The sequence below is a fragment of the Melospiza georgiana genome, chromosome 13, assembly GCF_028018845.1.
Source record: "Melospiza georgiana isolate bMelGeo1 chromosome 13, bMelGeo1.pri, whole genome shotgun sequence".
Lineage (NCBI taxonomy): Eukaryota > Metazoa > Chordata > Aves > Passeriformes > Passerellidae > Melospiza > Melospiza georgiana.
The window spans coordinates 15272686-15416864 of record NC_080442.1 but is presented as its reverse complement, the minus strand read 5'-3'; the positions used below and the strand labels follow the sequence as shown (position 1 = coordinate 15416864).

Genomic DNA, 144179 nt, shown 5'->3' with positions numbered 1-144179 from the left:
CTGACTCCACCACTGGAATCCCTCACTTTGCTTGGTTCCACAGGATGACAAAGCTCATCCCACTCCTGGAAAACAGTGGCTCCTGAGGTGAAGCACAGCAGCTATTTAACATCATGTACCATCACTTACACTTCAGTGTAGGTCGCAAACTGGAGATGATTACCATACTAATTGAAAGGGCATGGGAAACATTAAGGAAGCAGAACATAATTATCCAAACTGGAAATTGCCAGGTCGTTCCCATTCTTGAAGGATCCTCTAGTGACCACAGAGAATGGTCAGGACCTCAATTTAAAGTCTCAGCACAAGTTTGTATCAAGCTTTTTTACATTAAATCAATTAATATGCATGGCCTGACTATTATTTTTGAGATACTTGTAGTGTAGTGTCTCTGTTTCTTCTCCAAGCATTGGTGTTGCCTATATTCTCCAGACACAGAGACAGAAAATTATCTCAGGGATACAATTCAATTTCTCTTAATCAACACCTCTTTGCTTCATCGAGTAAAGCATGCTTAATCCATTTAGAGTTAGTTGTCAAGGAACACACACTCTAATTAATATTTTCCTGAAGATGTTCATACATGACAGTATAATAAATTAAACAAAGAAAGTGAAGGATTGAAGAGGTCTTAAGTGCCTCTTTCAGACTGGACCAGAAGGGAGACCTTCATGGATTCTGTTTTTCTTCCACACAAGTTAAGACCTTAAGAAGTAAAAGGAATTCATAAAACTAATATATCTTTTATTCTTGGAAGCCCTCAGGGCTAAGTATGCTGCAGTTATGGCAATGAATTGCTGTGCCTCAAAACTTCTCTCTTCCAGAAATGGATCAACAATTACTGGCAGATTCCTGGGACGAGAGAAGAGCTTCCCAATCTATTGCAAAGCTTTTTCTGTCCTTACACTTGTTATATTTGTGATTTTGAAGGCTCACAAGCTGACATGTATGTATTCACACCCCACAATAAGAAAATGGTTATAATTCAACACCAAAACTGGCCAAAAAGTACCTTGGGGGCAGAGAGGTGCAGTCACAGGTCCAAGAGTACAGCACAACCTCAACTGCAATACAACCAAGAGTAAAACACAAATACCTGAATGTCAACCCGAATATTTATGCCACGTTCAGATGCGTTAGATTGATACGAACAACAACCATTCCTGGGATCAAAAGCCAGCTCTAAGGTGAAATATTACAACCCAAAAGCAAATATGTTGTATTAACAAGCGAGTTCTTTCCCTTTATAGCAAATTTGGGATCCCCTTGAGACAGTCAAACTTGCTGAAGCAAACACTCATCCCTGACTGCATAAGTCATCCTCAAGGAACAGAATTAAGGGCCTCAGAGCCTGACACTGTGAACATCAAGTGCAATTTACAGCCCTAGAATCAATGGTACCAGAGCGATATCCAATTACACTCATTTTATTTATGCAGTTTATTTCCTCCAAAAATTATTTTTATGTTCCAAAAAATTGCTGGATTAATAGCCCTAGTAACTGAGGCCATCCACCAACACAAAATACACAAGGCAAACAGTGACTCTGCAGATTTTACCTTTCATTTTAAACCAGGACTTGGCCAGAGCACGTTTGGAGAGCGACAAGAAAATCCAGAGAGTTGTTCAATATTTTTACCCTTTTCTGAGATGACATCTATGGTGTCAGCCAGCTATGACCAGCTGCAGTGCTTCTATTTCTGATGGGAACAGGCATTTTTTTCCAGGAGGCAGCTGACAGCAATGACTTTTTGACTGGCCCCTTCCAGTTGCTCAAATCTTAAGCTGTGGTTAAATGGCAAAAAAACAAGGAAGAAAAAAGAATTGTTATACTCAAAAGATGGATGTTTACCTCAAACTCACAAGTTGTTTTAGATTTAAACCCAAACTCTCCTTTTTTTCCTCACCCCAGCATTGCTGTGTTTAGGCCCTGGCAGCTTTTGTCCATATTCTTGCTATATCCTGGGCAAGGCAGGGAAGTTTCCTGGGAGAAAGAAACATGAGCATGAGAAAGAAAAGAGAAGCCAGGCTGTGGCACTGTGATCTCAAGGGTGCTGACAGATATAAAAGCTAAGATATATAAGCTGTATGCACAGCAGCAAATCTGAGAGTTTACCATTGGGTGTGGTGACAATAATTTGCGTGTGTTATTTGTACCAAAATCTTGGCTTCAGAGCTCCTCCAAACTCAGACTTCACCTTCCACTCCCATTGCAACCTCTCCCAGATCCACCCCTTGTCCCTGGGGCTCAGATAACACACCCACCTTTGGCCACATCTCGGCAAGATGTTGGTTTCCCCCTCTTTTCTTCCATTGTTCTCTTAATTCTTAAAATAAAATCCCTCCTGGCTGAAGGAACCTGTTTGTTCCTATATCCTGAGAAGCCTAACAACAAAGCACTTGGAATTACTTATTGTTATGGCTTGGGGACAAGATTACATCTCTAAGTTTATAAAGCAGCGGCTACATTTACCACTAAATACAAATGATTTTAATAATCAGCATTATATTTGCTTCCTTCAGCAGGGTGCCTTGTCATTACTTTAACGATAATAATGCTCGCTTTTCATTTGCTAAGTGTTATTATGATTATTATTCAGAAGCTTTACTATAATTAACTAACTGAGCCTCACAGCACCCCTGTGAGTCAGGTAAAGAATTATGACTCCTTGCTTTTTTTACCTGGAATTGCTGCAACAGGGAAGCCGAGGATTGGAACAGAGAGGAGGATTAAAACCAGCAGTTCTTACCTCAAAATCCCATACACAACCCACACCCTGAATTCCCTGTGCCTGCAGTTCACCATCTAGCGATGCTGTCAATTCAAATTCCCCAAGATGACATTTTGGAGAGGCAAGAAAAAGAGAAGGAGAAGGAAGAGGAGACGTGGCAATCCCTAACAACGCTGAGACACTTTGCTCTCTGCAGTTTTAACAACCTGCTCTGGCAGCTCCCGCTCCCGGCTGGTGTCAGTTCCCAAATCCTGAGCACTCGTGTTCAGTGCATGCATTACACACATCTGTATCCATACAGGCGACAGCTTCTGTCTATAATAGCCACCTGTGAGACCAGGGGAGGGGCATTAAAAATTAAAGAACTGCAGAGTAGACTGGAAGCCAATCTTGGGTTTTATAGACAGGGAAGCGTTTGACAGGTGGTCTCTGCAAAAGAAGTGGCCTTAGAGACACATTTCTCTTGATTTTATTTTTTAATTAACTTTTATTCTCAGTATTATCATGTCCTCCCCGCACACACACACTTCCTTCCCACCTCTTTTTCAGCCTGAAATGCTGATTAACTCACCAGACTCTCACCACAGTGCAATTATAGGCACCTTCAGCGTTGAAATCCAGCAGGAACGTTTTAAAAATCTTTTCATCTACATACATCCTGATGCCATCCATCCACCCAACAAGCCCAAGGACCTTGACAACCACACGCAGTCAAACTGCAGTGCTTGTCATCAAATTAAGGCAAGTGGCTTATCCTGTAACTCGCCGTAGTGACTGTCCAGCAAAGCCTGTAATTACAGGGCTGCTCGGTGATGAGCAATCCAAGACCTGGGTCAAGCATGTGCCTGTTAAGCTCTTCCACATGCGCCATTCAGACCCTTCCTGTTTGGGTTTCGTGCACTGGCTTTGCCCCTCTCCCCTCACATAAAACCAGACGACCTCAGAGAGACCAGAAGGGCCATCTCCATCACTGTCTGCAGGGTAGGCTTCGCCTCCTGCCATAAAAACGCTTCCTCACCTTCCCTCCCGCTCGCCCCTCGCATTCCCGCTTTCAAGTTAATTGGAATAACACATCTGCAGCCCAACAACAGAGCCCAGTGCATCCCCTCCAGGCCCCCCCTGCCCTCTCCAAGCTCCCCCAGCCCCGCTTTGCTTCACTGACTCCTCCAAACCCACCGCATTTCGACAGGAGCACTTAACCTTCTGCGGAATATCTTTATGCTCCATTTTCCTTTCCATTAGGAAGGAGATGAAAGCAAGTAGAGGAGGCTTTTGTACAGCTGCTGCTGCTGCCAGCAGATGTGCTCTCCAAAGCCTGGGTGTGTTTTAAGCCTAGGCTTGAATACTTCGGGATGTGAGGGGTTTTGGTGTGGAAGGGATCCTTGAAGGAAGCTTAAACCATGTTGAGTTTAAGCCAAATACAACGACTTACACCCAAATCAGAGTAATTTGCATTCATGCTGTCCTCCACATTCTTACCAGATATCTGCTAACCAGAACTGCTGCACTTGCTGTACTTTGAGTTTGATTTTCCAATTTCTAGATGTATAAAGTCAAGACTCAAACTGAGACTAACCATAGGCCTTTACCATCTGAGGAAAAGATCTGTTATGAACCTGCTAAGTGTTACTGTGGGATTCACCTATTTACTTCCAAATTAAAAATCACCTCTGAGGTTTTCTTCATAAAAATTAATTCATGGCAACAATAGAAATACATCCATGTGTATAAATAAACCCACTTTCTAAATAACTTTTAGAAAGAGAAAAACAAGCCTTAGGAGCTCCTACGCTGAGAGAAAAATATCCTGCCCAAGTGACTGATGAGCACCAGTGACTCTGTTCATGTGTGTTCCTGAAAGACCCTGTTGCATCCAGCTGAGAACCAGCTCTGAGTCAAAGCTTGGGAAGATCCAAGTGCAGGAAAACTGGCTCTAATAAAACTGTCCAGATTGTGTCCTCCCAGGAGTTGTTTCACCCACCAAAGATGCAAGCACATCTGGGGAACGCAGCAGCTGAGCATAAATATAATAGAGAGGGAAATGATGAGTCTTTTCTGCACCTGAACTGCCAAATGTATTTCAGGAAGATCCTGTTTGGAAGCTGTTCAGTCCCATGCCTACTCTTGCTTGTTTGCCATGCTTTAAAGCATGTGACCTCTCTTTTCCATCTCAGGCTGGAGGAAGGAGAATGGAGTGGGGATGGGCAGGGCTTAGCTCAGGATCTGTTTCCCCAGTTCGTTCATTTGCTCTGTACAGTCTTTGTGGATGTCTTGGGGAAAGTCAGTTAAACTCAATTTCCCATCTCTAAACTCACAGTATTATTGCAAGTGCAAACACTGCTGCGCCAGGGAGGAACAGAAAGGAGCCAAGTCACCTGAGCAGCAGCAAACACCACTGTGATAATGGACTGTAAGGAAAGTGCCCCTCATTCCCTGATACCCAGCCTGAGCCAGCTGGAGGTGGTGTTAATGAAGCTGTGGCATACCCAGGCTTTGGGAAGGGCATGTTCTGGTTGCAGATTTTAGGCAGAAGTTGTCCTGCAGCAGGCCATGGGGGGACTGTAGCAAGCAGGGCAGTCAAAGACCCCTTAAAAACCGCTTTGGTGGCTTGCCCAGCTCCAACAACAGCAATCACTCCTCCGTCCTTAGTGCCATCAGGACCAAATCAAAGCTACATGAATCTCTGTCATTCTGTCCCTTCCCTTATTGAACAAGAGGCTCAGAGAGCCTGGCTCTGCCTTACCAGTCTCATTGTATTAGCTTGATAAACCATCCGTTTACCTATAATTCAACAGACTGTAAAAATCCTTGTGGCTATTGCACAGCAAGGAAAATAAATAATAATATGCCTTAACAAGCATTAGTTGAAATAACCAGGATTTGATGGACTTGGAGATAAACAGCAGATTTACTTTCCCGGGAATGCAGACAAACTAATCAGATTTAGTTGGCAGCTATGAAAACACAACTGATGGGAGGCTCAGCACCAGCTCACACAATCCCCTGCATCCCTGTGAACGCAGAGGGGCATGAAAGGAAGGGACATTAAAAAGACACCATATCCTCACATGCCTGTGCTGGATGCAATGCCCTGGCACGCTGACAGCTGGCTGGCAGCTCTCCATCCCTGGGAAGGGGGGATGCTGGTCTGCACAGCCCAGACAGCAGTTTAACCCCAGGGTCAGAGGCCAGTCGGGCGTTATCCACCGGCCGGGCGCGTTTCCTCCGCGTCTGCGGCTGCGATATTCCCGAAAAGGACACTGACAGCAGGATGAAAGCTGACGGGAGCTCCTCTGGTATTTAGAAATTTAAAGGCCTGCATTCATTTTTAATGACCTTGGAAACTCGAAAATAAATAAATAAATAAATGCCTTCAAAAACAAACAAACAAATAGTCAAAAGCAATTTATGTTTTGTGAGAGGGAAGAAAATTACTCCCAGCCTGGCTCCCCTACCTGGTTTTTTCAGGACTTCTAGCTGTTGGATGAGGGGAGAATTGCTGTGTGCTTTGTTAACTAAAACCTAATTTTCAGGATAACATTCTGACTACGAGATGAATTGTACAGCTGTGCCTTGCATGTACACCATTAAGCTTTTATTGCACAGGATGAAAATAATTCCTACCTTTGCAAGGTAAAAACCATCATTATCTCCTCCCTGTTCTTCTGCACAGGTAGATTTTGACAGACCCTTGTCAGTCTGCGTGAGGCACAGGGCCAGTTTTTGAGCTAAGCACTTATTTGGTGCATCACTGTGATGTTTTAGAGCCACTCTTGCTTCCCAGCTGTCTTGGAGGTGCCAGTGCTGTATAAATTAGAGCAGCCCCTAAATCTGATCACATTTATGGTGCCCACAAAAGCAACAGGCAGCTGCTCCAACACCTCACTGCCAGGCAGGCAGACGGGGTCCTTGATTGTGTCCCATCTGCCAGGCACCAGGGTGGAGAGGGCAGAGATGTCCCCAGAGCCCTCCTGCTCTGCCAGGGACATCCTGATGGTGGGTGTCCCATGTACCACCCTCCCACCAGGGTGGCAGCTTTGTGACAGCAAAGGCCACCAAGCAGCTGCTGATGCTTCCACAGGGCCAAGAGGGGTAAAATAAAGCCCTTTGCCATTACCCAGGTGGAGCTGAGCTCCTTTTATTGATTATGCTACAGCATTAGGTCTAGAGGAATGCAGCTCTGGATGGAGACAAGATGACTGTCTCCAGTGGAGGACACTCCAATGCTTTTAGGTGCACTGCAATTTAATCTTTTTTCTTTTGTTATCTTTCATGATGATGAAATCCAAATGCTATCTGATTGGGCTCTATAAATGAACCAAATAACTTTCCCCACGTGCTTGATTATTATCCCGACCTCACCACAAAAATAGTGACCAAAAGAAGCGTCAGAAGGACCTTTTTGCCAATTCTTATGAGTCACTGATATTTACTGTCTCCTTCCCAGCCGTATCACAAAACCATCTCCACGATTAATATCTTTACTGGCATCCTCTGTGGAGGGGTAGCCAACACCAACATAGCCTCTGCATTTTAAAGGTGACAGAGATGGATGAGGTCATTTTCCCATCCCTCATGTCATTTCCCTCTCTGTCTGCAAGGGCGCTCCTTGGGAGAATATCCTAATGGAGGGCTTGTCTAGACTGGCCTTTAATTGACTCCAGCAACAGGACTTCCTCCATTTCTCCAGGGAGACCCTTCCACCACCTCAGACAGACCTCACTGCCAGGAAATGCTTCCTGATATTCACCCCACCAGCTCCTTCCTCACTGCTACCCCTGGAGCTGTGCTCATGTGCAACCAGAGCTGCAGATCCCACCCATCTCACCAGGGTATTCTCACATGGACCACACTTCCAACAGGCCTGATAACTTTCTGCTTGTCAATTTTTTTTCCTTTCAAAGCCCTAGATCAACATAATTATTTTAGATTTCTCCCTTGGCTGCACATTAATTTGATTAGTTTATGGAAAGGGGTTTTGATAGCAGAGGCAGAGGAAATACCACCTTTTGGGCAGCCATTATAAACAGTCAAATGTTTTTAATTTACTACAGGGACAAAAGGGTGCTTATGCATATTCTTCAACAAATTCCAAAATCAGAGTGCAGAACAATAATTTTTCCAAATAAATTATTGTTTAAAAAGAAATCTGTTTAGATTAATTTACTGGCAGAGCAATCACATAAATAGTGAACAACACATTAATAAGGCAGTAATAGATATATTAATAATGAGCAAATCGATTGTTATGGGCTGTTCAATACTGTGCTTATTAGCCAGGTTTATATTCATCTACACTACCAGAACTGATGAGCTTTAAATAATCTATAACATGTTATTCATGACTTGGGTATTCTTCCCTATTAATAATTTACTAACAGTTTATAAACTATTCATAATTGCGTTCTTCATCTCAAAATATGATCTTTGATCTAAAAGTGAATTATGACTTAGGACAGTCCCCACTGGTCTGACCTTATCACACACAGGGGAACCACCCTGGAGCTGCAGAAGCACCACCTGAGCAATTCCCTCAGTCCCCACCACTTGCTCCAACTCATGTTGTGGTTCCTAGGAAACCTGATAGGCAACACAAATTTGACTTGTAATTCTGCAAAACTCAGTAGCAAAAGCTGCTTAGAGCATGGCTGATGCTCTCATTGCATTTGCAAATCCCTTTTCATCTGCTGGTTTGGAAACGCATGAGAAGAAAGGCTAAGAGGGGTTCACCTAGACTACCATGCAGGTGTTATTATCATTATTATTAATAATATTATCATTATTATTAATGGCCATGGGATTTGTATGCATCTTACCAGTTCTGTCGAGGCACAGAAACAAGCTCTGCTCTGCCTGGAGCACAACTTGTGCAGAAAATGGCTGAGGAGAGGCTAAGAAGAAATGGAATTTTAAGATTTCATCAACAACCAAAGCTCTGGCTTCCTCAAACTGGAATTTTCACATCTTTTCACTCTTCCAAAGATTCACCAAGTCCTGGAAAGAGAGATGCCAAAAGCTTGGAAAAAAGTAATATGTGCCACAAAGGAAAGAAAGAGTCTGGCTTATTGGTCATTTAGGGAATGGCTAGACTGTGCTAGGAGAGGTGTTTTTGATATAAAGCTATCAATGCTCAAAGCTTTGATAAAAACTTGTGGGAATATTCCATCTAGTTCTGGTATTTAGGAACAGACACCTCACTGGGACGAGTGCAGAATAGGGTATAAAAATGTGACAGGAATGCACTGGCTCCCTCTTGAAGAGGTTAAGGGACTTTGTCTTATTTAAACACCTAAAGATTGAAAAGAACTTATGATGATTCTTCCTAAACGCATTCAGGATTCAGGATGGTGAGACCAGGGGAACAGTAAAGAAAGATGATGTAATTTGAAGGACACCATTGGAACTAGATCAGTTAATTATAGATCAACCAAGAATCATCTCACCATGAAAATAAAGCAACACAGGTATTTATTATTTGAGCATTGAAACTCTGTTATCATTTTCTAAAATTAAACACAAGGGAATCTAAGCTGGAATTTGATAAGCCTTTGAAAGAGGCTGTATTGCCAAGGAGACATGAATCCTGCATGTCAGTATAACCCCAAAGGGCTGAAAGGAGACTGGATTCCTCTTTATTTGCATTGTATTTATCTTACGCATCAGGTTTCTGTGGTTACTTCTGGAGAGCAAAAAGGATTTATCCCCTCCTCACTCTTTTTGTATTCTGGCAGGCCTGTGGGGTTTGTCTGGGTTGAGTTTGTGCCTTTCCCTGAGCCCAAATTGCTGATCAGCCATCATAATGAACAGGATGTAGAAAGATGCAGTGATATACTCACAGATCCACATGTCCCCAGCTTAGATGGAGGCTGAAACTGATGGATGAACTCTTGAGAGAGGAATAAAGTTTGCTGAATATACCTAGATGACATAAACATGCTTTATTTCTTTAGATAACTCAATAGTACAATATATGAGTGATGGGGCAAAATAGAAAATGGAAAGAAAATTCTTCAGGGTATTTGTAGTACCTAGATTTGATTTTGAACTCAATCCCCGCATGCTTGCTAGATGGTCTGTCTTAGTTTGTGTCTGAATGACCTTTGAAGGCTTGAATATCCTGGACCCCTCAGAATCAAGTTTGGGGCTGCAATCCTCCCTCTCTGGAGGAAAAATAATTTCAGAAAGAGCTGGAACAGAAGAAAGATTTGTTATGGCTTGTAGATTGGGTGATTTATCCAGTTTGGAAACAGCGACAAAAGCGCTATCTCCTGTTTCCCCAGAATAAGTCTGAATGGTGGGGAAAATTAGCCACCTTTTTTTTCAATTCTTTTTTCCTCTTAATTATTATTATTGCCAGCTCAGCCCCATCATTCGACTACACTTAGGAGCTAAATTTTTTTTTTTTTTTTTACCCTGCAAAGTACTTTCTAACAATACTTATTAATTTTGCTGGAGGAGTGGCCCAAGTAACTGGAGTATTCTCCTGTTCTGTCCTCCCACACACAACTCAATCTTCCCCCGTGCTCGTGGAGGAACAGCAGCCTCCTCTTTCGTGCGTCTGTGCTAAAAGTGGAAAGAGGATTTGACTTAAAGGCACACTGACAACTGGTTTAAAAATCTTGAGTTAATTTGGTGTCAAAGTAATTTTTTTTAATAAAACTTGGGGGTTTTGTTAGAGTGACGAGAGAGAGTGAGAGATTTGTTAAATCAAAAGAGAATTAATTATTCCCAGCCATTACTGAAAATAACCAACACAACCTGGTTGTGTTAGAGCAAATGAAATTGATTTTAAACAAAACTGAACCTGACCATTCGTGTTTCACCGCCTGCTCTGTAGCACTGACAGCCACCCTTCTCCAAGGTGGGCTGGCCTCTCCAAAATTCACTTCTTGTTTAACAGAATTAAGTATTAATCTGGTCACTTTCAGAGAAGGCTGAACGATAACCCTGTTTGCTCAGACTGCCTCAGCTGATTATGTCTTGTTTCCAAACTGATTGGGAAGACACATGAGGGTGACAAGCTTTTGTCTCGCTGAGATCTTCATGTTCCAAGTCTGTAAATTCTCTGCTCTCTCTCACCACTCCTGCTTCTCCATTTAAGCAGACACAAACCTGAACAACAAACCTGAAACTTGGGAACTGAACAGAAAGCTCAAGCTTTTCTCTTCCCCAAAGCCTTTCTAAATATTTCTGGCATGTTTTTCTTAATCTGCCACTTGACGTTACTCCTTGCCTGCTAAAAGATATTAGGATACAGGTTTTGTTGTTTGTTTTTCATGAAAAACATACTATTAGATCTATTTGCATAGAAAAACCAACACAGCAGTAAAGGCAGAGTAGGGGGTAGCTAAATGCTGATGAGAGCTGAGGCATATTAACCAGGTATGAATATGCTGTCTACTCTCCTGCTTTGAAATCATTGCTAACAGGCTTCAGACCTGCTCTCTCACGGCCTATAACATAGACAGAGAGGTGCAGAGGAATGTAATTAACTCCTCATTGGCTCCTCCTTGCCTCTGTAGCTGCATGAGGAAGGACGGTGTGAGACTGATTCAGTTATTCCATTAAAAACCAAAAAGAGATGGTGAAATGAAACCTTTCCTGGCAGGTGTTTCCAGCTCCAGCAGACCCCACAGAACACAGAGAGGCACAAGCCCTGCTCAGGGGGTGCTGTGGGGCAGCAGTGGGGCCAGAGGAGAGGCAGCAGCAGTGTGGGGCATGTGGGACGTGCAGGACAAAGCCCTGGCTTGGTAACCCTACCAGCACCTTTTCCATCTCTCCTCAGCAAAAACAGAGAGATGGTCAAGAGATGGTCAAAAGATGTTATCCAAAGCCGTGGAAAGAGCAGCCAGGAATTTAGAGGAACTTTGAGGATGGCTTAGTTTGAGCTCATGGCACACCGTTGGCACAACAACAAATTCAGTGGCCATTGCACCAAAAGGCATCTTGGAACCTTCATAAAAGCCTGGCTTGCCCCTGACAGGAGGGAGAGCCATGCTCCCCACCTGTGACACTACTCACAAGCAGATACAATCACTCCTGACAGGGCATTTCACAAAACATTTTCCATTGGGCACCAGCACCTTTTTAAATATTAACCAGTGAGATCTGCTGGCTGCCTCTCTGGAATCACCATCCCTGGTACTGGTGATCCCAGCGTGGCAGCACAGCTCAGCAGCCAAACCCTGCCTCTCAGCTTGCAGATGTGGATTTTAATTAAAAATATTTAATTTTCAGCTCTGAGTTGCATTTGCTCTACCTGGCATTACAGCTCGTGGTGCTCATCATCACACAGCCTGTGTGGAAAGCTCCAGCCTATGGCAGCTCCACCAAATGGCCCTGCTGAGCCCTATTTTGTGCTCAGCCATAACACAACCGAAATAGAGCTGGAAAAAATGAAAGTCATTTGTGCCTCAGAACCTACCTTACACTGGAACAATTCCCTCAGAGATCAGCAATATGGAAACAGCACCTTTCTAGTCCCACCAAGACACATCCCTGTAGAATCTCTTTATTGTTTTTCATCTGCAGGAGGCTGGAAACTCCCAGGCCTTGCTCACCTCTAGGGGAAAAAAAGTTAAATTTAAATTGGCACCTCAGGCTTGTATCACATTCACAACTATCTCCAAAGCCCACCTCATCCTGTGGCCATTTTTCCTTGAGATGAGATGCTGCATTCCCAGAGCTCCTGTATTTTCCCAAGATGGAGCTCACATGGTCCAGTGGGACCTTACATAACTCCTTCATTGTCCTATTTTCCTTGGGAAAAAAAGTTAAGACAGTTGTTCAGTGAAAACTTGGTGTTTCACTTTTTATTGCTCATCACCTAATTTACCTCTTTTCAAGTCATTAATGAGTAGCTTTACCTCTATATCTATTTTCACTAGCAGGTTTCTACATCTACAGATATGTACTCAATGAATCCTTAACAGAACATGGTAGAACGGGATTTAGTGCAGGTCCTACTCATAAAAAAGGTTCTGCCTTTGTCCTCTGATTGCCCCCTGCAAACAACACACAGAGCATTCTTCCATAGATAAACACTACTTCAGAATTCAGCAGGGAATTTTCAGCCTTTTGAAAGTTCTACATTATGATGGATAAAAACCTGAAAATCTATTTTGATTTTACTGTTTGGGTCCCAGGTTTTTAGGGAATGTGGAGGAAGCATGTGGAAAAAAAGAGCAGAAAGCAAGAAAACAACTCCAGGGCAAATAAGCTTCCCTGTATAAAATATCCAAATATAAATACACTGGATTTCAAGGCATTTATAATTATTCTTAATTTTGATTGTGAATTTTGATTATGGAAAATATTTTGAAATATTATTGCACTTTTTATGTCCTGTTTTACCTCCAATTAGGAGGTAAAACTGAGAGAAATGAGGTGTCCTATACCCTCTAAAGAAATTCCTGTTACAGGGCATGTACAAGTCAGTGACTACAGAGCCAGTGAGAGCTCATGCCCAGAGAAAGACTTTGTGACCTGTTTGTGGGAAGGACAGGACATGGTTGTATGGCACCTGATGCAAGGGAGGCATGACACATGACCCTTACTGCAAACAGAAAAATAAACATCAACAAGACAGATTGAAGAACACATCAGAAAGAGTAAAAATAAAGTTAAAAATAATCTCTGATAACATTTAGCCCGGAGTGCTTTTCGCTTTGTTATTCTGTATTGACAATCCCACCTACAAAAGGGTCTCTAAGACTTTTTGACTTGCAGACAGCCTGGTTTGCTGTGCAGACCCCAACGTATCCATTGTCACCCATGGGAGGGCCCCAGGGCCTTCACTGTGCTGCATCTTTGGGGACGGATCAAATGGCTCCCAGACGAGAACAGAACCAGACATTTTCTAACCAAATACCTCTCAGGTCACTGAGCAATGCTCTGGTGGCTCTTCCTTGCCAGCAAATGCCCAGGCTGAGGCACATCAATGAGCAGCTTTGCCTGGGGAACCTTCCTGCCTCCTCCAGGCTTTCTGTGCTGATGGCAGGAGGGATGTGTGCCCTGCTTTGGGCAGTGGCAGGAACCTCAGACACAGGCTGGGATCCCAGTCTGGGAACTGGGGCACTGGCAGCACACACGGAGGTTTTGACCCACCAGAACCAATGCTGAGGTTTTGCTCTTTTGCGCTAACTTCAGGGCCATAACTGGCTCCAATCCCTTCTTCTTGCTCTTCATAGATAAAAGTGGTCGGTTGGATACTCCTCCCTAACTTCATTACCCCGGCATACTGACCTTCTACACTTGTTTCTTTTTGGTGTCTCTTCAATAAGCCCTTCAAGTGTGTAGCAGGTGATATCTTCCTCTTGGCATGTCCATCCCATGACCGCCGAGCATATGAATCCCCTAACACCCAGGATTTCTGTGCTGATGGCAGGAGGGACGTGTGCCCTGCTTTGGGCAGTGGCAGGAACCTCAGACACGGGCTGGGATCCCAGTCTGGGAAATGGGGCACTGGCAGCACACATGGAGGTTTTGACCCACCAGAACCACTGCTGAGGCGTGAGGAAATAAGTGGAACTTCCACTGTATGAGGAAGTTAGAGAAGGTGCAGCTGGCTGAGGGAGAGCAAAGGAGGAGCAGAAAAGCTCCCCTAGTTGTCACAGCTCCACAGTGAGCACTACCAGCCATGGCAGGGCACAAACACGAGACTGAAGGAGTTTCAAACTCAGCTTGGGGGTGAATTGCACCAGCCTGTTGCTGCTCTGAAGTCCCAGACACCAGAGCTCCCGTGCCAAATGATGAAAAGCCAAAACAAAGCCCAGTCCCCAATTACAACAACTCACAGCCTTGGGACGCGCAATTACTCATTCAGATGAAGCTTTGTGTCAAGAGCTACCGGTTTACAAGACAATTGGGTATTGCTGCAGATGACTGCCACAGCAAGGACATTTAGGAAATCTCTCAAAATCACCCAGTGAGTGCTGCCATAGGATGCAGAGCACAGCTGCTTCATCACTCTGTTCCAGGCTGTCATGTTGAAGGAGAGCAAAATAATGTCAGGTTGTTGTTTCTGCTCCATGGAAATGAGCTGAGTTACCTCTACAGGGGGACAAATCTCTTCTACAGCTTGTTCTACAGAACAAGCTAGGTTTTGTAGGATACCAAATCCTCATCCCCAGTCGTCTCATGTGACAGACACTGGAAGTTACATGTCCTATGTTCCACACTACAGGATGCCACAAAGACCCTCTGACAACCACTGCTAGCTTTTCTTTCCTTGTGTCTTGAAGAGTCCACCAACAAAGTGATGGATTGGGTGGGCAAAGCTTGTCAAAGGACACTTTGGATGTCAGACACTTTCCTATCCCTTTGAAGTACCTCCAGAACATGAGCAAAGGTGAACTGCCCAAGTCCCTCTACGTGAAAGCCTCCAGGTTGACTTCCAAAGATCCTTGAAGCAGTCATAAAGAAATACACCAAGGTGTCAGATGTAGAAAAATATGTCAGAGCATGAACATTTCCTTTCCCCTTCACCCCTTGCCTGCGTCATCACAGCCAGTGGTTTCAACATCTCTCCTTCCTCACCACCCATGGCATGAGGAACAGACCAGGTACCCAGCAAACCCAGGGAAGGGCAGCTCCTGTCCAAACCCAAGCAGTTTCTCCTACCCCAGTCAGAAATGGCATGAGTTTATGGTAATGGTGTTCTGCATGAACTCGTTCTTCAAACAAGGACCAGCTTGTCATCAGACAGAAATGGAAAAGGGTCAACCTTTCCTGCCCTTTCTGCACATAACAATTCCTTCTTTCAGGGGGGAATGGCTTGAAAGCTCCAGTTATCGAAGCCTGTTCTCCACAGAGTGACACCTCCAGACCCAGACTCCTCCTCTCCCTTTTTTAGGCCATGAACAAGTCCTTGGTGTTTTGGCCAGGCCACTTCTCCAATGCAGCTTCTGTCCTTAGGAAAAGAAAAAAAACAGGGGGAGGGGGATTAAAAAAAGAGAAATCTGTGCTTTTTTGGGGGAAAGTTCTGCAAATATTGTATGCCTCCTCTTTCTTTCTTCTTTTTATTTTTTATATTTTTTCCCCTTCTTACATTCACACAAGCAAAACAACAAGAGGGTCCTCTGATGAATGTGGCAGATCGCCATGGTTACGGTTCAGAGATGCAGCAAAAAGCAATTATGGAGGGACAGAGTGGAGGGAAAAAAAAGAAACAAAAAAAAAAAAAAAAGAAGAGAGAAATGCACCTCTTTGTCAGAATTTCAGAACAGCTGTAATAACACTTCTGCACCCCAACCACTGCAAAGCAACTGAAATATTGTGGCATGCTAAATGCCAACGCATTAAATACCAAGATTTCAATGTCACATTATTTAAAAAGACAGGAAGCATTAATTTCCAGCTGCACTTTCAGCTTGTTAAGTCATCTAGGGGGAATAGGGAAAAAGGAGCAAGTCCATGGCACAGGGCCTCACATTTTGAGGTGTGAAATAAAACACTGTTCAGCAAGGCAGTGGAATGCACTTGTAACAGATTTAATCTGACAGCAGCTGCGGTTTCCTATTTAAGCTTTGTGTGATTTATTTTTCCCCTCGGTGCTGGAGCTCCTGGAAGGGACGGCGATGCTCTCCTGACCTTTCCCATCAGAGGATCTCAGAATTCCTCACCCCCATGCACCCGGAGCTGGGCTCTCCCTGTCCTCACAGGGTGGGTGAGACTTGCCCAGGTCTGACCTACCAAGGGTCACACGTGGTTTGTCTTGGTTTGGGCTTCTGCAGTGGCTGGAAGAAGATGGGAATTCTCCTTTTCCATGCTGTTGTTTTAATATTATATTGGAAATAAAAGCTGCATGTGACAGGTTGGGATTATCTGTCCCTAACATTTATTTCTCTGCAGCTAATAAAAGAGTGAGATTCACCTGTGCTCTCCCTTACTTGTATTTAATCTTGATGGTTTCCATTATTGGTCTTACAGGTCTATTTTTGGTGATAACAGCAGCATAAAATATCTCCCTTCCTTTTCATACCTGTTGCATACTGCAGCCTCCAGCTGTGTTCTTGTCTTCCTGGCTACGAATCACACCAGAGATGAGATCCTGCTGGATTTTAGACCATGGAAAGAGGTAATAATGAGAAATTACTTAAATGGATCTATGTCTCATCCTGTTCACCAACATGTTCTGCATATTGCAGTGCCAAAGGGTAGAAGGAATCATGAAAAGGACAAATAGTGCTGTGTTGGGTACACTTTGGGAGCAACAAAAACATAGGATGGACAGAGCAATACAATGATAAACAGACAAAATAGCCCAAACAGGACAAAGACTAAACACTTCACAGGTTATTTACCTTTTCTGAATGTTCCCCTCCAGTTTTGTTTCTTATCTCTTCACAGAGAAGAGCTCTCAGGTCAAACATCCTCATTCCAGCTTTCCTCCATCTGACCACAAGAGCAAACTCCTCCATCCAGCAAACATTTACTCAAATGACTGAGACAAAAATGAGGTTTTCCCATCATAGCAGAGGTCCACTATTCCTCTCTTCTTCTTTCTTTTCTATGCCCAGCAAAATGAGAGCTCCAGTCTTGTTTCCTCACAAAAGAAATCTGAGAAAACCTGTGCATAAGAAGACACTAAATCTGAAGGAAAATGAAGTATTGCCAAGTCTTGTGGTTATATATCACAAGTCTATTGATATTTTGACTTTTTTAATTGCTTTTTATAGCGTTGTCTTCTAAAATCAAAAATCATCATGAACCTCTTATGAGAACAGCAGAGAAATCATGAATAATAGAAAGAAGGGACTGCTAAAGGTTTAGCAGTGAGAAGGAGCCTAAAAAAACATAGAGCTTGAAATTCTCTTCCTTTTCAAAAGCAATTCAGGATTTAGACCAACCTGTTGCAACTTCTCAACACATGTATACATCATGTTAGATAATGTACCTTTCCCTTGACAATGCACACCTTTGGAGATTTGGTTTCCAAATAATTTTCTCCTGTCTCCGAGCAGTTTCCAAATCAGAGGTATCGAGCCTGAGCAGTGGGGCAGTCTGGATGTCTCTCAGCCAGCCTGGGGCTACAAGAGTGGGGTACCTGGGCAGAGCCAAAGCCAGTGATGAGGTACCAAGCAGGAAGGGTGGCAAGGCAGGTGAAACAAGCTCGGTTTCTATGTGAGACTGCAGGTGAAAGCAGAGACTGTTTGCAAAAACGTGTCAAATTATCAGGAAAAAAAATGGTCTGGGGGAAAAAAAATAGGCTGGAAGTATAAACTGTTTTAGGAGTTTTGAAATCCACTTCTCTTTCCAAGAGAGCAAAGCCTGGAAACCTGAAAAGTGAGTAATTTAGGAAGATCTGGTTTTGAACATGGTGATGATTCTGCCCAGCCCCTGAACCAACCATGGAGAGCTCCAAGAGGGAAGGATGCTTAAGGTGAATGAATGCCAAGCTGCAGCTGCAGAGCCAGCCCTGCAAGGTGCTGAACTACCCCAAACCAGCAGGATCTACAAGCACACAGAGCCATTTCTATCAAACACCCCCTGCCCAAATGGGAAACTCCCTAGAGATGGAAAGCAGAAGAACCAAAAGTGCCCAAGCCCTCTGCAGCAGTGAGTGAGTGCCATTGCCAAGGCATCCTTTGTGCACTCGACATTTATATGAGAGAAGATAAAAGAAGGAAATTTAAAACAAAGGTTTCATTGCAGATTGCTTGCTCTCATTGCTTTATTATTTGTTATTTGCACATGTCAGATAGCTGGACTTGCAAATAGCCTTAATTAGAAATGCAGATTACACTGGGCCAGAACACAGTGGACACTTTCACTCCAGCAACCCTGCTGGGAAAACACATGACCAGTTTGCTAAGAAACAGAATGAAAGTCAAAGTTAGCTTCATTTTTAGGCTGTGTCCTGATCATAATCCAGCAGCTGTGAATAATTCTTCATTCTTAATGAATTTAATTGAAGAACTGTGTTTGCAGTTGAAACTCTCACTAAAAGAGATCTGCAGCTCCTTGTAGTGGTTGTATGTGTTGAGGTAGAATGAGATGTGATCAGTCCTGAACTTGAGAGCTGCAACCAGAAAACCAGTGTGTTGTCTCAGCCCTGACAACAGGCTTCAATGCATGAAATCTTGTCTCCTTGCCCACAACTGAGATTAGTGTGTCAAATAAAAGGTATTACCTTTCCTCATGTCCCTTGGTTTATTTGTTTACTAACACTCCTCCTAAGAGTGGGACTTCTCCCTCTGAACTTGATGATACATCTAAGTATGATTACACAAAAGCTACCAGTTCCTGGAATAAATGGCCATTTAAAATCCTTCTGGCCATTTGATGTTCTGCAGGTGATTTCTTTGAGATTGGCCCATTGCTTCTTTTGATTTTAGCAGCGCCTAAAATCCTCCGTGTATTACTCGAGATGTGACTGTTTTCCCAGCTGCTGCTTTGCAATCATTACCAAGTTCAGAAGCAAGCAAAAATGGACACAGTAAGGGATGAAAATAAGATGTTTCATGGTCATCACACACACCTCATTATACAGGACACTCACCAGCAGGATAAAAGCTGCTCCAGTCCATCACCTGCTTCCAGGCAGAAGCTTTTGGCTGTTCTATTCCTGAGCATCAGGTGACAGAGCTGCAAGATGGGTCCACAACATAGTGAAGTCCAGCTTGACCTGAAGACCAAATCTGGAAAAAATAGCAGTAATAAAGAGGTTTTAGAAATATATGTCATAAAAAAAAAAGGATTGCTTGGAATGACTGGCTATGGATGTGAATATGGGGAATATTTTTGCTTTTTTATAGTGTTTATTAATCGTTGTGACTTGGTTCAGTGTTCACTGAAGAAATGTAAATATTTCACTAAAGACAAATACAAAAAGTATGCAACAGGTTTCAAATAAACCATTAAGGAAACTTAACCTTATTTAACCTTAACCTGAATGGAAATATGGATGTATATCCAAAAAATCTGGTGTGAAGATCAAGCCCATTCTCACAGACTCACAATTATACAGAAATCCTCATCTCCACTGGTATGAGTTTTTTTGTATGGGTTTGTGAGTGGCAAAAAAAAAAAAAAAAAAAAATAGCAATCTGCTCAAAAGGATAATATCATGGTTACAGAAGGCCTCAACCTGATCCCTAGCCATGTCACAGCTGTCTTGGGTGACCTGGGCAATATGGTCAGATCCATTTCAGGAGGAGTTAGCCCTGCTGCATCCCCAATTCCTCAGACAGATACTGCAGCCCACACTGAGTTCCCACAGCAGAGGTGCAGGCAATGATTTGATGCTCTTAAGAAAGACTGAAATTCAGGTGAGAACTGGTAGCCTGAGTTTATCTAATTTGCACTTGAGTTGATATAATTTTGCAGTCATGAATCAGAGTTTTAGATGTAATGTACTGAACTTCAGACCTGAACCTGGTCAATCACACCTTGTAAATGTGTCATTTAATGCAACAACTGTGAGAAGAATTGGCATGGGGACAGAGGGTGAGAAGAGAATTAGCAAATCTAAAAAAAGAAAAGGTACAAGATTTTCAGCACGGAAAGGAGAGCTGTGAGAGAAAGCCCAAGGATCCAGAATGGCCTTCATGCTCCGAAATACATCCCCTTCCACAAGGCTTTGAAGGAAATTTCCAACTTTGAAACTCTCCCCCACTTATTTGTTACCTACATTTGTTAGTCCAGGGAGGTTTGTTGAGAGGATGTGCTTGCTGCAGAGTGGTTTGGAAAGGAAGGAACAGAGCAGGAGAAGGGAGTGCAGCGAGCACTGGAAATGGACAGACCTGGAATGAAATCCTGACCTTTCTGACAGCTCTGTTGGAGTTGTGTCAGGGCCAGGATATCACATTTCAGCCTCTGCATCGCCTGCAGCACTGCAGAAATTTTATAATCACTGGATTCTGCTTTCTCACTGCATAACAATGGCACCTGGGCAGATATTTTTAGAGGGGGATGCAGGCAGAGAAAGAGAACCTCAGCTGTGGAGCTGCTCAATTCAGGTTAAATGGAACTGTTTATTATAACTATTACAATGGAACTGTTTATTATAACTATTTATTGTTATTCTTGTTTATTATAACTCAGCTTCAATCCAAAATCCCCCAACAACCCAACTACTCCTCTCTGCTAAAGCAAAAAGTAAGGGGTTAAACATTTCTTCCCTTCAAGTCAATGAAAAAACTCCTTTTGCCTATGGTGGGAGTAAAATGCCATTAAAGTTTTCTAATACTGCTTCTAAGAAAAGGTTTGGGTGGGAAGGATAATTGTTGAGATTTTTTTTCTGTGATATCTTACATTGACTTACTGTCAGAACTATTGCACTGTTACAAAATATTTTCCAAAGTCTTGCAATAAAACGTAGCTGGGGATGTAAATAAAACATATAACTAAGTTTGTGACTTTCCAATTAAGAAATGGCAATAAGGCCTCAGCATTTCAGAGAAATGTATAAATTTGTATCACAGTACTTATTATCAGGTTATGAACTGATTTTATCTTTATGAGTATCTCCAATTTATATACTCCACTAATTTTCACAAAGTATCAGGTCTAGGTGAGGGTTTTAAACAATGTTTTTTAGATATTTCGATTCACTTAAATTGCTTCAGTGGTGCTGATGCATCCTGGGTGTTTTGTAGGGTCAATTTCACAGGGAGAATTTTATGTGAAGTGAGAAAATTTTAGACATTGGGAAAATAGGAGAGGCCACTAGTTAATATCAATGGCAGAAACATGACTTCAAAAATGTACTCAAGAAGCTAAAAACCTCCACAAGTAGAGAATCTCCACAAGTGGATATTACATGAAATGCAAGTGGATCTGAATATGAACAGCTGAAGAACTTTACCTCAGAGTCCAGGACCACAATATTTCGGATTGCTCATGAAAATCCATCAGGACAAGGTCTCTGTGTGACATCATTTAGCATTTTCAAATGTTCATTTGACAAAGTTCTGAAAAATACTTTCCAAGACTGATTAACAGAATATGCAAAGGAAAAATCTAAATTATACTCTAAAAGCTATTAATTTTTATGGACAGTGCCAGCAAACCTGCACAGTTGTCTCTTTGGACAGAACCATGAGCTCTGCCCTGGCTGGTGCTCAGTAATTCTCTTTTCTTCCTATCTGGGAGCATCCAGACCCATTTCTATTCCAGGAGCTGTGCAAATCTCTGAACTCTCCCTCTGCCACCATCCCCTGGGAATGCTGAATTTCTCCCAGCAGGAGAAGCAAAACTCTTCTCTCAGCTACCAGAAACATTAATTCTCTCACACTAGAAAATCCTCCATTAGCTTCTATAAATAAGAATTAGCCAACACTAAACTATCATATCCCTGTGTGTTAATAATTTCTTTAAAATTCACATGATTTTGGATGTCTTCCTGCCTCTAACCTTACATTTACTTCTAATCTGTGATTTGTGTTTCAATATTTCACGAGGAAACCCACAGTAAATCTGAGGTTTCAAACAAACTATATTATTGCATTAATGACCTCTGTAAAAGTTTATTTTCAGCAACAAAAAAACCCAAGCATCCTTTCCCTTAGGTCTCCTCTGTGAAGGAGGAAAGAAAGTTTACAATAATGAAGCATTTCTGCTTCAGTGTGGCTTTTGTCACTTTTCCAAAACCCCAACACCTGATATAAGGCACCTGGCCATGGATTGCCCAAGGCTTCAAAGTTTTAGTTCTAAAAATGAACATTATACGTCAAAACCACTTGATCAGGCAACTTTCTCAAATTTCCAGTTTAATCTAAAACTCTGTCATTAATGCGGCATATTTGTATAAATTTGGTCCTTAAATATTAGAACCATAACAGGTATCCAGTTCTTTTTTCAGTAAGGTGGCCACGGTTGAATGAGTTTTCAAAGTGTATACTCAAGGCTAAAATTCAGATACTCATGGACTTGATCTAGTGGTTGGAGAAGGTGAAATAACCCTTAAACAGTAAAGGACAGTGCAAAAACCCAAAACAAACTAAAACCCAGAGACACAAGACTCAAACAACAAGTTTGAACAGGAAAATATTTTGTCCTCACCATTTCACACGAGGCCAGATGTGAATGTGTTAGGGGTGTTGAGAAAGGGGCATTGGGTGACAACCATCCTCAACTACATTGGACTTGAAAAACTGAAGCATAAACATGGATTGAAGCTATTTTTTTGGCACTCCTTTAGGATTGTGTCTCCCTAAAGTTTTCTGTCCCCAGCCCTGACTTTCTCAGAGGTTTCCATCCATTTGGAAAGCATGGATAAAGCAAGTGCTCAGCACTGTAGCTTGCAGCACAGAACATTGGCGATGTTTCAGTTCACCAGGCTGCACTTTGGTGGCTGTGGCAAAGGCTGGGGAGGGAACCACTGGAGCCCTCCAAAGGACATAAATTCATTTCTCAGCAGCATTGCTTGAGAGAAAGTCTTGCCCCATGAAGTCAGTCGTTGGATTTTCGGACAACAGGCTCCCCACCTGGGAGGGCAGCTGCTCTCAGCACTGGTATTTTAACTTGTGGAGGATGGAAAACAGGCTAGCAGAGAGTTTGTTTTGGCCCCACAATACAGGGATGGCTGAGCTCTGCATCCAGCAGAAGATTGTTGTTCCAACAATGGAAAGCGGAAGGGGGGAAAGAGATGAACTCAGAGCAGGCAGCACACCAAAGCCAAAACACACAATGCAGACATTTCTGCTGTGGTGGGATACACAGGTTAAGCCAAGTCTATGCTCTGCAAGTCTAAAAACTCACGCTCCAACAAGCATCTGCCCTCAGCAGACCTGGGCAGAGCAAAGGTTTTTTACTCTGGCAAAGCGACCAGTTGAGGGTAAGCGTGAGGATTTTAATAAGTTGCTCCTAAGAAGATTTAATATCATATCTCCTCCTCTGCTGAACTCCCCTCTCACAGCCCACCCCTCCCAGGAGGCTGTGCAGAGTTAACTCATTTGGCTGCGAGACAAAGGAAGAGGAGGGTAAAGAGCGACTGAGGGAGCAGAGGATGAGAGAGGTGGGAAGGCAACGAGGCAAAGGAGAACGCTTTCCCAGGGATGCAAGGGAGAGTTGAGGGCAAGGATGGCAGAGAGATCACACAGGAGGAGCCACTGGAGCAAGCAGGTTGTCCTCCCCCAGCTCCACACCTCAGTCACAGCACGAGGATGCCTGAAGCAAGTCCCTGTGGCAAACACAGGCACTGAGATTCACTCGTGATAAAACCAGAGGAGCTGCTGGGCTGTGGCTCACCTGGCTCTGTCAGTGGAGCAAGCCCAGGTGTGTGCAGCCCTGACAGACTGCAGGGCTGTGACTGAGGTGTGGAGCTGGGGGAGGATAACCTGCTTGCTCCAGTGGCTCCTCCTGTGTGATCTCTCTGCCATCCTTGCCCTCAGCTCTCCCTTGCATCGCTTGCATCCCTGGCTCAGCCTCAGGCAGGGGGAGGATTGTCAAAGCAGCCCCACCGAGCAGGTCAGCACACCTGATCATCTGCTGCCCCATTGCTGCACAGAGCCAGCAGTGCCCTCGGACCAGGGTACCCCAACCTCTCCCTTCCCTAGCTGAAGCTCAAGAGAGATAATAAAAGTAGAACAGTTTTTTTTTTTTTCCTTTCTCCCTCTTCCAAACAAAGAGTGCATGTTGAGTCTTAGAAATATAAATTTCTTCACCCCAAACACAGAGGACATGACTGTGTGCTTTAGCACTGCACATACCCTGGATTTTATAGCTCACTTCCTTCTTTGCCTTTGCTCCTTCTCTCTCGCCTTCCATCCTTTCCACTGAAATCAGCCCTCCTTCTCCCCCATCCTTTCTCAGAACCTTTACTTTGTCCTTCATGCTGTTTCCAAACCTGATTCAACATCCCAGCATCAGCTGAGTTCAAGCTAAAGCACTCAAATATACTACTGTGAATTGGATGCAAACTCAAGCCTGGGAATTCTGCATATCCTCCATGTATTTAGCTTGTATAAACAGCAGTAGATATTTCTGTCCCTTCTACACAAGCACACACATGCTCCTGCTGCTCCCAACCCTACAGGCATTCCCCAAAAGCCATCTAAAATTATTGCAAATGCAACACCACGTTATGGCTTCTAAAAATTAAAAAAAGGAGTAAATAAAATAAAACACTAATAAAAATTAAAATAAAAATATATAAAAAATAAAAAATAAAAATAAAATAAAATAAAATAAAATAAAATAAAATAAAATAAAATAAAATAAAATAAAATAAAATAAAATAAAATAAAATAAAATAAAATAAAATAAAATAAAAATAAAATAGTCCTGGTGTATCTCCAGAGAGGAAAGCATCAGATCTCAGCTGGTAAATAAGATGTTACTGTGAAGCTTGTAAAGCCAACGTTATTTCTCCTTTGTAAAGCCTCTACCTGCATAACATGAAGGGGGCTCAGTGACAGACACATTAAAACACCATTAAACTGTGAAATAGAACACAGTGTGAAAATAGATTTAACCTTCACAGCATATTGATCTCTACCCCGCGCCGTGCCTAAGTTCTTGGACAACTGTTTTATAATAGGTTTTACTTATTTTCCTGTTGCTATTCTGACTTCCTCAGAGGAGGGTGTTATTTCTAAAAGCTCCTGACAGCTAAGGGAAAAGTGGGCTTGTTTCTTAGTCATCGCTCAGTGCTCAAGCCTTGCTGCTGCCAGCTGCTCCATAAACAGAAATCAGTTTTGTGCAAGTGAAGGATGGGTCTGGGCAGCAGTGATTGCAGTGGGATGGGAGGAGGAGGAAGGGGAAGCGGAAAGGGAAGAGGAGACGGGCTGTGGGCAAGGACTGTGCTGAACAAAACTCTGCAGGATGCAGGCAACCAGGCTGAACCCAGAATGCCTCCTGCAAAGGACAGTGCCAAGATTTATTTAAGCTCGCAGGGACACGGGCTCTGTTTGTGGAGATAGGTAAAATAATTGTGCACGCATCTGCATATTCAGACGGGAAATCCTCCTGATGAATTGGCTGCCACAGATCACGCTGCTGCCAGCCAGTCCTTAGACTTTCACTGGGAGACAGGGATTTCTCACAGTGATGAGTTATGCCACAGGACCTCTGACCCGCCCGTCACCTCCCTCTGACCATTCATCCATCTCCCAGAGCCTTATGCTAAGAGTTCAAACCCTTTCAAATGGCCAGGTATTTTTCTTTTTCACATCAGTTCAACAAAAATGTTCCACCCGCCTCTCCACTAGGATTTCCTTTCTGACCACCCCAAAATAAACCCAGCTGGAATACGGGACAGATAATGTCCAGCCACTTCCTGTAGCCCTGAACAAGGGTTGTGTAACACCCATGCACGAACTAGATAAATTTTTTGGGGTGTGGAGGGGTTATATTTACAGAAATATTTCTGATGCCTTCCCCACTGTGGTCATCTGGCAAATTCTGGCCTGGCTGGAGATCTCTAAACGTGTGAAAGGGAGGCTGAGCCCATCCATCAGATATCCCTGTCATGCTGCATAGAAATCAAACCTCTACACTGGCTGCTGGGCATGGCTGGAGCACCCCTGGAGCAGAGTGTGGCATCCGTGTACCCAGACCTTGCCAGTAAATTAGCACCATACCAGACAAGCTTGCACAATTTCAAATTATCTATGAGGCAACCATGCAACTGCCACAAAAGCCACCGCTCAGCAAGGGTGTCCAGGGCTGAATTCAGAATAACAGCATTGACTTCAGCAGGACTGGAATGGTGCTCACTGAATTTAAGGCACATGCCCACTGAAAATCTCAGTATACTTCCCCCTCTGGTTAAGTCATCCAGTTTTCCATGGCATCGAGCATTTCGGTGTAGCATGGATGCCAACCATTCCCCAGAAAATGTACGACAATGTTAAATTTATCTCATACACCTGAACTCTAATAATAAGAGTAAAAAATGGACAAACTCACTTTACAATCTGGCAATAGGAAGAATTATTTCTCATAAAAATTACTGAGGCTTTTACAGGAATGTCCTGTTTTGAATTACCTTAATCCACGTCACACTGTGATGATGGAAATGGCCGAACATGTGAGAAAACAGAAAATAATTTTGGAAAGAGGTTCCCTGCAAAGAAGCCTAACACTCTGCATGTGCAATAGAAAAGTTGCCAAAATCCCACCCCAGAGACCCCTCACTTTCTGAGCACGTTCATACCTTGCACCCCTGGGCACTGCCTCTGGTGGGCAGCAGCCCTGCAGAGCTTCAGGGGACAAACAAAATCCCCCAGAACCCCTTCCCTCTGGGGAAGGAGGGAGCTGGCAAGTGGAAAAAGGGTAAAACTGAATTTTCTGTTGCATGGGGTGAGCCAGGAACAAGTTCTGGAATCATCCAGACTCTGCTGGCACAAGGAGAACGATGGTGCCCTTTCTACTATTAGTGCTCAATGATGCAGGGGAGGACAGAACAAGCCACTGCTGCAGAATGTGACCTGTGCAGGAGCCCTCTCCTGACTGATTCTATGAAAAGAGGTTCATGCAGAGTGTTCTCAGCAAGCTTTTAACCTAGAGATGTTCAGAAGCTGCCAGATCTACTGTGATGCCCCCTGCCAACCTTGGGCAGATGGGTTTTGGCTGTCTGACAGGAGCTGCATCACATCATGCTCTGTGCACAGGCACTTTCTGCTGGTTTGTGATGCAGTAAACCCACATAGTTTGGGTCTTAATGGGTCTAAACTAAAGTATTTCCTCTCTCCTGTACTGGATCTCTGCATGGGATCTCCTGATCCTAACACTAGCAGAATCATTTCCATGGAACACTGTGTTACTGTAAGGAGTCCTCTTTCAGGGCATCACCATCCTCACAGCATTAGGGGCACCCAGTTTATCAGCAGCAAATTTGGCCACTGTTTATCCCTTTCACAGAGTTTTGAAGACTGATCCAAAACCTTTGAGCTCCACAGGCATTTGATTCCAGTGCACTTCAGGTGCAGCTCATGAAGAACACCACTTCAGTACAGCAATGCAAGTGCAAAACCTCAACCGTTCATTGCTTTTTCATGCAGGGAAGTGGTTATATTTACCTACAGGAATCCTAAAACTGCTTCTATTCCCTGAAAGGAATCTACTCTTTCCCTGTGCTTTAGAGAGGGCAGACACTCTCACCAGCACAGAGGAAGAAGTTGTTTCCATTTCTGATGATGCTGGATCAGAAGGACAAGCCACTCAGCTGTTTGACTTAAGGGGAGGGGAAAAGAAGACTTTCACTTTCCTATTCCTCATCCATTCATGGACATTCCCACTCTGCTTATGGAAGCTTCTGTCTCACACCCCACAGCTCCTATGGATCACAGGAGGGTGGCACAACCAGTTTGCCCCATAAGCAGGACAAAATGTAAAAACAATGCAAAGGAAAGTGGATAGCTGAGAATGGAAAGCCTAAATCAAAATAATCCAGGCTGCTTTTTCTGCCACTTACCTGCTCTGTGACCATGGGCAAATGGCTCGAGTTTCTCCACTTGCCCTTTGGCCTTCCGATCAAAACACCAAAATCTTCAGGGTAGCACCTGAAGGTTACTCATTGTGCTTGGATCTCAAAGTTCAATCATTTAATAAACCCATTCAACTGCAATCTCAAGTGCAAAGCCTGAGATGCAAACACCTCACTCAAAAACATATTTTGAAGCAAGAGTCACACATGGCTATGGAAAGATGATGATAATTGTGACTGCTTACATCAAATGGTACTGCCCAAATTGGTATCACATCCTACTGAAAAGGTCTGAACAGAAGCATCTGGGCCATCACAGTAGAGTTAAAAACAAGCCCATCGAAAATGGATAAACAATTAAAAATGTATTGAAAGAAAAAAGAAAAAGAGAAATCATTCCTAATTAATTCTAGTGCCCTGTACAACCCCAGACTATTTGTAATCCTACAGGGAACATCTTTATTGATCTGGGGGACGCTGCAGCAGACTTCTGATGCTTATCTCAGCATAAAAATAGGCTCTTGTGATGAGCAGTGATTTAATTACATGACAATCACTGCTAACAATGCATGGCGAATACCAAAAATATGCAGAGCAAGAGTGGCAGTGATAAATGCAAGGGAATGGCATTGACTTTCAGAAAAGTCGTCTATTGCCAGGGCTGGAGGGAGACTTCACCCTCCTCCCAGCCCTTCTTCCCAGGTTGTGGCTGCTGTGTGGTTTCAGATACTCACTCCGGAACAAGTCGACCATGGGCAGACAGAAGATGGAGGGAGAAAGCAGACAGCCATGATCAAAGCAAAATTTAGCACACAAGTCACTGAATCTAACAGGCTTTTTTTGTCTGTAGGAACATATGCTCTTTCCACTGTGCATCTCCTCTTGAAAATGAGGATGAGAGATATTCTTTACTTTGGGAGGTGGCAGTACTGAGCAAGTGAAAAATATGTGGTTTAGATGTGTACACATACAGGCCCACAAAATCAATTTCCCTATCCCTATTTATGAAAACCCAAACCTTACTCTTCCCTTATATGAAATCCAGACCCACACACCAAAGCAGCACAAAATCAAAAAAAGAAAAAAAAAGAAAGCTAAAACCCAAGGTATCATGATAGTGAGATCCAAGACCAGTCAAATCCCATATTCCACATATAACAGCTAGGATAGAAGTAGCAGTGTTTGCTCAAGAAATAGAAATAATTTGGTTTGTTTCTTTTCATGTGATCTCATTGAGAAAAAAATACCCAGGGTAGGAATAAAGAGTAGTGTCACTAAGACCCTCACCCTTATATTCACTTACCAGTACTGGGTGTGAAATTGAAGTATTCACCAGCATCTCTGAAGGTTGGTGAGCAGATTTTGCACTGTCCTGAAGAGATTTGGAGCCTTTGGGACTGAAGGGGAACTGAGGCTGATCCTGCATTTGGAAGTGACAGGCCCAAGTTCTTAGGGTTTTATCACCTTTAATTTGTAGATGACAGCTCAACATTTAATGTTTCATCCCACCATAAGAGCAACTTACCAAAATGCAGAGATCAACAGCAAAAAAATTCATTCTTTCATCTGCTGGAAGTCAGATCACAACAAATCCAGCCAGGAGGAGAGATCCCCAGCTCAGCAGTCCCTAGGTTCCCCTGGGGAAGCATTCCCTAGCATAGGCTCCCCACCCAAACCCATCCATCCATTCAATGATTAAGAGTGAGAGGCAAGACGTGTTGACCATCTAAACCTGACCCTAAGACCCAGAATCAGATGTATTTGCCCAGTCCATGAGACTGCACTACCCTCCTTCTGCAAGAAGTCCTCAAGAGCTCAGATGCTGGTTGCTCTAGGACATCAGCACAAATTTTACACCAGCAACTCTTCCAGCTCTTACTCTCCTCCCCTGCAAGAGGCACACCATCACGCTCAGCCAAGAGGGAATTTGCAGGTGTTCAATCCAACACGCAGGAACCGACTGGCAACGTTTGTTCAGTAAAATTTAACAAGAATCTCCAGCCCTCAGGTTAAAGCCACGCTGAGAATTTGAACTCGTGCCTGCCCAGGTGCTGGTGCTGTGGCAAACACTGAGACCTGGATGCCATCTCCTGCTTCCCCGTGCTCAGTTTCAGGATTTATGTCAGATGAGCACGACTTTCATGCAAAACAAAATGACCCTCTAAATTCTCTTGAAATGTTCTGTTGTTCTCAGTCAAAGCATCACAGAGAAAAGTAGAATGAAAACGCTGTAATGTCAAGAGACTTTTTTTTCACTCCAACAATATTTCTAAATGCTGGTGAATATTTACATCAATCATAAATACATCCTTTGCTCACATTTACCTTGAATTACTCAGTTACTGCTGAGGGTCTTCCCCTCTGATAAACTCTCAGGCAGATACTTTGTCCCAAAATCATATTTCACTTGGCTTAATTTCCCCAAATTCGAGAATTATCAAAACACTCTATCTGCAACAAACCAACAATAATTTGGAGTATTTCAGCTTCCTTCTGAGCTGGTAACTCTCAGGATGCAGAGGAGCAGGTATTCTTATCAAGCCTCTGTGAGATTTACAGGGATAGATGCACCAGGGCCCCGACACGTGGAGCCTTACAGATAAAACAACACACAATATTAAAATCAGAACAGGATTCACTACTAACACATGCCATAGTCTCTAAAGCTTCCAATTTCCAAAACATTCTATTAGCTTGGTTAAAGGATGGAAAATCTAAAGGTTAAGGTTTGGTTAGAATGTATTTTGTCAATTTTTCAATTAAGGTATCAGAGAAACCAAACTTCTTCCTGGTGTGAACCTACCGGTCTGATAGGAAAATAACTCCAGTTCCACTTGTGGTAATGCCTGCAGAATCAGGCCCTCCAAATTAAAAATATAAAATAAAACATAGCCCCATATAGAGCACAGGAAATTAAATGGCAAGGCTCTGTTTTCTAGTGGGACAGCCCAGCTCAGAGAGTTGCTGCACTCTTACCCCAGGCAGGGAATTGGCAGCAGCCAGTGTAATTCCATGGGGAGAGCCATGCACAGGGATGCTTCTGTGCTCCAGTGGGATCCCTGGGCAGCAGGACAAAGCCTGGGCTCTCCTCTGCTTCAGGGGTGGCTCAGTAGGTGACTGAGGGGGAAGCAGAGCTGTGGCTGAAGGTTAAAATCAGAGATTTTCAAGCAGAGAAAAAGGAAAGGTGTGCGGCATTTCCAGCTGTGCCGTACTCAGTTATTTGCTTGCTTCCCATAAGGTGTGTTTCAGTGATTGACTTTCACTAACAATGATCCATAGGGAAGCCAAGTGCTCAGACTTATTCATGAATATTCCAAAAAAAAACCCAAAGCTTCGGCAGCACCTTGTGTTTGGGCAAATGTAAATATTGCATTTGCACATACATGTCAGACCCAGTTATCTACACACTGTACAGTCAGTGGACATGCTTCACATTCCCACATCTCCATGATTCTACAATCCAAAAGACCCAAAGTTAGACTGGAACTTCTGAATGGCTTCTGGTCTTAAAGACTTTAGACTGCAAGTGCCCTGAAACAAGTACCTTGAAGTAAAAATGTGATTTTTTAATTTCATGCTATACATAAAATAGATTAAAAATGCAAAACCTGATAATTTGCATGGAGAAATGGACACAGAGAGATAGCCTTGCTTTAAGAATCTCATGACAAATCTGAACATAGAGTTTGGTAAGTGGACTGTGCAGCAAGAATAAATAACCCTCCTTTCCTACAAGTAGAGAACAGAAAATCCCACTAAAGACTTGTAGGCAGGTGAGATGAGGCTTTACCTCATTTGCTGCTGCAGCAGGGGATGCACTTACACTGCTTACTCCAAACAAACTCCAGTGTGAATGGTTACACTGCACTGCCAGGGGATGTCTTTGCACACCTAGTCAGATACTAAATATTACAGCACAGCATTTTGCAAGGAATGAGAAACACATCTCCTAATCCAGACAAATTAAAAGCATCAGCTTAACCTCAAATGTTTATTGCGTTTCAAACAGCATTTATCAAAACAAAGAGCTCATCACAACATATATAGGTACTGGACCATCCAAATCCCTTCATTTGGTATGTCTCCAGCAAAACAATTAACACAAATTATTCTGAAACCCAACATATCTACACCAAAAAAAAAAAAAAAAAAAAAAAAAAAAAAAAAAAAAAGAATAAAAAGATATCACCCTGTCTCCTGAACAGAAATCAGTTCCATGTGGAAAAACCTACAGAAAAACCCTCTAAAGTATTAAAGTATCAATCTGAATTTCTGAATAAATAAACAGTTTTTCCTGCAGTTGAATGTTTTCACTCAAATCAATGATCAGATCCCACACGCCTGCTTAAATATGCCTGACTTTGGTCCTTACAAAATGACAAGATTACAGTATGATAAACCAGATGATAGTTTGAAGCGAGACAATGAGGCATTGTTTACAGAGAAGATTGAGAAACTGGTTTAACAAAAGGGTTCCGTGGACATCTATTGTATGTACAAGAAGGAGATTTACTGGAGATTTTGTAATTTCTACAAGGCTCTTTCCAACCAGCTTCATTAAGTTGAAGTAAATCAAATCATGCAGAGATCTGGCTCAGCCAGAGAGACATGCCGGGAAAGATACAAAATGAAGAAGAACAGACGCGAGATGATAAGCTTTAGAATCTTTGGCATTTTTCATAAACATTTTCAAGGTTTTTAAATCTGTATATTCACCCATTTTCCCCCACACACTCGCCTATAAATACATTATACATGTACTCTTTATACACAACTCTGTATATGCATGGGTACACAAGCACACGTGCAAACAAAGAGGCATTTTTGTGGCTTTTTAAACCGGGATAATCTTTCCTCAATCCTTCCATTTGCAGCTACACACAGCTTTGCATAAGCAAAATACATTCTTTAGCCAATCAAGTATATGAAAATGTGCCTGTCCTTATTCAAAGGCACAGTGGGACTTCGAAAAATAAACTTATGAAAAACTACTGAATCTGCCTAATAACCCAGTGGAAGATAGTCTGCTGTTACTTTTCCTCCTTCAAATTTCCTGGAACAAGCCCACAAGATTGTGATATGGAACCACACACAACTCCATCTGGATCACAAATCCTAAGGTTTTAACCATTCTACCTTTTATTAGATGACTTTCAAAACCCTTTTTTTTTTTTTTTTTTTTTTTGTAAAAAAGAATCCTATCTCTCAGGTTTCTGCATTTCTTTGTACTGTAAACTACCCCAGGGAATGCTGGTGGTAATCCCTGCCTGGGAATCATAAGCAACAAATCCAGCTCTCGTGCTGCCAATGACTTGTGGTGACAAATCACTCCCAAAATGTCCCACAGCACCTAAAGGACCGAGGGCTGCAGTATCAGCAAAATTAAGCAGGTTTTACACATGATTCTGTGTTTTAATTTCCCCAGTCAAACAACCTGACTAATGCTCATTTTCTGAAATACATAAAGCAAATGCACAATTGCTAAAAGATTGGTAAGCAAGCAAAAAATCACATTCTCCACAGAACACAAAATGGGGTCCTTTCTTCTATCTTTCCATTGCTGTTTCCACTTGACTTCACTTTTGGGTCCTCTCCTTGTGAACCACCAGGAAAGACTGCAAGAAGACATCAGTGGTGGACCAAAGCCTGCACCCTATTGCACAACCACTTCTTTGGGCATGTGCTCTCTTTCTGCACAAGCACTTGTTTCTTTAAGGCTATGAAGTGTTGGTTTTTCTGTTCCTCTTGGATCTGTAGTGTTGACCCCTCTGGATTTCGACAGGAAAACAACAGCTATGCTGAAAATATCTGATGAGATGGAATTATAAAAGGCAAGCCAACAGAGTCTTTTCAGGTCACTGAGTTAGCCTTTTCTCTTAATCCTTTCACGGCATAAGGTTTTCATGCATCCATTGCCAGCAATGGATCTCCGATGATTCCAGTGTACAAAGAGTTAACCACAGGCTGGGCTTTAAAAAAAAAACGGAATTTAAAAAAAAGGAAAAAGGAAAACCCACAAGTGCTGGATGAAATATTGAGATACTGTTGGAGCTCCTAGCTCTTTCTGCTAATTATGATAAAAAACTTTTTAAAATGTACGCTGCTTGAACAGAAGATGGGTATCAAAGACTCGTTAATTCAGAGCTTAAACCTTTCTAGGCACAGTGATTTAACTCAGAAAAGAATAGCTTTCATATCTTAATGTAAATCTGTTGGATATGTTAAAAACTGGTTCAGAGCATCTCCTCACATCAGCTCAGCTGATCTGCTACACTAAGCAGAATTATCTCTTCCTACATAACACAGGGAGTGCTGCCACATCCAGCCTTGTCTCTGCAATCAAAGGGGGAAATAAAAAAAAGAAATATAAAAGGTGCAGTTGCACCATCCTCTTCCATTCTCCTCCCCATCCCAAGAAATAATTCACGTTTCACCTTGCTCTTTTTTTTGGGATTCCGTGCCAAAACGCCAACCCAGAAAAGAAACCCAAGATAGGCGTTTATCAAAAAACCACATCTTCCAAGAAAGGGAAAGTCCGTGGCAGTGTCTCTAGTGTTGTTCTGCAGCAGGAGGGAGGGGAGGGGTGTGCAGTGTGTGCACGTGTGTGCAGGGAGGGAGGCGCTGCATTCCCAAACCCCGCTGCATCCTAGAGCGCGCTCCGCTTCTTCCTGATGGGGCTGGAGCTGCTGGATGGTTTCAATTCAGCCTGCTGCACCTGTGAAAACAAACAGGCATGACGTTCGCGCTTAGGTAACTCTAGCTCGCTGCAGCGTGTGTTAATGGCTCCCCCAGGACAAACCCAGGGAAACTAAGGAAGGTTCAAAAGTAATGAATCATTTTCTAAACACAGGAACATGGGGGATTAATTGCAGGAAGGATTTGAGAAGTCATGCATCATTTCTTGAAACGAAAATATTAAAAGCAGATTTTTCTAATGAGATACATGGGGTTCTACCTGATTTCAGAAATCTTTTTGGGTTTGTTTTGGTTTGGGAGTTGTTTTTCTTATCTTTCTGGCATTAACCTATTAGTTTAATAAACTTCTCTCAGGAGTCTCAGTTCAAGTGGATCCCAATAGACAGTAAGATGACAGTTGTCAAAACCATACACAGACCCTGGGATGCTGAAATACTTAATAATTTCAAAAAAGGAAAGTATTCTCCCAAATAGAACCTGGACAAAGCTACCTCCACCTTTCAAAACAAATTCATATACAATATAATGATTAAAACATGTGTGGTAAAATGTCAAGGATGGTGTAATCTTCAAATTGTCTGTTGTGTGAGACAAAAGTATTCCCACTGAAATCATGCGGAAAATTTGGCTGAAAATGCCATCTTTTTCACTCCTCCTCTGTCTTTTGTCCAAGACATGTGGTTGTAAAGGGGTACAGTACAGACAGGAGTAATTTCTAACTTCCTACAGCACCTCAGTGAAATGCTGATGCATTGATAACATGTAAAACAAAGCAGGCAGAGGGGCTTTGGAGCTTCCATGGATGACTTGTCCCTAAAGTGTGTGGCTGGCACTATTTTCAGCACTGGTGGAAAACTCCAAGGTTTGTCCCATGCAAGGAACTTTTATCATTCCTCCCATAGAAAATGGTGATCATTTCCCTTGGAGAGCTCAAAGGATCCCAATATGATAGAAACCATTCAAGGAAATGTTGTTAGTGTAAATGTTAAATAAAGCATAAATAGAAAAGCAGCTTATCTTTAAACATAAACATTTAAAGGGCATATGCAAACCATCACTGCAAATCCAGTGGCCTCTACAAGAGCAATGACAACAAATAAAAATACACTGAAGCTTAATGGCTCTAGGATTGCCCCTGTTTAGTGTTCTTCCCTCCCACCAGTCCAATCTCACCAAATGGTGAGATTTCTTTCCAGTTATTAGTGCTGCCACCAACCAGTGTGGCGGCCTCTTGAGATAAAGAAGCTTTTTCCAACCCTGCTTGGGTTGGAAAACCCAACACTGCACATGAGCAATTCAGTTTCTGTCTCCAACAGCATAAAGTCATTATGGGCAAGATTGTGATACCCTTATTCCCAGTGAGCAGCACCTCACAGGGAAAGTGCCACAGAGAAAGGCACAATGTCAGAGGGATCCTGGGCGTCAGGATCAGGGCCTGGGGACACAGATTCCAGTCAGTGAAAACAAAAGAAAGAATCCTTTATATTGTGTGGCTTCATTACCCAGCAAGACTATGTTCCCTCCTCCAAGAGAAACAAACAGATCTTGACATTCGAAAGGATTTATTGTTCAAATAATTTCCAGGAAGATAGGCGAGATTGCTGAAGACAATGCTGTTGTTTCAAAGAAATGGGAGAAGGGACAAGACTTGACTGAAACTGAGGGAGGATAGATTCTGGTTAGATTAAAACTTATAATTCCATAATGGTAGAAGATTGATCTGATCAACTGTAGAGTATTTTAAACACATGTCAGGGTTTCCTTTAAAGAAAAAGATGAGCAGGGCATTGTCCAAAGGAGGCCTGGAGTTCAAGCACAATGTCACAGAAATAATTCCCCCATTCCTCCCCCTATCATGAGAAAGAGGAGAATTCAGCAAATCCTTTTGGATGGTTATCTCTATCAAAGAGACTATTTTTCTCCTCCCTCTGCACAAATACCGGAGCAGAAAGGTGACGAAAACCATAGCTCAGTAACCGCACTGAGTGATTTTCCAGATCATTTTTAAGTAGGTCTTTTCAGGATAATTTTTCCTCAATCATTTTATCCTTCTGACAAAGGATTTTGGCTCCCCTCTCTCCCAACAGTCTCTCTCCCCCTCCTTTTGTGGATTTTCCCCAGATTCCTTATCTCCCTTATTCAAAAGTCTTTGGCATTGTATTCCCAAAGGGAGCACCCAGCCGCTCTCAGTGTCACTCCCTGCCTCTGTTGGCTGTGGCCATTCATTACTTACCTTTTGAACATCAGATGGTACCCTGGAGAGGAAATCTAGTAGCTCATTATTGTCGATGGCATAGGGATTTCTAAGCTTCTTAGTAAATTTATTTATGCCTAGGATAAAAAAAAAAATTAAAAAAATAAAGGCAAACAAAATAATACGAGCCTTTTCTACTCCCTCCCTCTAAATTTGTTCAGGCAAGGTGAGAGAGGGAAAGGGAATTCACAAGTAAAAATTAGTGTGAAAACAGTGCCTCAGACTTAAAGCCACACACATGGTCCCTGTCACGTGGAATCACTCACAAGTGCTTCCTGGAGGAAGTGGAGGACATCATTGGTAAAGGTATTTCTCTACTTTGTTGTGCTGCCAACAACATGGTGAAAAGTGCTTGCAGCAAGAATTCATCCTGAGGGATACTATAGGGAGAATACACACACTGAAAACCAAGTGTGCTGTTAAATCTGCTACCCTACATGGTCAAATGGAAGGCTCTGAAAATAATTGGGAAAAATTTTCCTTCCATCTCTTCAGAAAATGAAAGCTTCCCTTCCCCATCCCTGATGGCTTATCTCCTTTTTGCAGAGCCACAATGACCAAACTGCCCATATGTTATGGGACAATTAAAAACCTTATGATAAGGCTCACTTTAGTTTGATCTTTGTGTAAATAATTAGGCTTATGAACTGCAGCAATAGCAGTCCATCTCCATGGACCTAGTAAAGCTGCAGTTGGCAGAGGTGGTCCCTCCCTAATCTGGACAGAAGATCCATGGGAGAGTAATGATCATATTAATGTGAAGTTCATAAGGTCTTCTCTTGCCTCCCTTAAGGTCTTCTAGGTGAAGAAAATCAGCTAACCCATTTTAAAGAATAGCAAAAAAATTCAAATGTTGGTTGCCTCTGAGGATCATAATACAGCATTCAATTCCATCATGCCCCTGTCCAAAACCTCATAGTGGTTTCCCTGAAAGTGATTTCAAATATGATGGCTGCTCCAGCCTTCTCCTCTCCCTGAAATGTACCTGCTTCACATCTGAGATTCAGCTTTTAAGCCATATACTTGTAGCAAAATGACAACACAATTTTCTGTGTACCTGATTTTTAAAAAACAGAAAATACCATAAGGTCTTTTGAGGCCTTGCCACAGGGTAGTTGTTTAACATGTATCATATTTGAAGGCCCTGTCACTCTAGATGATGTTGAATGGATGTATAGTTTTCATGTACTCACCATGTCTTCCACACAGGAACAACAATATTTTGTTACTGAACTTTTTACTCCCAGCAATTTCTCCCATTTCTTTTTGCTCTTTCTTTTGTTTGATTTAATCCTTTTATTTCTTTGTTGCTGTTGCCCAAGAATGGCTTTTTTTTTTTTTTTTAATGCCACCTTCTCATTCCCTCCCTTTTCCACATCCAAGCCAGCAGCTGATGGCTCAGCCCAGGGGTCACAGGGGATCCCTACAACTCCGAGCCACATCAGGGCTGAGCTTCTGCAGGTCAGGGAGGATTTACCTGCACTGTGCTCTCCACACCTTTCTACCTCAAGGCGAGATAAAAGTTAGCACCCTAAATAAGACAGGAGATGATTTGGAGAGGAAGAAAGCCTTCAGCACCTGGAATCATGGAGTGGTTTGGAGGGAGTCTTACAAACCATCTCAATCCAGCCCCCTGACACAGGCAGGACACCTTCCACTAGACCATGTTGTTCCAAGCCCTGTCCAACCAAGCCTTGGACACTTCAGGGATGGGGCTGCCACAGCTTCTCTGTGAGCCTCACCACCCTCACAAGAAAGAATTTCTTCCTGATATCTAATCTAAACGTGCCCTCTTGCTGTTTAAAGCCATTCCCCTAACTCCTATGCCCTTGAATGCCATCTCCTTCTGTGAAAGATGACCTCACATTTCTTCATAATGCCACCAGGAAAGTTTTACTTTTTAAAAGCTCCTCTTTTAGTTCATTATGTATCTTCATACAAATACTATCAAATCCATGACAAAAGGAGATGCTCAGTGTGTCCCACTGGGCACAGCCTGTCCTGACTGCCAGGATACTCAGACCCAAAAGGCTCCCAGGGTCCAAATCCACATGGTTCAGCTCTGCAAACACATCTTGTCCACTTCCTACCATTTCCCAGCTGGAGGGCTCCAGCACCAGGAAGCTAATTACTTTCCTGCAGAAGAATAATAACACTGAAAGTAGCTTATCTAGGCTAATGCTCTTCTTGTGGTGCTGTTGGAAACTTATACAGAACCCTAAGAAAAGCAAATTATCGGATAACCCAGGGGGGAGAAATGGTAATTTTAAGAAGTTCATAACATCTTTATTCACCTCTAAGCAACAGCACTTGTTTGTCTGTGTAACAGGTCGTTTAAAGCTTGTTTGATTTCACTCTGTAGACATATATTGTATTTATCTCATACAAATGAGACACAGTGGAGTACTTACCCCAGATTAAAACAATGTACCTCAGTGGTATAAAATACAAAATAACTGTTGCTGCTGCCAGGACCAAGCAGGCCAGGACAGAAAGGAAAGGCACCGTCCAGTTGAATGTGCTGTAACGAAAAAAACACAATCCCTCTCAACATTTCTGTTCTTGGACACTGTCTGTGCTCTGCTACCCAATAATAATTTAATGACCCCTTTGCAGCGCTCAATGCAGTCAGACATGCTGTAAATTGCAGGCCCTTTGGAAGGTGGATAAGTAGATTCCTACATCAGGATGCTAGAATGGATTAAGGGAGATATCTGAGAGGCAGATACCATGATAAGGAAAGAGAAGAGGAGCTCTGGGGAGCTCAGTGAAGTTGTTAGGCATGTGAGTTGTTTTTGTTTCTTCTTCTATGTGTGGCACTTGTTACACATCCCTGCTGGCCACTCAGCTCTCCACTATGCATGAGCAGATAATCTGATCTGGAGACAGGGTGAGCCAGCTCCACTGGGTCACGGTGGGTGACACAAGGTGTGTGTCCCCTGCACGACCCAGGTGTGGCAGGTAGCCAGAGCCAACCCAGAGCCAAATAACTTGCACTGGATTGATTATGATGCCAAACTGTGAAAGAGCAGTTTGAGTAATTTCTCTGCGTAACATTAGGGCCATAATATTCTATATAAATCTATCTACATTTATATACATTTTGTCCTATATCTTTACATTTCCAGCAATTCTTTACTACACTGAGTATAGGATGCTGGCTTGGATAAGCTGCAATAAACCAGCAGCAGCCCAAGCTTCTGCATTCCAGCAATCCACATCGGATCTTTCCCAAGAGGAGCACTCCTGAAAGGCTCAGTTACTACAGCATTTCAGGCTTTGGCCACATTGTAGTGAAAAACAGGATTTTATTTCACTCAGACCTCTCATCTGCAAGTCAATGATGGACTGAAGGTGAGAAGCCACTGCTAACACATCTTTGGAATTACTTTGCTCCCCCCCTGTGCTGTTGTAAGACATAACCCTATGCCCTGCACCAAATATTGAGATACCTGGACTACAAGGATGCCTGCTAGTCCACAGGAGGATTTATGGATCTGGGCATCTCTGTTTCACACAATCTGCCTGCTAACTTCATCATATCACAATGATGCGGAGTAGGAAGAAGAGAGAATGAATCTGGACCACTTATCAGGCTATAAAATAAGACAAACTTCCCTTGACAGATAAAATTAATAGGACGCTTCAAGAATTGCATTTAAGCTTCAATAGATGTATTAAATATTAAGTAAAAATAGGTGGGAGAGGACCCATCATTATCAATCAATGTAGCTTAAGTTAAAGCAAAAAAAAAAAAAATAGCAAAACAGCTCAATTGAGTTAAACTATGAAAACTCCCTGTGATTGTGTAACTGGAGTGACAGACGGAAACTGTAGCACAATTCAGTCTGTCACTTACAAAAAAAACTTTGATAGCAATTTTTTAATGGCACATCACTGCCGAGCTACAACAGAATCCTTCTGAAATCACATTGGGCGTCCACATTAATACCCAACGTGTTCTTTAAGACCATTGTTAGCAAAATGAATGCAAGAATTAATAGTGTTTAAGTGCTTGGAGTCTTCCTGCCATGCAGCTGGGCAGAACAGTGCCCTGTTCATAGACTGGAATACATCTTTGGGCCACTTCCACCCCAGCTGGGGTGTCCAGCGTGGCACCACAGCACATGTGGTTGTTGTATTTTTAGCTTGAACCCAGCTCCTCATTAAAGTGAGGCTCGGTCACAAACCATCACTTTGTGTTCAAAACAGACATCAATATGGATCAATTAAGCTCCAATAAAGACTGAGTTATAAAAGGTTTGTGTGTGTTTGTCCATGGGATTTTTTTTATATTTTTTTTTTTAGGCTCTTCACCTCCTTTGTAAGGTCAGAAATATTCTCTGTGTGTCCCCCCCTTGCCATGAGACCCTGAAAATCCCCTTTGGGCTTCCTCGTGGCAGCAGCAGGAAGCAGACAGCTCAAAATGGCAAAGGCAGACGAAGATCAATGTGCTGGCCAGGGACACAAGTGACTGGTGACCCCAACAGCCAGGTCAGGATGGGGAGGGCGTGGGAAAGGCAACACTGACCACCAGCACCCACTTTCTGCAATGGGACTGAGCAGAAACACCTGATGCTTCTGTGCCCACATCTTCAAGCAGCATCTGTGGCATCCATGACTCCCCACCCCATCACAAACAAGCAAAATTCAGGCAAACATGAAAGCTGCATCAGTAAGGGACACTGCTTCTCCTCTCCTCTGTGCTCTGCAAAGGTTTTTTGGAATAACAGACTGCAAGAGAAGAAGCAGTGGTGGGACTGGCCGGCTTAGCCTGCTGCACCTTTCAGCCATTTTTGGAGCAAGACAATTACTCCACCTTGACCCTCCTGGTTCTGCTTCATTGCAAGTCATGGTCAAGCAAGAAAAGGTTATTACTTACTTTTTAATCCTCTCTCCGAACGATGCTATTTCTTCCAGGATGCTTTGGACAGCTATGATGATCTCTTGGACCATGTGGATTCTCTCAATCAGCCCCTTTTTCTCAGATTCCTAATCAAAAGAAACCAGAAAAACAAAACTCTTAATAATTTGCTAGGTTGTTCACAGACACATGGTGAAAATAAGATTTCCAGCACTGCTGATCCATCCATGACCTCAAGTATTTCACTGAAGGAAGGACAGAACAAACACCCTGGGTTTATCACACAGAACCAACATTATTTGTATAGATCCCTGTATTTTCTTCCTTTTCCTCAACACATGGGCAGAGGTTTCTTCATCTTCTAACACAACCTGGCTGCAGGATCTCCATCAGGATTTCACACAATTGGATGCAAAAGCACAAGAGGTGCTGGCTGCTCAGTGCTCCTCAAGAACAAAAATATTCTTGTGCAGAACTTCTAAATATCACTTTTCTGAGCTTTGTAGGCCCCTCACAGCCACGCTGGTTTGTGTATATAAATTAGCAGCAAGATAGTGAATGCAATATTTTTTGAGCATTCTGTATACAGAGACTTATTCTTTTACTGGGGAAAAAAAAAAAGATCAAAGGAAAAAATGTCATTTTCCCTTTGCAGCGGCCATCTCAACTTCATTTCTTACTGCTTATTTTAGGCAACAACATTACAGGACATTACTACACATGTGCAGAAATAAAAAGGAAGCACAGAATGAATTAAAAATCAAAATTACTTAAATCAGGCTTGAAAACCAGTATACAATTATCAGCATTCAGCATTTCTTTGCCAGCAATCTAACACACATACAGGCATGCAAATTGGTGTCGTTGCAGATATTCTTGCAAGAAATCAGCAAAACATTCACTTATTACAAAATGCAGAGCCCTGGACACCGATTTTACATCACATTTAGACACTTAAAAATCAGTCCAATTTAGAAATAAAAAAAAAAAAAAAGAAACAACAAAAAACGAACGAACAAATCATTTTAAGCTGTTTTTTAACCAATCTGTTCCCAGAGAAGGGAGATGATGGTAAAGAGGAATGTCATCCACATTCCTCCTCCATGCAGGACAGGGTCAGAGGCTGTTTAAAATCACACAGGGCCACAGAGGAGAGGGCTCTTGCTCCATCATTTTGGCATCACCAAGCTAGCAGAGGGTCTGTATGGGGCTGAGGCAGGGCAGCACTCTGCAGAGGGTGCTGGAATAACCTGTGACCCATCCCTGGATGCTGAGAGGCAGCCATGGGACTGCAGCCCTTATCCCTCTTTAAATTACTTGCTGCCCATTTCTCTTCCCAGCAATTTCTGAGTTTAAAAAGCCAGCCAAAACCACCATGGAGTTATCAAGCTCCAGACATTTGAATATTTGCCTTTAGGTTGCAAGTCAGTGCACAATGAATAGAAGCAGCATTTTAAATAATCACACATTTGGGTGTGAAAATGAGTATTTTTACATTAATAAAACAACCAACAAAAAATGAAACCCTTGGGGTGTGAAATAACCCCAGAACAAAATAAATAAATAAATAGTCAGTTTATGTGAAAATAGCACCAAAAAGTCATTTTCACACAGCTCCAGTTATAATCTCGTTAGGCTCAAATGTAAATGACACATTGAAATTATATTTAACTATTTCCTCACTGGAATGGTACAACAGTCCTTTGGCCATAGCTGGCTTTTTTCCCACCAAATTTGCAAGCAGAAGCTGAGGAGCAGCTCATGGAAAACCAGACAGTGGGAATTTCATGCTGTCCAGATTCAGGCAGAGGGGTAAAGAAACCACTTAAATGAAGTGATATTGCAGGGCAAGCCTACTCTTGCTGCCCGGAGCTGCAAGGCAGATCATCTGCCAGCTCTGCCTGCATCATGCTGACTTCATTTACACATCCTCGATGGAGCTCAGAGATGTGGTGATAACACAGTTTAACCAACACAGCACAACACAACTCCTTCTGCAGCCACCAAGCAGAGCCAGAAAATAAAAATAAATAAACCAGAAACTGCCAGTCCCTAAGTTATGACAACTGCATGCCCATGCTCACCTGGCTGCATGCTAAAATCACCCCTGGACAAGAGTACTTTCAATTTCTGATGCAAAAATATGGCAAATAAATGTAAAGGCAGAGACAAACTGGGATTAGAAAACCTTGTAAATAAAATTAGTTATTCAAGAGAAAACAGGCTGCAACTGTGTGTATGCATGATGGGCATAATTGTTTGAAAATCCTGGGAATTTGTCAACGTCATTTCTTTGTTATTTTTCTTTGGTTCTGGAAACCTGCAGTCTAAACACATGGACAGGATTATTAGGTCACTGGTTAAGCAACAGAGGAGCAGACAAATGAAGTACAACAAATGGGATTTTCCAAATTATTTAGGCTTTGGAGCGTTGTTTATGCTTTGTGAAGCCAGCACCTCAGAAAACACTGTCAGAAGCAGTAAGAGTCCATCAGGATGACAGTCACTGGACCCTATTTATCAGTATATGGGCAACTGTCATAGAGAGAGCTATATCTGAACATTGCCATGTTCATGGAAAATGTAAAGAAAGAATCCAAAATGCATCTTCCACTTCACACACTTCTTCATCCGTGCAATGTCCCATCACCCAGACAATTCTTCTCCATTCTCTCCAGGTGTCATTCCTTCCTGATTTCTTTTGGACTCCATGTTACTACACTGCTTGGAAACTGAATTTGGATACCCGTAGCTTAAGATCGCAGCTCAGAAGCTTTTGCATGAATTGAAAACAAAGTATCCTGCCTGTTTCTGGCATTATTTCCCTAAAACCAGTTGTGATAACTTCCATTAATTCAAGGCCTTTGTGTCCTTTATTTCTTAGTTGATTACAGCACTGTGGGTGGACCAAAACTGGTCTCCAGCCTCTGGGAAAGACTTAACTCCATCAAAATGAATTTACAGCTGAGAATTAATTATGTAATCAGTGTGTTACTTCAACTCTTCCTTGCATTTCCTGATTTAAGAATCCTTCATTTCTACGTTAATTGCCTGAACAAAACCACAAAAGGGGGTTTACAAAAGATTAAGCGTGTCAGGGGAGGGGAAAAAAAAAACAACACCAACCAAGACCCAGCAATTTCAGAAATTAAGTCTTTTGTTTGCAGCTAACATACACCAACTTGAAATCAGAAATGAAGAGACCAAATTTCTGCTGTACAAGAAGATGCTCCTAGAGTTTTCTATTTCTCAAATATGCAAGAGTTAAACAGGACATATAAACACACTCAAAGAGCTACCACAGCTCTGAGATCTCCCTTCCCCAGACGGAGCTCATGCTGCTCTGAGACATTTAGGGTCAGTTGCAAAAGAAACCTTCACACAGCCACAGCATGGAGGGGCTCCCAACGCTGAAGACTTTAAAGGAGTGGGAATATGGGGCAGAGCAGGACAGGATGTCCCCAACACTCACACAGCAATTCACAACAGGCAAGCTGCAGCAGTCAGAGCTGCTCTTGCGAGGGAAAAATCCTAAGAGTTATGGGGGAAGACACTGAAGGCAAAATTCTTCAATCATCCGCTCTGGAACAAAGGCCAAATGCCACCCATTAGTGCTTCTTCTCTAGCCAAGCATCCATTACTGAATTCAAAGCTTGGATGGTGGAGATCCCCTAACTTCTTTTGATCATTTGTTTCAATGATTAATAGCTTTCATCTTTACAGAAAGCTGTTTCCTATTTTTTAAATCTATCCTTCAAATATTTTTCCTCTGGATATATCCAAAGCAGCAAGCAATGCTCCAATTGCACAGACAAATTTTGCTGTTGTTCTCTAAGTGTATTTCTGATGTATACTGCAAGTATCATATGCACACAAGGAAAAGTTAGGCTTGAAGCCATGGGTAAGTTCTACATAATACTTGCTCACTTGGATTTCATAGAAAACACTTGCAGAGAAAAATCTTGCATGCAACTTTCAAACAAGTGGTATTCATCAGCAGATTTCTGGCATGCCAAGGGGAACTCAATATATAAAGCTGAGGAACACTTGGGGGCAAAGATGAGGAAAAGGGGAGGAGAAAACATAAATATGGAGTAATGAAAAGGAGGAAGAAAACAGGATACAGGCAGCTCATTCAGGAATGAAAATCCTGGATCTCTTCAGGGATTGGAAGAATTAGTCTGCCAAGCCCTGGGCTGGCCTAACTTTCAGGATTAGCTTTCTTACAGTAGCTGTCTCATTATGCTACTGCTGCTACAAGCACATTAGGGTGATGTTTTACCAGGATTTATCTAATGTACCAGTTATTAATTCTTCAGTGTATTAGCAACAAACAAGATTGATGGAAAGGGAAAAGAAAGGAAAATAGCTCAGGCATGCATTCCTTTTTGCTCCACTATTATTCTGCTTAAAAAAAAAAACAAAAAACCCAACAAAACATGCTGCAGTTATTTAGGGAAAAGCAGAGCTGGGCAAAGTTGGATTGAATTTGCAACTTGCTCTCCGCTGGACTACAAACCTCAGACCTTACCGGTGTCCAGCAAAAGCTGTGCCAAAAAAACATCTCAGGGCCAAAACACTCGTCCACGAAGAACTTCTGAAACCAAAAGGATTTTATTGGGCATAAACAGCAGACCACCGGCCTCTGCTGCCAGCAGGGAACACTTCACTACCGCTCCAGTCTAGCAGCAGAACGAAGCTCTTGTGGGAGGTGGCAGCCATGCAGCGACAGACAGTCTCTTGGTAGCGGAGATGAATTCCAGGCAGAGCTGTGCAAACAGTCACCACAGCAACCTTGAGCGGGCTCCTGCCTTCGGTGGGAGCCCAGGGCCGCAGAGCGGAGCCCGGCGATGTGCCTTGCTGAGTCACTGCATGAGGGGAGCACGGGCACGCCGAGGCGACGTGCCAAGCTCTGAGCAGCCGCCTCGTGCGGCCCTGCAACTGTGCATCACAGGAGATTTGTGTTTATTAACACCGCGCCTGCCTGCCTGCCTGCGGAAATTTAGCGGATCCGAGCGTACTCGAAATAATCGCCAAATAGAGGAAATGCGACACGTACAGGTCAATTTATGCTCTCAGTTAAAAAAGGTGTGAAATCTGGAATAATTCCACCAGAGCCAATAGAATCACTTCAGGCTGGTATGAAGGGGAGCAGCACTGGTCTTAAAAGGACACATTTGGAAGGCAATAGCACATCATCCTACAGCTCAGGCTGGGGAACACTCCCTGAAGGGCAGAAGATGACCACTCCATGCCTTGTCCAGCCATGCCTGCACTTTCTCTGCCTGCATTAGATGAATTTCATCCATGCACAGGGGACCAGCAGAAGTCTCCTAAGCCAAGCCCAAGAAAAATCTTATGTGAAAAACTCTTGGTCATAATTCAGTTTCTTTCTCTATGCACAGGCATGAAATGCAGGGGGTTTAAGAAGCATTATCTGTACATGCTCACGTTTTCACAGACCTGTAAACCCAAAACTTCACTGGTATTGCCACAAGTTTTCAAGCAGTATCAGCAGTCACAATAGAATAAAACACAATTCAGGTGAGGAACACATGCTTAAGAAGCAAGAATCAATCCTGAATGGAGATAAAAAGTCATCAGTCATCTTTGATTTAAAAACTGGAAAGAGAAAGAAAATAAATTTTGTCAAAACAAGTGCTTTCTCCTGGAAACACATGAGACTTAAGAACAATCACATGGTTATTAGAGTTAAAACTCCTGGATCATCATCTATAATCTAGGTAATGATCTTCAGCAATTTGGGGTACAGGAGAAAGAGGTATCTATTCATATATCTGGCCAATTCAAAATAAAATTTAACAATATTATGAACAGTTGGAATTTTTAAGGGAGGAGAACTCCCTGAGGCTCATCTGCTGTCCAGTGACCTGCCTAGTGCTACTTTAAATTTTTCCAGAGATTTAGAGAAATTGCAGTGTTGGCTTTTACCTACATCCAGGTAGGCAATTCTCTTTAAGAGGGAGAATTCTCTACCACCATTCTCTCCTCCACCTCTAAACCTATGAATGGGTGGCTCATGGCACTGATATAAGAACTGTGCCAATTTATGGGATGCCTACAGATAAGAGCAGCCCTGGACAATGCCCCTGTGCAAATAAGATTTTAAAAGAGACCATTTAACTTCCAGTTTCTTTTACAAAGAAGGCTCCCAGGAAAAGAGCAAAGCAAAACCAAAGCAACCCCTGCACTGGGTCTTCTTGCCCACAGTTTTCTGGAGGACATGGATGCTCCTTGTCAGTCTGAACATACCCTGTCTATCACAGGGCATTTTCAAGTCCTTACCATCACTTCTCTTCAGCAATCTTAATGGGGGATGTTGAAATATTATATTGTAATTGTTGTATTGAAGAGAAAAAGAAAAAAAAATTAATGAAATTATTTATACTTCCAGGGAAGAAAACAATGAGATGATATTGTCTTGAATGACCTTTCCTAAGTATGGGGATATAGCATCTTACACAATAGACTCTTGGTTCATGTTTCAATTACTGACCTTTACTGCGGAGAAAATTAATGCAATTTTCATCGTAATCCACCCGTACAAATAAGATCCATACGGAAGGTTTCCACATGCTGAATCTAACTCAAATGGAAAATGTCAGCTCTTTGCTACTGGATGGATTTGACTTTAATTTGTTCAGCTGGAGTCTTTTTGAATTGTGTTCATAAAACTTTGTATATCTTCGGTACCTATTTTTGACAGAGGATTTCCTACATTAAAGGCATTGAATTTTTATTCTTTGGTGATTTTCTTCCACTTCTGTTTTTTTTCCAATAGATGAGATACTAAACATTTCTTGGAAGTTGCCAAATAACTTGGCTTAAAGCCACAGTATCATTTGGTTCTTCCCTGTTACATTGCACTAGTCAAGCAGGACTACACTGCCTCACCACAGGACAAAAACTCTTAAAAAAAAAAACCAAAAAAAATCAACAAAAACTTCACATAGAAATTGTTGTTGATTTACTTTTGTCTCTGATTTTCTTTGAATCAGTTACCAGACCTGAAAATGTAACTAAATTAATCTTTGTCTGTTGCGGAGATGTAAACTTTTATTCAGACAATGGAGAAGACTCCAAGGCTCTTTTCAGTCTGGTGTTATGACACAATCATTCACAGGGTAACTGTCTGTTCTTGAAACTCTGCAGTCATTATCAGAAACAGAAAATAAAATAAAATAAATAGAACTAGTCAAGAATCAGACAACTTAAACTGAGTTGCATGCAGCTTGTCTATACCTTCTTACTGGCAGACCAAGGATGCTGCAGTGATGTAATTTTAAAACAATCCTCGCTGAGGCTGACAGAGCCCAGAGCTGACAGGACACAGCCTGAACTTTGTGTCCAAGATGGCACAAATCCCAGCAGGCATTTATCCAGGGAAGAGCTGGTGCCAAAGGGACAGAGCACTGCTATCTTTTACAGCCCTCCATGCTGGTATGTGGGGAGGGCAGAGGGGGAAACGATGGGGGAGTCAGCAATTAAGCCCTGTCATTTAAGACAGATAGTCTAGGTGGAGGGAGTTAATCTGCTCTTGGGTTTTTGAACTAAGTGTCTGTGTATTTATAATTTGTAAACAGTTCATCTCTTCGAGGGTGTGTTACAATTCCCAGAAGCACGGTCTGTTATGTCTAACAGGCAGCAGAACCCAGAAGGGCTCTGTGTGCAAGTATTTTGATACAGCAGGATGACAGGAAACAGAAACAGTGACCTCGTACACCACAACCCAACTAGCAGATTTCAACTTTGGGAGCTCTTGTATTAGGGAGGAAAAAAAAATACACAGACTTCTTTTTAAAGTAGACTTGTCTGTTTAAATGTTGACATTGCCATGAGATAGTGTCATAAAATTACATTTTTCTTACACTCCCCAGAGAGCAGTGGCCACCCTCAGACTTGGAAAAGTATCTTAGAATGTACTTAATGTAATTAAAGATGTACCTAATGTACTTGAAGATGCAAGTCATGGGAGTGCAAGCATGGCCCATCACTGCTGCACGGGGGTACACACAAGGCACAGTAAAGACATTAAAGCAATTCTGCACAGCACTGGCCATGGGACAAATGTAGGGGCTGGCAATTGTCTCTTCTGGCAACTCTGTGCCAGAATTCCATCCATAAGAACTGGAATGTTGAGATGTAAAGTGTTATCTTTGTGAGAAAGCCTGCTGGGGGTATCTGCCGTGAGAGGCTTCAGCCAGTGCTACCAGCTCTGTGTCAGAGAGTCCTGAAATTTGTGTGGAATGGAGACAGAGGCAGCTCCCATTAAAAATGGCAAGGCCAAACCATCAACAGCTCAATGCTGACTCCCAGGAGTTTTACCAAACCTGAACACTTTGGTAAAATAAACCAAGAAAGGGAATGACAGCAAAGCTGTTTGGGGGGAGACAAAGACGAAGTCATTAAATCCATATTGAAGTGACCCTGTTGTATTTGTACAGAGAGAACCAAAGTCACTGGAGTTAAATGTAGGGCAAATGTAACCTAGAATATCTTAGCAGCAATGAATCTATTGCACACCACAGGAAACAGAGGATTTGATACCTATTTAGTACATTCTTACTTCTCTTTTCCCACCTCAGCACTTGCAAGGGAAAAACAGGAATATTAAAATAGAAAAAAAAATAAATGGGATTGTTACAGTGAATAAGTTACACCTTTAGGCATCACACAAATAACACAAATGTCTAGAACCAGGTACCCACTAAATAGAAATTATTGACTTCTACAGATACACAGTATTCTTTTGAAAAAGATGCAACTTTCATTTAGCAACTTTTGAAGAGTTTCAGATATTGGTCCATTCACTTGACAAATTTTACAATACAAAAAGTAAATTATAAATGAGAACATTTAAACAACTACTGTGTGTTGCAAGAAACCTGTAATTCAGCTGGATTGCCTAAACTTCACTTTGTAACTTTGATGGATTTCTGGCTGCTCATTAAAATATAAGCACAGCAGAGGAGCAAGTTAAATTTAAATAACTATTCCCATCAATTAGTCTGCTGAGCTTCAATCCTAGGGTCTGTGACTGAGAAGAGTTAAGGTGCACTCGCTAGCTGCATTATTGATTTGCTCCTTAATGATCAACAATTTCACTGTAGCATTTTTAAAACATAGAATATTCAAGAAGAGTCTTATTAACTTAGTATGCAATTTGAAAGTTTCACATCCCCTCATGAACATTTTCTTCCTAACAGCTAATGTTCCTTTGCATGCTGTTGCTCGTTAAATAATTCCTCACCTTTTAGCTTTAAAGTATTTATAGATTATCAGATCCTCCTTCACTTACTTATGTTTTTTCAAGCTGTATACATTAAGTTCTCTTAATCTTTCTTCATATGTCATGCCCCCTAATCCTTTTATCATTTGTCACTGTGGTTTGATAAACTTGGAAAAAAATCCAATGAATTTTTCACAGTGAGAAGAATGAGTAAGTATGTTCCAATAAAATAAAAAACAGGCCTTGCCGATTCCAATTCTTTCCACATTTCAGCTGCTGAACTAAGACTGTTTTTTTTTCCCAGGCTCTGAAAGAAATGCTGAGAAAATTCTAACCAGCCCTCCACAAATCACACCAATTCTGGCCTAGTGAAGTGGAAATGCCAAATTGTTTGGGGAAAGCCATTAGCGGGGAATGTCAACCAGCAGCGAGGGGGGACTGCACATCCTTGTGTGCATCTCTGCACCTCCTGCACCACACACACCCCTGCAGGAGCACACCCATGAGCGTGTGCCCACTGAGGAGCACATCCATGAGCATGTGCCCACTGAGAGGCCAGGCACAGCCCGGGGCTGCTCACAGTCCGTTCTTGCTCAGGTCTCGCACAGGGATCACCAACTCTGGGATGCTACACAAACCAAACCCTTGCTGCCTTCGAACCTGCCAAGCAGCAAACTGCTGACAACTGTTTTAATAGCAGACAATAACTGAAGATTTATGGAGAGATTATTTGTTTGTGTTCTCCCACCTTTCCTCTGATTCTAGCCAACACATGGGAGATATGCTTACCTTATCATCTTCATCCTCTTCTTCATACAAGCCCATAAGCTCCTGCAGAAGCAGATGTCCATGTTACAAAACACAACAATTATTTTTTAGTGACAGGCAATGTTCAAAAAGCTTATGATACTCCCACAAAGTTTCACTATACAATTTTCTCCCACTTCTATTGAAAGTCATTTAAAAAACCCACCACTTTCTCCTTTCCAAAACAGTGTTTTTTATTCAAGGACTTTTCTTTTTTGTGGTATTCTGAACAAAGCATGCAATACCCTATACAAATTTTAAGTCTAAATAAAGCATTAGTGGCCGTGTCCAGTAATCTGAAGGCAACAGGCTTTCAAACACATTGCCAACTTTTACTATCTGTAAACAGCTTTGTTCTCAGTCTTGCAAATGAACCAACTGGTATGTCAAGGCTGAGGACTCTATACTCAACTTGTTCCATCCCCACTGCCACAATGACTACTCCCTCCCTTTAGGGCCATTACTGCAACATTAGACTTTAGAAAACACATTAGTGTGAACATAATCAATCTCACAGAGAATCCCAGTCAGATTTCTATGCAGCATTATTTCCTCCCTTTAACTTGTGTGCTGACAGGTAGGACAGAAAACAAAAGACTTGGCTAGGGCTTGGAATTAGGAGCACTTGGCTTTCAATTCAGGTATTTAACAAGCTGAGCCTTTAACAGGGTCCTCCAGGTTTTTTTTCTTGGTTATTTAATAGCTACATTTGAATCTGTGTACTACAAGTTTAAATACAGAAAACATGCAAAGAATGTGAAGAATCACAATAAAAAGATGTTTTGAATTTAGGGTTTCTTAGGGGGTTGGGTGTTTCTCTTTTGGAGTTTTTAAATTTCTTTTTTTCTTCTGAATAGCAGTTTCATCTCGGATGTAAAAGGTACTGGGAGTTCAGATAGCCAGATTTATTCTTTGGCTCTTTGCAATACCCTGAGCAGCTGAATTAACACTGATCATGGTTTAAATTTCCATAGAAGCTCCCCATCTGTAAATCATAAAACATTTTACCAATATTCACGAATTTAGCCTCCTGGCAAGTGGATCAGGAGTACAAGGTTAATACTGTTATTCACATTTTATAGCACAGAAATCAGAGAGAATTTGAGGTTCACTTTTGCAAAGACTCTTGCTTGCATTCCTCTGTACACACAAAATGTGTGTGCTGGCACACAAAAACCAAAGGCAGTGAATATCCAGCCAAGGCCTGAAGAAGCAAAAAACAAATAAATGACTGTGTAAAAAGCATTGGTATTTTGAAGAAAACCTTTTCTCATCTGCAGGACAGATGTGACTGGGGCTAGCACCTGATTGTCTATTTTTGACCTACAGATGGTTAGAATCATAGACACACATAAAAAAGGAATCAGGTAATATTAAAGGCACTTTGACTACTTGTTCCATATGATCCCAATCCTGCAAAGCACTTTGGCAGACGTGTGATTGTGCTTATGCAAAATGCACCCCTGAATTTCATGGCATGGCACAGCTTACAGAATGTGTGACAGGAAAAGAGCCAAATTCCTGATGGACCTTTCTTTAGTATCACCACAATTAGCTGTATTTCCAGAAATAGCCTTTTTGCAGAGTCCATCTGATGCTCTGCTCAATTTTTCTGTCTCATGTGAGACTCTCCTCACCTGAACATTCAACAAACTCACCACAGGATGAGGGAAGAGGCACTCTTTGTGTATTTTTTTTCTGGGTAGGTTATTATTGTTAGTTTTTAGTGCCTTTTGTATTAAAAACAAAAACATCTGTTTGCCTGGGATTCTCCCACATGGGAAGCTCTGCTTTTCTTGATGAAATCAAGTAGTCACTGAAGACACACAGTATCTTTCTGCATTATTCTGGACTTGGCTGAAACTGAAGAAAGGCATTTCTTTTACCATGCTTTCAAATTAAGCCTCCTCTGGTCTGGATAATGCAACTTCTCCTGTTTTCTAAGAATCTTTCCACTTGGAAGTGGATGAAAACTAAACCAGGAGCAAATTTTTCACACAAAAACTAATAAAAATGCCATTGAATTTTTTAATTATAGGATACTATGCCTTTGTGTAAAATCCACTTGACTCATTTTAGGTAAAGGTATTCTTCATGGTTACCAAAGTCAATTATCTTTTAATCAAAAGTTAGAAGGAAGCTATTCTCTGACTTCCATTTCATTACTGTATTTATTTCCCTTTTAAAAACAGAGTATTACGGATATTCATGAATTTACTCTCCTTTCTAGCTCGAATTACCATTGTTAAAGACAGTAGTCAACATCAAACAATCATTTCATACCCCAACAGTAGGACTTTGTCACACTTGGTGATTATTTCTGTGTTTAAACCTTTCTTTCTCCCAAGTTAAAAACCAAAGCTTAAATTTCTGGGGGAAAAAACCAAAACATTTTTGGGTCTTTAAGAGCTGAGGATGGGAAAGAGGAATAAAAGCTTCTTAAGACCTCAGATCACAGGACAAGGCTTAAAAGAACTACACTTTCTTTTGGATTCTACTGACTTTCCTCTTCTGTGAAACATGAATCATGAGTGTGTTGCAGAGTGCAGTGGCAGGAGGGGAATGGCTTTTAGGAACTTGCTGCTTTGCAAACCTTTTTTAATTCTACTTAAAAACGTTTGTAGGTATTTAGTAAGCGAAATCCACCTCCTACACACTCTCATCTTCTTCTCCTACTACTCTGAATGTTTTATTGCTCTAATTGAATAATGAAAATTGAGAGGGTTGAGGTTTCTTTTCAGTAACTTTGAAACAAGAGTGTTGTTTAGCTACACAATCAACTTAATGCCAATAGAATGTGTGATGCTTCACTCGGGGCAAACTGGGGCTGCCAGAAATGTCACTCCACTTGCCTGGGCATCCTGGGCATTATTGACCTTCCCTGTTGTGACGAGGGAGAAGTTGTATGCAAAGAGCACCAGCAAGGCCAGGGGCACCATGTACAGCTCCACGGTCCAGACGGTGACCACAAACACCTGGAGAACACAGACAAGTGTGGAAACAGAGAGACATGTAAGAAAGGCTGTCAGTCATTATCACTGTGCACATTCAGCCTTGAGTCTCTGCTAACCCCACCCGGATTATTACTATTTTGGCAAAGAAATCTGCTCCCTCTCTTCTGTGTGAGCTCATTAGGCTGCTGCTTGTTGGCTTCTCCTCCCCTGTACCTGGGGAAGGAGAAGCCATGAACATGAGGTCAGCCCAAAGCTTCTCCACTCCTTCCTGGCATCCCTCCAGCCTGAAAACCTTTTGTGCTTAGTGCTGCTGTACAACAGATGGATTAGAGAGGTCAACCTGCTCCACTCATCAAGCTCTAACTGCCAGGGGTCCTCTCCAGGCGAGGGAAGAGCATTTTCCTCTCGTGCAACACCTTCACTGCACAGGGGATGATCAGCAAATGCATCCTCACCATTAATCCACCAATACTCTTGGCACAGCAGCACAGAGAAAGGACTGTCACCTTGCAGGAGGCAAGGCCTTAGGCTGCACATGATTCATTGTTTTGGAAAGGGATCCAGTCAGCATAGTCTCAGTTCTCATACTCTGGCCATTTTTCAGCACAGCATATTCTGATTTCACTGGTTTTTTGGAGTCTCTTTTCCTAAAAACCAGTATGAGTCTGTGTGTTTGGACTGGTATCTGACAAAACTCACCAGAAGCAAAACCAGAAGCCAAACTGGAACTGCAAAACACGCAAATAATGTGATGGGGATCTAAAAAGCACGTAGGATTTTTCAAAAAAACTGCATCAAGCCAAACTGCAATCCTATCTTACAAGTACCAACAACACCTGAACAGACTGCAAACTTGGAGAGGTTGGCAATGAAAAGTTAATAAACTAAATCCAGAACTGCCATAAAATGTATGTTGTGATCCCATTTCCTTTTCTACTCAGACATAGTGTTTCCAGAACTGCCTAATGCTGGTAGCAACTTGAAGCTATTTTAAGCAATCTCCTTCAAAGACAAGGCACAAACACATTTTTCTGATTTTTCTTTCCCCAAAAGAAACTGGTTTGATCAAAAACAACAACCACATTTTTAGAATAATACAGGTAAATGGAAATGAGTCAGATCCAGTAAAAGTATCTCAAACAACAACAAAGGGGAAAACTCTATGGGTGATGAGGAAACTAAATCTCTACCTCGCCTCATCCTTGGCTTGCCAAATACTACATAAAAAGACAATGCTGGCAGTTGTAGAATGGGACATTAATGGCAATGCATTTTGTGTTATGGACCTGAAAGTGTAACCACACTGTACCAAAGAAACACTTCCCATTGCGTTCAGCAGTGTGAGAATTTACACCCCCACAAGACAGCAGCTTTTTAACTTTTTAAACAGAAAGACTTGTCTGACATTAGACAAATGGTCAGTTAATACCTGCCATTGGGCCAAACATAAACCAAGAAACAATGCCTGTATCCATAACCTTTCCCAAGCAGCACTTGCATTTTCTGGAGTGCACCTGATTTCATGTTAGCTGTTGCTATGCAAGGAATTTGACTGTCATCCTGTTCTTGGCATTTGTTGGCCTGTAAAGCAATCTTCAAGATATATTCATTTATAAAATGGGCTGACATCCAGGAAATATATCCCCATGCTATTGATTTGCAGCACAGGAATGTGGAAGACGATTTGGTTTGGGTTTTTTTTTTCCTTTTTTGATCCTGTTGTTCAACATGCTAAAAAATTAGAAGTGATAATGATTCACACAGCCACGTTTCAAATGTAAGCAAGGCAACAGAAACACGTGAATCCAGGCCAAGAATTGGTACTTGATTTGTCTTACAGGAGTCATGCATAACTTTAGCTAATAAAACCTTCAATAGTTTTGATATTCCCAGCAAAAACGTCCCCCATAAATGAAAAGTTCTAACCTGAACAAGTTCCTCTGAAGCTATTCCAACTCCCTTGGATGAATATATGCTTGTCTTTTAAGACAAAGTGAAGGTGATAACAGCTTCTGTCCTACCCTAAATGTTACTTAAAGAACAAGGACCTGTTACTATACACATCTCCACAGGTATCTTTCTCAGGCACACACAGATTAAAAAAAGACATCCATACAAACATACATCTGATCCTTACGTAAATTCCTTTCATAGAAATTCCCATTTCCAGATATTAATTCAAAACATTTGCCTCAGCCCAGGGGAGGGGGTTGCATTTGCACCTCCTCCCTGGGGTACAAGCAAACTCAGCCTTCCCTTGATGCAGCAAAAAGACCCCACCAGCAGCCAGCCAGGCAAAGTCCTACGAGGAGTCAATGAAGCTCTTGAGGAACCTCTCTTCATTCACTCAATTGCAGGACTTGACCCAATTTTAGTGCATCTGTCACCATCCCATGTGAACATCACCCCGCTCGGCTGCAAGTGCAACACAACCTTGCAATCACAGGTCACTCAGGCAAGCTACGAAGCCAAGACCTTGGTGATTTTAGATCTTACAGTACATTTTGTGTATTATTAAGTTTCAGACCTCAAATAAAGCTTCATTACAAGATCTCACTGTGGGCTCAATGGGTAGCTGAGGCATGCTGTCTCCTCCTTTCTGATGCTGGCTGGTTAATCAACTGCTGAGTTATAACTCAGACAGTGAAGCTTTGATAGAGCTCCCACATCTCCTTAACAAGAGCTGCTTTGCTGCTATTGCCACAGTACAGGGAACTTTCATTACTGTGACACGACACAGACACAAGACAAATTGATTTAGCTATTCAGAAATTATTTAGCCTCGGAGGTATGGGAAATGATTGCTGTGAACATACAGTACATAATAAAAGTTCAGAGTGTGTTTATAGAGCGAATAGAAATATTTCTGCTGTTCTAACAGCCTTTTGAATCGTTCTGCAGCATCAGTTTACAAAGCAGACCCCAAGCAGGCCCATGTCCTATTTTATCAACTTTCAGGGAGCTCCCTGACACTGACCACAGCACCAGCAGCCCTGTGACACAGATACCCACTCCCCAAATGACAAGGCCCTCAATCATGCATGTTTTTACTCTCTCCTCAGTGATACTTTATGCCTGGGAGAAGTTCTTGAATTATGCTCCCTTAATTATTTTCTTATCAATAGTTTCATGCTAAAACTCAAGAATGCTTCAGCTGCTGATGTAAATAACAGCTAATGCAAGAAAGAGTATCTTGATTTCTTGTCATCCCCGGTCTGCTTTTTCCTAATGCATAAACTAGAAAGAGAACCCATTAACAGGTTCAGATCACTTTCCCAGGGCCACAGAAGTCAGGGACACAAACCATGGCCCTGCTTCAAATGATCCAGTTTCAACAAACCATTCCTTTCTTCAATGTTTCGTGTTGCTAGACCAAGTTCTGTCAGACACAATCCATTACATTAATTGCTACTTTTTCTGCCGGGCTTCACACTGCTCGTGGGGGAAGTTAAAAGCACAGCAGCCAATTTCTAAACTAAGAGTTAAAGTAGTAGAATAGAGTTTTCCACACTACTCCCTTTAATGCAGTTTGAGAGTATAAAAGCCCATTATAGAAGTGAGCACTTTAATTCACAGCATTCTAAAACAATGATCAAAATAGAAACAGGAACGGGATAGACCTATCTTGAGGAAAAGAAAGAAAAAAAAGAGCTCTTGAAACTAATATTTAGACTAAAGCTCTACCTAAAAGACAACAGCAATATCACAGCCTTGGAGAAAGGACCACTTGATTTCAGCTGATTAATGTGTTGCTATTTCAAAGGGCCTAATAACTACAAGTTAAAGCTCTGGAGGTTTGGGAGCCGTTTCATCTGAAAATCATTGAAGAGGGGTCCAACTGTTCCTGTCAAGAAGCATGGAGTTTGAACAACCATGAGAGTGGCCCTTTTGACAGCAGCACAAAAGATGAGAGAAGGCAGTCTCAACTGAAAGTAAAAACAAACCCTTAGAAACACGTTTCAAATCTGGTTTTTCTGCCGCTCTGGTTCCAATTTAGCATCTGACTATTAAGACCAGATTTTAGACGGGTGTCTACTAAAATATGCCCATAAAACATTTGTCACCAGCAAACCCACAGTCATGGGATAGAACAGTTTTAAGAGGCTTAGAAACCTAGCACAAGATAGGATTTTCTGCGTGATTTTTCCACACAATAATTACAATTTTTCTAACTGTAAGATTAACAGGCTCTTTTTGACCTGGTAAGCCTTTTTGGTGCAGTGAGGGATGCTGTATTTTGTGACAGAATAACTCTTGGAGACGAGTGATGGGAGGAGAGTGATACATTCCATCAGATGGAAGAAATAAAAGTGAAAGGAGATTAAATGCATGCGAGGAACCTATGGTATAAAGTTATTTTCTTGGTCAGTGCAGGCTCCAATGCTAATGAAATGCCTCATCAGCAGAGCTGTGAAAAATATTGTTTGAAACTCCAAGTTTCAAAACCCACAATTTAACTGAACTCTAAACTTCTAACAGCTTCATCAAAAGTTTCCTCGCGATTTATAAACACGTTCTGTGTAACTTGTGAAGGCACGAGAAAAACTTGGGCTGATATTGCTGTGAACGTCCAAGTTTGGTTTTGAACTGAGCTACACTAAACCAGATCAGTGAATTTGATTTGAAACAGAAAGACGTGCTCCCCCTTATTTACAGGGGAGAGGAATTTTGTGTTTTTAACTTATTTCTGGGCTGCAGACTTTCAAGTTGCCATGAATGCAGAAATGAAGCCCATAAAAAAGAAGAAATTTTTGAGAATAAATATTCAGAGATGAATTCTCGATTTTTTGGGGGTTTCTAAGCTTTCTGCTCCAAAGAAAATACAGGATATTAGCCAATAACATAAGATACTGGCTCCCCAAAAGGGCACTCGAATCCCTTGGAGGCAATAAGCCTGTCGACAACAAATTATTTCTGACAGATACTTATTCCTGCCCTTAGACAGGGAGAGCACAAGAGCAGAGGAGAGAATGAACACACTCACAGAGAGCAGTACATTTGTGCATATGTGCATATATAGCTGTGCATATGGAGACATCTCTTCCAGATATGGGCGACATGGATGCAGGAACACAGCAGTGCTGAGCCTCCACTGACAAAAATCAGGGTGCCTGGTGAGGGCCCAGCCTGATTGGAGTGCAGCAGTGAGGGTTGTGCTCCTGGGCTGGCTTTGCATGGAATAGTGAGAGTATTAAAAAAAAGAACTTATGAAAAAGAATGGAAATTATCTTAATACAGCCCCATCTCAAGGCACAGCAAAAAAAAAAGGTTGAGGAAACCACATAGCATGTACTTCCCACTGAAGATCCTCTTCCAAAGAGGCATTCCAGAGTCCTTGTGACTGATACCCTCCTTCCCACATTCACCTGATGCTCCCTCACCTCACAGTGTGCTCTTACTGCACTTCACAGCCGCGAAACTGGAGCTCAAGGAGGGTCAGTTCTGAGCAGAGTCACTCCCTCATTGCAATGCTGTGCTGGAGAACGTGGCAGGAAGAGAAATTACACTTAAATAAACCAGCACCGGCAGAAGAAACCTATTTACTTTAGATTCAATTTGTTTTTTGTGTCCCCGGCAGAAGAACGGGGAGCATCTCGACGGCGGCACGGAACGTGCGCTGTATTGAACGGCAATGACCAAAATCAAAAATGACCTGAAGGAATGGAGGCCTTTAAATATTTATGCCACATTACAAATCATGTCTGCATTGCTCCACACACCAGCGTACAACTTACTAATTTTTTTGAGGGTGTACCAGAAGGCAAAAAGCTCTTTGAATTAAGTGTGAGCACAACCGGAATTCAAAAACAAAGGCACAAAAAATCCACTTCAACATCCCAAAAGCCACACCAAAGAATCAAACAGTGCCCCAAAAAACCTCAGTCTGCCTAACGTGTGACTGCACAGAACCAAGAGGTAGAAATAAAGGACATGTTTGCACAATTTGTTTTACCATATGCATGAAGCTAATGGGTTTTTTTTCCTCAGGTAATGCCTTGGATAACAAACAACAAGCCATGGTTGCCCAACCCAGTTTTCTGCATAGACTAAAAGACACAAAGCCATGTCCTGCTGCCATATCCACATCCCAACTCTTCCCAACTGCATCTTGCTGAGTGAATGGCCCAGGATTAGCTCAAGGAGGAAAAAGGGGGCCCAAATTGCTGGGGAGTACCCAACTAGTGCTTGACAATTTACATCACATGTAAAGATTAAACAAGAAAAAGGAGTAAAAGAATAAAGCCTGTGGAGATGGATGGGAACTCTGGTCAGCATGGTCACAATTTTACAAAATATTCAGAAGCAAAAGAAAAAAAAAAAAAACAACGTTCCCCACTCGCAACAAAAAAAAAAGATTCAAAACCAATAAAAATAGTCCCAAAAAACATGTGAAAAAACTCATACTGTTTAAGTCAATATGTGTTAGGGCCTTTTTTGTCATTGCCTGATTTAGACTCTTCAGGGGGATCTCATTTTCTCTGCTGCTGGTAGGAAGTAGAGACTCATTTGTGTTTTAAATGAAAGCTGTGATTCATGTGCAATCACAGGACTCTTAAGAAATGGTGCTTTAAGAAGAAGCATGTTCTGCAAAAGTCGCAGAGAAATCAGAAGAGCTGACAATATTGCAATCTGTTCTCCACCATCCTCTTGGGACACTGCCGTCGGAAACTCCATCAGGGAAGGTTGGGATGCTACACTCAAGACTGCAAACACTTACAAAATGTCCCCACTCTGAGCCTGAATTACTGTTGTCATTACCACGTTCAATGGATTTATCCTCTACTCATAACAATGCCTGGAATCAGAAAGAGATAACAACAAAACAAAAACTAAGCTAATTAAAAAAGGACGGTTTTCTTTTATTCTGATTATTTTTGTTACATTAAATGAGGTTACCCAGCCTAGAAAAGTGGAACCAAGATCCATGGATATATTTCTGTAATGAGGAGGTCAGGGAAGAGGCACTCAGTCTAAATTTATTTCACTGAACTTATCACTTGTAAAGTCTGTGTGTAATCTAAGATTTCTATATTGCATTCCAGCTATTTGACAAATACCTGGCACACTGGTCAGTGTGGATGATAATTTCCAACATGAAGGGGTGCAGGCCTGGGGGTGTCACCTCTGTCCTCTAAAATACATGCATTTAACCCTCAAATCCAATACCCACTAGTCTAGTGGGTGCCCCTGTCCAATTTTCTTGTGGTTCCTACTTTATCCCTAATCCCTATAAGAGGTTAAACCAAAATCAGCTCCAACAGGAGTTTTGGGTTCTATATTTATGTATGTACAACAGTTTTAGAGTAAAAGATTTCAAATCCTTTTAGGCGGCAGACACTGAAGAAATAGCTGTTTGCCAACATGCTGACTGGTCTAATTTTTCCCTCATGCTTTTATCTAACGTATTTTACATTTCCTGTGCCAAGTAAAATACAGTTAAGACCCTCAAGCAGTAAAGCTTAAAATCAGGAAAAAAAAAAAAAAAGGAAAGAAAAAAAATATTACAACAGTTTTCTATGTTTTGGGGTAATCCTCTGGGGATAAGCCAGGGGAATAAATCTGCATGTTATTTCTAAAGGGGTTACTATCACAGACTAAGGTGACTGGAGAAGATCCCAAAATAGAGAGGGGGTGACATGCAAGGGGGAAAAAAACAATCTGTTGCTTTATATCATAGATAACTTAAATGGTCATTTTTAATTCTCATGTTTTGATTTGATTATCAGCTCTGGAATTATTCTCATACACAAAGTTACAATCTATTTGCAGGGAAGACAGGCATTATGCAAGTTAAAAGCCTGATCTTATAGTAAATAATTCTTCCAAAAAGCACCAGAAATAAAATATTTGTGCTATTTAAAAGAAGGCAAAGACCTAGGCAAATTTTATTTGTTCTGGATAAGGTGAACACCATAAAAGGGTCATGAAAAAAAATTATCATTAGCTGAGCTGATAAATGTCCACTTATTTGGAGATATATTTGTAAACATTTTGAGAAACATTAGCAACAAGAGACAGATGGTGACGTAATTGTTCACAGTGGAAGGAGTGGTGGTGGAAGTGCTCTTAAATTTGGGCTCTCAACTGGGTTCCAATTGGTAACAAATGGGAGTCTTAAATGATTATGTTTAAACTACTTTAATGACTCCTCCTTCACGTTCATAATGTAAATTAGAATGGGTAAAGGAAAAAGGGCTCTCTAATAAAGCAAACATGTTAAATTAGACTGTGTTCAGTGAGAATCACACATAAGGTTACTTCCCTGGCATCTACAGCTATGGCACAGGGGGAAAAAGAAAAAATCGAAAACCAGGTTTGTAGAACCTGGCAGTAAACCCAGACAAATGAGGAATAGATGATTGTAGCACCATTGGTGCAAAACTCCCTGGTACTCTCTATTCAAAAACCTCCAGTCCTAAAAAAAAAAAACATTTCCAGACTGAAACAGAGCAAAGGAACAAAACAATAATTTTAAAAAATCCCAAACCAGTAAACCAAGACCACAAACCCAGAAATCTAAAAGCACCTCTAAAGCACATATAAAGCAGTGAGATTATATCTTTAAAGGCAAAGAATTCCAGATTATTTATCCTCTGTCCTTAAGCTGTACCTGGGATTCCCCAACACATCCCCATGCCAGAGCCCAGAAAATCTCTTTATCTGCCTGGGATAGATTTCCCACAGTGAAGAGGAGAAATGCAGTTCATAACCCCAGCCCTCCCCACACCTGACACACACCCAGGACACCAGGAACAGCGTGATTACACAACACTTAAACAATTCCAGCGGGTTCGTAATCTGCAGTGTGACAAAATTGCTGCGTTACAGAACAAATGCATGGAGCTGACTGAGGCTCACTGTAATTATACCCTGGATATGTTACCATTGTAAGCTAACAGCAGTGACACACAAAAACACCCCCTGTATATTGACAGCATGACTATGTAACAGAGATTTTCCACCAGCAGACCTGTAGCATCTTGTTTTCCAAAACACAGAATAATCTTTAAAAAAAAAAAAATTCAAAAAATTGCAAGACTCCCGCAATTTCAGGCAGCTGTTCAGGTAAAGCTAAAGCCAGGAGATTGTTTATTTTAATAAAGCTATTACATGTGCAACTCCAAATTAGGAATGGCAGGAGACTGGGGGATGCCTAAACCATCACCACCTGTTTGCCCTGAAAATCAATTAAAGTCACACTATCACAGCAATCCCTTCCTAGCTAATAAAAGTTATACAGCTTCAACATGCAGCTTTAGGTGCTTTGAGGGAATGTGCCTGAAATCTAAATCCTGAGTCTCACATTACTTCAACACTAAACACAACTCTGAACCACTGTAAAACTTGCTTTTTTGGGGTTAGAGAAGGTGTTAAGAGAAAAGAGATCCCGAAATGCTGTTTTGATGCAGTGGATTGAACTAATAATCAGTAAATTCTAACGATTCAGCCAAGAACATTATATAGAGTTTGAAGTAGGAGAAAACTGAAGTCCTTTATGACACATGCCTGTTCAACATATTCTGCGCTGCAGAACAGATCCAACTTTACAAGTTGAAAGCAAGGGCAGTAGAGACATCCCAAGTGTTTTAGTAATTAAACGAATATGCATAATGAACCATATGCCCAAAGGGCCTGTTCTTCATGTGGGCCAGATTTTTGTTTGAATTTTTAATTTTTATATACAGATGAAACATTTCATGTAATATAGCAACAGTGCAAAGGAACATGCTATGCAGGAAGGGAAGGAGGAACTACCCATCTGAGAACGATCAGAATACACTTGATGAATTCTGCTCCTCAATTTCCGATTCAGAGCCAAGAGGGCTTTAAAAAAAAAAAAAAGAAAGAAAGAAAGAAAAAAAATCTTTTTCTCCTTTGAACAGCTGTATTACTCATCTGCTCAGAGTCTAGAAAAGAGGCATTGAATATATGTATATTTATATAGGTCATATTTATACATTTATGTGTGAAATGGATTTGATACACCAACACATTTAGATGCTGCAAGACTAGCAAAAACACAGACACTATCAAATTGAAAAGCTTCTGATCCACCAGAAAAAATAACTACAGGATGGATCTCTGGTCAGCAGGACCTGTCACATTGTGTGAGCTGCAGTGAAACAGGACACACTCACATCTGTCTGTGAAACAGGAACAGGCATTTGGAAAAAGATGGGTCAAATTCCACTCCTGTTACAGTAATGTTGCCCTACTGTGAATGTGAGGATACCACAGCCTTGTTGCAGAAATGTTAAATCTCCCAAGTTCTCCTGGGGTGGAGCTGTGCTTCTCCTTTCTCAGTAATATTTACCTTTTTGGTAAATAGGAAAATTTTTTTGGCCATCCCTTCCCCTAAAGTACTTTCCAAGCAAAAGCAGCATCTTTTGCAAATGAAAACTATTTAAAATATCTGGACTGCCAAATAATAAACTGGTTCTTTTAAGTGGTTCTGATCCACTTAAAAAATTAGTGACACTGTTTTTTTACCACACTGACAGGCACTTGTCAGTGTGGACATTCTAGTTCAGAAGCAGAAAAACTTTCCTGCCTTGAGCTTTACCAGCTTTCTGAGCGCATTTTTGTTTCAGGCTTCATGGACCAAGAGAACCCAAATGCTAATCAGACTTAGTGAGGGGGAGGAAAATTTTGGGAGTAAATAGCAGAATGCCTCACAGTAGCTGGGGAAACACTAGCCCAGCAATAAGGGATGGTGACCATAATGTGAGCACTTCCCAATTAAAAGGGTGACTTTTCATCAAATTCAGCACTTAAACTTTTTCTGGCACTTCAGGAACTCCTATAACCAAAAGTAAGTGGCATGGCAATGTAAGAGCAACCCTAGTCTCAGGCCTTAAGAGTATTTAAATGCTGAAATAGTCATAAATAGCAGCATTCATTGCTCTCAGTCCTAATTTGGGGTCTGTGCTTTTGCCACTGCTGGCTTTGCATGATCTAGTGGTCTCCATGGAAAGACAGATAAACTTCAACAGCTGTCAGAAGGCAAAAATTGACAAGGAGCATCACCTTGCCCGACTGTTTAAATCCTTTAAGGAAGTGTTGCAGCAATTAGAGAGGGAGTTTAATCTTTGCAGAGTGCATTAACACTCTCCGACCTCCCAGACAATAGATCAGGCCTCAGACACATAATGCTTCCCCAAGGCTTTTTAACCAGAGCATTTGATCTCATCTCCTTCTCTGTGTCTTACTGTAGGTATCCCTGTGTGAGACAGGATTCACTGGGCACTAAAGGACCACTGGCTCTGCCACTATTCACACAACTTTCAAAAAGGAAAGCAGGGATTGCTTTCATTGCAAGGCATGCTGCTGCAGTACTACAGCTTCCCAGAAGAAGGAGAAAAAAAAAAAAAAGAAAAAGAAAGAAAACAAGATTAAAACCATCCAGAGTAGCTCTGCAAAATGTCTTCATTTTTATTAATCTCATATTTCCTTTCTACTGCCACTGTTTATTTCCCAGCTTTGGAATATAAATCTATTTTTTGGAAAAAAAAAAAAAAAAAGCTTAGATTAGTTTTTTATTCATAGAAACAGTTATCTGATAATATTTTCAAAATACTTCATTTCTTAACCCCTGCAGAGGGACTTAAGGGAAAGGGAATTAGGAAGACAGGTCTAGTTTATTAAGGAAATTGAAATATATCATTGCAAATAATTTTCCCAAATGTGTACATGGAAGTATCTGGGGAAGTTTTCTTAACTGCTGGAACAAGTCATCATCTCATTCCTGATGGGCATGTTCAGTTAAAAAAAAAAAAAAAAGCTAATATATCTGTATCAATTATGCATTTCCCATTTAATATTCTAAACATTTTAAGAAAATTTGCTTAGTGCAAAATTTTTAATGGAATTAGGCTGTCTTGCCATCGTGTTCTGACAGAAGCCACATCTCCTATGGCCAATACATAATGGGAGGATAAAAGCAGCTCACTGGATTCCTACCCCATGCTAAAAAATGGGTGCTGCACTCTCCCTGAGCACTGGGGACTCTCCCCCCCATGCAATGCATTTGAGGTACCCTTATGGCTAAAAAATATTTAGATGAGGCTATTAATGCTTTTCATTAGCAGCAGGGTTTTATTTTACTTTTGCAGACCTACAAAAAGTGCCTTTTTGTGGAGTGCCTGCATTACAAAAAGGTTTGGCTGCTGCTGAAATGGGTATCTCAAATTTGCCAAGCCAAGTGCATCACAAATGACAAAAAGGTCACATATACCCAGTATATTTAAAAACAAGCAAGCCTTCAAAGTCAAAGTGTAATGCAGTTATTTCTAATCTGAACAAACAATAGAATGCATCTAATGAAAGCTGACAATTGGCTTTGATACAGAGATGTGCTGCTCTCCTCTTCCATTAAAAGATGAAAGCTGAAGGGAAGTACAGAAGACAGCGACTTCTCCCAAAACAAAAGTAGAAAGTTCTGAACCTGAGCTAGCAAAGTAGTTAAAGGCTGTTTCAGTGAAGACTTTTGCTCACCTTTGGCACTCATCTCTCAGTAAACATGCTGACTTTACAGGGGTAATGCTAAAGGTAAAATAAATCAGCATATTAGACTGGTACAAAACACTACATGTTCTACATACATATTAACGCTTCTCAAAATCACAGTACTACCTTTAAAAAGGAAAAAACACCAAAAGCAACCAGCTAAGCTTGACTACAGCGTGAATGCCACAATTAAGAATAAGAGATTTAATTTTCATGAAGTTGTGGGGGAAGAGATCAAAACTCTATTGATGTTATTGGTAGCAGTGCAAACGTTTACTGTGGAAGCAGTCAGATTTATAAATAATTAATAGTAAAGATTTTTTTTTTTAAATCAGATTTCTGGGATTTTGCAGTCATCCCACTGCTCCACATTTATTTTCAACTGAATATTAAAAAAAAAGAGAAATGTAAGGGACATTCCCTTACATTTAAGGTATTTTTACTATTACTGCTATCCTCAAACAACCCAAGAACTTTCTGGTTACTTAAGAATTACCTCTAAGTTAAAGCACATCTTAGTTGCTAATAAAGAAAAGTAAAGCTAAATGAGAACAAGCTTTTTAAAAAAGTGTATTTGCTCTGCAGCTTCTCTACTAATCTCTTTTTATTTCAGAACTTGTAAAGGATCCAACTCTTTCTTATTTAAAAGAAAAAAAAGAAAAAAAAAGCCCGACAAGCAAACGCCTTAAGAGAAATCCCTCAAGGTGTATCTGTCTCCATCATAAAACCAAATGTTGCATTACCTTCAAATAGGAAATTTCTTCCAGTTGTCACGATTTCTGCAACTAGTGTTACATTAGCACTGAGAGAAAGGGTGAATTAAATTAAAAATAAAATAGTTCAAGCAAGAGAAAGAAAACCTGCCAGAAAAATCTGACAAAAGCCTGAATGCCAGAGCTGGCTCATTCCTGAGGGTCCATCGCCATCTACAGGCTTTTCCTCCTCTCAGAAAACATGATCGTTCTATTCACACAGGATCTTTGCCCAAAACGAGGATGTAGATTTTTTAAACTGCAGTTAAATAACACAGGTTTGCTGAAGCTAATGGAGTTACAGTGATTTAATCCACCTACAGATGTGTCTCTACTTATTCCTTCATTTTGGAAGAATTAAAAACTTCCTCTATGCTTCAGGGGAAAGCAGTGTTGCTCTAAGCTTACATTTGTGTTTAATAAAAAAAAAAAAATCTACATTTTTAAAACTAAAAGAAATAAAAAAAAAAACCACTGAAAGAGGTGTTCCACCAATGACATGGGCAATAATAGTCAATGTCTACAATTTTCCTGTAAAACTGACTGCTTTAAAGTACTTTCTGAGAGGTGTCAGGTCAAAGTAATGTGAATAATGAAACAAACCCAAGCAGATGCTGACTGAAAGAAAATCAATACACCTGTGGCTCTGGGGGAAGAAAAGAGCACACTAAGTATAAGAATTTTTAATTTTAATGGAATTTTCACTTCCTTATATATACCTTTTTCGTCCTACATGCCATGGGTTTCCTGCCTTTTTTGTTTGTTTGTTTGGGCTGAGCCTTATGTTTTTCCCATACAGCTTGCAGAGTCTAAATCCATGCCAACTTTGGGAATTTTACAAATAAGCTTCTCAAATTCTGGTATTTCCAATAGTGGTGGGTAAGTAGCTTCTGTCTCACACTCCTGTTTAATGAGTCTCACGCAGATGCAACATTCATTCAACTCAGAATACTAATTTCATCTTTGTTTATGCAATTTCTAGTCTATGAATAAAGTGAACTTTCAGAAAAAGCACCAGGCAAATTGGGAAAATGAAAATTACAGAATCCTGACATGGAAAATCATCTCTTTAGGATCAGATAAGGTAGCAAATTATTGCAGATAAATTTTTCTTGGTTTTCAACCTGCCACTCAATTCAGAAGAATTACAAGTCAGAATCCTGTGATAAGAATCAAAAATTCAGAAGATGCCCATGAGTTTTAATGGGCATCTGAAGTTTCTCTAAAGAGAGAATTTTAGTTTTGCTAAAGAGAGTTTCATTTAAGACTGCAAAAATGAATACAGCCCAAGAGAAAAGCAGCTTTCAGGTAGTGGGCATGTCAGCCTTGTCAAATTTTTTTCTGGCAAATTCCTGAAGTCAGACTGGAGGTTTGTAAGATAACCATAAAAATCATGAGCTAAATTCATCTTTGACACAATCCAAATTTTGCAATTTTGTTGGGAGTAAAGGAACCAGTGCTGCCTTGCTGGAGAGAGAGTTTCACTTTTTCTAAAACAGTTAAATAATAGTCAAAGGTTAAAAAAAAAAAAAAAATTAAATGCTAATGTGTGATTACTCTCACAGTTGGGAGAACACAGAATATCTGCTAGTGAGGCAGGAGTGTTAGACACAGGAGTTCAGCAGTGTTAAATATACAAATAAACCCAGCAACAGGCAAGAGTATTATTTTGCTGTGCTGAGCAAAGCAAAATAAATACAAGGCATGCAAAAAATAAATATGAAAAGTACAAAATAGCATAAGATCAACAACAATCTTTTGCAAAACTTCAGGACTTTAAAAGACACAAGGCGTTATATATGAAGGAAAAATAAAAAAAAAAAAAATTAAAAGGGTTTCATAAATCAAACGGTGAAAGTACAACACAATATAGCAAACTCCAGCCAGACCACAAAGAGGGTTTGCTCTTCATAAACATCAGATCAGGCAGCTAAAATTATTACCAAAGCTCTCTTGTAACTGTCACCTGTGGTGGGTATAATTACAGGCTACTGCTGCAAGCACGCCCACGTCATATGGCAATAAAAGGACCTACAGCTTGCCAAGACCAGGCAGACAATGGAGAACACACACCACCTGACGAGAGCCCAAAAAGATCAGCCAGGGAGACTAATAAAAATGACAGCTTCGAAACAAATGACAAAGCTTCAACCACAAAAAAAAAAAAAAAAAAAAAAAAAAAGAAAAAAAGAAAAAAAAAAAGGCGATATCAAATTAGCTGGAAATGCAAGCACTGAGCAGAGTTCTCCAACAGGTTGCAACTTGAGCACAAAGGGAGGAAGGATTTGTGGATGCCTTTAGTTCATGTTTTTGCTAGAAAGAGCCTTTTTTAATTTGCCTTTTCTCTTTTTAATTAGATAAAATGTTCCCACATTTGACCTTGGCTTTGTGGGCTGTCATTAAATGGCCAAAGAGATGAAAACTACATTTCTAATCTGGTTTGGGAGACTGACAGACACACGTATCTATTCAGGTATCTTAGCACCAACACCTTCCAGGGATAAATCCACACACTATAACAAAGCTGAATTTCTTTCTCCCTGCCTTAATTCTCGACTGGATGCCAGCATACACATTTCTGCTGACCAGCTGCAGAGAGGCTTATCATACATCAGGACTGTTCTTTTACCCAAATACTTGGACCACAGAGTTGAACACACACAGCCAAGGTATTAAAAGGCTTTATCATCAATTAAACCCAACAAAATGCAATTAAAAAGGGAAAGGCAGTGATTTTGGTCTCTCTCATTACCAGGGCTGAGGGAATAATTTCGATGTGATGCATTCAAGTTCTGAGTACATGGCACAGAAAGCCTCAAAAATATTAGCACAGCATAATTTAAGAGGAAGATCCCCAACCCCAAAATTAAGGGAATTCCTATACAGGGTAAATGCCTTGTTAAGAACGCACGGAAGAAGTGACTCCTCAGATGCAAAACATAGTTTTGCTTTTATTTTTATTTAGGAACATTTCACTGGTAAGAAGCAAATTCCCAAAACTTCTGAGCTGGAAACATAAGGCCATCCATCTTTTTCAAAGTTAAAAGGGATATTTGTACTGGTCTGCGCTCAGCTCCATCTCACCCTGACTCTAAAGCTTCAAACTCTGCTTTTTAAATCTTGTTTATTGTGTTGTCAAGGCTCAAAGTGGTTATTTCCCTATTAACTTTGTCCTTGTTTGTTCTTGCATTTTTGAAAGAGCTGGAAATAACATGTGTTTACTTTGCTGTGTGTCTCTCAGCATCGTCAATATCACTGTTGCTATTCCAGGAATTTTAACTGCTGCAGCAGAGCAAAGTCTGGGATCTCGAGCTTAAATCGTATTTCCCCCTTCAACCACGGAAGAATAATAGTGGAAATGTAAAAACTGCAGGGGGAAAGGGTGAAACCATCCCGTTTAATTGTCTGGAGGAGCCTGTTTCCCATCCGAGCAGCCACTTGCGTCAGGTACCACCGTACTCCTGACAGCTTTGCTCCAGCCCTGCTGCCTTTGCACAGGCACTGCCACGAGCAGCCAGGGGCAAGCAGGATGCAAACGTTTCCTCCTTCACTAGGAAAATATTCTATTGGGATATAACAGCCTGAAATAAAAACACACCTCTCCACTCCACCCTTTTCACACCAGAGTTCGAGACAACGGTATTAAAGATGTGCCTTTGCCCGGGATTTGCACAGGGGAAAAGGGGAAGAAATGTTGGGGGCTTTGAAGAATTACTTACTAGGTGAAATTCCTCCTCCAGCACCGGCTCTAGCCTGAACATGAACGAATTTCTGTAGCAAGGATATTTTACAGCTCCCCTATTTAAATAGAAACTGCCTTCCATCCTTTGCCGACTGCTTCTTTAAAACTGCAGCAAAACACAAGCTGCAAATGGGCTGAGAACAGCCCTCAGCAAAAGCTCTACAGTAAAACGGATGTAAAGACCATCTCTTTTGCATTAATACTTTTTTCCTTCTTTTTTAAGTTTTTTTCTTCTTCCAAGTTCCCTATTCAGTGTTTGAAGAATACTCATTCTTCTCTCTTTAGGATTACATCTATTCATTTTATTTAGCTTTTTAATGTGGAGACATTTTAATCTACCATTACTTTAATGCTGTTCCCGAATAGTTTGGGAACAATGATTTATATTTCATCTTCAGCTGTGAGGATGAAAAAGAAAAGGGGGGGGGGGGGAAGAAAAAAACCTAAAAATTACTTATACCCTTCTCATCAGTTACACATGTAGTTAAGGCAGGGTGGTTTGTATTTTGTATCAGGGAACTGCTTGTTCAAAATTAGCAGACAATCCACAGGGAAAATAAGAAATATTTTAGGGGAGCTCATGTGAGCGCACATTTTGCTTCCCCACCCTATAAAAGAATGAGTTATTACCACCTACTGGTAAATACTCAGTTAAATTAAACCTCCCTCCTCTGCTTGGTTGGCCAGAGGTGCAAGAGAGGTTTGGTGACTCAAGTCTCTATATTATTCCATAGCTGCTACTGGTCTCCCTTCTCCACAGATTTCTCATGTTCCCTGTGAAACTTTCATCCCAAGAATTTCCTCTTATTGATCTATAACTCCCCTCCCATCAAGGAAAAAATACAATAAAATAAATCACTGTGTTGCAAAACAATGCAGGAGTTAAATTGGATGTTTTACCCGTATATTGTTGTCATCTCCAGGGTTGAATTATGCTCAGCACAAACAGGGCTGGAACATTTTGTGCTTTGCTTGGGAAAGCCAAACCATAACATGCAGGAGACACTTGTCCACATACAGAATGAGAGATTTACCCCAAGTAAACTCCAGAAGGCTCAGATTTTGAGTTAACAAATATCTTTCCTGAGGGGATGAAGAACATTTCCCTCTTACTGATAAGCAATTAGCAATTTCAGAGGACACTGTCAACAAGCCAATGGCCTTTTGCCTGCAGTTCATCACTATAAATATAGCCCAGCTCAACAGGGATCAAAAATTGCTCGTGTCTAATAAGATGATTGGTATCTTCTCTCTGAGATGAGTTTAGCTGGGCTCAGATCCAGCTGCTGTATCAGGAGCTGAAGTGGCAGAGTGCTCCATCACACACTCAGCAGGGATGCCCACAAGTTCACAGGCTCTGTCCTCTCTCTCTCTGTCACTGCCCCAGACCTGAAGCAATCTGGCAGAGCAATGCACACCCCTGCAGCCTCACCCAGCCAGCCCTGGGGCTCCTAAACCTTCCAAGCACCCCCAGCCCAAAGGGACAATGCCCAAAACCAGTCATCCCCAAGCTCCCTCTAGGTTTAAAGAGCTTTGGAGATCTCAATGGAGAGCAGTGACAGAATCCCACCTCTGCAGCAAGGAGCACAAAAGTTCACATTTGGGTTGTGCTCCCTTACTCTTGCATGAGCCAGCTTTCTGGGAAGCCCAAAGTGCTCCAAAATGACCCCATGCCTGTCCTTTTCCCAGCTGCCCACCATTAAATAGCTGCAGGGAGCTTGACCAGAAGCCCCACATTTCCAACACATTATGCTGCATCACCACACGCTCCTCCCAGTACCAAACCATCGTAAAATAATTAGTAGACACAGTGCAGTGTCACTGCAAAATAAACGAATACTGCCTGTGCCTGCTGCCTCCCTTGTCCGGCTGTCCCCTGCTGAGCTGGAAGCATCACTCCCACCTGGCCCCACCCTGGCAGCAGCCTGGATCAGCAAGAATCCTGAACTTGATGGAGTGGGAAATGCTGCCAGTGCAAATGAAGGATTCTGGCATGGCTGAGTGTGCAGGGACCCTGAAGGAATCCAGAGCAGCACTGCCAGCCACACCAGAGGTGCTCTGGTGGCTGCTTTCCCATCGTTTGCCTGATCCTGTCAACGTCTCTTGCAACTATCATGCAAACTTTAAAAAAATATATATATGATAGTAAAAATTCCAGTCAATATATCCTTTTAATTCTCACCAGCTTATACTTTTTAATGCAATTACTGTAATTTCATTAAATGGCATAATTACCATTAATGCAGAGAAAAGTGTCAATAGAAGGTGTAATTATGTTGTATGAAATCACAAGCACAATGTGCAATGATGCATAATTCCTCATGAAAAGCATTGTGACTAAAATTAACTTTTAAATATTTTAAAGATACATATAATACAGTAAGAATGATTTGGTTATTACAGACTTCACTTCCACAACCAGCAAAGGGGGAGCAGAGCAGGCAGGGAGTGTTTGCATACAGAAGGAAGGTTCAAAAATTTGGTTTAAATGCACAACAGGAAGGTAAGAAGACAAGTTTTTGTATGCATGAGTGGGGAAAACAAACAGGTTATAATCAGACATAAAAGCTGAGTTGTGAGTAGACATTCCCCCAAGCACACCACAGGACACAATTCCAGATTTTGGACACCAGTAATGCTGTGTGGAAGTGATGTCTCAATGGAGAAAAGTGTGGTGAGGAAGGAGTGAAGAGGATCAGGCTAAAATTACAACACTGAGAGTGCAAACTGGTAGAAAAATGCCCAAGGTAGGATATGGAGTCTGCCAGGCACATGGGAAGGACCATACAGGGATGTACTGCACTATGTGTCCTTCACTTCAAAATAAAGACCTTTTTGTGACATATGTTTCAATCAAAATGTATTGTGTTGAATACAGAGATAACTATATCAGGATTAAACAGAAATGGATGTTTGCATATCTTTTTGGTCTTAAAAATCTTCAAATCCCCCCAAACCCTGAACTGATTGAGAAGAATACACAAAGTAAATTAAAGGTATCTCTTGGTATATGAACACTGTCAAATCTACATTTTTCACATGGGGGAATATTCCTGATATTCCCAGGCAGACACAACCATGTCTGGCCATTTTTAACACCAGACCAGTGAAGAGAGGCAAACTATAAAGAACCCAGAAATTCTATGTGTGACCCCTTCCTCTGACCCAGGATGTTTTCTCCGGTTGTGTAACACCATTTCCACCAAACCCTTTATGCACAGGGCAAACATCACCAAAAGTGAAAATTTGCTCTTCATCTCACCTCCCTTTCAACCCTCTTTCCTAAACCTCTAAGCTTGAAAAAAAATCTGATTTTACATGTGCTTCAGCACAGCCCAGTGTCCTCTGTGCCTATACAATTAACTCAGATGAAAAATCATCAGATTAAAAGCACAGAACGCTGATGAAAAATGTGATTACATTTTTATAGCACAAAAAAATTCATCTACTCACATGTTCTTGGACTGTCTCCCCTCACCATTACACCCTAATAAAGAAATTTAGCCTGGGATGATGAATCTTATAAATGAGGCAACAGAGTGAGAGCATTTTTCTCATTCACTCGTGTCCTGCCTGTGCTGTCCTCTGTTTCCTCCCTCTTCACCTGTCCCTCTTTTTCTCTTACACCCCCAAAAGCTGCTGATGTCCTTGTCACACACACGAGCTGTGGCACTAATGGGGAGGGAAGACTGAAACAGGAAGGTGAAAGATTCCATGTCCTTGGCTATTGCTGTCCTCTGACAACCTCACAAATATTTTATCTGTCTGGCAGCGGGTCTTGTCTGATTGCTGAGGAAAACAAGGCTCTCATGACTACACTGCCTGCTTGTCTTCCTCCTCCTCCTCCTCCCTCACTTCATTCCCCCTTGGAAGAAGGGGCATGGGTTACCTGTAGAGGGAAACCAAGGGAAATACCAGATCAAAATGGTAATTGCCAGGGGCCTGAGGGACATCATCTGTAAGGCAAAATAATTTTTTAAAACCACATTTTCTAGTTTGAGGGCCTAACTGGCATCGAAGCTACCAATACAGGGTTTCATGAACTCAGCTGAAAAATGGGTAGAGAAGCTTTGTGCATCCTCCTCACCTCATCTTTTAACCAGCACATGAGGAGTGGATTTTCCACATAGACTGGGCAGGGAGGGATGCTGCACCTACTGTGCTGTGTGCGTATTTTCAATACTATGAACACTCACACTGGAAATAGTGAGAGAGAGAGAGAGAGAGAGATATAATTAGCATTTCATTTTTAGTGCCAGAGCTGAATTATCTCCATGTGAGAAAAATCAGATAGACTTAAATTTTGGGTTGTAGAAGAAGCCTGTGGTAATTATTCTTAGAGTTGAGTATTTTTATTCCTTTCCCATTACCCACTTCCTTTCAGGAAACCAGGAGTATTGTGGTATCCAGTAAAGATGCTATCAACCTGTAACGTGTAACCTGCTTATAACTCTTTTTGACTGGAAATAAATTCCTTTTTCTGTGCACCCATTTTCCCACCTTCTTATTTTCTGCCTCTCCACCCCTTCCAAACTTTTCCTAGGTTTGGAAAACTGAACTTGACAGCTGTAACTTCACAAGCACTTTGGTGAAAAAGAGCAATCCTTTTAAATATGTGCTTAGATTTCTGCTTACAGTGATGGCAGGACATGGACACTGGGATTTTACCCTCTCATTCCAGCCCCAGCATGAACAACCACCTGATCCCCTTGGACACAATCACACAACTCCTGTGCACAGCCACTTTTATTTCAGTGGTACCAACCACTCTGCTCTCCAGCCTTAACTATATATAATATATATAATATCTTCTGAATCAATTTCAAGAAACAGGAAGACAAAAAATTAGAGAGAAAAGACCCTCTTCATCCTACCCGCTCATCTGTGTGAGCCATCCCTCTGACCTACAGAGTGAAGACAGCTCCTCTGCCCTTGTTTTGAAGCTTCTTTCAATCAGGACTGGTCTACTTTACCCATCTGTGGCAAATACACTGATGCGTTTTCCTTAAAAAATCCTTTAAGTATGTTACAATTCACAGACAGTAAATGCAGGAGAAAATCTTAGCGATGTGGATGTTGTATTGCTTAGTAAACAATAAACTCAAAAAACTTTCTTTCTGCATGCTGGACCACCACAAAACGATTTTTGCAACCTTTAATGGCATGCCAAACATTTCAAGCATGAAGAAAATGTCACACCGCAGAATAAAGCGCAGGCAAAATCTTTTTGTGCTTGAGTGGATTATGAGAAAACTGCAAATGGGGTGTTTACTACCAAGAGGAAAAAGGAGAGAGATGAAAAGCAGGATAGGCAGGTGGAGAAGTTGGCTTTTGGTTTACAGAGTGCAGTAGAACTCACTGACCAGCCTTCTCCTTTTCTTTTCTTTCAAACAATGTATTACTACAGTCAGGAGTATAAATTTGCAACAGGCAATGCCAACACAGGCAGAGCAGGAATTGATAACCTGCAGTGAAGTGATGCCTCACTGCAATGGAAGATGGAAGGCACAAAACCCATCTGAGCTCACTGTACCACTGGGATCAAAAGCATCTCCCTACATCATCTTTTTGGCCACCACCTCCTGCCTTTCCTATCCCCCAGCTGCCATGTTTCAAATTAAAATAATTCAAAATTCCAGAGTGGCCACACAGTTACAGCCTGTGCACGACGGCATCACCCACCACGGACATGGACATCCCCAGAGCTCGGTGCAGAAGGTGAACACCTCTGCTCCCAGCCAGGAAAAGCTGCTCCTGAAGGTCTCATTCCCATCCCCACCAGGCCCAGTGTGGCCCAAGCTGCCCTGCAGCCACAAAACAGCAACAACAGCCAACGAGAAAGGGCTATGCGCTAGTGGAGAGGAAGACGCGGGAACACTGATGGGGAGGAAGGCACAGAACACTCCAGATCCTACATCACTCAGCCCCATGCAATAAAAGAAGAAATCCACTTACCACAAATGCTATCAGGCTCTTCACCGTGGACTCCCAGAGAAAGCAGCTCCAAAGGAATTGTATTGTATTCCATATTGCCATGGTGATTTTTTTCACGCGATCAACATTTCTTGATAAGATCTGATAAATATTGAGTGGGAGGAGGGGAGGAGAAGAGGAGTTTAATCAAACACACTAATATCCTACTATTGCTTTAGAAAAAGGGATAATTTAGTCTACAAACGCATGCCAGAGCACATATTACAAATAAAGCCTCTATTTCAAACACATTCGCCAGCTCCTGTCTGCTTTCTGATTACACCCAAACCTTCCAGATTTTCCTCATCTCTTATAAAAAAAAAGGAAAAAAAAGGCACAAACTGATGCCAAAACTAAATAAAACAGTTATACAAACCTACCTTTATCGTCATTCAATTCTTAAAATACATCAATGTCTCAGGGAAAGGGACAGAGAGAATGTAGTCTGCTGCTCTATTCTACATGTTTTGGACTAGTCCATAGAAATAAATAGGGATTTTTAGACTTATTGTAAGGCCTCTCAATTTAAAAAAGAAAAATGGCTATTGTTCTTAAATCCTATGGATTCTCTACATAAGGAATTTAGCCTTTCTTCACAAAGAAGGGAATAAGGCTCTCATTGAGCTTTAAGTGCTGCGAAGTGTGCAAAATCCACAGCTATCATTTTCCCCACTCTGAAGCACAAAGCAGAACTACTGATGCAAGCCAGATCAGAAAGCAATTTCATGTTAACACAAACAAACCTTTTAATATATACAGAAATACACTGAATTTACATGTGTTTGGCATTTTATGCATAAATAGGTTTTGTTCTTGCAATTGTGCTACAGCAATTCAAACCTTACAGATGCAAAAGCTTAGCCCAGACCAAATTTTCACCTTTTTAGAAAATTTGCGGTTCTCCTCAGTAAAGCGCTTTTCTCGGGGCTTGAATGTTCTAATACTTGCTTTTATCTAAAAAAAAAAAATTAAAAAAATAAGACCATGTAGTTTTAAAGGGACTATTTAATTTTCATAGCACCAGCACTGCTCAGAAAGATCAGGAATTTCAGCATCTCTCAATCTTTCCAGACTCTGTGTGACATAGGAGCTACTTTTAGTACATATTTGCTACAATGAGGATGGTGAGGCACTGGCACAGGTTGGCCAGAGATGTTGGATGCCTCATCCCTGGAAACATTCAGGTGGACAGGATTCAGACTAATCTGTGTAGGGGAAGGTGCCCCTACCCATGGCAGGGTGGGGTGAATGAGATAAGCTTTAGGGTCCCTTGGAAACCAAACCACTCCATGATTCCATGCTGAGGAAAATGCAGACAGGTTAAATTGGGCAAAGCTGGACTCACTTGAGCAGGAGGAGAGATGTGGCACAGCCCACGATGCCCTTAATAAATAGGAGTTAAACTCAGTAAAAGACTGGAGGGCATAAAGGATTGAGACTGACTCAGCCACCTAAAAACTAAGCACTGTGTCCATGCCTCATTAATTTTCCTGTCAACACCCTGGGAAGAGAACATCCTGGGTCAGCTTTTTAGGGGAGAACTAGGTATTAAAAGTAATGTATAATAAAATGAACCTGAAGCCCTGTTTTGGCTTGTGCAGTAGAAGTCATGGCTGCAGCAATGAGCACCTCTTTCCTAAGGTTCTTGTGGTTATTTGTCCCTCCAGAAATGCCCCTTCTCTATCCCATCCACAGCTCTGAGAGCCCAGATCTTCTTCACTCACAGCATCAAACATCCCTCCACCACCAGATGCAATGGGGACAGGACTCTTCTGGCTTGGCTCCTGGTTTTAAAAGCAACACCCCCACCCTCGTCCTTGCAGATTTGCACTTTTCTTCACTAGTGATAAGAAAAAAGAAAATACTTCACTTACAGGATTAAATAGGACATCCAACTCCAAGTAAATTACTCCTTTTGAAGCACGTTCCAAGTCTTTATTCTTCAGTGTGTAACAACTTTGTTTACCGTTTCTAATCTATAGTTTGGGGTGGGGAGGAGAGAAAAAGCATCAATATTTTCCTGGCTGTAATCCTCAATACAATTTAAAGACAGTGCAAACAAATAAATAAATATTTATAACTCAGGCACAAAAGATTAAAAAATAAAAACTTCTCCCAAACCCTGATAATATACTCAGAGCCTGAAATACAAAACAACTGTTGGATTAGAGACCTATAAAATTGCAGATTAAATCTCTTACGGTCCAAGTTTAATTTTCAGACCTTGTACTTTATAGTAGAGCATTGCACGCAATAACCAGTCTGAAAATTCTGCCCTGGAAGCCAGTGAGTTGATGGGAAGTAATCAGCCTCTGTTATTACAAGTTTAAAATGGGATTTTTCTTCCAAAGTTTAGGAAAAGAGCCACAAACAACAACTTTACCTACCTATTGCACACTCCAGTACACGAAACCACTTCTTAATGCTCAGTTTATTGCAACGTTATCAAATTATTACCCAGCAAACAAATGCAATCCAAAGAAATGAACAGGCTGAAGTGGAGCAAATGCTAATGTAACAAATGTTCAAAATTAACTAATTCATGTAAAAGACTTCTCCCCCCACCCCACCCCAAAATTCAATACCACTTTTCTGCTCTGATCAACCCGTTGGCCCTATCTCATTAAGTATCTATTAAACAAAAAAAAACAGCCAGCCCAAAAACAAAATACCTTCCTTGCCATTTTGTAAACTATTTGGCTCAAAGCAAAAGCATTCTCTCTTCAAAAATGATGGCAGAAATGTATTTATTACACACAGTGGGATATGTATTGATTAAACATTTGGCTTTTTAGGAAGCAGACCAGTTAATTCTAAACAGCAGTAACATAAAAAACTGCAGCTTACCAAAAAGCTATATTGAGGGACTGTAATGATCAAAGATTAAAGATAACGGAGGAAATTTGGGGGCATGAAATTGCAACCATATTTAAAATGGCTATTGCTGCTCTGGCATTTAGAAGAGACACTCCTATAAACCATGGTGGAAATGAGTAAGGAAAAAAAAAAAGGTGTAATAGGAACAAAGTGATTTCACAAGACAAGGGAAAGGTCACTTTCCTTCCCAATGCTGCTCCACCCTTTCTATACCAAAACAGCTTGTCAAATGGTACATGGGATTTTTGCCCAAGGGTTTCTAAGGGATCTCACAAGGACCAACTTTGCATCCTCAGTGGTGTACAGCCAGGAACTCCAGCTATTTCCTATTTTCTCACCCAAAGCTCTACAGTTACAGAGACCTCTGTGGAATTAATTTAATACTAATAAATAAAAACAATAACACTAAACTGATCACAAAGCACCTCTGCTTTCACCACAAGAGAGCACACAGAGTGCTGGAGCTGGCAGCAAAGGATGCTGCAGGAACGGGGCAGGTAAAAAAATATTTTGCAGTCCTGCAGGCTCAAAGCAGAAGAGCTGCCAAAGTGATTAAACCCTTTTCTAGGGCCAAATGGACTGGCATCAGAAGGTCCTTGGGCCAACTGCCACATGCAGCATTGTCAACCCATCATAAAGGTTTCTGCTCTCTCACCAGTCTGCTTTTCCCCCCTTCAAAAAAAAGGCAAAACAAAATTGAATTTACTGAATGAAAACAAAATTTTGTTTGGAAAATAGTGGTTTGTTAAATTTTACAAATTAAAGGATAAATGGTTTTACTGATGGGGTTTGAGGTCCTTGGTGCAAGCAGCAACAGGTTTAGCCTGTGCTTTGCTTCATGGATTCTGCTGTAAAAGGACAAAATGTACTTTATTCCCAGTGTGTCTCCAGAAATGCAGATGTCCAGTATATATCACAATACCCTAATTCTGGATTCCCCATGGTTATCCATTTTGGAGCTGAATTTCCTTGTACTTCAGGTACATATATTTCTCATCACATTTCAGCCAGTTACACCAGAAGCAACAGCTAGTGGGAAAGCCTCTTTATATTCTTTGAGATATATTTCTTTCTTACATCTTTCAAGAGCATAACCCACAAGGAAAAGAAATGTGACACAGAGCTAAATTGATAGAAAAAAGGAAAAGAAATGTTTCTGAGTGTTTGAGCCTGATAGTGGTGTTCTGAACTCAAAAAAATGCTTTGGGAAAAAGACTCTTCATTTTAAGAGCTGGAGCTGAATCAAACATTTTGGGTGTGCCTGCAGGTGTTTTCAAACAGTAAGTTTTAAATCAGCAGCAAGTAATTTCCACTTCTGTATCTGTAAATAGGGGTTGCTTGGGAAACTTGCTGAATGGTGTCATTATTATTGTTGCTGCTATTCTTAAATTGAACAGAGCAGGAAGTAATGTAGTGCAAATACAGTTTTAGGGTCAGATTTATTTAGCATATTTAATTCTAAGTGTTCAAACTGTCTGGAAAAATGTGCAAGTATAACACAGCCTAGGACTAAACATTTCTACAGATATTTTAGCTTCAGACTTCTTTCAGAGGCAAAGAAGCACAAGAGAAGAATGGCCTATGAAATGGCCTGTCTCCACTGCATGTTCATTTGGATAAAAAGGAAAGAAAAACTGAAAAAAAAGTCAACAAAAGAGTCCCTTACAGTTTTGGCACCGTGCTAGGGCAGTGTGGTTCAGCAAAAGGTACTTTTGGGTAATTCTAAGACCCATGACTGCATGGAGATTACACTGGTGGCATGGCTCAACTGTGCCCACAAGAAAACATGCAAAAAAGCCTCAAATACACCTCATTTCCCCTGTTCTTGGGGCACAGTTCAGATTCTGTCCAGCTTCTCACCCAACCTGAGAGACAGACAGTCACAATAATTTCATTTTGCATCTATTTCTTTCTGCTCTCTCTCTCTCCCCAGTCTCTGCTATTCCCAAAGTGCTCAAATGCTGCCTCCACCTGTGGAGAAGAGCAGCCAGGGCTGGGGTCGTAGGATGGATCTCAATGTCAGAAAGATCAGGTTTCTTCTGTCACCCAAACACCTTTGGCTACAAACCTGATGATGTCGCACAGACTTGTCTCAATGAGTAGTTCTGATAACTGTGTCTAAAACTGCTTAACATCTGCTTATGGGAAAAGGAAGGGAAGGGAAAGTTCAAACTGAACGTGAAAATATCTGCAGGTAAGCACCTTAAAGAGACATAATCAATATTATTCCTTTATTGATGATGCTTTATATCCTCACTGAATACAAATGCCTGCATTCTCTGAAAGCTTCTTAAATAGCTTACTGGGGCTCAAGCACCAAGAAAGCCCGCCCATAACCCTGGGATTAACACCAGGACAGCAGAGCCTACCACACCCACATGCTGCATTTTGCAAGGTCACCATCAAGAACATAGTCTGGGTTTTCATCCCATGGGAATTTCTGATATTTGGGGCATTTTCCTCTTCCGAATCAGCACAGAAAGACAAAATCACATCCATATTTTCACAGAAAGAATTGTATATTCTATGTCACATCCCTTCTCCATACAGAGCCATGAAAAGGAAATTATCGGTTGGAAGAAAAGCTGAAATTCTTTTTTGCAATAAATATTTCAACCTACAGAGGCACTTGAGGCAAAACACTCCCTGAAGTTGCCTCTAACTGAAGGAAATGTTGAGATACACGAGACCACCATCCAGTCAAGGTCCAAAGTGCACCAGGTTCCTCTCAAATGAATGAATATATTTGCTAAACTCTTTGCACAGATGTCCCCAGTAAAACAAATGTGACTAAACACAGTATTGATGTAGCCAGCCAATGCTAAATCTATTAAGCAACAACCTTCTGACCGCTTGGGAATTTTAATGAAATAGCAAAAGCCAAGATTGATATGACACAAAACACGGAGAAGACAGGACCCTTACGCAGCAAAGCGTGGTTTTTCATTGCTCTTGTCTTAAAGAAATATGGTTTAGAGGCTTTTTTTTTTTACATTGATTTTAAGAAAACTTCACTCTGTATCCAGCTTTGATGCAGATTCAATGTCATATATTGATGACCTGACAGATGAACACTGGGTTAAACCTCTGTACATCAACACCTGTGACGTGTGGAGAGGGTAATGGCTACTCTCCAAGGGTAATTCATCTCAAGCATTTGGAACCCCTGATATTCCTGCTTGAGCTCATTGCTGATGCACAATGTCATCCCGTTTGCCCTGCATAACATAAAGCTGTCTTGTAATAGACACACACCTCCCCTTATCCAAGGACGCATTTCCCCAGGAAAAGATGAAAGCAAACCACATATTTGATCCACCTGCACGTGAATAAAGAGGGTTTTGTTCCTCCCCAGTCTTGCCATATGCACCGAACCAATTTTGTACAAAATGCTTGTTCCTTCACCCCAAACTCTTTACCCTAAACACCTCACTTTGAACAACCTCCTGTGGGATCCAAAGTGGAATGGAGATTTGGGTTTTTGGCAGAGGACTGCTATCCAAAGACCAAAGAGATATGGAGCTGATGGACTGAAAGAAACCAGGCAGGGCTTTCATATGAGGGCCTGGAGCCAGTCTGAGGAGGAGCTGAAAACCCTGGGAGCTCAAGGATCCTAGGTGATACTTGAGACAACATCACTGTTGGTACTTTTTCAGTGAGCAGCCAGGGGCTGGGGGAGAATCTAATGCCAGAAACAAGACTTTGTTTTCCCTGGGAGAGAGGTGGGGTATTTTTGCCCATTCCAAAAATCCTGGTTCATGATCAGGATAAAAGTCAGAACAGACAGCACACTTCAGAGCTGCCTCCATTGCGTAAACACAGCAATTTCACTTTTCTCAAACTCTAAAACTTTCTCCTGGAGAGGACTGTGCACTTACGGTCAAGTGCTAAGTAAGTGCGATCGTCAGGTGGCTGCTCTCTGAATCCAGACCATGCTTTAGACAATCAAGCTTGCCAAAGGCACACTCCCTGTTTTCAGTGTATCGTTGGCTACTGACCTTGCCTGGCACTTGAGAATATTTCATAGACCTCTTCCTGTTGGCTGGGAAAAAAGGGTGCAGCTGAGGACTACTCTGACCTGATAATCCAGCAGATAAAAAAACATTCCATTCTGCGCTACAACTCCTCACTCAAAGGCCTTTCTACATGAGGATATTTGATATACTCTGCTTTCAAATTCATTGAAGCACACTATATGCTCCCATGTCTCTAATAACTTGCAGCCTTCTAGGAGATAGGAGTCTCTTGAAGCAGAAGAAAAAAGACAGACCCTCACAAAGACACACGGTTGCCTTTACTAAGATCTAGGACACAAAGGAACACAGAGACAGAAAGGACTTCTTTGATAATTAGTTCAAGTCCCCCAGAACCTACAAAACTTCTAAAACCTATCAAACTTCTTTCTTGAAGTAATAAAGTTTTTGCCCTACTTCTCCATTGCCCAGGTTCTTCTCCAGTTTCTGGCACAAAAGCTTGCTCTGCTCAGTGCTCATGGGCTTCCCTTTCACTCCCTGCACCCCAAAATCTGCCTCCCAGCCCAAGGCTTGGCCAGGCCACACTCTATGGTCACCTCTGGCAAGAGAAGGATCCACTTTGCTGGATACTGTGCTATCACTAATTTGTTTCTTTTCTAGTATAAATTGTGAATGTGGCTGAGCAGAGCAGTGCTTGAGATCAGGTTTTACACATGCTTTAGAGGAGGACAGTAATTTGACAAAAAGAAGAGGAGAAAAAAAGTACAACAGGTTGATCAACATGGAAAAGTTAAACTACAAACTTCTCTCCCTCTGTCCCCAAATTCAGTTTATTGCTAGTAAAATGTGCATTTATCCAATTCTGCTTTATCACCTCTACCAGAACGTGAAGTTTGCAGCTTTATTCATCATTTGGCACCTTAAAAGTCTTCTCATGCTGCCCAGCTTTTTATTTTTCTTATTTGGTTCCTGTAATAACCCTACATGACAGTCAAGGATCAACAGAAAGAATACGTAATTTCACCATCCCTGAATTTTGTGCTGTAAGGTTATTCCTGTGCTAATGTGATGATGAGGGTGTAGTCGTGTTTCCAAAATGCCAGTGTGGGACTACTGAACACATTTAACCCAAAATTCGGTGTCATATTAATTAAACATTTCATATCCCTCCAACACACACTTTATTCAAGGCAATTTTTCATTAAGAAAAGAATCTAGTCATCCATGAACAATTCCTGAAGTAAACTTACTTCATGCGCTGACAGCTCACATGTCAAACTTGTGCATTTTTAACATAAAAAAAAGAATGGCAAAAGCACATCTATTTTCAAAAGACAATTCAATGCCAGGCAAATATTAGGCCTGATTATATAGATTAAATTAAATCTACATGGTTGTGAGGCTTCCTTGAGTCTTTAACTTTTGTTCTCTTTTAGTATATTTATCTAAATGGTTCAAAGGATACATTCAAAGTTACAGTCAAAATGACAACATACACTGAAATTCCTATTTGAAGAAAAAAGCTTAGAAAATTACAGTTCTCTGTCTGAGCAGACCAAGTTAATAGGTGCAAAATGTTTTTAATCAGAAGCAGAGATGAGTATATTTACACTAGATTTGACTGAAATAGGAGGCAGAGAAGTTTGGATGGGAAGGAAGAAGATCAGTTGGCAAGGGAAAGCATAAACAATTTTTTTTTTTTTTTTTTTTTTTTTCCCAAACCTTGGACGCAGAAAAACCTACGCTGAATAGTTTGGCCATTACCACACACATGCACTCCCCTCCTCTGCCTTGTTACATGCTTCCTAAGGGATACTTGACAAATGCCTATAAAATCAACAGAAAATCCAAATCTAACATCTTCTCACTGTGAGCCCACACAGCCTGCTGCCGATCATGCAGGCCATTTGGCAGGCACTGGGTCTGCAGGAGAGCAGCTGCTCCAGCCACTCTCTTCCAGTAACATCAGAGATACGAGGACTTGGGGAGAAATTAACAGAGTGATCAGAAATGGAATAAAAGATGTTAAGAGGTTTTTTCCTCCCTGTAAACATCAAATAATCCTCCATGCCCAACTGACTCTAATATTATTCTGAAATAGAAGATAGTGGCGACTCGAGCTACAAAAATAGATGGACAATCTAAAATATCCCCAGAAAGATCACATAGCCTGAGGGAAGAGCATTGTAAAGCTCAGGACAGCATGTGTGCCACTGAGAGCTCAGTATTTACTCCTCAGATCCTGTACCTTAGGCTCTTCATATCCCCAAATTGCTGTTTCAGACACCAGCATGAACAGCACAGGGTGGATGAAAGCAGATACACTTTTGTAAAGAGATTCAGAAGCCACACGGGTTTTAATTCACATATACAAGAAATACACTTATTTAGACAAAATTACAACAAAACTGGAGTACATACACCTATTTCCTTACCACTGTAAAGCATTCTTTAGTTTGGTATCATATCCTCTAAGTCAGTTCAAGAGTTTTCTGGGCAGTTAATTATTTATTTGGAAAAACCAAATGCTTCAGTCCCCCTCTCTGATCTTGACTGGTTCCTTACCTAAATTGTGCTTATGCTGTGAGGCTTATATGGCCTGCCTGGATCAGAGGGGATCTTTGCTTTCCCCCTAGAAATCTCCAATTTCTCCAGTCTCTGCTGGGACAGAGCCCCACAAATCCATCACTGCCTTCTCCTACAGCAGCCAACCTCCAAAACTCAAAGACAAATTCTTGTCTTAACCCTTGAAGATGTGTAGCAGCCTTCCTGCAGAGGTGAATCTGCTTTCACAGGGGTGTTTCAAAACAAGACTGCAATTTTGTACTCTGCAGTTTCAATCAGGATCCACCATCTGCCCATTTGAGAGTGCTATTACCCACAGCATCACACCGAGCCCTACCGAAAGCATCTCACCACAGCCTGTGCTGCTGTGATTATATGTGGAAAGCATCAATGTCATCACAGAATACCCTGACTTGAAAGGGACTTACAAGCATCCTGGAGTCCACCTCCTGCACAGGACAACGCTGAGAATGACGCCAGCATGTGTCACCACCTCACACTCCTGCACAGGGCTCAACTGCACAAATATCTGTCACAGCATCCCCGCAGCACAGGGAGCTCCTGCAGAGCATCACTGCCTCCCAACTCACAGCAAACCCCATGCTTACAGCTAAACCTGTTTACACAACTTGGCTAACATGACACAAGAGTCCCATGATGTTTCAAGCCTCAGCTACTAATTGATTTAATAAGTCACAGCCTAGAAAGTTCTTCCTACACGTTACAGTAAAAACTACCAGAACCTTCTGTGACACTGCACATACACATGGAGCTGTTTACATCCTCTTGATCTGGTTGCTCGCTAATACCACCAGTCTTGTTTCAAAATTAAATCAGTCTTACCAAACACAAAGCTGCTTTTCCCCTATTCCTCTATTAAAGTCTTTTAATGATCCCTTTCATGTTCCACTCTCTTTAGCTTGGCCTTTTTTTGGCTGTTTCTGAAAAAGCTTCCACTCTCCTTAATCTCCAGAGCAACCACTTTTCCCTGAGCTCGCTTTGTTTCCAATTTTGATTTTGCACTCCCATGGTAGCGCTCACTCCTCACGTATTTGTTTACAGAACAAAAGCCACCAGTCTTTAAAAGCACTATGGAGTGGAAAACACCCCTTTTAGGTAATTTCATTCACTTGTGCCAATAACAACAGCTATCTCTAGTCAATCCTACTGCGATGTGCAATTACTCTCTTGGAGGAAAAAGAAGCAAGACAGAACAAGGACATGTTTAAAATGTTACCTTCAGAAGATGATGTGGAAACACTCAGAACAACTCCATTATGTTCTCAGACCTACGTGGCACTGATGAAGTACAGACATTTCTGCAATTTGCTTTCCAATCAACCAAATTTGTTGATTGGAACTAAGATGGGTGGACAATGCTCGTTACACTAAGGAGAACGATAAACACTGCCAACTGAGGCATGTATAGATCACAACAAGATCTCAAAACCTGTTTAAATCTGTGGGGTTTTGTGCTAAGGGAGGGAAAAAAACACAACTTGTTTCCAGCCAACCATGATACATGTGATAAAGATAACTTACAGACAGCAAAGGGATGGCAACTTTTCCAAGGAAATCAGGGGGTTTGTCTCCATCTTCATCAAACACTGTCACCTCCAGAACATCATGAATATCCTTAATAGGGCTGGAACAAAAAAGTGCAGACACATAAAAAATAATATTCAATACACATGCACACAGTCCCCTCCACAATGATCTGAGACTACTTTTTTGCTAATTAAGTTTGTATTACCTTGGGGTATATAACTATCATTTAATTAAATTCCACCCCAAAATGAATCAAGTGATGGGCATTCCCCACATGGTTCAGTTGCAGAACTAGGTCCAGACAGTGACTTTTTGGTATTTTTTGTATTGGTGATGCTATCAATGTAAAACTCAGCTCTCCAACAGAGAATGCTGCTGCTGGGAGAGATCAAGGGCTGAATTCAAACCCAAGTTTCATTGCATTAAAACTGCACAGTGGCACACACAGATAAGTGTGTTGCAGAAAACCTGGATAAAATGGGGATAGCTTTGTAGTGGTACTGAAAGGTCCAGCTAAAATGGACTCATGCACCCAAAACAATCCACGCTGCTCCAAAATACATCTAAATCATCAATAGCTTTTAAGGGGCTTAATTAATTTTCTTTTTTAAATGGACAAAAATCTAAGGAGAGATGTGAGTGCCTGACTGGCTCTGCAGATTTGGAGCTTGGATCAGCCTAAGAAAGTTAGAGAAAGTCCATAGCTGACATTTCTGAGACCCACAGGAAGTACAGACACAAACTTTCTTTTCAAATAAAATAAATTTGGATTGTTATTGGATTTATTTTGCTGGCTGAACATCCGACAAGACTCATCTGCTGGCACAGTCTCAGAAAAAACAGTGATGAGTGGAAGCTTCTTGAGAACAAAGTACGAGAAAGGACTCCAAGAGACAAGGATTCAGCTGCACCCCTGAATTAAACAGAAATACAGCAAAGTATTTCTATTGAAGAAATCAGATAGTTTTTCTTGTGTTCTCATCCAGTCCAGTATTTATGAATGCTGCTTCAGCAAGAAGTTCATAACTTTCAAACTGTTCTTCCAGTGGACAGATGCAAATGTCACAAATGCTTTGTTGCCAGCCTTTGCACAGACTGCTGCAGTCTTGGGAGACAGCAGCACTCACCACTTATTCACAAAAATCTTTATCTCACTCACTTATTCACAAAAACCTTTGTCAGCATACACCAAGATTAAAAAATTGGGCTGCCTAAAAGCAATACCTAAATTATAACTTTTATTATTAATAAAGTGACAAATAAAAGAATACCTTGATTTCCATAAAAATTTAAGCATCTAATTTGCATTGTTTGACTAGTTTAAATTCAGAAGATAGACCAACACCAACACGAGCTCTCATTCTCTGCTGTCTTCAAACTAAACAAGGATTCGACCAAGATTCAATGAAACATTTTATTTTAAGTTATGGAAAATGTAGGCGTGAGTATCTGGTCTCAACTTTCTGTTACATTATCTCTTGGATCAAACTATGACTCCATTATGTCTAGTCATGATTCTTCCTATAAATATCACAGTAATTTTTCTTTTAATGACTTCTATTAATAAACTCCACGCAAGAACTAGTAAAAGGCAAAAGGCTTTAATTAAGTTATATTTGAGATTTCTCCAACATCCTCTCTGACTATGAAAAAATGACATATCTTAAACTTGACCTTTGCATTTTCCCAAAGTCAATAGCTTCCCTAGTTAAGCTGCTAAGTGGAGTTGCTGCATGGTTTCCAAAGCAATCCACTTACAATGTGAAAACTTTGTTCCACTCAGGGTTGAGGTTCTTGTAAACGGTGTGTGTTTGAAGCATGTCGTTTCCCAGCTCCAAGACACAGAAAGGATCACTTTTGCCTAGGGAAAGGAAAGGAAGATTAAGTGGATCAGTTATGGCATTTAGTATGCAGACTCTTTGCAATAGGGCTGAGGAAGTGATTGGTTTAATAAAATCAGATCCATTAAAGCAACTGTGAAGTGCCCCGTTCTGTTGGAATGACTTGCCAAAAAAAAACAGTATCTCTGATCATCCCCCGTTCTGGAAACTCCAACACTTACCTTACAGCTCATTTAGAGGGCTTCACTCTAATACCTGACATCTCAGACCTTCAGTGAATCATCCCTCAGTCCTTACAGCAAGAAAGATCTGTTCATGGTGACAATGACTCAGCCACCCTTAGGAGAGTCAAACCACTGCTCTGAGCCAGGGAAGGAGCAGTGCTGCACTTACACTCCCTGTTTTATCCTCTGCTTAGAGCCTGTGGTCTTCTTCAGTTGATTACAGGATTAAGTATCCACATCATGAGAAAAGAAGCACAACACTGACTGAAATCAGAAGCATCTCTTCAATTAGTTCCATGTGAGCAAGTCCTTGAAGCTCTGAAGGCTCTACACCATGTCACAGTTTAAACAAAACCCAACATCAACTGGAGAATCCATGCATGATCCAAGTATAGTACTTACAGCAAACAAACAGAGCAAACCCCCCACAACAAAACAAAAAATAAAATAAAAAAAAAGGCAAAAAAACTCCTCCTCTCTAAAGAAGGATGCCAACATGGAATCTATTAGGTGAACACATGTTCGCTAATGTATTTTTTGATCACTCATGTTAAACGAATTTGTAGTTTTACCAACTCATTGCAGCTCAGCAGTTTCCTTTGTGAGCAGAGTGGCCCCTTATCAGCATGTCTGGCTCAGGATCTGATTTAATCTCATCTCCAATGCTCATGTACAGCTCCGCCACAGACACTCCAGCCTAACTTCTATGTAGGCAACTAAATATATCAGCAATGCAGGGATTTAGATATCAGGCAAACAAGCTATTTAAGCAGAAGCTGTCCTTTTCTTAATCCTTATTTTCTGTATTATTAATGCACAGCTTTTAAGGGTCTTACTCTCAGAAGTTTATAAACTAAACAGGAATCTTTTCAGTATGTAAACACTGGGTATTAACTAGTCAATACTGGTAAAGTTTAAAGACCATGTGTATTACTGGAATCTATTTGTCTTCTCCTTTTCAGCTTACATGCCCATTCCCTGATAGTGTGGAAAATGCATGTAGCCTTTCAGAGAAACTGCTTGAAATGCAAACTGGTATATGCCAAAAACAATCCCACTGTATAATTTGGTATTCTGAATGCTATTTTTTGGTCAGTGAGCAAATGCAGTGTTTGAGAAGAACTCTCATGCGTACACAGAAAACATCCAACAAAGCAGAAAAAGTCATTTCCACATCAACAGAACTATTATCTAGGAATATAAAAGTATGGAAGGCTCAAACTGGGCTAGCTGTGGGTGAAGAGCTTCTACATATATGATACAGCTGTCTGGAAACCAGCCCAAAAATTTATGTCCAAGAGTAAAATATGGATTTCCAGAACACTATTCGACACCAAAGCAGATAGTATGTGTGTTTTCTGATCACTATTATTACAGCAGGCTAAAAACTTGCAATTAAAATCTATGATGACAACATACAGAAATCCCAATCACACCAAAATCCTATCTTTACTGTGGGAATAAGGTATAAGGTGGCATTACACCCATCATACCCACCAGGCTGCAGGACTTGGGGGATTTAAGACTCGTGGCTGCTATGGGAAGGGACAGGGAGGGGACACTACCTGCTCACACTGCTCCTCTATTAACCCTTGGAAATCTTTGTACCTCTGATTCCCTCTGTGATTTTCCCTTTATTAGATTTTTAGCTGGGACTTTGAATTTACTTTTATCAATAACAATAAATCTGAGCAGTCTCCTTGGCAATGCAGGAAATATGGCACTGCTCTAGGAGGGCTCTATTATGGAAGCCCATAATTGCTGCACTAATCATTTATGAATGGCTCAGAACAGATAATTAATCTTTATGTCTCTCATTTCATGATCAGAAATTATGCTATTTTTACCTAAAATGGCTGCATCCTTTTGCAATTTGGTGGGTCTATTACAGCATAATACTAGGATATTTTCAGCACTGCCATTGAAAAACAATTTGTCATTTGCTTCATGAATCAGGCTCAAAGCCTGGGTTATTTTGAATATAATGACAGACTGAGTAACCTTTTACTTAAGCAGAATTTCATTCTGTGCTATGCACAAGGAATGTGTATCACATACTCCGTATGAAAAGTCTTTGAATTGCAGAATCAAGAACCTGTGTGTCTCTTCCAATGTTCATTATCCACCCACATGCTCCTGTTTGAGTACTGAGGGAGAGGGGGCCAAATCCATCACTGATGCAACTGCTTCAGCATAGCAAAGTTTTCCAGAGGGTAAATAACCTTCTGGGCTCAGCTCTTTCCACGAACTCTGTCTATATTAAAACTCCACATATTTCTAGATGGAACTTTTGGCACATGGCAAAGCTGGGGCTGCTCTGCTGTGCTGCACTTATCAAATTAAATTAGTCAGCAAGGTGCAGTTACACTCCTAATTCCATGTGGACCTATATATTATGTCAATTTAGATATGGATTTCTTTACAAGTTACTTTTCATTACTGACAGGTTTTGGGTTGCTTTTGGGGTTTTTTTTCAAATTAAGTTCTTCAGTTCCTTGAAGTACTGCTTTCTGCAGTAAACATTTTTTTCCAATTCAGGGTTAGCAGTGAATTGACTATAGCCCTAAAACAGTACCATGATTCATTGTGGGCTTTCTCCTTTGCTCCTTCTTTTAGGAGCAGCATTCTCTTATGTAACAATGCCTTCACAAAAACAAGGGAATGGGGCAAAAATGTTTTCCCTCTACCATCTTTCCTGCCTTTATCAACAAGTTATCTTTAAAAAATGACTGTGTCAGCAAATACACAACACACAATGCTGTGCCTGTGAATTATGAGCTGCTGCGAGATAGAGAGGGGAATTAAAAGGTCTCCAGAATCCTGGAGAAGATGATAATAAAAATAATAATATCCAGGCAGTCGCTACAGAGAAGTATCAACCTCCTAGACTTTCCCCAGAGGTACAATATAAAGTTGTGGTTTTAAAAGGTGTTAGTGTCCACTGCTGTCAGGACCAAGCACAACCTGAGGAACAGCTCAGTGGAAAATCCATATTTTTCATGGAGTAAGAGCACCAAAAAGGTCATCCCAAAGTGAAGCCTCAAATAAGCTCTAACAGAAAGCATCACACAGCCCTGTTGCTGACAAGCTTCCTCTGTCAGGTGACAGCCTGCAGCATCACCCAAGCCCACACACCCAGCACCACATCAGACACCCCAACACCTTTCAGTCTTGCTCCAAACCCACAAAACACCTGACAGGAGATGGAGAGGCTTTGCTTTGCAGGTGCTCTGCAAGCAGCATTGCTGTGTATCAAGTCTTACTTTACATATTCCTGATGGAAAAAACACCTAGCATGATGTGCTGTTGTAAAGTTATCTGTCAGATTGCTCAGGTCTAATGGGAAATTAAGATCTCCATCCACTGGACCTTCCAACATACTTTTGGCAGTCAAAGCCATTTGGTATCTCAGTTCCCTGAGGCAAGTTTCAGTGCTAGAGAGATGATTCACTTTTCCTTGATCAACTTATCATTTGCAATATATTACAGCATCATATGCTGCAAAACAGAAATAAAATACCTGAAAAATCTGCTGCCATCAGGTCCACTGCCTTTAAAACTTTGACTTGTAAGAAGCCAATGTCCTTCATGTCCCGAAAGGAATTCTTTATACACTGCAAGGAGAAAAGTGTAAAGATGTATTTTGCTTGTAATTCAGCAAGAAACAGAGACTATGGACCACTAAATAGCTTATCACAGAATCAGTCAGGTTGGAAGCAACCTCTAAGATGATCAAGTTCAACAACTAACTCTGCACTGCCATGCCCACCACTAAACCATGTCCCTATAAGCTGCATCTAGTCATCTTTTAAATACCTCCAGCACTGATGACTCAACCACTTCTCTGGGCAGCCTGTTCCAGTCCTGAAAACCCTTTTGGTGAAGAAATGTTCCCTAATATCCAATCTAAACCTTCCCAGGCACAAATTGAAATATGCTTATTCCATCCTGACCAGCTTTTGAGGATGTGGAAGCCATCACAAAGCTTTATCTCCCAACATTTAAATTCCAGAAAATAACCTTCCCAAAGGAGGGAATAAAGCTAAGTGTATTATTGTCTCTTCATGATATTCAGGGTCTCATGATATTCAGGGTCTCATTCCCCATGATAATCTCCTAATACAATTCAAGTTTGAAAAGAACAGCATTAGTTTAAAACTCAACAAATACAAACAGCCAAATTGCTTGGGTCTATCTGCCCTGCCAATCTCCTCCTCATCATTCGACATGCCACTACTCCATTTAATAGTTTTCTTTGGTAGGGGACAGGTCATTATGAATGGAGAAATTTTTTTTTCTGCAATTTTAATTATTTCAAAACCAAAAAATAAAAGAAAAAAAAGAAGGAAAAAAAAAAAAAAGAAAAAAAGGGAAAAAATTGAAAAACTCACATAACGCTGAGAAATCTGCTGCCGTTCATTGGGGTCTCCCAAAGGACAGACACACAGATCAGAGATGGACACTCCTGTACAAGGGGCAACAGCAATCAGCATCAGCAGGGACCCTGGGTGTTTCTCCAGAGGCAGCTCCAAGCAGTTGGTCTGCTTTGCTGGCAGGGCAGTAATGTCAACGTGGCACCTGGAATGACATTGCCAAGGGTTAATAAGGAAAAAGAGGTGATTAAAAAAAAACAAAGCAACCAAAACTTTCTGCTTCTTCAGTGCAAAAAATAAAAACATCCCAAAATTAAACACGGGAAACCAATAAGATTCTATTGCACTTACTGTCAGATTTTGCTTTCTGGTCTGTCTACTGGTAAGGGGAAGTAAAAGGTTTGGGTTGCAAGTACAGGAGGAAAACTTAACTCGGGCCTGCCTCACTTCCCCTCTAAAATCCCCCAGTGTTTTGTGATGGATTTGAAACACAATTCAATTTCACCTGGGGGAAAAGAAAGGGGGCAAATGCAAAATTTAAAACATTAGCCTAAAATAGATTAGTTTCTTTAAAGTCACATACTCCATTTTATGCTACATTATACTGTATGCCCCAATCTCTTTTACAAGCCTTACTAGAACTACATTTTCAGTGTACTGTTATATTTCCCAATGGGAAGGATTGTCTTAAAAGTCCCCCCTACCCACTCCTTGCACATAATATGTATCATTAACCTGATGCTTCTCCCAAAAATAAAAATAAAGAAGATAAAAGAGAAACATTCATAAAAAGACAAGAATAAAATATGAGCATGGGCTAAAGCAGAGAGATCACCAGGCAGCCAGTTACACACAAAGGGAGTGGTTAAATGCAACAAAAAGTGCAATCACTTGGCTCAGCTAAAAGCTTTCTAAATAGAAGTCCAGTAAATGGAGTGGAACTTTCTTGAACCTCCGTGGGGCTTGGCTTGTAAGAACAGGCTGAGCGAAAGTTACAGATGAAATAAGGGTAAAAAATAAAATATGACAAAAGAAACAAGCAAAAGGAAAAAAAGGAAAAAAAAGAAAGAAAAAAAAAAAGAAGGAAAAAAAGAAGAAGGAAGGAAAAGGTTTGCTGCCACACTACAAGAGGAGGAACATTCCTCAAAGGGATGGGCAGTGGCTGATGGAGAGCGAGAGGTTTTGCTTCACTTAATGCCTGCCGACAAGTTTTTATTTAAACTAAACTTGTTAAGGTGTTGTCTTAATAGGCTAAAATTCCACAGGGTTCCCCCAGGTGTGTTTCTTCTGGGTAAATGGTGCATGTAGTGTTCCTGATTGATCCCATTCCAGTAGTAGAGCTGGAGCAGTTTATGCCCATCTGCTATAAATTGCATGCTTTCCGCTTCTTAACAGCCTATTTTCTGTGAATGCTAAAGGGGGTGAAAAAAAAAAAAAAGAGGAAAAAATAATCTCAAAACATTTCAGCCTGAGAACCCAAGAAACCATGTTATGAAGTAAAAGCCACTGCTCTGATGAGTTTCTAAGCTGTCCAGTAGCTCTGTGTATCAAAACACAACTCCTTAAGCTTCCTCTGACCACAATCAACGGGAATGACTTTGCCTTAAGTGTGCTCTTTTCTCTCCACTGCTCTGGAGGTACAACAGGTTTCAAGTTTACTCTTATTAACTGCTTTCAAGTGCTTTGAAAGAGAAGGAAAATAAACCAGGCAGAGTACCAAGACGGCTCGGTGCGTAGGCTGCCTCTCAACACCATTTCCGAGTGTGAGAGGTTGCATTTAAAGCTCTGCTACACCTAGACTCTTCAGAAAAATATGACAGGAAAAGTTACAGCAGGAAAGAAAACAAAACAACAACAAAGAGAGAGAAAAAGACCTTATTTCTTTCTGAGAAAAAGCCCTTATCACTTCCACGCTGGAGGTCAACATCACCTTGGCTGCATTAACACCACTGTGCCTCAATTCCAGTGATACTTTGGGTATCAGCACAGAAGGGGGATGTATCCTTATCTTGGAGTTTAGCTTTTTGTTTTGCTTTGGTTTTTTTCCTAGATGCAGAAACTAAAGGAAGGAGAGGGGAAATCTCAAGGTCACCCAGCTGCTCTGTGGTTCAGCTGGCAGTAGGGACCATGTCTCCCACATCAGCATTTCATACACCACCCACTCAATGCAGTCCACAAAAAGCTGGGAAAAGCTGCAGCTGATTTTTTATGTTTAAAACTTTCCATGGACTAAGACAGAAAACAACTTGCTCAGACAAGAGCATCTCCCCCCAGCAGATAACCTCGAACTTCATCAGATGTCAAAGGCAAAATTAAATATAATTCTATCTTGTTTTGGCAAATTGGAATTGCTTCTCTTCTTAAAAGAATTTGATTTGCATAAGGTTAAAGAAAAGATGGAGTACAAGGGTGTGGAGGTCAGAGGGATGCACATGTGGAGGGAACAGCAGGAGGTGGAGTGTAAATATTTCTTCCTCAAATCATGTCTGATTTCTGTGCAAACTAACTTTCCTTAAAACATCTGTGTTCACTCAAGGTATGCCTATATTTTCTTGAGAGAAAAAAAAAAATCTTGTGAGAAAAGAAAATCCACATTTGCACTGGCAAAAGGCTTAAGAAAGAAAAGACACTCTGTTTCATTTAGGTTATAAAATCAGACTGCAGAGAATGCAGCTTGGTAAAACAATTAGACATTCAATTTACTATATAAATTCAGCAATTTCCACACTAACACTTCTACACTATTAAAACGAGTCTAATGATTTCCAAACTACTTCCCTCATTCTTGTGAAACAGAAACTCTTCCTTTCCTTCTTTCTCAGCCTTTTATCTGCAAGATCTTACCACACATAATTATTTCACAGGAAAGTGGTAAGAGACTTGTGATGGTCACAGAATCAAACGAATGGAGGTAATCCACTTTTGTTTAAAAGTTGCCTGCTCTGAATGAAAAGGGCAAAGCTCTCGGAACATTTGTATTTTAGGTGATACAAATGATCTCCTGAGTTAAATTCTTGACAGTAATCCTGACTTATGATAGAACAGCTCTGCTTGTTGTCATCTTTTTCTAAGCTACATATTAAATTCAGACATAATCTTTCACACAAGTGGCCACATGCACAATCTACAGGGGCTGCAGTTCTGTAAGTTAAGAATGCATTGTGCACCCAAATGTATTGTTTCCTTTCTTTTAACCACAATTAATTAAATGCTTTCCTTCCTCTTCCTGATCTTCATCTCTATATTATCCTCTAGTCCTGTACAGCTTTAGTTTTCATTTAAGACTGTTCCTCTGACTTAAAGCCCTCACCTGTAGCTTCTCTTTTGCCCCATTTTTTACTAATTTTGCAGAGAAATAGTACTTGAGAACAGTACGCAGCAAATCTGGGATTAAAATATTTATCAGGGAATCACATGTTAAAATTTCACTAAAAGGTGCTGAGGTTAACTTCTTACTAGCCATGAAGTTGTATTTCATTTTCCCAATCACAGTTAATCAAATTATGACAGGAACCTTTAAACATATATAAATACATACAAAAAAAATGTGTACACAACAGTGCCACTTTACCCCCTGCAGACTTCTTGAAATCCCTTCATAAAAGAGATCAGAATCATCAGAGAGTAGAGACAGATGTATCTGTGATTAATCCTTGACATTTCAAATGCCACAGGTGTCAGGGGAACAATTAGTAAGGTTTTATTTTGTTATGACTTATTCAACGGACAAATTTTGTTTTTTCTGATTCATCCTACAGCCTGGTGAGATGTAAGTGAAGGTTTTGGTTGCAGCCATAATGGGGATTTTACTGCTCCATCCCAACAGCACAGCCTCTAAAACACGGGGCGTTTCTTATTGCAAAGACAGTTTCCTGGAGGCATTCATCATAAAGATATTGGAGGCACTCCAGTCTCAGAGCTTAAGTTAAGCAATTTTTGTAAAATCTCTTTCTCGAGGTAAATATGTGAAGGAAAACCCTCCAATGTTTTGCAGCATCTCTTTTTCCAGAACACATCCCGTAACGCAGAAACACTCTCTAACAACCTGGCATAAACAATTTAACTCTGCCTGGACAAATTCTGCACACGTTAACACCTTTGTTTATTCATATACATTAACATCCTCTCCTGTTTATAGCGTGCCTCTTCTCCCAAAGGACACAAAAAGCACTCAATAAACATTACTAACAGCCCTGTGCAGACTAAATAGAGGGATTATTTCAGCCAGCACCAAAATGCAGCCAGCCCTCAGTGTCAGAGCCTGCAGCTGAACCACTCAAGGCTGTGGGATTTTAAGTGAGGAAGAGAAATTGGACCCAGCTGAAACTCTGAGGAGACTGCAGGTAGGCTGGATGTAATAATTTAGCTTGTGATGTGCACTGACAGTGAGAGTTTGCTTTGTGATAGAAGGGTGACATGAAATGTTTCCTCACTAATTCAGAAGCAGACAAACACCCCAGGTGTTTGTGCTCAGCAACAGAGGTCCAAGGCATTCCTTATTCTACACGTTCCATGCTCTCCACAGACACTTCAGGTCCTATTTCAAGAACAATATTTTACCTTGAAAAACAAATTATGCCTGGGAGAAGAACCATATTCCAGAGTCTTAAGGCATCCATACTATCTGAAATCCTGTGTCTAAAGGAATTAATAGGAGTCTTCGTGTCACAAAAGTTTATCAGATTTGACTCTGCTGTGAGCATCTCCAACTTCATTTAAATATTAAAAATATGCATATATTTAAAAGTTTAACCAACGCAGCTGGAGGTTGAGCAGGCTGGAAGGGACCATAATTAATTCTAACTCTATTCATAAATTGACCACAAAATTATTAATTCAGATCCAGAAAATTTTGTTTTTTCCTTAAAGCCATGCAAATTATTTGAGGGCAGTTGGCTGCACTGCTGTGTGTAATGACCGAATATAACCCACAAACATTTTACTAAAGACTATTTCTTACAATGATGTTGTGAAATCCAGAAATCTCAAAACTCAACTTGGAAATCATGGAGACAATAAACATGGCACCTCATAATGCTGTTTTTCCAACAGAATCCTTCTCCAGATTAGACTGCATTTGAACCCTTCATAAAATATTATTTATAGGGTGTCAAAAAGTTTCTACACTGTAAAAACAATACTTGTTATTATGCACTTGGTGTTTACCTATTCTTGCAATTGCTCTTCAAAAACCAGTGTATTTTTTCCCATTTTGATGCTACAGCCAATTTGCTGTGCTTAAGACAACAAAAGCAAAAAATTTTTTCTCCACATAGACATCAAAAATAAATTTAAACATGGAATCAGGGAATTGTTTGGATTGGAAGGGATCTTAAAGATCATCTTGTTCCAAACTCCTTCCATGGGCAGGGACAGCTTCCACTAAACCAGGCTGCTCAGGGTCCTATCCAACCTGGCCTTGAACACTTCCAGGGATTTACCTTGGAAGATTTGCATTTTCTTTAAGGTAAATCTACAACACCTCACCAGTGCTGAACAGAATAAGCATTTCACTGATTGTTTTTGCCACACTAAACACCACCTGCCAGAAACCAGTAGGAAAAAGAGGCAGGGGAAGCTTAGGGGAAAATTAAAATGAAGGGGGAAAACCTCAGGAAGAATTGCTCCAGCATCAGAGACTGACCTGAGGTAAGCTGAAAACACTGCTTTATTTCTTAACTCTAAACAGAGTACCAGAAGTAATGGAAGTAACTGTGAGAATGGAAGGAACAGATTCATCTTCAGCCACTTCTCCATGTGATGAGCAACAGCACTCAGCCAGAAAGAATTTCCTGCTCTGCAAAACCACAAACATTTGTAGAGCCAAAGGGCATTGTTCTTCTCAGTGAATAGTCTCAAACTATTTGAACGCCTAAAGTTAGAGAATGTTCTTGTGAGTTACTGCTATTTAGTCAGCACATTGTGAAAACCTGGCCAGGTGAGAGCAGCAAACAACTGCAGGCAGGCTCCCCACCCTCAGGAAATTGAGAGTTGTGGCAATGATCCTGCCAGCAGATGAGCTGGACAGACCAAAGAGGGTGTCCAGTGGAGTGAATGGTTCCTGGTGCTGCTGCATGTCCCCAACAGCACAGATGTTGTTTAGCGAGAAGGGTCCACAGGACAATGTTGAAAACCAAAGCAAGGAAGAGGTACTACTAAGAAAACAACACTGTACAAATTCAGACAGAGTGGAATGGAATTAAAGAATCTTATAACACAACACTGAAGTGCAAACAGAAAAAAAGGGACACCACGCTCAAAAGGAGGAAAAAATCCCTGGGGTGGCACCAGCAGAGCATATATAAAGATGTGGAGCAATATCACCAGAAAAATACAGAAAAATCCTGCTTCTTGATGCCACTGAGCTCCCACAGTATTTCAGGTTTTAGAGGCGGCCTGGATGTCTCTGCATTCAGATTTTGGCTAGTCAATTACCCACTAATAGGTTTTAATAAACATAATGGAAACATAACCTATACATGGCTGGAATAAGGACAGAAAAATACATTATGATGCCTGTAATGAAAAAAAAAGTTGATTAGTTCTAAAAACAATTTAAATTTTTTTTATATACTTAACCCATTCTCCCCCAAAAAAACATAAAATCTAACTCAAACCCAACTTACCTTCCCAAAAGCTCCTCGTGCTTTTTGTTATCCTTTCTCCACACCTCAATGTCCAACATATCCTTCCTGTCAGAGAAGTAGTGAAAATCAAACTGTTCCCTCCACTGAGGATTTGCACTCTTACACAGTGTCTAGAAAACATGCAGTTATAACATTTACTTTTCTTAAACAGCACTTATTTTCACAGTAAATCAAAAAGAAGAAAAAAGAAATCAATTCTTCAGAACAAGGCTGGATGTTAGAGCATCAAGTACTAATGTCATTCCAACCAAAGCTCCCCAGCCCATTACATACAATCTCATCTTCCTAAATATTCTCTTTTCTCCCTCTCAATAACAATAAATATACAATTGTTTTCTGAATGAATGGATGGAAAAAACTCTAAAATACAAGGTAGATCCCACCAGCTCCATGGTCATCATTCACCATCATACACTGGAAGAAATCAGGAATAACCCTTTTGAGGACAATCACCTGGAAACAGGTTTGAATGAATTAAGGAACCCAAAGCAGTATTTTTTCACCCTTCTGTGTTAAGCAAACAGCTCAGCCTTGCAGATTCACAACACATCTATGGACCATTAAAGAGACACACAAAAAGGGATTGTAACGGGAATAACATCTATCTATTTATTCTAAAGTAACTAAACCATTTGTTATTTTTCAAAACTACTTTTCTAAATAAAAAACATATCATGACCTTGGTTTGAGGTCTGATGTGAGGGACAGAGTGCAGGTTTCAGATGCGCCTACATCCAAATGTTATGTTCTGTGAACTTGCTCTGTACATTTTGTACAGGAGGAGGTTTGTTTTCTCCTCCTCTGCACTTCCAGTTCATGACATGCAGAGCTCTTGCTCTCTCAAAAGAGTATTATTTTAATTATAGCCTTTCTTCTTATTAGACTTTCCAGATGAAATGTCTATCTTTTGGAACCTCATTAATTTCTTAGACTCTTATACAACTGAACTGTAGACAGATAAACACAGCCTAGAAGAATAAAAATTAATATCAAAACCATGAAACATCTTATCTGTTTGGGGGGCAGGTTCTGCAATATGTAACATATTATTCAAGAAAAGTACTTTAAAAGAATAATAATTCCCCTGCACTGGAAACCATTTCAGGTCTACTTTTCCAGCACTGCAACCTCAACTTCTGTATTGGCAGAGAACAAAACACATGTGTGATGCATGTAGCTTTATTTCATTCCATATTAATATCAAACATCCATCAACATGATGAGTGTGTTAAATGCACAAAACACCGATAACACACAATATTCCTAACTTGCTCTTTCTCTACTGGCATCAAAACAGAGCAAAATGTTAATGCTTCTGGCCTGGTCTCCTGATTTTGAACTCACTTATCAAAGAGAGTATCAAGAACAGTTCCATCTGAGGTAGCAACACCAGTAAAAGAAACACCAAGTCCCTTATTGACTTCAGACAACTTAAAGAAATCCTTAATACCTACCTTGCTCTTGTATCTTTGATCCCCCAGTTTGAGGAGAATAAAAATCTCTGCCAAGCCTCCTCTGGGCATGTTCTTGCCCTCCAAGAGGGTGATGGTGACCAGCCCGTTCCACAGCTGGTTCTTGCGCAGCGACTCCGAGAGCCGCAGGTTCCGCGTGAAACTTGACTGAAAAGCAAGGCAAAACACGGAATGTTTTGAGACCCAAACACATTTTCATGCTCACATTAACTCGACTGAAAAGCAAGGCACAATACAGAATATTTCGAGAGCCAAACACTTTTTCATGCTCACATTAACTGAGCTAGGAAAGCACACCAGGAGTGAGAGGGACACCATGCTTCCCTAAGGGTAAGCAGGCAATGGAAGGCAGTAAGATGCTATGGATTTTCTGCCCAACTGTACTATGGTCCCTGTGAAGGGACAGGGCTCAATGTGACAGCAAAATCAGCAGGGTTTGCTTAGGAAGAGGTATTTGATGTTAGTTCACCAGGGAAGTCACCTTCAACTACCCTGGCTGCGGTCTGGCAAGAGCAGACCTCAAGCATTGAGAGCAGTCTGGTACCTTGGCTCAGGGAAACAACCTTGGGGAACAGAACAGGGAAGAAACTAAAGTAAACTCTTAAAACCTCACCAGCTACAACCATAAAAAGCAGGTCTGTCCTTTCTGGGGAGGCAGCCCAGGATCATAAAGCCCACGGCCAGGTGAAAGGCTGAGCAGCGTCTTCCACCTCCTCCATCACTCAGCCGCCCGCCTTAGCTCTTTGCTAACTTTGCTCTTCCTGCTTCCAGAAACTGAGCCCACGAATCAAAAATACTGATGCCTGCTGAAAAAACACTGACACCACCAGGCTCTTTATCTGGAGTTATGGTTACCTGGTAGCCACATTTGTTACCTTCGCAGCTTCATCTTGTGCAGCACGGCTGCGCTAACAGTTTGCTAACTGGCAATATTTTATTGGACAGAGGATGATTAAATAGGCCTTTATTTGGGGGGAGTGAGCTGGAAACATTAAAACTCAAGGCTATACTCTTCTTCCTGCAGTAAAAATCCTGCCATATTTTATTCTCCTGAAGCAACTTTTAACTCGCCACACTTTGGAGCTTCAATCATGTCATGTACAGGTGGGAGCAAGACGGAGGAGAAGATTTCACAAGTCACTTTAAAACAGGACGTGTTAGCTTTAAAAGCAAGTAAGAAATGTTGTTGCTAAATAAAACGATTGCAAAAGCACCTGATGTCTGAAGATTACTTTTTATGGATCAATTACCCGGCAACAAAATTCTTAAATCATAGGTGGTGAACTCACAAATTTTTTACTTGCTTTTTACTGGTTAAAATACTGAATTCTGAATCCCACAAGCATATTAATATACTTCTATTTAAACACCCCATTTGGCTTTCCTGGCGCAATGGGTAAAAATTCCTACCTTTAAAAAGAAAACGAGATTTTGATTCATAAATCCAGCTGCAATGTAATTTCTTTTCTCTTCTTTTTTTTTTTTAAAGTTCGTCTTTTGGGCCAAAAAGCTAAAGCATGACTGTTCCCATGGACATACTTCAAAGTCCCAGCAGATATACTCCTCCCTAAACACTGCAACTATTTCAAAATCCTTTTTATAAAAAAGGGAGTAATGTCCACAAGGGATCAAAGGGCATTCTACAGTCTGGCAATCGCCTTAGAAAAATGGCAGTGCTTCCATGAAATATGCCCTAAAATAATTTTGCAGCTTGGTATGTCCTAATTTCGAATTGGATGTTTATCTTGGAAAGGCTTCTATCTAACTTGTCCATAAAACAGCTCCACTTAGCTCTATGAGCCCTGTGAAAATGGAATCCAAAGCTGGCTATTAAGGGGGCCTGGAGATTGCTTCCATATGGCGTAACAGCATGGGAGTGGAGGGCTAAGGCCTACAGCAGGCGCTGCTTGGCTTGAGCTCCCCATCTATCCATGGACACTCATTGCATTACACCATAACATCTGGATTATTGCTTGTAATGTCCCTGGGAAATATCCACTTCCCATCAAAGCCTTTATCTATCTCGCTTGTTCTTTGAACATTTTAGTATTTAACATAGTCATGTTTGATGTGATGTACTCGCTGCTTTAGGAGCAAGGATTTTCCCTCCCCCTCCCGCTCCTTCCTTGGAGGAGGAAGAGGTATTTGATGTTAGTTCACAAAAAAAAAATTAAAAAAATAAAAAACAGATGAAGTTTATTATCCACGTTACAATTTCTTTTAAAAACAAAGCATCCAGCTCTCTTCAAAGCTTCCAGGCTGAACACAAAAGACAGTTGTTATCACTCAGCTTTCAAATCAAACTTGGATTCTTTTCTTTTTTTCATCCAGGCCAGTATTTCAAGGAGTCACTCAGCGTTGGGGACCTTCCTACCCCAGCTCTACAGCACACATAACCCCACCCTTGTAGCTGCTGACTTGACAGTTCAAAGGACTCTTGGGAGGTACCCAAACCAGCCTGGATCCCACACAGCCCCTGGAAAAATCAGCACCTGCACTCAATATTACTGAAACACATTGCAATGCACCAACCTTGACCTCCCAAAACAGGTGGCCCCAAGCATAGAGCCCCGTGCACCCCCTTCTCTGGCTGTGCAGAGGGGTGTGCTGCTCTCCAGCTAACAGGACCTGCATGAGATCCAGCATCACTTGAGAGCATCCCACTGCAGAGTGGAGCCAAGACGTTTGCAACTGGTCCAGGGCACGGTGCTGACCTGCAGCAGCTCCTCACAGGCTCCATGAATCCCCTCCAGCTCCCCCACCTCTCCCAGTCCAGCCCTGCCACTGGCACAGGGCTCTCTCCAAACTGAGCATGGGAAGGCTGCTTGTCTCACACCCCTGCAAGACACAGCACATGAGGAATGCTTTGGGTTTCCTGGACATGCCCAGGTCGCCCCCACAGAGTCTGCTCAGCAGGTCTGGCACGTTTCCTGTGCCTCGCAGCACCAAAGAGCCCCTCTGTGCTTGCTCTGCAGCCACCTCTCCAGCCTCCCCAGGTATTTGGCAAGCTGTTCCTCTGACCACCCTGATGGAAATCCCAGTGAAACAGGCAGTGTCTCAGATTCCACTCACAGTTTCTGGAAGGAAGCACGTCTGGGGAAAATCAGATGTGTGGTAGACCCACAGACCCAGGCCTTCAATGAGTCAACTTTAGTGCTGCCTAGGGAAGTCTGCACGATGGAAAATGCCTCCCAGGTGATAAGAAAATGATATTGCCTTATTTATTTTAGACTTACCTCCTCTCTGATACCCCACACCTACTCATTTCAAACTGATTTACACAGAGCTAATTGATTCAACTTCACAGCCTCCCTCTGAGTTGGCAAAACTACTGCAGAGCAGAGCACAGAGGAGCACAGCCTTTAGTCCAACAGAGTCACTTGGGCAAAACAAGCACTGAAATAAAACACTCCAAACCCTCTTCCTTGCCACCAGCCAGCCTCTTGACCTGCCTTCACAATGAGACCAGAAAAACCAAAGCCCTGGTCCAAACTGGCCAGGAAATGAGGACACAACTGCTTAATCAGTGACAATTTTGAAGTGTTTTATCTATTCAGCTCTCCCTTTTGCTGTTACCTCCCAGGCTACCGATGCCTCCACACTTGGGTACTGCAGCTCCTCCCCTGCTGAACCTGAGCCCTTTCCAGCTGGGCTCCCACACTGGGTGCCAGGTCCTTCAGGCCTCTCCTGCTGTATTTTCCTGTAAACTCTCTGCTCACACTGTGGCTACATCCCAGACCCAAGCAAAGGTGCCTTGCCGAGGTACAGAAAAGTTGGCTGAAGCTGGGATCAGGCTACAGGGCTGGAAATTAGGAAGCACATGATTTATGGTGGAAGCTGGCACATGTCCCAAGCACAAGGCATTGGACAAGCTTGCTTATCCCTTCCCCTCATCGTTTCTGAAATCAAGGTAGCCTTGAGACCACAATTTGAGGGTCGTCTCTAGATAAGCTAGAGCTCTGATTTTGGCTGGGCTCTGTGTACAAATAAGCAGTAACACTATAAAGGTCACCTTCATGAGCAGTTCACTGCTGTAAAATGGATAAAAACTGGAACTAAAGACATCCCTCAAACAAGTCAGCCAGGAAAAAAAGAAACAGCAACAAAAAAAGCAGATAATAAACACTAAAATATCTAGAGATTCTTATTCCTTAGAACTAACTAGATGCTTTTTAAGTTTAATAACCCATGTCCACTGCAAAATTTAGAACTCTAACTCATCAGATAAGTAATCTCTGAAGCAAAAGTATGGCCTGGTCATAGAGCAGGATCCTGCCACAAAAGGACCAGAAGATGTTTTTTTCTCCCAACTTAGAAAGGGAGAAAAATTTGCCCAAAAAGCATCCCATAGCTCTGAACAGAAAAATTAAAAATCAGTATTCACATCACCAAACTCAAAATCTTGATCCTGGTTTCAAAATGAATATAAAAGTTTCTCACATCACCTTTCAATTTTTTATCACTTCCTGGTTCTGGTTTAAAAAAGAAGGATGAGCAGGTGGGCTATATTCTGCCTTCACAGAGCCAAGCACAGGAGCTGAACAAGAATGACAGAGCTTTGGAGGGGAAAGAACCAGCTCATTGACCCAGCTTCACAAAATCCTTTAGGAGCTCCAGTCTCCCTGATAACTCCATTTGTCCATAATCTCCCTCCATAGGCACCCAGCAAATCCCCTCTGGTGCATCAGGGCTGCTTTCAAATCTGTCTCTTTTCCTGACACACACATACATGCCCCAAGTTCAAACTTGTTTTTGAAGCAATAAAGAGATGCAGAAAAATTGTACATTTAAATGACACGGCGAGGTGGCCAAGTGTGAAGTGAGCCCATCTCTCCCATCCTTCATTTAAAAGGATGAGACAGGACAACAGAGAGCCTGCTGCAATCCCTGTGAAGAGGTCAACGTCAAAACTGGGCCACGTAATTTGCCATTTGAGAAAACAACAACACACAAATAGGAGGACTCTTCGGACCTCTCCTCATTAGGCAGAGAAACCGTTTCTGCAAGAGGCAGTTTCCCCTTGGGAAAGAGGAGAGGGCAGTGGAAAGGCAAGTGAACCAACACGAGATTGGCACCACGACGTGCGACCCCGTGGCGAGCGAGTCCCCGCGCTCCGCGCTGCCCACGGGGGATTGGGGGAGAGAGCCAAACACAATGAGGCAGACAAAAATGAAACCTAACAGCCCACACAGGAACACACACACAAAAAAAAGATAGGAGACTGAGGGATTTTCCCCTGCGATGAGATGCTTGAGGAGCCCTTGGGTCTGGCCAGCCTTTCAGCCAATTTATTCAATCAGCTTAAGCTATCCAGGTGGCAATTCCGTCGCTTTTGTTTCAGGACTGAACTGCTGCAGGTCAATCCAGCCCAAGCAGACCTGCTTATCTGCCTCCTGGATGTTCAACACTTAAAGGTTATTCAGCTGTAGAAATGCAGGAAAGAGCGTGCAGGGCACTCAGGGTGAGACTCAAGCCACCCGGGACAAACAAGGGTAGTGAGCATCAGCCTGCTGGGCTCCAGCAGAGAGCTACCAACTCCCTCTGTGCCCCAGAAAGGAGAGCAGAACAGGGGGAGAGCATGTCAATACACAGATATGAGTGAATACATTAATGGTGCCCAACAGCATCCTCTTCCCTTTGCAATGCCACCCTCCACGAGGAAAAGAAGAAAGCCACACTCTTGAAAACAGCTCCCACGGAGGACAATGCTGTTCTCAGCTCCCATGAAAAATGAGGGATCTGAATGCGCTGCCCCATGTCTGGGGAATCTGCGCAAATATGTAATGATTCCCTTCCAGCAGCAGAGAAAAATATATACTGTGTAATAATCAAGAGACACCTAAATCATGCAGTTCAACAGCTCTTGCTCCAAAATGATTTAAAAGACCATACTGAGTTGCTGGAATCCTTCCTGTATACTCCCTGTAATGACCATGAGGCTACTGGAGCTGGACTGGGGATCTTGTGCTGACATTGTTTTTGCTGCTGTCTGAAATGCAGCTTTTTCTCCAAAAACCAAGGGAGCTCAGAGAACACACATGAAGAGAACACAGTACCCACAACAGCCCACGTGAGCCTTGCTGCCAGTCTGACATGGAGCTGCAACAGGTACCAATGCCATCAACATTTGGGGTAAATTTGGGAAGTCAGCAAGAATCCTGTGATTAATGTGAAAAGACTCATTTAGGACACTGATGTGCCAAATCTGCATTAAGACAACATAAAATGGTCAAATTAGAGGATAATCAGATTTCTTTCATGTAGGCAATACAGATTAAAAAACAGCTGTGAAAGTTATATTCATTTTGTCCATCCCTAAAATAAGTCATTTTCCCTGTATTTATAGAAGAGGAAAAGCTAAATATTACAATAGGGTCAGCTGCAGTTCAGCACATTAAAAAAAAAAAAAAATCCCAGGAAAACTATTTCAAATAGAAAACTTTTATTTGCCTAAACCTGGAGAGAGGAAATTTAAATGTTGCTCAAATGGAAAGTATACTGTGTGTTCCTCCTGCAACACCCAACCAGAGTCAGCTCAGGAGCCAAAAACCAGACAAGCTTGTGTATCCATTACAGAGCTCTCTCCATTTCCCCTGCACTCCTTATTCCTGTATCTTTATCTCGTCCAGCAGCATTGTTTTCTACCCCATCATACTCTCTGGCTATTCTTCCATAACCTCTTGTGCCTTCCCTAGACACCTATATTCCCCATGCACACAATTTTTCTTCCCAGCCTTTATGTTCTGCCACAAACTGCTAGTACTGCTTCCACAGAGCAGAGTTTCCTAACTAAAGATGGTTATTGATGTACAGTACTAGTGTTTTAGTGCAGTAGCAGAATCAATAAACCAGGAAATACTGCTTTGTCAGATTTTTTCCAGCGCATGCTGGGAAATATTTTTTACTGCCTTTGGATGGTCACAGAGGTTTTCTTTAGAGATCACACTGGAGCATGAACTGTGTCTTCCCTAGGAAGAGCTGAAGCTCTCCTACCCTCTAGTGACTGGAACAGAACAGAGCACAGGGTTGAAGCTTTTTTCCTTTCAAACAATACTTTCATGTCTCCTAAATCAGCACCACGCTTCAGCATCTCTTAATTTTATTTTGAAAGGTGGTAAGGCACAAGACAGAGTCTTGAGAGCTGAAAGGCTGACAGCTAAAGATCCAAAAACATGTATGTAAAAATATTATACAAAATGCAATGAGATTTTGCGTAAAAGCAAAAAGGAAAACCAAACAAAAAAACCCTAAACAAATGGAAAAAAAAGGCACCCCAAAACTTCCAGCAATAGCAACCGACACAGAATTTTGGCTATTCTGAAGAAAAAGAATCTGAGTTTAAAAATCCCAGTCCATTTCCCAGGTCCCAAAGCCAACCAGCATCCAGAGACAGCTGTGTGAAAAAGATGGGGATCAAGCAACACTGACCGAGCCATGGCACAGTAATTTCCAGAGTTTTAGTTAAAAACTGAAATGATAAGCTCTTCAGTTATTTCATCACTGTCTATCATGTGGCATTCAGGCATTCCTGGCAGCTCTCTGCTCCAAGCACTGCAAAATCCCTGCAATCAGAGCTCCAAAAGCTGTACTTTGCACTTCTTCTATTGACAAAAACATTCTTGCTGGCACAATACCTGAGATGGTTGGCTCCTCTACACAGCACACCACAGTTGTAATGAATAAAACAAGAGGAGGTTAATGATTCAATTTATTTAGGCACAAACCGATAGTTACAGAGGGAAAATATCATGAGAGCACACTCATCTTAAGAGCCAAATTCTGCTTTTCAGAGACTGAGACTGTACAGCTCTCAAGCTGGGTACTGGGGCTCGCAGTGTCTGTATCATTGTTATTTACTCAATAGCAAATTAAAGCTTTACAGAACACATAAAAAGCCACAGTCTGCTTCCTGAACAAGTTAAAATCTAATGCAAAAATGATACAGGAATATAAAAGTAATGGAAACCTGCAGGGATCCTACAGGAGACCAAGGGAAGCAAGCTAAACAGACATGTGGCATCACACAAATCTTGGAAATCCTGTTACAATGGAGGTAATGAAAACTCCCTGCTCAGCCTCCATCCCAAGAACAAAAGGAATTTCAAAACCCACAGGGGCAACTGGAAGAAATACTGCCTCACAAAATTCCACCCCTGGTGAGAGGCAGCCCCAAAGACAGACGGGGATCCAGGAGAGCCTCGTTCCGCTCCTGCACCAACCACCATCGGTGCATTCTGAAACAACTCAAACCCTCCACAGCTTCTCTCTTTTTGGCTGAATTTACACCCCTTTCTTTTGTACATGAAGATTTTCTCTCTTTCTACAGCTCTTGGTGAATGGGATCTTACATTCACTTGCCACTAGATACTACCAGGCACCTACAATTAGCAAACAACAGGAATTTCCCATCTCGATGAATAGAAAAATCAAGAAAGCAAAGGTTACCACAGCCATCACATTGTGACAGGTTGCCTCTACACTTCTGAGTTTTCCTTTGTTTAGACTGTTTCAGAGGAGGGCACAGATTTTGGGAGGGGACCTTCATTTTCTTTAAGTAAAAAAAAAAAAAAGTATTACCTTGGATGAAGTTCTTTTCTTTCGACTTGACCATCTCTGTTCATGAGTCCCCATTATTGTACCAAAGAGAATCCAGGGAAAGGAAACGGGTAAGGAGTAAAATGGGGAAAGTGTTTAGCAAAATTATTCAAACAGAAGCTTGTCAAATGAGTTAGAAAAGCCTATTACAAAATAGAGGGCTAAATCTACAACTACATCTCCATCTACCTTCCCTGCTTCGTGGAACATAACAATCAACAAACTCAAAATACCTGCATTGCACCAAAAAAAAAAGAGGCAATAAAAAAAAAAGTAATTGAGAATAAAAAGTGGAGGGACCCAGAGCCATTAGTAAGAAACATGGCTTATACTTTTGGTGCCATCTGGTTCTACAGTAAGCTAATTTAAAAAGGGGGAAAAAAATCATCTTGCTGTTAAGTGCTAATGTGGACAGAGCTATTTCACTGTTCTGACTCCTTTGGAAATGGCTGAGCAATCTGCATTTGAAATATGAGGGCTTAAAACATTGTCTTTTAAAAAAATTACAGTGTGCACCAGCTCTTCTATCATCTATACTCTGAATGTTAACTAAGCACCCAAGAGTACCAAAAGCTGCTATTTAAACCAATAAGCTTTGTCTCACTGGCTAGGTCCACTTTAGCCCAGGTTTTAATAATGATCCTAGAATTCCTGAGGTTCTGACTTTTTTGCTAAAGTAACTTTACATTTTTGCTTCACCCCTTCCTGCAATTCAGTAACACATGCCAACATGCTGATTGTAGAAGTGAGAGGGGAATTCACATTCCAAATAAAACCCATCTCATATTATAGACATATAAATATACCATTATTTTAAATATTGTCATTAAGCTTTCAAATAATCATACAGTGAGGTAAAATTAACTCTATCATTACTTTGTTATTAATTAAGGCTTTACAATTCTCAAAAAGGCATCTATTTGAAAAATAAATAACGAACAGCAGATATTCCACATTAGCTTCTTCTCAGTTTGCTTTCCAGCCCCTTGAAACATTTATGTTTCTATAAATAATCCCATTCAGGCTGGAATTCCATACCTATAATTCACTGAAGTGCTGTAAACAGCAAGTTTCATATTCAATTTTACAGAAAACTCGTAGAAATATTTTCTCTTAATATGCATTACACCTACTTAAAACTAGGTCTGGTTTTTAAGACAGTCCAAGTAACTGCCTGATCTTGGGTATTCTCCACCCTTTGCTGGCCAGGAGCAGGATTAGTTCATCAATATTTGTGTGCTGTACACACTGTAAAACACTAGGAGAAAACTTTACAATTAGAAGCAAAAAAGCCATGTGCAGGACCTGAAATTTTAAAAAAACTATCAGCTTCAGTTATGGTGTTCCCAGTCTCTGCCCAGCTTCTCTGGGTTTCTAACATCACTAATCACCACATTCCTGCGTCAGGAGCCAAGTTCAATTAACTCAGTGAAGAAACTGTCAGTGGGAAAATCAGGGTTTTATATGCAACCATCTCCTCTCAGCCTGGTGCTCCTCCACACGACTGGGGCAGTTTAAGTCTTAACATCCAAGCTCAATTTTTAGATTTCACATGGATAAGTTTTTTCATTGTTGCTTAAAAAAAAAAAAAAGGAAATATAACAGCTTTTCTTCAGCCTGCCCATTGCAGTGCTGGGCACATACCCAGAGCACAGGGAGCGCTGCCACAGTGCACATCACAGTGACAAGACAGAAGCATCCAGCCACAAATGTCTACACAACTTTAACCCAGCTAAATACAAGGCTTTTTTTTTTTTAAGTTATGCTCTATCTCGATTTCGATATTGAGTCTCAGAGGATGAAAATAAAGGTGGCATTTCCCAGTAAATCACATTATGCCAGCTCTTCTTTTCTCCCCCCTGCAAATTCCAGCTATAAATTTGATTTCCTAAGCCACTTACATTTCTCTTGAAGTCTCCTTGCTTGACTGCTAGACTCAAGTTTAATACAATCACTCCCATGTCATCTTCTAAACTGTTGGGATCTTCCAGTTTTAAAACCTGTTCAGTAGTTCTGCAAGGCAACAAAAAAAAAAAAAAAAAAAAAAAAAAAAAAAAAAAAAAAAAGAAAAACAAAGAAGTTGTGCATTTATTGACTCCAGTTAACTCGAGTTGATTATTAAAGGTCAGGCTGAGCTGTGCAAATTTCAGCTTCTTGTCTGAAATTCCCAATATTGAGTTTAAATGTTAAAATGGGAAATCTGGAGAGTTCTTTCTTGGTTCTGACAAAATACACCCCTCTTTTAATAATGCAGCACAGTGTTCCTATAGCACTGCTCACTTCTCATAACTCTCCATATGCAGGTACGTACTGAATTAAGTTACTACTACCTCCACTACACAGAAAAGAAGAGTGACAGGGAAACTCATCCAAGTGAATCTTCTAATATTAATGGTTTGTATTTGACTCCAGAGATATTTATTCTGCCTGCTTTTAATCCCCCTCCATGACTCTGTTCCCTTGCTGAAAACAGGAATGCTGGTATTTACCTGATGGCACTATCTCACGGACAAATTAACATTTCTAGAAATTCAGATACAACAGCCACGGGAGATACAACAGCCCCTGCACAGGGAGAACTCATTTTCCCCCCAAAAAAAGTCATCGCACAGCAAGGGAGTATAAAAGAAACAACTAAAACTTGAATTCCTGGCTTCCAGCTCCACACTGAGCCCAAGCAGCAGCAGCAGCAGACAAAAGGCACAGGGCTTGCCTCGGCACTAAATCAGGGCCAGATGCAGCTGCTGCAGGCAGGGATGGATGAGGGGGAGGCTGGAAAAGGGGTGCTGGAAAAAACCTTCTCCCCCTCTTCCTTCTTCAACCTTCACAAATTGTCCTGGTGTGGCTCTCCCTAAACAATGCTGCACACAGAAATTCTTAGTCCTAGAACTGGGCTCTGTCCAGGTTGGATTTGAATCCGCTGCATAACGCTGGATAAAAACGTGTGCAGAAGATTTACCTCAAGTGATTTCTCTTGAAATCCCCGCGCTTCTATCAAAAAATAAGTTTTCACAAATAGAAAAATTTCAAGCCAGAAAAAAAGCATTCTACCACTTCCCTCTGTTTCTCCATTAAGCTGTATTAATAACCTTTAATTAAATGAACTGTTACCTATTGAGTTCAAGTTCAGTGAGCGCCACAGATGCCGAACCCATGAAGTCTGAAGAGGTTAAATCACGATCGTACACCTGGTGGCAAAATAAGACAAATATTTCCAATTTTCACATCATAAGCCTGTTTTATCCCAGGCGATGAAAGAACAGATATTTTAAGCCCTTTCAGTTCAATTTTGTGTTCGAAAGATCAAAGCTTAGATATAATTCAGGGATCACTTTCCATCTCCCTGCTTTAATTTGTATTTTTAGCTAAATATTTAACCAGCATTTTGAAAGTATCTTCTTAATATTATGTAAACAGAGACATGTGTGCTGCTATGGATTGTGCCTGCTCCTTTATACTCCACACGACAGCATAATGAAACGCTGCACAAAAAATCAGGTACTTGTGCTTACAGATGTTTTAGCAATTAGTGCTCACAACTGGTAGCTTGTGGTTCTGGTAACTGTAATGTTACTCATAACCAGAAAAGGCTTTGCTACTTGTCACGGCTGCATCCCAGGTAATAATTCTGTGCAGCCCAGTCAAACTGCACTCCTAAAATGTGCTTCTGAAACTGCCCTTGGTTTCCCTGAGTTTGCACAAGCACGGGGGGAAAGAGAGAGGGGGAGAGAGAGAGCAGAATTCAGCTCCACGGCTTTAAACAGATCCAGTCAAGGAGTTTTATTTCAAACTTGGGTTTTTGCAGACGGAAAGCAAAACATGCAAGTAAAATCTGGGAAAGACATATGTGCATTTTAATTTGAAATTGCTGAAGCTCTTAAACTGGATTGTGTTTTATGCCGTGCTGCTGCAGGGAATAAAAATCAATATGTTTCTAAAGTTGAAAATAATTGCTTAAAAAAATATTGGGCAGACTTTCAAAAATCTGAGACCGAAACTTACCTTGATCCAGAGGTTTTGATCGAGGGTCTGTATGGGCAGCACAACAGTTTCATCCCAAACTGGGTTGAGGTTCTTGTAGACTACCTTACTTTTGTAAAGAGTTTTGCCATTCAGTTTAAACTTCACGTACGGGTCACTTGTACCTGTGATAATTAATTAAAAAATAGATTAGCATCAGCACCGTATGCAACTCCACAACCTTAAATTATATTTTCATAAAATAATTTTAAGCAGTTAATTGTAATTACAGATACATGTATTTCCTTAATTACCTATATAAAAATTGCTCATTCATACAGGAAACTTTCAGACAGAAGCAGAAAGCTGCCTGAAAGCAGGCAACAAAAAAATCTTCCGTGTTTGCTTGATCTCTGTTGTTTTATTCTTAAGAATACTAATTGTTGTTTAACAACTCTGTTAAAATTTTAATTTGGTAAAAGAGCAAACAGAAGCAGCACTGAGGCACTATTTACAGGCCAACTAATGACAAGTGGAAGAGAGAAAATGTGATCCTGTGACTAGGAATATATTCAAAGGACCCAAACTCCAAAGCATCGTAACTGGGATAGGAGCTCCAAGGAAACCAGTAACAATAGCTAAAATACCCGTCAGGATTTCATCACTGGTGTGACTTTGCCAATTTACTTAAAACCCAATTTGAGGTTTCAGTGAAAAAAAAACAGCAACATTATTCATCAGCTCAGGATAAAAAGCACACAGAGAACAGACTCTGCAAAAACAAGCACTGTCCAGGTAACACGTTTTTAATCCAAGTGGCACAATTTGCCAGGGCAATAATGTCCCCTGTTTTTATGGAGCAGATGTCCATGGACAGAGCGTGAGGCTCGTGCCACTCGGCAGCAATAGACAGACTTGCATCTGTCAAAGGAAAACAGAAGAGGGAATCAACTTTTTATTATTGTTATTAAACTGGTGGCATCTGCACCAACACCAACCACCGTGCAGGACACCGGGTAAGAGGGGGAACAAGGCGCAGGGAGGATTTAACTAGAGGATGGTTGATTTAGTTATTCGTATAGACTTTGCAAAAAAAATCTTCACAGGCTGCAAATAAAAGGGAAAAATCAAACTGAGATATAGCAGCGTCTACAATTAACTGAGCCTAGGTGCCATTCATCTGTCATATCCAGTATTTTCTGTATTGTTCATGATATTTGGAATTAAACTTCCCTCCTAACAGTTGAATTTCATTAGAAGGGTAACAGCTAGGGTGGTGGTCCTGGCTGGCTCCAGCCTGCAACATGGGCTGCTGGAAGAAAAAACTGATTTCTACAGCAGACTTCAGAGTCAGAAATAAACTGAACCTGTCCTCCCTGGTTCCCACTGGCCTGACAAACACATGGCAGTCCAGGATAACCCAGCCTAAGAGTAATACTCAGTCTTGCCAATGATTTGGTGCACCTGTGAGGATGTGAAAAATCCATATTTAAATATCCAAAGCTCTCATCAGTGTTATGTGAACGCAGACTTAAACACAAGAAAAAACAACCATGTGTAAGCATCTATTTGGAATTACACAGCGCTGTAAAGTACTGTGCTCCTGGGAGACAGACATATTTCTAAGAATTATAGAAAGTTTTTATTCTGCTTTAATTTCAAAAGGGAAGAGTTGTAGAACCTGGTCCATTCCGTGCATAAAGTGTGTTTCACTCCCAGAAGGAAAATATCAGTTGGCTTTCAAATACTGTCTGCAGCTGATCCTTTTTCTGAATAATAATTGTTGAAAAAAAAAATCACTTTTTCTTTTTGGTTAAAAAAAAAGCTGCAGACTTCTTAAACAGAATTCTCTTTTTCTTCTCCTCTAAGAGAGACTAATAATAAGGGCCTGATGGAAAGCCAGGAAAGTCAGAGGGCAGCTTCTTATTGTTCCCAGTGGGTTAGGACTAGACCTTTCCCTAAAAATTTCTCAGAACTATGAATATACTCTTAAACAAAGCATGCAGCTTAAAACCAGCACAATATCCAGGAGTGGGAACACACAAATAGATCACAGCCCCACAGTGTGGGGGGGCAGCAGACCTCAGAAGATGCAGAATTAAAAAATAACAGCACTGAGCTCTTTGGTGTCACTTCCAAAAGATTTTAAAAGACCAAAAAAAAAAAAAGGCAAAAAATCCCCTGACTTTTATTTACAGGGTAAGCTGGACAAAGCAGCATAATTAAAAGTAAGAATAATAATAATGTCCACAACCTATTCTGTGCATGAAATAGCAACTGGCCAAGACAAGGAAAGCAAGTGATGAAATGAAAGCACGAAGAGACGATGGAGGCAGGTGGTTTATGGCCATAACTCATCTGCTTTTGGCACAGAAAACCCATGAAAAAGGACAAAACCTGAAAAGAGAGAGAAAAATAGGAGATACAGAATAAAAGCAAACAGCCAGCAAGTTCAATACCAACAAGCAGAAAACTCCAAGCCCTTTCTCTGAGGATGGGAAGCAAGAAGACTATAGCTAAGTAAGCCTCCCAATTGCATTATTGCTCTGAAAAGCTTTCCAGGTTGTTATACAGCAAAGGAAAATAAAAGGTGGGGGGGGGAGAGAGAAGGGCTGCCCAGCACTGCTCATGCAAGCCAGGCTTTAGCAATCATTCTCATGTATTTATTTTCAATAAACTCTTCCTTTATATTTACACGTATTTATATATATAGAAACATACATATATAAAAGCAATTTAGGTAAAATGAATATATACATAAAATGAATATATGTAAAAGGAAAATACATTTTGTTTACATAAAAATATATATCATACATTTAAAAAAAAAAAGTGGGGGAGGGGGAAGCTATAATAAAAAGAGGCCTTTAATTAAATAAGATTGCCACTCTGGGATCAGGCCTTCATGCTTGTCAGCTTACTCTCAAAATAAACATCTCAAAGCGGGGCCTCAGTGGTGTCACTTACTCCAGCAAGGCAGCCTGGGTAATCCCTCGCTATCTTGACAGCTCCATAATGTTCCGGCGGCTTCACGGGTGAGCGGCGGCACCCGCGCCGCGGAAAATATTAATGCGGAGAATTAACGGCCAGAGAGAGGGGGACGGCGGCTTACAAAAGCCAAACAAGGCAAAGGTGTCAAGTTAGCACCGGAGTTAATTGTGAGGGAAAATAATTGTGGTGGGGAGTCCTGTGGTGCTCGCCTGTCGGGCTGTCACGGGGGTGACATCTCAACTAGTCGGGCGAAGGACGGGGTGGTGCAGCTGCCGCGGCCTGCAAACGGCCACCAGCAGCTGGATTGTCACCTGGGTGGGGGGACACAGAGCACCTGGCGGTTGGTGGTGGTTACTGGGGTGAAGCTGCTGGAGAAATGTCAGGATGGACATGGCAGCACAGGACCAACCAGTGGCAGGCCCTGGGGGCCAAGCAGCATGGGAGTATGGCTGCCGTGTCCTACAAACAGCAGGATGGCATCTCTGTGCCACTCAGCAGCTGGATTGTCACCTAGGTGGGGGGACACAGAGGACCTGGGAGGCGGTGGCGGTCACTGGGGTGAAGCTGGTGGAGAAATGTCAGGATGGACGTGGCACCATGGCCCACAGGGCCTGCCCCAGGTCGGTCCCAAGCGCGGCTGCCACGTTCTACAAACAGCAGGATGGCAGCTCCATGCTACCCAGCAGCTGGATTGTCACCTGGGTGGGGGGATAGAGAGGACCTGAGAAGTGGTGGTTGTCACTGGGGTGGAGCTGGGTGGCTGGTAGAGAAATGTCAGGATGGATGTGGCAGCAAGGGCCTACCCCCGGTCGGTCCCAAGCGGCACCAGAGCGCAGCTGCCACGTCCTATAAATGGCAGGATGGCAGCTCTGTGCCACCCAGCAGCTGGACTGTCACCTGGGTGAGGGGACACAGAGCACCTGGGGGTTAGTGGTGGTCACTGGGGTGAAGCTGGTGAAGAAAAGTCAGGATAGAAGTGGCACCATGGCCCCCAAGGCTGCCCCAGGCTGGTCCCAAGATGCTGACATAGCCTCTCTGCTCACAGCGTCTGGTTCTGGTTTCCTTTAAGACACCTCAGATTGCATCCAGGTGACCAAAACAGTTGACAGGGAATGAGAAATAAGCCAGGTGGGCAAGCCTCTCCTGATGGGATGAACAGCACAGACTGCAAATTACTGACTGCATTTGAATTCAGGGCTTGAAGCCTTCTGGATTCAAGCTCAGAAAGATGTCTGGGTCTATTAAAAGCTATTTATAAGAGACAATCTACAATCTAGGCAGAAAAACATAACTTTTTTTGAAAAGAGCCTGGTGATGTTAGAGATGAACCAGTCTAAAAAAAGGGCTTTTTGTTTATAATCTTCTTTTAACTGTGACAGAAATGGATAATTTACTGAAAAAGCCAGACCAATTAAAAAAATGCTTTTTAGCATCCATTTCCTAGTGAAGGCAACTGAATCAACAACTTTTAAGCACATGCATGAAGGCTCTTCTGAAAGCAAGGTCTCACTCACATCAGTAGCAGTATCAACAGGGGAATGGGTTATTGTTAAAGCCAGTTGAGAATTTTGCCCCCAAAAAATATCTCTCTGGTGGGAAAATCAAGGTGCTCTGAGGCTAATTTGTATATTGTACAGGGAAACAAGTAGATGCTCACACCATAAAATATATGGACAAAATATATAAAAAAATACATGATAATCTACTTCTCAGCCTAAATCAAACCAAATAAAGGGTTAAAATGAAAGCTGATCTCTTAAAAAAAAATCATTCATCATCTTGGCCTCTTCCCCCATGAGAGAAAAAAACATTCATCTTGACAGTGATGCTCCTTGGAATTCCTTTGCATAATACCAATATAATTTCTATTTTCTTCCACTAGCACTAAAAAGCAATGAGTACAGGCAGACCAGACATCACCTAAAACTGAGAAATTTTCAGTGAGCAAAAAGTTGCTGGGACAGAGCAGCAGGAGAGGGTTTAGTAGCCCAAGAAGCTAAACTGTTAAAGGTGTTTTTAAATGGATACTGCTGCCCTCTAGCAGCTACCGAGAGGTGGATCACATCCACTGCTTCAGAACGAGGGAAAAAATAACCCAACAAACCCAGAAGACCCAACATAATTTCAAGCCACACACTGTTTTATGAGAGCAAACTTACTGGAAATGTAGCATATGAAACAAGTCTCGTTCCATAAATAAATAAATAAAAATGACCACCAAATTGCCTTAAAATCTTGAAAAAATCAAAGAGCAGTGTGAAATATAACCTAGACCATCTTAAGTTTTGGTTAAAAAACTAAATTTTAATCTGAAGAAGGAAATTAAGGATTTATTTTATAGGCATGTAAAGAATAAATATCTGAAAATCTTCCTAGAAATAGAATTACTGGAGTTATTTACGACAAGGAGTAAAAGACATTCTAAAATAGAACACACATTTTTCTTTTTAAGTGGAAAACCACTACATCCTTGCAGAGAAACAGCCGAGATCAAGGCTTAAAGGGGAAATCAGAAAAAAAAAAAGTATTCTGCTGGCAGGAAATTCAGGTGATTTTGGAAAGTTTTGTCCCCAGCTAGTTTTACGTGGCCAGATGGAAATGAAACATTGCTTGGAAACAAGCAGCCCCAATAGGTTCCCCAAGGGAAAATAAAACCAACCAGAAAAAGAAAAATACACACAAACCTAAAAAAAAAATCCAACACAAAAAAACCAATAAACCAAAAAGACCAGAGAAGTGTGAAGAAAGTGTGCAAACAGTTTAAGGGAAGGTGAAGGAGGGGAAAAATTGCCTGAACTTAATAGAATGAAAGATGCAGACATAGCACTTTCTATTCAAGACACTTCAGAAACACCAAAAAAAAAAAGTGAAGGGACTGATGTGACAAACATTAGGGACATGTGACATAAAGCACAGAATTGTATTTAGTAAGAATTAGTCCAACTGAACACTGCTTTAGGCACTGGCAGAGGCTCCAAGAGCTCCCTGGAGCTTTCTCTTCTGCTAAACAACCCCAACTCAGCCTTTGTTTCTTGTATTCTGAATCTTCATCCAAATAAAAATCTTCTTACAAGGTCCCAGAAAGAAGCAGGGTTAGCAGGCAGGTGTCCCCCAAGACTCAGCTCTGACAACTGATGGAGCTAGAACAGTTTAAGAAATCTATTTTTTAAGCTATAATTTTGACACAAGAAGAGTCACAGGGTGTTCTCTGGGCCCAAATATTCTCTTCCTATGCTGTCATTCCAACATTTCCTAAATTAACATTACAAGAATGGAAAGACATAGAAACTGCTTTTGTTTGAACTCCTTCTGTTTTTCTGAGGTTCCTTTATCAGTGCATTCCTTTCCCACACCAGTGCAGGCAGGATGCTCACAGGGATCACTGTGCCCAAGGGCAAAGTTTCGGGCACTTTGCACTTCCAGAAACTGGGCTTGGCACAGACAGACACTCCCAGCACAAGCCCTCGTTCACATACAAAAAAAAAAATCCAAAAAGCATCCAGAGAAAACATCCAGACGAGTGCTCAGCACCATCCAAACTCTCAGCATTTGTAAATTAGCCATGATTACGCCTTTCAAAACGAAGTGTGAGAAGTTGCCTTATACATGGCAATAATTAATAAATCTGAAGGCCTAATGATCTAATTGCAGATACCCTGAAAACAGAGAAAGTCTAAATTAATCAGCATGTTTGCAGAGAGCAATTCAGCCTAATTGCTCTGAGCATTTGCTTTCCAAACAATTACTTGCTCTAAGCTGACAAATACCCAGCAGAGCACACACACATCCCTTCCTCTAGCACTCTGGTATCAGCACAGACCCAGGCAGTGAAACACAGAATGATAAAACACCCTGACTTTGGTAAAACCCACTGGGACCACTAAGGTCTAACTCCTGGATAGCCCAGAGCTATGAGTGGTGGGTTCCTGCAGGCTCACTGCTGCTGGAAGTTAAAAGTGCATGTTATTCTACAAGTTTCTTTCCTTTTATTTTGTCCTTGGGAGGCTGATCTCTGGCACAGCTCACAGGGAGCCCCCCAGGACGCTGTGGCAGTGGGGGCTGTGAGATATGAGAGCAGAGGATGATGTGCTGAGGACAAGGAAAGCATGATGCACCCATGGAGGTGTTGCATCTCCTCCCCTTGCTCCCTTCACACTGCCTCCATCGTGAGAGGAAAACCAAAGTGCAGCAACAGGAAACCAATGAAACCTGAAAGGAAGAAACAGAGATGGGGCACAAAGGTCCCGTAAAAAAGATCTACAAAACACAAAACCAGGTAGAAAAGAGACACACACAAAGTTCAGGTTGGAACATGTGGTTAAAGGGGAAAGAAAAAGAAAAAAGACACCAAGCACTGTGTCTCTTGTAACTGCACTGTTTAACAGATGAAAAATGAACTTTAAGAGCACAGGATTTGGAAATGGGAGGGGCTTCTCACCCTCACAGGCACTCAAAGCCCAGTTTCTGTTTATTCTTACAACAGCAGAGCTGGGTTTGCCACCTGAAGGAAGGCAGCCCTTCCTTGCAGCTGTGGCATCCCTTTGTTCACTGCTCTGGAAGGGTGACTCCACCAGGAGCAACATGCACAGCCAGAGCATCCCAGTGCCAAAGGGGAGCAGGACCCTGGAGATTTCTTCAGGTTGACCCAAACAACCACAAGGCATCACCCTGCCCTGTGAAGGTGAACCAGCAGGTGGAAATGGGATCCAGCCTCTCCCAGCTCAAAGCATGAAGTTGGACTCCACAAAACAAGGGTCAACAAGGCCCTGAAACCACTAAGGGTGAGATAAGGTGACAACACTTAGAGCACCAGTGATATTTTTAATGCCAAATGAGATACAGAATAATCATCTCTCTGTTCTGCCAAGTTGCTGCAGTGCTCCACAGATCTTTCATCAAAAAAATACATTTCTGCTCTCTTACTACTTGCAGTATTGAAACTACACAAATGCAAACTCCTTGCCATCACTGAAACACATCTAGTAATAATAATGCCATAGAAAATACATTAAAAAATCAAACTTCTGGTGCTGTGTATGTACACACACACATAACCTTCAACGTTTGGCTCAGACCCTACAAGAAATATAAATGTAGGAACCATGGACGGCCTAACATGGGCCCCAAAGGTGCACAGAGGTAACATGCCAAATTTACCATCTGCTTAGGCAGTTTCTGCTCTGTGACTGGGTGAGACTACAAGCAAGTAAATCAGACTCCAAGCAAGCTGAGGACCAACAGGTAACACCTCTCTCATCCTGCATCCCTGGACAAGACACTGATTTAAACCCAAAAAAGAGGGTTTTGGAGCTTCTCTACCTTCCACCAGAACTAAGATCCTGCTCTAGCAGCACTAGGATTCCTTGGCTGGGGCATATATGTTGGGTGTTGCTGTACAGAGGCTTTTTCTTTCACTTACCCTTCAAAAAATAGATAAAAGAGGAGAAGGCGGCACTGAAACTGATTTATTTTTCTTTTCTACATTGTTGGGCAATTTAGAGGAAGCACATGCATCTCTGAACCAGTGTCCTGGGCTGATGCAGCCTCTCAATAGAGAGCAGTACAAGGAGAGGAGTTGCAGAAAGTCAGGGACTACAAAGACACAAGAGACAGATGAAAAGCAATGCAAGAAGTAAAAAGTAAAGGAAAAAATGGGAAAGAGCAGATGTTAACAGGATTAATATTATGAAGAGGAAAAAAAATGTAATGAAAATCTGGTAAAGTGAAGGAGGAATTTATATCACACCAAAGGGAACATATCCTGGAAAGAGTAGTGAGGCAACAAGTCAGGAAAAAATACTGGGAAAGTTGGAAAAAAGTGAAGTCTGCAGTTTTAAGTGGAACTCCTGCTCGCCTTTGCTTGGCCAAGCATAATTATTTGCAATTAATAACTTAAGCATATAATGAGTAAATTCAGGGAATTTGTGAATTTGATGAGTAGTGCCAGGATGGTTTTTAGCAATAGCTAAAATGTCAGAAATATCCAATGTCAGAGATATCTCTCCTTGGTCACAGAGCTTAGATTTATTTTTACATTTACACACAGATAAATACTTACACTGGGACAAAACAGAGGCAGGAACAGACTGAACACGAGCACAAGAGACTTTACTCAGCTGCCAGGAGAGGGCATCACCCACCCACACTGCAGCCTCTAAGCCTGAGCTATTTAAACTGTTGTAAAATAAAATTATGGGGGAAAGTGCAAACATGAGAAGAAGGCAGGACACCAATCTTAAATACCATTTCCTTTATCTTTATGTAGATAAAGAAACTCCTTCAAAAAATATAAACTGATTGGTTTGACGACTGCTTTGAGATTTTTTTCCCAGATAAATCGCTGATTGCATACTAAATGAAAATTAAAATTTAGGAAAACGACAAGACTTATTTTAAACCTTCTTTAGGCTAAAGATGCTGGGGCATAAACTCTCCACTCGGTCTGTGTGAATATTTTGCTAAATTTAAATTATTCAGAGTGTACTGATACAGCCCAGCAGAGCAGCTCTAACCAGCAGCAGGGTGGGGGGAGAGGAGGGAAGTCTCACACTGCCAGCCCACAAGTTATCTCTGGGGCTTTCTCACACTGAAGAGATGAGCAGAGCTGACAACCTCCCACTTTCAAAGGCACGTTGAGAAAGCCCAGTGGCTGCAGGTCAAGCCCCAGCATCACACAAAGATGTCACATAACCAGAGTGACAGCAAAGGCCTGCAATGATGGGCACCCACTGTGGGCTTTTTATTTTTTTAAGGAGCCACCACTGCAGCATGGTGGTGACTGATGAATAATCATCAGGGCTCTGTTTCCTCCCCTCCTGCTGCCTGTGCAATAAAAAGCAGCAGTTTTACTAAAGGAAGCATCCCCTCACATATTCAGTTTACTAAATGAGAGGTCATTTGCCACAAAGCAACAGAGACTCATCAAAAGGGATTTTTCCCCCCTTATGTTGTTTCCCTGTGCTGTCCAATGCTTTACTAAAACAAGCATTTGCTTTCTTACACAACAAAACACAGCCTAGAGCAAAGTATGCTCTGTCTTCTCTAGAAATACTACTTTGCTGGAATTGCTCATTTCCAGCATCTTTTTCCTAGGAGCAGTTGGATGTGTCCTGGCTTGTGCAGCCTGCCAGTAAAATCTGATGAACTGCTACACTGTTAGGAAATTCAGGCTTTTGTATAACCATAAAGATCTTAATCTAAGTACTGGTTCACTTCTTCCAAAAACTGGTAGGAAAAGTAAGCATACACTTAACCAAAAGTTACTGTTTTGGGAAGCCATGAAAAACCAATATGGAAAAAGTTAACTGAGATATCAGACAACAGAAATCCCAATGAGCACCTCATGTGAAATCAGACAGGTCCCTCCAGGTGCAAACCTTCAACCTTCACAGGCCTTTAGGCTGTGCAAGCTTATTTTGTTTAAAACCAAATGAATAAAGCCCATGGCTTCACCTCAAAAGAAGCTGCTCAGACATTTTGCAAGACAAAACTACCAGAACTGTTTCCACATGCAGGAAAAAAAAAAAAAAAACAAATGAAATCAAGCCTGGACGCACGGAAGAGCTCTCTGACAGCTTCAGATGGAAGGTCCTGCCACAGCTGCTGCCTCAGGGTCCTACAGGCTGCACAGAGCCTCTGGCAGGGCAGCTCTCCCTCCACAGCAAGTGACTGGCTGCTCACAAGTATTTCTACTCCCTCTTTCAAAATCCTGAATAAAAGCCAGGTTAAGGGAAGGCATTTTCACACTTTTTTCCAGGAATTCCCCAAATATTTTTACAATTTCTTTGATATGTCATTTGAGGGTGGGTTTTGGGTTTTTAGGATGCTGTCATTGCTCAGTCACAGGCCAGGTTAGAGAGGATTGTTGGCCTACAGATGTGCTCCTGTGGTTACCCCTTTTATCAACATCTGTGCAGATAACCCCAAAAGCACTCCTAAGAGCAGCTCTATCATTTAATGAACCTCCAATTATTCTTTGGAGGTTTTTTTCAAGCTCAAACAGAATTCTTGCAGCTCCTGAATGGGTCCAGGTGCTAAGGGCAGCCAAGAAGGAGCTTTGCAGCTGCACAGGCAGAGGGCAGCTCCCTCCCCTGAGTTTCCACGGTGGATAAACCCAACCTCTGAGTGCTCTGACCTACAGGAGAGACACAGAGGCCACAGCTCCTTGCACCGCTGATAGGCAGCCAGCTTGCTGCCCAACAGATCAGTGATAAAGGAGTGAACAAAGTGATAAAGTGTGAGAATTCTGCAGGAAGCCAGAGGGAAGGTGGGGCTCACCACAACGATCCCTGATAACCAGGTTCCTGCCTTCCTTCAGGTGGATGGTCAGCAGGTAGGCAAAGGGGCTGGGCAGCTCACTCAGGCAGTCGCTGGCTTCCTCCAGAGCCTAAGGAGAACAAAGGAATCAGTCACACACCTCTGGAAGCACATCATAAACCAGGCAGGTGTGCTCCCAGTGCTGCTGCAGAGATAAAGTTCTGCTCTGTCCTTAGGGCAATCCTTGACAGAAAGAAAAAGTAAAAGAAAAAAAGAGGGAAAAGAAAAAATATTTCTTTCCCAGGCTTTCCTTCCCTAGGCAAGTAGCTAAGTATCAGCATCAAATATGTTCAACAAAGCAAGGATTTTACCTGAAAATGAGTGGTGATATAACAATCACAAATGCATGCACAGGCTTTCCAAATCCTTTCAGCACATTTTTTTCTGAGCTGTTTCTTGTGCATTCAGAGCATCTCTCAAGTTGGAAGAGACCCTCAAAGTCCTTTGTATCCACCTGATAAGCTCAGGAGGAAGAACAGATCTCACAGAGCTGCTGAGAGGAGAGCACAGCACTTCTTTGTGCAGCTCCAAAAGAGAGAAGGCCAGTGGCAGGCAGTGCTGGTTGTGAGCTTCAGCAGAAGCAAACTCGAGAGCATTTCTGCTCCTCAGAGGTGCTGCCACAGGGTTACACAGCTCAGCATCATCCTCCAGCTGGAACACTTGCTGAAAACAGCTCTGGACAGCACTTGAGAGGTTATCAGAGGGCAAAGGTAGAGAAGTTCATCCACAAAGCAAACATGTTTTACATGAGAATAACATGTCAGAACTGCCAGTGCCTCTTCACACTGCCCCCAAACTGATTTCACTATCTGTCAAAGCCTACAGTTGTGTTACTTCTTGTATTTACTTTAATCTGGTTTGTTCCTACACTGTTATTTCAGTATTTATGCTGCTGCTCTCACCAGTTACCAGTACAATATAGATATTATAGAGTTCTTCAAAAAATCCAGAACATCTGGGTTTATTAAAACATTAACAACCACTTTAAACTACTAAAAACCAAAAAAAACCCACCACTAAATAAACAAATTCCCCACAAACTGAAACACCCCCACAAAAAAAACCTCAACACACTCTGGGCAAATCTCCAGATAGGCTCTTCACCAGATGAGTTTTTGAATTTGTAAGAAGCAAAGAACCTAAATCTAAAATAAATTTTGTTCCTGATCAAGCTTCAAAATGACACGACTTACCATTTGGTCATCAAAGTTTTGAGATGATAGGGAAGAGTCAAAATCCATTTCTCCAGATGGGTACTATAAAACAAAAGATACAATGAATTAGACAACAATACAGGAAAGTAAATGCTCCTAGCATCAGTCAAGATTACATACATGTAATGAAGGAAATGCTCTTACTTATGCTTATAGATAATTTAAATATATATTTCTTTTTCCTCTTTTACAGTAACTGCTCTTGAGTTTAATCCAGGAAAAATAAGTGCCTGCTTCCAGCTAGGAATAAATTTCTTCTTCACCTCCCCAGCACTGGGTGCTGAAGGTTCTTATCACAAACTCTCTTGATGTCTGAAGGTTGTTGTGTCTGGCAGCCTGCTGCTCTCACTTGATCACAATTTCTCCTTCACCACACAAAAAGCAAGTTCCACTTTAAAGTTTTTTAAATAGTTTTTTAACTTGGTTTGGTGTTTGGGTGGGTTTTTTTTGTTGTTGTTGTTTGTGTGGGGTTTTTTTGTTTGGTTTGAGTTTAAAACTAAATTGCTCAGAGGAAAAGTTAAAAAAAATTGTCAAAGGGAAAGGTGTCCTTGTTTTGGATGAGTTAATTCTCCTTCTAGCAATTGGTACAGTGTTCTGTTTTGGATTTAGGGTGAGAAGAATGTTGATAACACACTGATGTTTTTAGTTGTTGTTGGACAATTACTGTCCCTCTGCTGAGGAACTGGCTGGATATCAGTCAGTAGGTGATAAACAACTGCACTGTGCTCACTTGTTTTGAATACTTTAACTGCTGTATCATTTCTATCAAAATATTAATTATTTTAAAATATCATATAAAATATATAATTAATATAATTAATTTTTTAGATTTTTGTGTTATAATATCTTTACAATACATTAAATATTATTAAAATAATAATATAATTCTTCCTTATTATTCTTCCTTTTCTGCCCTTTCCTGTCTTTATCTGGACTCATAAATTTTACCTTTAACCCCCAATTCTCTCTTGAATATATGATGGTTCCCATTGAGCAAGGAGTAAGAGAGAAAATGTGATATTTGCTGCCTGCTGGGTTAAACCACAACAAAAGAGAAAATAGAAATACGAGAAACATGCTGCAATAACTGGAAGATCCAAAGGATTTTTTAGCAGAGGAAGTCAAACATTTCCTCCTAAATACTGACTCATCCAACACCTTGAGGGTAGAGTGGCCCAACCTCAAGTCTGTCTGAAGTGATTCATCACCCAGGACATCTCTGATGCTCCCCTGGCTGCTCCAAGAGCCCACGACCATCATTTCAGCTGAAGAGGACCAAGGTGCCTGGGAAACTCCTCTGGTCTGATGCAGGGCAACCACAGCCCGTTCAAACACAAAGATTTATGCTAAGGGCAGTTTCTGTCTGCAGAAATGCACACAAGGTGGAATTCGATCCTCATGTGAAAGGGTGGGAACATCCAAACCTCTCGCAGCATTGTGTGCAGCACCACAGAAACATTTAAAAGTCAACCAGCTCCTGCACCAAAGTACATAAATCTTAGCTGTATTGACATGCTGAAATAAACATAAATGCCCTTCGTGTAATTTTTTCCCTTCTCTTCCTGCAAATACATATATTAGATATCAGGAAGTACAGAAATCCAGCATTGCAAGGAAGATTTCCCTTGCACGACAGACAAAATCTAACTTTATGGTTCCCACAGTAATCATAACTTGGCCACCTTGCAAAAACACATTAAAAGTGGAAAAATTATCATCATAAAGAGCAGCAGAAGAATTTTCTCACACAACGGAGCTGAGTTACAGCTGCTAGGGGAACCCTAACTTTGAATTTTCTGACTAGTATGCATAAAATCTCACTCATGTGCATTAAACTTAGTGTTTCTTGGAGTCTCTGGCTTCACAGGAATCTCCTTCAGGCACCATCATTGGCACTGGTAATGGTCCCTCTTTACAGCTTATTTTACACGCCACTAACGGGTTCAAAGAACTGCATCGAAATTATAATTTTAGAGGTATTGCCTTGGCTAGCTTGATATAATTTATTTTAAAATTACCCTCAAAATTATTATTTTGTCTTTATTCTGTTTTTTGTTTACTTGCATTACATCCACAGATATTGAACAATTATCATTTTAAATAGAAAAACTTGGGTTCTTTCAATTTTAGCTCCACATAATAAAAATTACTGTTACTCTAGGTAGCTAACTGCACTGAGATCACTGAATACAGATAAAAGTCTTGGTGAAAACATGGTCCTGAAACCTTGATTTTATCAAACTACAGTGACACTTCTCAACTTTAAACAAAAGTGGGCACACCCAGGGGGGGTCACAGCCCCAAATATATTTACATGAAAACAAATCAAGCAAGAGTAGATGTATGAATATACATAAATTGAAAGTTCTTCTTGACAAGCGTTCCCACCTCTGTCTCCTCTTGGTTTCTGCAGAACTATTCAAAATACAAAACCACTGAGTGCATATGCAACAGGACAAGGCTTTGGCTTGCCCAAATTCGCCCTAAACCAGGACAGTGACTCACTGCAAAGTGCTGGCAAGGAGATAAAGAGATATCAGAGCACTTCAGCAATGACGCGTGGCCATGGACAAAACCCAATGGCAAAAAAAAAAAAATAAAGGCATTACAGGAACCCTTTACAACCTGAATCACGCAGGGATTCAACACAACTTCACCTGCTTCTTCAGCCTTGCCTAGCTGGGTGCAATGGGGAACAGAGAGCAAACCTCTCACAAATGGGAAAATGGTATTTGGGCAGAGCCTTGGTGAGGATGGGCTGTGCTGAGCTCTGCAGGGGAGTTCACACCAGTGAGAAAACCACAAGCACACGCTGATCTCACGGTATCGGGTGGCCAAAGACAACCAGGAAATGAGTAGGTGGCATGTGACAAGCAATTCAGGGGGGAAAGGAGCTCAGCCTACATTTCTGCTTTTTTTAGTTTGTTTTGTTCCAGGGATCTGCCTTCCTTCTGATTTACCTCCCTGGGCAGGGAGTGATGCTCACACAAGAACAATGGGAACTCTTGTGCTCCTCAGAGCAACCCCACCCAGCATTCAGGGACCAAAATTCTCTGTAACAAACTATTCCCATCCCAGGCACACACGTGTATTTGTACACACAGCACAAACCCAGCAACTGTTCAACTAAGTGCAAGCAAAGCTGAATATTGAGTTGTCATAGAATCATAGAATATTGAAGCTTGGGTTGGAAGGGACCTTATACATCATTTAGTTCCACCCTCCCTGCCATGGACACCTTCCAATATTGAATTTGTTTTGCACCAGATTCAATGTAATTAAATTTGCTCAATTCTCCTTATTTCTACTTTCCTTTGCCTCACTCTCTCCTTTTATTCTCAAGGAGAAAGATCTTTATAAATTGCACTGGAGGCAGATTACAGTAAGGAAGCATATTCACACAGAGAGATGATTTGCCATATAAGTGAATACCAAATGATTTACACACACCAGCAAATACAGAAACACACATTTAGGGAAAGATGCAAGTGCTGCAGAAAATAAGCCAGACTTGGATTGAGCATCTGGATGAAACTGGACTTGAGGTTAAGCTGTTTCATCACTATACAGGTACTTCATTCTCCTAGAACACTCAGTTCACCCAAAATCAAAGTAGGACTTAGTATTAATTTCGTTCTGCTGAGGCAGATTTTAGATTAGGGTTTCTGGCATACAACAGCAGGAAAAAACTGCTGCCATCATTAAAATAACCTGGAAAAACTTCCAAAATAACTAGAGTTCATATATTTACCATATACCAAGTGAAGTGCTACAACTTTTGAGTAATGTTTGAGCAGAGAAACAAAGCACTGTACCATTTCAGTCGCTTTTCTTAAGTACCCCTCAAAATAATGAACACTCTAGCAAGGTGAAACCAATTTGTGAACAATTTAGCAACCCTAAACCACAAGTGATGGTCAGTAACTACCAGTCTGACACTCTGCATCACAACAGACCGGGAGCTAACATCCATTTGGTAGGAATACACAGGTCTCTGAGATGCAAAACAAGCAGTTTATATCAGAAAGGACCACTTTCCCCACATCAGTGCTAATCATCCTTTTGAGGGTGAAGTTAAAAAACAATTAACCTGAGAAATCCCTATTCCCAAGGGAAGACTTGAAACAAAAAACGCCTATTTCCTATTTTGGCATCTTGAACGACTACAGAGGCAGCTCCCACAACTGCAACAATCAGGTAATGAGAAAAAGGCCTCACAAAGTTCAAAAGATAACCTTCCCAGAGAGAACTCAACAGGAGCAGACATACTTCCACAAAACCTAACTAAAACAAATTTTTCCTGAAGTGTTTCCTGCAGCCACAATCTTCACCTGCTGTCGACATAATGAAGCTATCAATGAGCTCCTCAGGATTCCCAATTTGCTCAGACCAGGCAGGAATTAATTTCATGACAGTATTGGTCTCTGATCCTCCTGGGACATTTATGTCCAGACACGAATACTGAGCACAGAGCAGGGGGAAGGAAAGGGGGACAAGACAGCGCAGAGAAAACCTTTTAGTTTTTCACCTCCTCAAATCATCATCACAAAACCCAAAAAACCAGTCCTGACAATGATGCTACATGTTCTGTTCCCCATCTTGTGTTTGTTTTAGTTAATTCCAGGGGCAGGCAGAGCTCACCTTGTTCACAGCTGTCTTTCACCTATTGCCTTCATCAGAGTCTTCAGTGGGTGGAAGGCAAATTGATAGTGCCACATAGCAATCCTGGTAATTATATTAACTAAAAAGCAAATGTATCAGCACCTCAATTCTGAGCTCAGAGAACTGCAACAACTTTTGATTTGAGGAGGCAATTCCAACAGATCTGAAAAATCTCAGGTATCTTTAAAAATAACAGAAGAATAATAAAAGAACTAAAAAATTGGAGCAGTGTTATTTGCAGCTCCAGACTGACAGGAAGGACAGCTGAACTAGTCTTGAATAATGTGTACATCATGTAAAGTTTAGGCTTATTTTCATTGCTCATTCATTCCTTGAACAGAGCCCCCTCCTCACAGAATGGTGCAGGTGGGAAGGGGTCTTAAATCTCACCTCATGAGCAGGAACACCTCCCACTCCACCAGGCTGCTCAGAGCCCCGGCCAGCCTGGCCTTGGTTGGATCCTCCATCCCTTTTTAACCCAGAAAATGAAGGAGAAGCACGAGGAGCCCACAGGAGGCGGCAGCTGAGCCTCGCTGCTGCTCCAGCACCCACCTCTGTCCCCTCGTCACTCAGCGCGGCGCTCAGCCGGGAGCTCTGCAGCAGCTCAAAGAGGTCCTCGCTGGATCTCCTCTTCTTCCCCTCGGACACGGGGCTGCCCACAGCCTCAGCTCCTCGTGAGGACAGCAGGTGATTGCCCACATCCTGCATGTCTGGGGGGGTGACTGTCACCTCCGTCCGCGTCCTCTGCTGTGATGCCCACAGCCAGTCCTCTCCCGCCGCCTTCACCGAAGCGTTTCTGCTCTTCAGGGACACCACAGACCTGGAAAAGCTCTTGGGGGAGCAGCTCGACAACACCTGAGCGTTGGAGTAAGTAATTTCTTCTTCCTCCTCTTCTTCCATGAGAGTGTCCACCTCCAGCATGTCAGGCACGGACACGCTGAGACAGCGGTCCAAGGAGCGGCCCTTCCTCTCCAGCATCTTGCCTGACCTCTTCTTCGTCCTCCTCACGCTCAGGTTTCGCAGGAACGGCCGCGTCTTCTGCTTCAGGGATCCCCACACGGATTGTTTGTCCAAGTCCATTGCTGCAAGGGGAAATCTCAGCAGTGCCTCCTGCACAGAACAGCTTCAGCGATTCCCAGGGTGACTAAAAGGAACGTAGGAAGGAGGCAAGTCAATCACAAAAGTGAACAGCCGCTCAAGACTATGATTCATGTTGTCTCATCTTAAAAACTTTCAGTCATTTCTCTGAACAGTTAAAACGGAGCATGTCACATTAGTAAGTGCTTCCAAATACAATCTGGTGGGTAGGTTTGATTATTTGGGAGGAAAACAGCCAGAGCAAGTATTTATTCCTACACAAAAATGCAACGTCTGCCCACTACTTCATTATTTCCAAGAGGGGACATTACGTTTCTTCTTCTGTCAAGCCCTGATTTGTGAAAACTTGAGATTTGTCCAATTTGAAACTGTTTCTGTACAAAGCTTACTGACGGGAGTTAAATCGTGATAATGCAAGCACACAAAACATGCTGGCAAAGCTGGCAGTGACATTTCTGCTGCCACTTTCCCAGGCCATGTAGGGCTTTGTTGACTATTTCCAAGGCTACAGAGATTCTTACAGGATGTGTTGTTGGCAGATACGTAAAAACTAAGTAGCTGAGGCTGAAGAGAGGACATTGAACTTGAGGAATCCCAACTGGAACCCCAAAACACTCCCTTACATTAACACACTCCCTTACATTAACCCACTGTCAGTGAAAACTGCAGAATTATTTTTCCTTGTAGAGTAGGAATTGAGAGAAAAATAATACAAAAATGGATGGGTGGATCACTTTTGAAAACCTACTGGTGGACTCATCTTTGAGCTGATTCACAGTGAGCATTTACGCAGCTGGGAGGGTCAGGAATAAAAGAGCTAAAATAAAATCACTCACTGTATGTGCATCGTAAGGGAACAGGGACACCTCTGTGCACAGGAATATCCTCACAGACAGACTCTTCCGTGGTTAACAGCTGAGCAATCATCCTTATTCTGTGAAAAGAGGTGGTCAAATCATCATCAAAACCCAGTAAGAAAAAAGGTGGTGAAACCTGCAAATTTGCTCCTTTACAGTCACACACACAGAGGTTTCAGTACATACCCACATCCTCAGAAATATACACCCATTAACTACATGAGGGCTGTTCCTAAACTCACAGCATGTTTACCTTATAACTATTGCATAATCAACAAAAAATTACTTCCCAATGTTTTCCTGATTACTAGGAAAAACACCAGGAAAGGCAACAGAAACACAATTGTTAGATTAATGCACAAAGAAAAATTACTGCCTGCTTTCAAAGAAATCTACTCTTGAATTCATTAATTTGAATGAGGCTGCATAACCAGTTACTTAATAACTTATTTAAATAACTTTATGACTAACCTTGCCACACTTGCAGAGTGTTCAGCAATGTACAAAAAAATTCCCTAACTGCATTGCTTTCTAACCAAAGCTGCACAATCCTCCCCTCCCCATTTATATTAGCAAATAAAAAATATCAGCATTATTATAACACAATAAATGAATAAGCTTAATCGAATTGCATGCATTCACAAGGCAGTAACAGGTTGTGTCCAAACAGGAATGTATGTTAGTGTAGATGTATCAACATGACACAGCCACAATATCAAAGTGCACATGGACAAACTGAAATTGGGGTTTTGTTCCTTACAGCACCACTATGTAAAATCAGTTTTCTGAACCTCACAGAGGAAGATTGCACACAGAAAGGCCCACCATGCCTTTGTATTTCTCACTGAACTCAGGCAGAAGCACAACAGATTTATAGAGGGAGGAGCAGAGACACAAAAGTCAGCCCAGTTTGATTGGGAATGGAGAGATGCCTGTGCTGGAGCAGCACCTGATGCCCCGCACAGCCTCAGGAGACATGGCTGGATTTGCTCACACCAGATAAGAGCTTTCACTGAGGCCCTTCCCTGTCTCCATAAAACCTTGACAAGGCAGGCACAGCCTCCCTGGCAGCTTTACATCACTTGCCAGCAACAGAAGTTATTGGGCTAAACACGTTTGCACAAAACATTATGAAACACACTGCTGGGAGTCATTTAAACAATTCATCTTCTGCTACTGCTCTCTGCATGGCTCGCCTACTTGCACTGAAACCTGCTGGAGCCAAGATGTTGCAAATAAAGGCAGAGCCCAGCTCAACATGCACTTCCCAAGGCACTTACTGCTTCCCATTCCCTTCCTGTTATTCTCCACCCCTCTCACTTTGAGGACCCACTGCCGTTGTTGTTGTTATTTTGTTTGCTTTGAGATTTTGTTACCAAGGAGCAGATTTATTCCTGTAGGTTTTTCCAGTTGCTTTCCCCAAGTCAAACGCTCTTTTCCCCAGTTAGATTGCCTCAGTTGCTGATTAGAAATGCCCATTCTAAAAGGGACCACACTAGTCTCTGATATCTACCTGCATTTAACCCATAGCGGGCAGAGTCCTCCTCAAGCCCAGCAGCAACACAGTGGAATCAAATTGTTAAAAATAAAATTTAAAAGGGGTTTTGTCAAGACAGCAGGGATGGCTCCACTGAGCTGCCACCTCGCAGCTCCTGCACTGGAGCAACACATCAGTGATACCTGCTGCACAGGAAGCAGCAGGTTGTCTGACTGAGGCCACAGAAGAAATAAACCCATCCCTGGTCACTGGATTGCCTGGAAGTTTAACCATACTCTGCCTCTGGACCTTTACATCCACATTGCTGCTGCAGCTACAACTTCTCTTACGTAAGTATTGTATTCACAAATAAATTAACTCAAATGATGGCTATGATACGCAATGAACAACAAACACACAATGTGTTCTCATCTGAGAAAAGGGTAAACACAGTCTGAAGGCCAAATGCACTCTGACATCAGCCATCTGCTTTTTCACTTCCTCAGCTCAAGAAGACACACACAGATCTCCACCATGACAAGAAATGTTCTCTAGGGAGATCACTGGAACATTGCGAATGGGGACCACCCTTCTCCACAGTGGTGCTGGAGCTAAGATTGCTGGGGCCAGCCCATATTCACACACACAACTCTTCTTTCTTCCCACATCAATTTCCTCTGCTTGTCTCTTCCATAGAGAACAGCATCAATAGAAATGCTTTATTTTGAAGAGAGAGAAATTCTCTCTTGCATGTAGAAAGTGTGTCCTTGGTACCAACATGTTGTTCATGTAGTCTTTATCCTCCACAGGCCAGAAGTTTTCCCTTTTCCTTCCTCAGCCTCAGAAGTTCATGGTCAACTGTATAGCCAAATATTCCCTAAGCAACCACAGGGAAAAAAAACCACATTTTGCCAAATTATTGGTCTAAGCTTGGCCTCTTTATTCTTCCCCTTTCAATGGCACATTGTGGCAAAAATCTGCCAACAGAAAGCATTCAAAGACACACACTTCCTGTTATCAAATTAACTCTGTTGTTTTTGATTTCATTGAATGGCTCCTTGTTCTTAGGTAACGAGAAAAAGATAATGTTTTCAGTCTACCTCCTTCAGTTTTCTCTTTAATATGCTGCCAAATCTCAAATGCTCAGAAGAATCCATGTACTTTAATCTCTTCCTTCAGAGAAACTGCTTTTGATTGCACCTGTCATTTTTATTACATCCTTTTATTTTGCCATCTCCTCCTCTTTTGGAGGCAATAGGGACAGAAAGGATTACAGACAAAAAAAGTTGGTCATAGCTCACTATGACTGAACAAATATTACTAGCATTTTATTCTCCCTTAAGTATCTTCTAATTATGGTTCTTGGAATTTTTTAGAATTTTTTTAATGTGCTTTGGTTTCTTTCAGTAAAACACTCCATATGCACTCCCTTAAATTCACATAATATTTGGAGCTAAATGATTTTTTAGATGTTCTAGCAGGTGGCTATAAGAGATATTTCAAATGCCACTGAAAGCCTAGAGAAATCATCCTGCAATTCTACTTCACTTACTAACTTGACAGGAAGCCAGCAAAGCCACAAGTGAGAAATACTGCAAGACACTTTGAAAGTATTATAGAAGTGCCAATATAACCAAGCAAATAAACTGAACAAACCCAAATTGATTTACACTCTGGAATTATGGAAGAAATTGTCTTTCTCCACCATGGAACCATTCCCTGCACATCCAGAAGTGCCCTGTGCACACTGAAGATGCTCCTGGTTAATATCTTTGAAGTATCATCTTCAAAGTCAGCCAAGATGACAAAAACACACCTGAGCACCATTCCAGCACTATTACAGCTCTAGATTAATTAAATCCATTAATCCTTGTACTCATTTGTTTATCCAATGAAGGTGAAAACTTTGGGTCAGCGTGCATGCCAGCCACCTTTAAGTTCAAATTCAATCAGTGTGTTTTCAGCTACAACTAAATGCTAATAAACACCTAAATCCATGGCAGCTGAAATTACCAACACATGCATCAGAGGCTGTTAGGAAGGTGCTCCTCACTTGAATGCATATTAGCACAGGTTCAAATTGGAAGGAACTAATGGAACTCCCCCAGTGTAAAACCTCTATTGATTCTGGCTGCTCTGGAATAGGATATTCACCCCAATCTCTGCCTGTCTGGCACATTCACTGGCTTAAAACCTAATGCATGAGACACTGTACAAATTACAAGAAAAGATAATTACATTTCCCTTATGCAACATAATATTTGGCTATGGAAAGTTCTAATATGAGTTTATAACCTCCATTAGGTTTATAGCGTCTGAATTCAGTGCCCTGAGAAACAAGACTGACAAGAAGGTGATAACAGAGCAGGGGGAAAAGGGACTGAGGACTTTTTTTCATATTTGTATTTTATCTTTTTGCTATAAATTGAGTCTTCTGGCTCTAGGAGCCATAAATGCAATCATTCCTCCTTGGGAGAGAAAGGAAAATATCAGGGAAATAACTCTCTGCTGGCTGAACAACCACTTCATGGATGGTTATTTCTATAACAGAACATACCAAGTACCCCAGGTTTTTAATATCATTGTAGCACAGACACAGCCAAAGATAAAGCTTTACAAGGAATGGAATGTCTTCTTGTAAAGAAACCAACACTTCCTTCTTTGCAATAAGGGCTTATTTCAGTCCCTTATCTGGAAATGCTTTATGATAAGCACCAACAGCCACAGAGATAAGAAAATATCATCCAAATCAAGTAACCCTTTGTTGAGCATTACCAGTTTGCCCTGGATATTTCCAAACCCAGCACCAGTTATTACAAGAAAAGGGAATACTTTACCAGGGGCAGGATGTTCCTTGGATCATCAACACCTTCAAGAAAGCATTGTGCCCCCTTTGCAAAAAACAAAAAAAAAGATAACCTCCAATGAAATAAAAAACCCCACAAAAAAATGGAAAAAAATTGAAAAAAATACAAAACAAGTCCCAGGTGGAAAGCTGAGCTGGGTGTGATTCCAGAGGGCAGCGAGGGACACTGAATTCCCTAGAGCACAATATGGGCAAATTGAGACAGCCTTTTCTCCCTGCAGCATATGGCAAATACCTGGACTTAAATTTGATAAGGCACCAGAAAAAAGAATCTAATCTCAATCTGACTCTGCACAGGCTAATTACCCAGGGGAAATCAGTGTTAGAATTATTTTTAGCACTAACAAGCATCACGGGGAGTGCACTGATGCAGTGCAGGTAAAATCTTCACTGCACAGGTGATTTGCTGCTAAAGCAGGGTCATGGCTTGGGCAGCTTCCAAATCTTCCCACTGAGCTTAAGCTTCCCTGTAGGGCTTCAAATGATGCCAATCTGTGGATACAGATCCTGCTCTGCTGTAACAGATTCATTTGCAGAGCGTAGCAGGATGCTAAACTCAAATATATTAAATAAAATGAAGACTTGACCTGTTGCTGTCAGCCAGACTAGAACAAGTGCTTCATAAGAAACAATTTTACATGCTTCAATGGAAACAAGATATCCAAAACAAACCAGCTTTATTTTCTTGATGTGGGATGAAAGAAATCTACAGTCTCTGCAGAAGATCACAAGTAACATACAGGGTAAATACAAAGCCTAAAGAAAAGCCGGTTTGTTACATGCAGATAATAAAGGCATCTAAAGTAATATTTTCTATTTTTGGTTTGAGGTTTGTTGGTTTTGGTTGGGTTTGGGGTTTTTTCACAGATTCATGGGGTTTTAGGCTCTTTTAGATCCCATGCTTGGCTTTTTGATTTTTAACTGGCTCAAACGTGATGAGTTTCATCTTTCACAAACACATGAAACAAGCACACATCCTCCTCCACTTAGCAGCAAGAGAGGAACAGGCCCACTTTAACTCCTTAGAGGCTCTTTTGCATAATCTGGAGTGCTTTTTTCTCAACATTTATGAGCAGACAGTAACTAGGAGAAATAAGAGAACAACCAGCTGCTACAAGCATCTTAAAATAGCATCAGATAGTGAAAGTTACTGAGAAAATACCGTGCACCTGCCTCCAGCTTATGAAAGTATTGCTTTCATTTTGCTTCTGTCTTTTCTAAAACAGAAGAAAAATGATGAGTATGTATAGAGGAAATGAAGGAGGAAGTGTTTGGGTGTATTTTTACAAACATATTTCACAAGTTCCTTCCACTCTTTGAGCTTCCTTCAAAATATTGTGGCTTGCAGTTGTACCTGTGCAAGCAAAAAGGCCCTTCCAGCCTTTCCAGCCGAATTTGTGGGATTGTACCAGAATGGGGCAATCAGATATGATCTTTCCAGTGCAAACAACACCTGCTGGGCAGCAGAGCTCTCCGGGGACACCTGTGCACAGAGATCTGCTTCCTGCAGCGGAGATGTGCACCTCAAAGCAGACTCCAAGGGAGATCCTGGAGGGGCAGATCCTTCTCCTGAAGGCACTGTGCCATCTGCTGAGATCTCCCCAGCAGCTGGGACACTTCTTTCTTACTGACTGGATCTGGTTTATCATTTGTCTCGTTGTTCCCAATCCCGTCAGAAGATCCCTGGGAGCAGGGGGAGAGGGAAAGCTGGTGAGCAGCAAGGGGAAGGAGAGGTGTAAGTACATACAGAGTAAGAATGAGATAAAAAGAGCTCTAAAATAACTGGGCTCACATGAGGGACAACACAAAATCAAGATAGAAGCAGGCACAGACACGCTGAGGGAGCTGGTCCCTGTTGGGAATCCTCACTCTCTCCGTCCAGCCCCTGCTCACCTCCCTCACAACAAAAGGTTTATTTTTATAACAAGAGGTGCACAGAAATAGATCCTCCCTTTCCATAACTCTCAGGGAAAACAAACCTAGGAAGGAAATCAGAGACTCCCTTCCACTGGAGGCCAAATCAACTCATGCCTTTTACTAGCACTTAAATCATATATTTCAATAAAAGCAGCCTGCGACTATACGCAAATTACTTGTCCATGTGCCAGAATTTTTCCCTAAATAACTACTATTACTGTCACACTTCTTATCAAATTTCAGTGACTATAGAGGAGAGGTCTATTAAAAGCTCTGTGTGATTCTTTATTTAACAATTTACCAAAATAACCCAAACAGAAAATTTTTGATTCATAAAAATGCCCTGATGACAACTTGAGCAGGAAAAAAAACCTACTGGTTTGCCCTTTTTTTTTATTTTCTCCTTACTACAGCACGTTCCTCTTTCCAACAGTAACATGGCAAAAGCCAGCCTCAGAGCTTGGGTGTATCTGCAGGTAAAGTGAACCTGTGCTTCTGCAGTCTTTTAATTCCCAAAGGCAAGAGGCTGAAGATCCCTAAAGAAAAGAGAGTTTGGTGTGTTGCGGCACAGCACTGAATGAGGGAATTGCACCAGTAGCAGCCCTGATTTTCTGCAAGAGCTGAAAATAACAGCACTTAAATACCTGGAGTTGCGCACCACACTGAAAGTTAGAAGGGACACAGACAGAGAAAGCCTTTAGGAATCTCTTGGTGAAGTCAGGTGTTTGAGGGTCTCACCCTGGACAATAATTTAGTACTCCAAATATGAAGAAGCCAATGCGTACAACTAAAACCAGTCACGTTGCTCCCCTGAAGTCATGACAGCAAAATGTTCAGCACACAAATGGCAGCAAACCCAAAGACTCCTTAAACTCCTTTAAACTTCCTTTTTTTCCAACTGTAAGGACTGAACATATGCCAGCACAATCTCTAAATGCCAGTCATTTTTCACAGGAAAGAGCCACCTTTGAGGTTTCTCTTTCCATTCACCATCTGAGTTTTCAGCCTCCTGGCACTCCAAATCTGCACCTTGTCTCCAGTTTCTGTTACAGCATTACTTTCTCACTGAGAAGATCAGGTAAAGTTTGTAAATTTAACTCATGTGCATTGGCAATTACACTTTGGCACTTGCAAAGTCTTAACGCTGGGGTTTTGGTTTGCTAAAGATGAAGTCCCTACACCCAGGCAGCAGCAGCATCAAAAGAAAACCACAAACTATGATTCCAGTAACTATTTAAAGCTTGAATAAAAGAGACAAAAATCAAAGCATAGGAATACTCTGCTGAGGTCAATAATAAGTGATCTGTTCAGGATTTTATTTGCAGAAATTCAGAGAATCTCAACTATAGCAAAACCTGGTTTTGTTAATTCTAGTTCCTGGAAGTGATCCAATCAGAAAAGCTCCACAAAACAGGAATATTATCATTGCTGAGCTAGGATGACACGTGATGAAGCAATTTAAAATTCACTTTTCTATTATTCAATATGACACACCTGCTGCATGAAAAACTGCAGACACATTATGCAGTCCATAAAAAACTATCTGGGCCTGATTCATCTGGGGCATATTTGCTATAGGCAGGGTGGGGTAGATTGTTAACTTTAAAGACCTTCCCTTAATCATATTTACAGCTCTTGCTGCCCAACCACACTGGCTTCTCCTTTGCACATTGCTACCACCGTGGGGGTTTTTGTATGTTTTTAATCCTCCTTTCATGCACACATAGCTCCAGGCAGGATAGCTTAGTACGGATCAAGCTGACCACTTGTCATTATCCTGCCCCATTCACATATTCTCAAAGTAAATGTTAAGTGCACAAATTATGACTACTCAGCCCCTAATTAACCAACAAAACACTGGGTTTATAATCATGGATGTTTAGTTCTGGTGAATACTGGCTAAAAGGTATTTTAATTCAGCTGTCATAATTATACAATTTCCTCGTTTGGCTAATGAATTAAAATCACATAAAGCTCAAATCCAGAAGTTTTCAGCAGGTGTCAATAAACCCTTTAAAGACGTAGTAATGTTTTTTAAAAGGATTTAAGAGCTATTCACATTTCAGTTCCTCCGTCCAGCAGATATGGACTGGAGTCACCAATCTGACAAATGTCCTGAAATACAAACTGCTCACAGTCAGCTGAACAGATCTGCAGGTTTTCTGGTTCAAACAACTTTTGCACCCAAGTAAGTGAATGTTTGATCAGCTTTCATTTGCTTACTATCAAAGGCCAGACAGATTATTTGTTAAATGCTACTGTAAAGCATTTGTTAAATGGGAGGGACAAGAAGCCTTCATGAACACAAACCCTTGTAGTGAGATTTGTATCTTACAGTTTTACAGAAAATTCAGCCACTTATGCAATAAAATAAATTAAAATCGCACCACAAGCACAAAGGCACCATTCCCACTATTTGAATTTGAGTGGGGAGCATTTATTCTAAAATAATTACAAGCAATCCCAAATAGCAGGAATCTACAAAATCCACTAGAATACATAACTGGAATTAGATGTTTGCATTCAAAAGGAAAACAAGACAAAATAAAACTCTCCAGTTAATTGTTTCCAAGTCGAAGAAACTGGGAACAAAGCCTGCTATTGAATGAACATTAATGATCTGCCATTTGGATCTGCAGATGTTTCCCATGAGGGAAGACAGCAAAAAAACATTCCTCTTCAAACCAAGGGAAGCAGCAGCGACAAGGAGATGAGTTATGTTCATTCATTTGGATATTTTTATTTGAAATTGTCAAAACCATTAGGTTCAATAAGATTTTACTTCAAGGGGAACCTGCATCC

At 41.4% G+C, this 144179-nt stretch overlaps 1 protein-coding gene across 2 annotated transcripts; it reads right to left on the bottom strand.

Moving 5' to 3' along the window:
* Positions 1-33398: 33398 nt before the first annotated feature.
* On the bottom strand, positions 33399-135180 carry MCTP2 (multiple C2 and transmembrane domain containing 2). 2 transcript variants are annotated; one of them, XM_058033215.1, is made up of 23 exons: positions 135097-135180; positions 133715-134306; positions 128480-128542; positions 127248-127356; positions 116022-116164; positions 115131-115207; positions 113921-114032; positions 112002-112037; positions 103407-103571; positions 101932-102062; positions 95324-95510; positions 94453-94546; positions 90626-90728; positions 88862-88964; positions 79778-79879; positions 78783-78857; positions 77886-78005; positions 54828-54950; positions 51958-51999; positions 41937-42046; positions 39466-39575; positions 37034-37131; positions 33399-34819 (listed from the first exon to the last, which is right to left on the bottom strand). In XM_058033215.1, exons 2-23 carry the CDS (start codon positions 134240-134242, stop codon positions 34751-34753), a joined length of 2700 nt encoding a protein of 899 aa, XP_057889198.1. In that variant the 5' UTR covers positions 134243-134306; positions 135097-135180; the 3' UTR covers positions 33399-34750. The 2 variants fall into 2 exon arrangements, with proteins under 2 accessions (XP_057889198.1, XP_057889199.1); XM_058033216.1 differs by lacking the exons at positions 112002-112037; positions 113921-114032; positions 115131-115207; ... (3 more) ...; positions 133715-134306; positions 135097-135180 and having other exon boundaries at positions 101932-101997; positions 103407-103464.
* Between the last annotated feature and the right edge of the window lie 8999 nt (positions 135181-144179).

Excerpts from the sequence above, each read along its gene's own strand:
- MCTP2 (XM_058033215.1), bottom strand. The coding sequence starts at position 134,242 with ATGGACTTGGACAAACAATCCGTGTGGGGATCCCTGAAGCAGAAGACG. Across the intron at positions 127,357-128,479 it reads AAAACTTTGATGACCAAATG|GCTCTGGAGGAAGCCAGCGA; the intron begins GTAAGTCGTGTC and ends TGTTCTCCTTAG. Across the intron at positions 37,132-39,465 it reads GTACATTGTTTTAATCTGGG|GCATAAATAAATTTACTAAG; the intron begins GTAAGTACTCCA and ends TTTTTATCCTAG.